Source organism: Populus alba, chromosome 3 (assembly GCF_005239225.2).
Source record: "Populus alba chromosome 3, ASM523922v2, whole genome shotgun sequence".
Classification (NCBI taxonomy): domain Eukaryota; kingdom Viridiplantae; phylum Streptophyta; class Magnoliopsida; order Malpighiales; family Salicaceae; genus Populus; species Populus alba.
In genome coordinates this window covers 14,873,983-15,018,161 of record NC_133286.1, presented here as the reverse complement: position 1 = coordinate 15,018,161, position 144,179 = coordinate 14,873,983, and the positions used below count along the sequence as shown (strand labels likewise).

The window sequence follows — 144,179 nt, the reverse complement described above, 5'->3', positions numbered from 1 at the left end:
GCAACCGGCAACCAAGCTATACCAGCTTCGTGATGATCTAAAGCACGAACTGCATCGACAATGGTCCGATTACAGAAGGTGAGGTCGTGCTTTTGGAGGACTTCTTTGGCCATTGCCGCTGAAGATACTACAATAGTGGTTACTTGCCCAAGTTTTAGACTCATCAATTGGCCATAGTCTTGGCAAGCTTAGCCAAGGACTTGTGGGGTTTGTCACCAAGATCGAAGAGGTTCCCTACAATTGGCAAACGCGATGGACCTGGTGGAAGCTTGCCTGATTTTCTTTTGCTTCTTCTTAAAACATAATCAAGGGATTGAATAACGGCAAAGGTCAGAAGAAAGTATAGCAAAACACTGATAAAGAAGTTCATCCCTCTCTCTCTCTCTCTCTCTCTCTCTCTAACGCCAATTTGGGAGACTGTCTGTACTTCAATGAAACCAGATTATAGAAAACAACTGTAATAAAGGTCCCACTTTTATAGCCAAAGCATTCACTAACCTTTTCGAAAGAGGGGAATGGATTCCAGCCTGATCATATGATGGTATGAAGGTTTATATGGTTGTTAATTTCAGGATCCGTAGGATTAGTCGAGGTACGTGCAAACTGGCCCCAACACCATGTTAAACTAAAAAAAAAAAGGGGAATAGAATAATATTTTTGTTAACTATCAAGATTAAGATTAAGATTAAGATTAATTGTATTGAAGTTAGTTTAATGAATAATCATCCGTATTAGAAATACTATAAATCTAAAAATATTATGAATTTAGTAATGCTATGAACCTGGAGTAAAAGATATTTTATAATATCTATATATATTGTCTAGAATTGATAATGAAAAGTGTGAAAGTATTATTATTTAGTGTATTGTATTCCATCAAATTATGTGAGTTGTGATCCCTTCTCTGTTTCTGTCATTGTTTTTTCCAACATATTTTACATAAAACAGATTTAGATCTCTTTGTATATGAAAAAAAAAAATCTGTTTTTGTTAAATTTTTTAATTAGAAATATCACAACTAGATTTAATAGCTTCACCCACAAAAGTTTTTGTAAATATTTACATTAACAGTTAGTTGGAACACATGTTACCGACAGACTCATAGACAGAAATGGTCCGTTAGAAAAAACTCTCATCGGTAATTTATGGACTGTCAATGAGTTCGTCTTTAATAAATATATCAATGGATATATTTACAGACAAACAAAACACGCACAAAAAAAATACCCCCTTTATTTCGTTGTAGCTTCATCAGTAAATTTAACATATTATCGACAAGAAAACTATATTTAATGCCATTAGTGTTTTTATTTGTCTATTAGTATATTCATGGTAAATATAACATATCACCAACAAAAATATCAATTGTAATTCCATTGGTAAGTTAACAGCAACAGTAATATTTGCACTAATTCTTTTCTAACTTTATGGAATATACCGACGGTCTAGTTCTAATGGTAACCTAATCAGTATTAGTGGCATTTACAACAATTCTTTTCTAACTCTCTGGAATATAACAACGGAGTTGTGTAGTCAGTAACCTTGTTTGTACTATTTTAAATATATATATATATATATATATATATATATATATATATATATATATATATAACAAAAATAGAAAAATAACTAAAATAAAATAAATTAGTATAAAAATAAAATATTTGCTACAAATTTATATATTTGTATGGTCAAATATAATAAATCTAAAATAGAGGCTCAGGATTGATTGCAAGCATTCAACTATTGAAACATTACGATTCGTCTACAAGTTCTTGTTTTAGTGTTAGAGAATTCGCATACTTCGTCTTGATTTTTTATTGAATCCACTAGACAATCCTACCTATAACCACAAATTCATATCGATATCTGGATATATCAAATGATCATCCATATATCTCTCCTTCAAGCGACTGTTATATGTATCTTAGAAAGAAAAAATAAATTTCTCAAATTCAAGGAAAAAATAACTTAAAAAAAATTGAAAACCAACATACCTCAAAGTACTAAGTTTGGCTATTAACAAACTGTCGCATCCTTTTTTGGTGGCCATCACTCCACATATGCGTTTCAATAAAAAACTCTATTGGACTTGGCTCGTATCCAAAAATCATAGCCTACAATTAAAAAAAAATTGTGTTTTCATGTAGAAATGATATAATTGTAAACTTTGTCAAGTTGTTTTACTTTGTGACAAAATTTGTATTTTTTGGGTTCTTTTTAGAAAAAAAAAATTCTTATATTTTTTTTCTCTTTACACTTGATAGTCTAATTATTTTACACTTGCTCTATTTATCACCATTGTTTTTCTTAATTTCATTTTTTGTTATATTTTTTTTTAGTTTTTCCTTTTTTTTCTTTACATTTTTTTGGATAAAAAATATATATATTTTTTTATTTCTTACACTTTGAATATTTATCACTCTACATGTGACCTATTGATTACCATTCTTTTTATTCGCATCTTTATTCTTTTGTAATTTGTTTTTTTCTTTACATTATTTTTGGAAAAATATTATACAATGACTAAAAATAATGGTGTTTCACTGTAACAATTACAACATTGTTTCATTGTTCTACTACCTTAAGAATTAGCTGAAGATCTTACATATTTTTTATTAATGCATATAATCTTTATTATAGTTTATTATATATAAGTATCAACTTTTTAACTCACGATTATATTTTTTTACTCAATGTCAAAAAACACGTTAATAACATCTACACACTAATTATTTTGTGTTAGAAAAAAATTAGCCGGCCTGCAGTGAGGCAAGTTGAATAAACACGTTAATATTTTGTTTTTTTGCATTTATTGACACAAATAATTCTCAATATATTTAATTAAATGCATGCATATGATTTTTTTTATACTTAAAAAAAAAAACAGATTTAAACAGCATGCATATTTATTTATTTTTCACCAAAAAAATTATTCATCCATTTTATAATAGTATGCAGGCGACTATGTGATTTTCCTATTACTATATGGTTTTAGGTGAAGATTCTATGTGAATCAATGAATTTAGATATATATTTTTTTTAATTTACGTGGGTGTCCGGGCCAACTTGCGCGCACCACGACTAATCCCACGGCTCACTGAACATCCTACAAACCCAGTGAGCATGTAAGACACCGCGGAGGTGATAGGCGTGCACGGTGAGGTTTTAACCCAGGATGCAGAGGAATGAAACAAGTCCCTTCAACCGCTGGGCCAAGACCTCAAGTGCAATTTAGATATATTTTTTTTGTATGAGAAGGGGCATTATTACCCTATAACTAACGCCAAGAATTGCCTATGCCTATAATGTCTCAACCATATCATAATGGTTTTATCAAGATTTGCCGACTCCTATAAATAACACGCACTCCTCACGGAAGTGACATTATTACACTTAACAAAACTTATGATTTTGTCCAGTTGTGCTAATAAACTGGGTATTTGATATTATATTTATGGTTATTTTTTATTTAAAAATATATTAAAAAAATATATTTTTTATTTTTAAAAAAATATTTTTGATATGAACATATTAAAATAATTTTAAAAAATAAAATATAATAAATTTTAAGCAAAAAAATTAATTTTTTTTTAAATATTTTTTAAACATAAAAATCATTAAATAATACACATTATTTTGCTGATGTGGACTTGTTCTAAAATAACAAGCTCATTTGCGTACATAAAGATCTTCTCGAATAAGTTTCAGGCTGCCACTAGTCAACGCTCACCCGCCCTCAGCTCATCAATAATTCCAGGATAGAAATCAAACTGTGATGGACTCAGGACGTGCATGCTTAGCTGTCATGTTTGCAAATTAATTTGTGGAAATCGTAGCACAAGCTGTCGCTGACTCCAAATTTATAATTTAGTTTTAGTGATACTACTTGATTCCGTTCTGTGCACGCAATAGAACGTGGTATTACTTTTTTTCGTAAAAAAACATGTTCACCTGGGAGGCGTATTTTAAAGGACAAAAAATCTGCAACTTGAATTATAAATTTGAATGTGTCAGATAAGTTATTTTTTTGATAAAAAAATAAATAACAGTAATTGGACTAGTTTTTATTTTTTTTTAAATAGTGATAACTTGAAAAAAACAAATTCAAAAGAAGAAAAATAAAGTAATTCAATTTTTAACTAATTAAATATGAAATGATGAATTTGAATAAAAATAAATAAATTTCAATCAACTTTAGTTAAAATGAAAAACATATATCTTAAGCAATAAGCCAATTAGAGCTAACTTTCCAAACATGCGGTCCACGTAATAAGATTGAGATAATCTAATAAAGAGAAAAAAAAATATCTTAAATGTGTTCTTTTTTAACATCAATGTCAAAAATCCCTTGATATTATTAGCCTTCATTTGAGATTACTTAATCAAGTTTTTCATTCATATACTTCATTTACTTTCATAATTCATTTATTTACTTGCTTTCCACAATAATATGAAAACAAATGGATAAATTTCAACTATATCAACACTAGCATAACATAACAATGTTATAAGTGTTGGGCACCTACTTGGGGTGTTAAAAACCCCTCCTCCGGCACTTGAGGTCTTGGGCCAGCGGTTAAAGGGACTTGTTCCCTTCCTATGCATCCTGGGTTCAAACCTCACCGTGCACACCTGTCACTCCCGCGGTGCCTTACATGCTCATTGGGTTTGCAGGATGTTCAGTGAGCCGTGAGATTAGTCATGGTGCGCGCAAGCTGGCCCAGACACCCACGTAAATAAAATAAAAAAACCCTCCTCCGGCTCAGGTTAGTGGCATAATTGCCAAAGTATCCCTTCCAAATTAATTCACTCCTTGATCAATACTATCATTAATATACTTAATAAAAATATCACTGTAATATTTAACTTTCCATTATCGATGTCTCATTTTGATCTCTAATGAAATCAGTTGTATTTATTATATAACTTCACCATTTAAATTTCTTATTAATTATTTTTCATGGAGATCATAAAACCATGCATAACCATTTTATCATATTTTCATCTTTATCTACTCTTGTTCATTTATATCATAATTACACCATCTATCGTATCTAGACTTAAAATATAACTAACGCAACCCTCTTTTCATCATTATTGACTGGCTCTAAGGAAAAAAAACATGGATTTGTTAATTTCTATAATTTTTCTTACTTAGGAACCATTTTTCTTATTCTTACATCTAGCAATTTATGGCGATATCCCTTACTATTTAAATCAACCCTCTTCCCTTCCTTTATGGTCCTTGGTCGAAACTCATCTCAAGAGGCCACAAAACCCCCTTTTCAATTCTTTTTTTTTTGTTTAACAATTTCTTTAATTACACTAAATTCTCCATTTATTTAAAACTCATCATCATTATGTAAAATAACACCAAAAACTAAAAAAGCATCATTCATATAACGCAACTTATAAAAATTATAAAGAAAAATCACTTTCATTTCTCTACAGCACATGCCCAGCAACTTAGAACCTTTTTAACCCCTCCAATGTCTTCATCATTTCATCATAAATTCATTCATGCCACAACCTATAATGATTTAGAGATCCAATTTCAATGTAATTTACCTTTCCCCTAAATTCATTCAATTTTTGCCAGAATTCTAATGAAAATCAAGAATTTTTCATCTCTAAGAACTAGTGTCATTCAATCTTTAATGCAATTGATTAGTTATAGTGCATGTCACATGTCTTTTTACCCTCTCCATTTTTTGTAGGACTTGTCCACTAAAGACCTTTTTTATAGTGTTTTATCAAGTGTTCATCTCTTAATTTTTCATCAACATGGAAACATATCTTTGCTTGACACTTAGAATTTGTCTAATCTGTCAAACAATCAAATAAGTTTTCATTGGGATATATATACCTTTTTTTTTCCATCTGGGATGCCAACACCAATAAGGTGTCCAACTACTTATATTTCATTTCAAGAGCTAACAAAATGCTTTTGCTTTTCCACCTATAGTATGGTTCTTTCTCATTCTTTTCATGTTACCGATCTTTCAAATAATCAACCAATTAATTAATTGAAAAATAATTTTTAAATAGAAATTAATCTTTGAGTGAGCTAAAAGAGTTTATATTTTTTTTTCATTATATTCATATATATTTTTCTTTGTTACATTATTAATTGAGAATATTTAAAGCTAAAATAGAATACATTACATAAACGCATGTACCTTTCATTTATAAATCTACTCATTAAGTGAATATTCATGTGAGTTTATTCTTTTCTATTTTCAAGTTAACAACTTATAGAAGTGTTAATGTCAATTCAACCACTAGGTACTTAGAAAGTGGAAGTTTTTTACCTCATGAGATTAAATATTGTGATTTTGAGCTTATAGAAAGTATTATTATTGTAAAAATCTAATGCATTCTTTTGAAGAAAGCCAATATAGTTGAGTAAAATACCCAAATTTATTATTTGGGAAGTCAAGTAGATGGTTAGAGTCAAATCACTATATATAACAACGTAAATATTACTATCCACTTTTTCTTTATTTACTCGTGTTATGTTTATGTTGTGTATAGTTTATTGAATGATTATGTGGACGACTGGGTTCTTACAGTAGTTTTAAAAAATAAAAATAAATTATTTTTGTATAAATATGACATTCACCTTATGATCTCTGAGGTGGTTTGAATTACACCTAACACACACAAAAAATACAACATATGAAAATAACAGGGACATATAAAAGGGCTAAAGAAAAATAATTAAGAATAATCATGACATGAAATAAAGAAAAGTTATAATCAACATCAACTAAGATTTTTGTACTTCTCTCTACAATTGCATTTGGTATTGAGTGAAAAATTTGGAAGAAAAATATTAAGGAAGTAATATTAAAGTAAGTATATATTAAGGTGTAAAAAATGTTAGAGATGAAGGTAGTATATGTTTGTGCGGCTGAATTATATTTTTGAATAAAAAAATTAGTTAAAAAAATTATTATTATTTTTATTGTTTTTGATTTGTTGATGTTAAAAATAAATAAATAAAATATTATTTTGATATATTTTTAAGTAAAATATATAATAAAAAATAATTTCTATCATAATTTCAAATACACATAAAATATTTAAAATGTGGTAGGAGTTATCAAGGGATAATATTGAGTCTCAATATAAATCAAATAAAATATAATTATATATACTTGTAGTTTAAAATGAAAAGTGAGAGGAAAAAAAATAACTTAGCGTTAAATTCAAAATCCAGGGAAAGGCGAAAAAGTAAAAGAGTTTAGTCCTCCAAAATTTTGTTATCCCCTCAGTAAGAGTAACATTTAAATCCTGTTTTTTGGAGTTAAATGTCACCCTCTTTAAATTTTTGAAGAAATCTTAAATATACACTGAACTATTTTGATTTTTTAATAAAAACTTCTATTAAAATCACTTAACCAAAAAAATTAAGTTTTCTATAAAATGACGTTATTTCTTTTTATCTAAAAAAGTGTAATTTGGATGAAAAGCGGTAGAAATATATGGAAGTTCTTAATTGAGATTTTTTCAAAATTTAAAAATAAAATTGACAAAAAATATTTATGATAGAATTGAATTATATATATTGAACTTCCCCTAAAATTTTTTGTTCCCCTAAAAGTCTCACCGCAAAGACTAAATTCTCTAATAGGAGCTTTATTGAATGCCATCTCGATCGATATAAAAGAAAAACTCACCGGTACTCTTTTAAAAGCAACAAAACAACAAAGATTTTTTATCATAGTTTCGAAATTCGACCCGACTTGACGGACTAAAATCAAAATCAATAAAGACTTTTTTTTATAGTTTTGAAATCCGATCCGGCTTGGCGGGCCGACTCGCAGCTGGAACCAGGCTGGATTGAAAAAAAAAAAACAAAGAAAGAAAAAATCTGGTATGACCCAACTAACCCGGCATGACTCAGTCAAGACCCGACTTCAAACCCGTTGACTTTTATTTATTTATTGTTTTTTTTACTAAAACAATGTTGTTTTGATTAAAAAAAAAACTTTTTAATCTGATTTATCCGGGAACTCGATCAAGACTCGATGACCCGGTCAAAACCCAAAAGCCTGATTTTAAACTAGACTAGAACTTGAAACTATGGTTTTTATACCTCCAGATACGTGTCTAATCATTCATAACCATCCATGCCACTAAACTATGTAACACGGATTTTTTTATGCATTGAAATTGATAAAGAATTGGAGAGGAAGGTTGAAAAAAATTAAAAATTATATTAAAAATCAACTAATATCTAATCTGGGATTTGCAGGTTACAAATTTAATATTTTCTCTCTCTCTCAAGCACGTGAACTTTTGTCTTCTGTCATTTTCTTTCATCCTGTATTTCAAATCAATTCTAACTTGGGATTCACTGGTTACGAATTGTGCGGATAAGGAGAAAGAAAAATATAAGCCTATATGAAGGTCGTTTGACAAATTAGTGATAAGGTATAGGAACTTGGTCCCCGTAAAATATATGATCTTGTTTAAGTTTGTATATGCTTATACCCACGATTATGTCATGATACAAGCATTTTGATAAATGAAGTATCCTCTCATTTGTTATTAAGAAATGTTATTTTAGAAAGGTAATTCCTTAGAATAAATAATTTATTTAATTTAACAAAATTTTAATAGAATCTTTTATATATGAGACCCCACCTAAAATTTTATCTTATATTAATACCTGCAACCACCAAAATAAAAATTTAAACTGCATTCAGCTCATACAACCACCATATAGCTAAGTGCATTATTTAAACATAATACAAGATCATAACATTCACTGGAATATTAATATAAAGAATAATTTCTTCTTCCCTATATATAGTGTAAGTACTGGCTTTACTTAAATACAAATATTAAGCACATTTACGTAACATAAGCTATATATTACAAGATACTACTTAATATAAAAAGACTAGATAATATGAGGTCATTGTATCAAGGAGGAAATGTCGGATGGAAAGGTACATGTATGATGTATGACATATAAAATTAAAAGATAAGTATTAAGCATGATATACAATTATTATTTTAGTAATATTCACCAAACTATACGAGTAATCACAACATTATTAGACCTTTTATAAGAATATTTAATCCCAACCAATTTTCCCAATTCATTGATTCATTGCATTCTCATCATTAATTAATAAACTACCACATGTCCTATATTATACACATTAGGCTATTTTTCTCATAAATGAATCAATATCTCATTAATGATATGTTTAATATTCCATTTCAACTAATCATAACTCATACTTTAAGCTAATTGCATTCATCAAATCATTTCAATATCTCTAGCTTCTAGTTGTTAAGTTCAGAATCCTTTAAACACTCAAATGAAGAGAATGAACAAAACTCTACATTATTCAATGAAACAGTGCTGATATATATATCAGCTGTTACAACAGAAAATAGAAAAATATGCAACCCACGTTTAGCACTTCTACAAACGTGGTTTAGTAAACAAGGAATAAATCAAATCTTATCTCTTAATCCTAAAGACTAGGACATTTATTAATTGATTTAGCTGCAACAAATCCTCCCTTAAACTGCATTGTTTTCCAGCAAGCAGTTTAGCAGCAGTAAATTGTTTATTCATTTGAGACCACACATATACCCATCAAATTTCTCGGCTTCTCAAACGTATCCATCTTCAATGCTTTTTTCATGATGTCAGCAACTTGATCTCTTGTATTGCAGTACTTCAACTCAATAACACCTTCTTTGCACAGCTCACGCAGAAAGTGAAACCTGACATCTATATGCTTACTACTGCCATGCATAACTGGATTTTTTGCTAGTTTAATCGTAGACATGTTATCACAGTATATGACAGTAGGTGTAACTTGTTTGCAATTTAATCTATCAAGTACCCTTCTCATCCACACTACCTGGCAAGCACAATGAGCTGCAGATATGAATTCTGCCTCAGTCGTTGAAAGTGAAACCACTGGCTGTTTCTTAGAACTCCATGCAACTGCTCCCCCACTGAACATAAACACATATCCAGAAGTGCTCCTTCGATCATCTTGATCACCGGCATAGTCATTATCAGAAAAGGCCACCAACATTTCATCAGTTGCAGCTCCCCGTTTGTAGCAAATTCCCAAGTCCACTGTGCCCTTTACATACCTCAAGATTCTTTTGATAGCCTGCATGTGTATATTTGTTGGTCGCTCCATATATCTACTAACTAAACTCACTACAAACATAAGATCTGGCCTTGTGACTGATAGATACATAAGGCTACCGACCATCTGCTTATATTGAGTCATATGCACCTGCTGTTCATCTTCATTCTTCATCAGTTTAACACCTGGTACTATTGGATTACGAACAGAATTTGCATTCTCCAAGCCAAACCTCTCCAAGATCTCCAATGCATATTTCTTTTGACTCAAGAAGATTCCTTCATCATTTTGCACAACTTCTACTCCAAGGAAGAACTTCATTCTGCCTAAATCTGTCATAGCAAATTCCTATTGCATGGAAGCTTTAAAATCTGCAAACATTTCCTCATTATTTCCAGTGAATACCAGATCATCCACATATAAGCTTACCACCAGAATCTTTCCTTCTCCTTGACATTCTTGATGAGTTTTTACAAACAGAGTATGCTCACTTGGACATCGAACAAACCCTTCCTTCATAAAATAAGATTCAATTCTACTAAACCAGGCTCTCGGTGCCTGCTTCAATCCGTATAATGCTTTCTTTAATTTGTAAACTTTGTATTCCTCTCTCTTCTTCTCATAGCCTAGAGGCTGCTCTACATACACATCTTCATCTAATTCTCCATAGAGGAATGCACTCTTTACATCCAGCTGGTATACTGTCCAATCTCTCTGTGCTGCTATGGCGAGAACCATTCGAATTGTGTCCCATCGTGCTACTGGTGCAAACACTTCAGTGTAGTCAATTCCATGTTGTTGTGCATACCCCTTTGCTACAAGCCTTGCTTTGTATTTGTCCACTTCCCCCTTTTCATTGAGCTTTGTCTTGTAAATCCATTTTACACCAATCTTCTTTGCATGCTTTGGAAGCACAGTTAAGTCCCACGTACCATTCCTCTCTATTGCTGAAATTTCAGTATCCATGGCTGCTCTCCATTTCTGACTTTGTGAGGCTTCTTCATAGGTGTATGGATCTCCAGCAGTGGTATAAAATACCATGTTTGGAGTTTCTTCTTCTTCAGAATAAATTGCACCTGTATCATAATCCTGCATCCAAGATGGTGTTCTTCGAATTCTTGCAGCAGGTTGATCAGCAGCAGCAGGTTAATTGCGTTCAACATGTTGATTAGCAGTAATGGTACCTGTGACATTTGCAGTAGATTGATTTTGATGAGCAGCAGTGGTACCTGTGACATAATCCTGCATCCAGTATGGAGGTCTTCGAATTCTAGCAGCAGGTTGAGTAGCAGCAGAAAGAGAATTATGTTCAGCAGCAGCAGGTTGATTAGACTCATGTTCTTCAGTTGAGTTTGTTGAAGACGAATTAGCTGAAGAAGAACTAATTACTCCAACTGAGGAATTATTTACTCCATGTTGATGCTGCTCCTGTTGATCCTGCTCTTCAATTTCAGCATCAACTTCTTCAGCTACATCGATCTCATCATCTCCCCATTTCAGCAATACATTGATGTCACCTTCTGTCCAATCCCAAACTTCATTTTCTTCAAAAATCACATCACGGCTAATCATAATTTTCTTTGTGATTGGATTATACATTCTGTATCCTTTTGTTTCTTCACTTACTCCCAGTAACACACACTTTGAACTCCTTGAATCCAGCTTTGTTCTTGTCACATTTGGAATATGAACGTGACCAATACAACCAAAAACACGAAAGTATGCCACTGAAGGTTTAACAGAACTCCATGCTTCCTCAGGTGTGAGATCTTTGACAGCCAAAGTAGGACTCCTGTTGAGTACATGTACACACCAGTTCACTGCTTCTGGCCAGAACTCTCTAGGAATATGTTTTTCTGACAGCATGCTTCTAACTAGATTCATGATTGTTCGGTTCTTCCTCTCAGCAACACCATTTTGCTGAGGAGTGTATACTGCAGTTAGTTGTCTTTTGATCCCATTCAAAAGACAGTATTCATTGAATTCTTTAGACGTAAATTCCCCACCTCTGTCGGTTCTTAAACACCCCATTAAAGAACCAGCTTCCTTTTCTGCTAAGCTTTTGAATTTTCTAAACATAGTGAAAGCTTCTGACTTTGCTGAAATGAAATAAACCCAACACTTTCTACTAAAGTCATCGATGAAAGTGATAAGGTACCTTTTTCCACTGTTGGATTCTGGAGTTACAGGTCCACAAATATCAGAATGCACAAGTTGCAATTTGCATGTTGCTCTCCAGTAGCTTTTCTGTGGAATGTTGTTCCTGTGTTGTTTTCCTGCTAGACAATCAGTGCACACTTTCATTGGAGCTGGAAGTAATGGCAGCCCTTCAACCATCTTCTTGGAATGCAATATTCTTAATCCTTTGAAATTAAGATGAGCAAACCTGCTGTGCCATAGTTGTGTTTTTTCTTTCTCAGTCGCTTGAAAGAAAACTACAGATTCCTTTGAAGGCATTACAGTAGCTATGGCAAACATTCTGTTATAAGTCATGGTTGTATCCATGATGAGACCTCTAGTTGGATGAAACAATTTGCACGTATTGTTTTGAATAATTATGGATAAGCCTTTCTCCTGTAGTTGACCCATACTTAATAAATTGTTTTTCAAGTCAGGGATATAGTAAACCCCATCAATCTTTTGCATCACTCCAGCTATGTTAAGCTTCACACATCCCTTTCCCATCACTGCCATTTTAGAATTGTTGCCTAGCTTAACTGAGTGTCTGAACCCTTCATCTAACTGTGTAAACCACAGTTTGTTCCCACTCATATGACTGCTACAACCGGAGTCTAAAAACCATACCTCTTCTCTGGTGGAATTGTTAGGTTCCTCGTATGACATGAGCAACATATCATCTTCTTCTTCTAGTTCCACATAATGTGCTGCCTTTTCCCAACTAGGACATTCATAAGAAAAATTTCCTAATTTATAACAGCGATAGCACTCAATGAGAGCTTTGTTGAAAGATTGCCTTCCTCGACCTCTGCCTCTGCCTCTGAATCCTCCACGGCTTCTGTTTCTGCTCCCAAATCTATCATCCTCCCTTGCTTCAAACCTCTCTCCACTAGTAACTTTTAGAGCTTGCTCTTCCTCTTTGTGACCCTTCATTCTTTGCTCATGCACAAGCAAGCTACTTTGAAGTTCATCAATGGTCATGATAGCAAGATTATTTGATTCTTCGATGGAGCATACAACATAATCAAACTTTGTTGTCATGGATCGCAGAATCTTCTCAATGATAACAGTTTGTTCCATGCATTCACCTTGAGTTTTCATCTTGTTGGCAATGGTAAGAGTTCTACAGAAATAGTCATCAACACTCTCTCCTGCTTTCATTCCAAGAAGTTCAAATTCTCTCCGTAATGCTTGTAGTTGAGCCCGTTTCACCTTAGTAGATCCTTGATACTTTTGACGCATGGAATCCCATATTCCTTTTGCTGAATCTCTATTCAAAATTGTCTCCATGATGGTACGATCAATGGCTTGAAAGAGATAATTTTTTACCTTCAAATCTTTCAGCCTCATGTCTTCAACAGTCTTTTGTTGTGCCTCTGTCTGTTCTGTTCCAGTTGCAAGTACTGGAATTCCTGCCTCGATCAAACTCCAATACTCTTTAGATCGTAGGAAATTTTCCATCAGCATGGCCCAATGATCGTAGTGACCATCAAACCTTGGAATAGCTGGTTGAACAAAATTTCCTTCGGATGCCATCCTGCTCTCACTTTGTTCCTTCTCTGCACTCTCTCTCTTTTAAGAACACTGCAGGTTCTTATATTTCTCAATCAGACCCTAATGCTAACAAGCTCTGATACCACTTGTTAAGTTCAGAATCCTTTAAACACTTAAATGAAGAGAATGAACAAAACTCTACATTATTCAATGAAACAGTGCTGATATATATATCAGCTGTTACAACAGAAAATAGAAAAATATGCAACCCACGTTTAGCACTCCTACAAACGTGGTTTAGTAAACAAGGAATAAATCAAATCTTATCTCTTAATCCTAAAGACTAGGACATTTATTAACTGATTTAGCTGCAACAATAAGAGCACTGTTTCATATACTAATTCCATTAATTTTATTCTTCGGATCATTTTAATATTTTTGGTATGTGATTTATATAAATTATGCATTCATTTATTAATTCCAACGATCATAGATCTTACTTTGATTTGATACGAGTTCATTAATATTAATTAGTACATGTAACTCTTACTTAACTTTGATTATGGTTTCATTAACTCTAATCAATACTCTTAACTCATACTTAACTTTGGTTTTCGGTTCATTAACCTCTTTCAATAAACTTAATTCATAATTCATTAGCACTAAAACGAACTAAACTAAAACAAAATGCCTTTTTCTGCTCAATACCATGCACCGAGAAATAAATCATTGCAGATAATTCAGCATTGTTCATCATTGTTTCTATTGACTCAATTGCCTTGTTGATTAGTTTGTTGAATTTAATTTCTTATTAATTAACAATACTGGTTACCGTGGACTGTAAGAGATTTTCATTGTGAATTAACACAATGGGTTGCAATAGAGATGGAAATTATAATTTGCTCCTAAATTTCTTTCACTAGTTGTTAGGGTTCTTAGAAATTTCCTAGATTTCTAGATGAAACATAACATGATTCTATGCTAAATATTAGAGGTGAATATTTTCGGTTCAAATTAATTTTGATAAAAAACCAACGAAACCAAAACTTGTTATTATATATTTAGAACTGGACCTAAGATGATTCCAGAGCTTGGTTTGCGTTTCCTCTTTTATTGTCATGGTCTTTGCTGAGTCAGCCCTTATGTGTTTTCTTTCCGACGAATCTCTTCTCGAGGTGCATGTTCACATAATCTGCAAATAAAAGATACAATAAAAACGGAGGTCGGAGTAGTGTAGAACCACGTTTTTGTTTCTTTGGTCGAAAATCGTTGGTGTTTTTTTTAATCTCCGGAGATACAGATGAATTAGTCTTGTTTGGTTACCAAGAATGTTAAGGTTAGATTTATTTTTACGTTTTAAAATTACTAATTTGTGAATAATTACTATATGGTGAATCTAATTTCTTTCCAATTTGCTAAGTCATCAACACCCAATAAGAAACCTTCATACCATATTTTTGCTTTCTCTTCTTGATATAAATAAGTGGGTAAAATGCATCATGAAGAAATTTTTAAGATTTTCTAATCCATTCTCTCGGGTTTTCTGACTAGAAGGCGGGTAATTCAACCTTAGGTAGTTACATATTGTATCCAATCCTATGATTCTGATGATTTTCAATCGCTTTCCCACGACTATAACCCCTTTGTTTAGGAATCAAGGATTCCATCTGGAGTTGAAATAGCCATTGTTTCTGGTTTTCAGTTTTGGAATCTTGGAGTTCTTAATGGATGCTTTGCATTTGTTCTTTAAGTCTTCTGCTCCGATGCTTTGATATTACTATTCTCCACCATGGCTCACCTCGGATTGTGATTTGAAAATTCTTATCTGGTAGAAAGTTAATGTGATGGTTTTGAAAGTGATTTTAATATTTTTTTTTTTTTTTTTTAATATCAGTCAGAACAATAAAAAACATGAAAAAAATCATTTTAAACAAAGGAAAATCCAAAATTTGCACAGAAGGCACTACCAAACGAAGGATGAATATTCATATTGGTCCTACCGGCCCTTTGTCACCGCCTGATAAACGCGTGTAGTTCTGACAAAACCTGAACAAAAACCTGACATGTCAACAGACGTTCAGTCTCACTCTACTCTCTCTCTCTCTCTCTCTTAAATACAAGCCCGTACGTTTGTCATTTCTGTTGCTGCTACATTAATTGCTAGGTGTTTATTCAAAGAACATGTTTTATTTTTATAGCTGTTGAGTGAAAGGAAAAGGCTCTGTTGCAGACAAGAGAAGATACTAGTGTTTAATTTCTGACTTTGAGATCTATAGTTGCCGCAACTTGCAGAGAATATTTAATTGCAACATCTTTCTTTCACTCGGCTGACTCGGTCTGTTTTATTGGGCCAATTTTGATGCCCATTGCCATGAAATGGAGTCTCAAGCCCCACCTTCCAAACATGCCCGCCTTTCAAACTCTAGTATGCACTTGCTCTTATATTTTCCAATTTCTCTCCTTTTCAACCAAACAAGTCTAGCTAACAATGCCGTTCTCAATTTTTTTTCGTCTTTTTATTTGCTTTAATTTGTAGGGACTAGGCTTGCAAGTGGTTGGAACGTGGAGAGAAATAGGCGCGATGGTGAATCTGGGTCACCTGCACTTGGGCTAGGACTTGAGCTTGGACGTGGCGGGTCTAGTCCAAGACCAGCAATCAGCTGCAAAAAGCCTTATGGGTTCACCGTTCTTCAACTGCAGGAGCTACAACTCCAGTCTCTTATCTGTACGTATATCCAAGCTGGATTTCCTGTACCTTACCACCTTGTTTTACCTATATGGAGAAGTGTTGCTACTTCCCTTGGTGGTCTCAGTTCAAGGTTGTGCCAACTCTACCCTAGTCGTAAGTCCCCAATAACTCTATCTTCTTCTCTCTTCTGTTTTTAACTACGAATATCTTTCACTCAGTCCCCAATATACTTGTCTTCTTTCCATGAATACTTGATCGTTAACTAATTTACGATGTAACTAATTTTCCTAATCTTTAAAGGAGATTTTTTTTGTTTTTTTTTTTGTGGGTGTCTAGTTATGGGGTGCAACCCATTATATTTGGCATATAAGAAGGGAATGGAGCCTGAGCCCGGGAGATGTAGGAGAACAGATGGAAAGAAATGGAGGTGTAGCAAAGAGGCTCTCCCATATCAAAAGTACTGTGACAGGCACATACACAGAGGACGCCAGCGTTCAAGAAAGCTTGAGGAATCTGCTTCCCATGGTAATTCCAGCACCAACCTCTCCATTTCCCTACCTGCTGGAAACAGTGGTGCTAGCGCCTGGTAGTGGTCATCTCCTTCCAAGATGTCGTTTCTCTCCAAAGAGTGTTTTTCATGGAGACACGCAAGGAAAAATGAATTGATTGTTGTTTAGTTTTGTCTTAATTATCAAAATTACTCTTGTTAATAATTCGTTTAACGCAATATAAATTGCAAAAATGGCTGAATTAAAGTTGACTTGATTTTATAAGTGGATATGTAAGATGTACATACAAACTGCTTCAATATCGTATGAGAAGGGCATGAGTCTTAGCCCAAGTCCCCAGCCATGAGATGAGACCCGTTGTTCACAAGAATGACTCGTGGGTCCAAAGAGCTACTAGAATTAAATTCAATTCACAGTATTAAATTAATTTTTTTTGTTTGAAATCTTTTTCAGACAAATAAAATTTAATTAAAAAAATATCAAAAACAAATCAGACATTCAATTCTACTTGAGTTTAAAAATTATTTTTCAAAAATACCCTTCTCTTTATTTTATTTCAAAAACCCTAACTTATGTTTTTGGGCTGCCTTTTCTTGTATCTGTTTACTTTTTTTTGTTTTTGAGACTATTATTCTATCTGGGCTGCTAGATTCATGTAGGGTTCTGAACCTTTAAGTTGATAATATGTTAAAAAAAATATACTAATATTTGGAGTTTGGTCAGGTTGTTGTGTGTGTACAAATGGCTTTCTGGAAAAGAACCAAGATCCAATGCACTCTGATTTCATCCAATTGATGAGCAAATTTTGATACTAAGGTACTTTCAATGAACATATATTTTCAAAAAAAATTCAATAAATATTTAACAAACAATTAATATGAGATAGATTTTTTTATAATTTCTTTAAAACACCTATATTTTATGTCATTTTAAATAAATATAAAGATTCTTTTAGTAAAAAAATGTTTTTAAAATTAAAGATAAAATAGTCAAAATTATTAATTCAATTTATTTCAACAAGTATTCCAAGCAGTGTAATTGGTTTCAATTATGTGATTTATTATGTTATTCTAAATATAATAATTATAATATATTATTAATTGAATTCAAATCTGCTCATAAATTGAATTTAATTCACATTTGTTTATAAACATGCTGATAATCTTACAATAACTTTGGAAAGATTTCGTTATTGAAGAGATTTTAAACAACTTCATCGATGTGAAAAATAAAACCATAAGCTAGGTGAATTGATGGTGCTTGATATACACATGATCGACGATAATATTTAACCATCGGATCCCAATAAAACAATTTATAAACACATGATAATATTAAATAAATTATTAATATGGAGAATTTTTCATTCTATGAACCTTAATAAATTAAGTTTGCATATGGTTAATTATTTTCTAGCACTCCCGTCTATAGAATATGAATTAACACTACCAGTAATTTACCTTTCAAGGGGGAGATGTCCCCGTGCGATAAGATAAATACCATATTCAAATTCTTTACTCTCTCGTGTATAAACACCAAGCAAAAGACGATAAGAGATCAACGAAAGAATTTAAGAGATTAACTTTCATAATTCTAGAGAGGTATCATTGCAATCACAATCACAATCACATTACATTACTTTACAAAACAAACTAAAAGACTTTAAATAATCACTATTCAATTATCGTTTATTCATTTTTAGATTAGTTCTTTAGAAAAATCATACAATACACGTCTATTGAACTTCATTTCTTTTTAATCTTATCATTCCTTCTATCTTATTTTGACATATTTTTATATTTTAAAATTTGTTTTGATTTGCATATTCAAGTATATACAATGTATCAAGAAAATCCCAATAATAAATTAAAAATCAATATTACGATGTAGAATTTTAGACTATAACTAAAAAAGATTAAAAAACAAAAACCAAATTTAACATAAAGAAAACAACAATTGTTTTCACTAGTCAAATAGCATGAAAAGTTTAGTTTGGTCCATTATGTTTTCATTTTTTGCATTATTTGGTCCCTGTCTTTTTAGGTTCTTGTGTTTTAGCTCTAAACTTAATTTTTATGACGTTTTAGTCCCTAAATATTGAGGGAGGGGGTAGAAAGCAACTAAAAAAAGAATGGAGAGAGAGTGTTTATTGACCACATTTCAGCTATATAAACAAACAAAAAAAAATCAATATTGATGTCAATTGATTTATCTTAAGGAAAAGAGTTCGTTGGACATGGTTTTGTTCCTTAACCATGTCAAGAAAAGCAAATAGGGCCTCATAAAAGTATTTCTAATTTGGTTTTTTAAATTATTTTAAGGTGTTTAAGGGTTGAAAATAAGTTTATTGACATTCTTATGATATTTTTAAAGTGTTTGTAGGTGAAAATAGATTCAAATTTGAGTTTTAGAGGACCAAAAACTTGGATCCTAATTTTTTTTTGTCATCAAAGGTGACTTGAAAAATGCACTTGCAGTAATTGGAAAACCTATCGACAAATAACACGTTGTCTACTTCAAGTGGATGACATGTCATATGTTATGTTTAAAAACACTTAAGCCAATAATATATTGCCTGCTTTGTTTCTATTTTTTTAGGACAAAAACAAAATAAGACTAGGCACGCTTGGTCTTCTCCCTTTTAGGCCAAGAGCGGAGGGCCAATCTGCTAGGTCTAGCAATGTCTTACTTTTTTCAAGAAAAAAATAATTTTTTCATTAAGCTTTTTAATCAATACCCCCTTTATTATTTTTTAAATTATTTATTTTAACTTTTTTATATGCAATAATTTCTTTTTTTATTGTTTTTATAATTTCATAGTATCCCGAGAGATTATTCTAATTTATGTTGAATTTTTCTTATATTAAATTTTAAATAGATAAGTTGGACTCGCATAACTAACCTTAAGATAAATAAAATAAAACATATAAAATAAATTAGATAGTTGTGGTCAAATATTTACATGTACATGTGTTTTTTTTATTTCTTATAAGAAAGATGAGTTTCTCACTTTTACCATGTGAATTTTTTTTTCAATTTAATTTAAAACCTAGTTTAGATCATTTTCACTTAGTCAATATCTTTTTTTAAAAAAATTTAATTTAAATTCCAATGCAGGTCATGTTGAGATTAATAAGGATGATCGCAATTGATGATCATAATATTCGTTGCCAGCCTGGCTTTGGGTCAGGAGGCTAGAAGCACGAGCATGAAAGTGGTTTGAGGAGGAGTAATAAATTGCAGGTTATTAATTACTTTATAGAATCTACTTTTAAGAAAGAAATAAATGCCAAGTATAAGAAAGAAATTCTAAATAAAATATTTTTATCACTTTCATAAGTATTGAACTTTATATATATATATATATATATATATATATATATATATATATATATATATATATATATAGTGAAACTCAACAAATAACTAGTACCGATAAAATTTTCTAGCATACAATGCATAGACTGTCATTTATTTATTTTATCGCGATTAATTGGGAGTGGATAAGGAATGGAAATGGTAAAGGGGTTAGGTTGACCTACTTTTATTATACATAATTTATCAAATATTTAGTGGTTGGGACTTTACATCTTGTAAGATACCCATCACCTATAGTTTGTCAGTTCCTAGTTTTTTAATTAAATAAAACCGATTGTCTTGAGAATTTTATTGAACCTAACTTTTATCCTTATCCTAAGTTTGACATTTTTTTGAAAAATTTTCTTTCAATTGGCCGAATAGTTACCCCTAGTTATATATTATTGATAGTGTGATGTAAAACAAGTGCTAGTCATACTATCTCAAGAGAATTACTTGCACAAATATCCATTAGATTCCACTCGAGATTAATTTTTATGATGGAAGACTCGTTTAATTAGACATCTCTGTTCCAATCATGTTAATATCTTTTTGAGAGGGTGATGAATTTATGTTTAATTAATTTTACGAAACATTGATTTTGATAGATTTCTCTAAATATATAAATATATTAAAATCACAGTATTATTTTTCATCAACCAACTTATCTACAAGGATATGTATAAATATAAAAATTATAATATTATTGAAGAGGTTCAAGTTTATCCCATGATATCGTGGGCCAAGCTAATACTTGAGATATTTGGTTAATCTCTTTATTCTAACAATCTCATCCATTCATATTTGAAAAGTGGTTGGTGGATCATACTTGATATCTGTAAAAAAATCAGCTCTTATGTATTTGAGAACTCTCTGATAATTAAATGAGTATCGTTTTATAAAAATAAATAAATCATAATTTAGAAGAAAATCCTAAAATAGATATGTCATTTTTTGTTGAGAAAAGCTTAACCTTATTTTGAAGGATATTCCCCTCTCTTTTATACCCTCCCTAACACTCTTTATTAAAGAGAAAATATTAAAGTATTAATAAAATATCTTAACACTTTTTATTAAAGAGAAAATATTAAAGTATTAATAAAATATCTTTTAACTTCTCATGATAAAATATCATTGACTCACCAACATAAAATATATATAATGTGAAAAGAACATCAGCACTTGGTTGAGCCCAGAAATGATGGGTTATTACCTTTTATTTGATCATTTTTTAAACAAAAACAATAAATATTGATCCATTAATAGCTCCTTAAGTCTTTGAGTTTTATACTCAAAGATTTTGAAGAGTCTCTATAAGTAATAGATGAGACCTTTTTTACCTTCATTGTAAAATCTTACTTGCCTTACATAGAATTATTGGGATCTTCAAATCTAGGTGGCTTGTCCTCACTAGTAAAAGATGTCTTTCGAGAAATTGAATGTTGGTTGGCTTTTCATGCAATAATTGAGTGGAATTTTTAAATACGTGGTGACATGAAAGGTTATTCATCCGACATTGGGAATAAAAGGTTTGTTTCTTTATACCCCCAATCATTCTTACATGTAACTTTTCTTTCACTTTCACTTTTAGTGATTTTTTTAAAACTTTGCTCTAGCAACAAGACCACGAATCATCTCTTCTTAATTTCAAGAAAAGACTTACTTTAAGCATTTCCCTTTCTAAATAATTTTTACCTATCTTTTTATAAAATAGAATAAATAGACCGTAGGAACATCAAATCCATCTCTAAAAATAGAAGCATTTATGTCCTTAATGAGGAATTCAGGTTTCATCTAGAGCCTGAAAAAAAGCAACAGGGGACAAAGGTCCATTATGCTGAGCCCTAAGATAAAAAAAAAAGGGTGTCACATTGGCATCCTTCTCTGGTGAGAAAGGGGAAAAACCTTCCTGTAGGAGTCCTTCTCCTTCCCCTACCAAAGATACCCAGGAAAGAAGGTCTTGCAGGAGTCCTTTTTTTGTCCTTATAGGGGACTTTTAGGGAAAAAAAAGGTTGCCTTAAACTCCTAAAGATGACATCTCTAGTAACATAAGTGTTGTAAATGTATAGATTGTGGCATGTCACCAACCTAGAGAGTATATGGCTTAAATGCCTGACCTTACTAAGCATATCAGTAAACAGACCCTAGGCTCTGGAAATTACTGCTCCCATTTATATATAGACAATAAGGTATTACTTCCTTTTTTAAAGGTTCACGAGGGAAGTGTTCAACTATTATTAGTTGGGTCTATATCAGCCATACCCTAATAGATGGATAATCATGTGCTCTTTTGAAAGAAAAAAAATTATACGATAGTAAGGCTCGAGCCTACAATCAATGTTTTTAGAAGCTGTTATTAATTGATTATTGGTACAGATGGTGACAATGACATGAGGTGGTTCTTCACCTTTGCCAATAAAAACAATGGCACCATGAAGAACATATTGGCTATGAAGCCAATGAATGTCAGGAAGTGGAGGAGAAGATGGATGATTGTAAGATTCATTAGAACAATTAATCCCAGGGCAGGATTGCAACTCATCTAAGTTGTTCATGCTATAGGTGATTATTTTTTGTTCAGTTCGGTTTTTATAAAAAAAAAATTAATAACCAAACCAATTTTTTTTAAAAAAAAACTGAAACCGGTTCAACCCAACAGGTTTCGGTTCAGTTTGTAGAACAAAAATTGGTTCAAACCGGCTTGCTTGGTTTTTTTTGTTTTTTTGGTTTGGCTCAGTTTTGGCTCAATTTTTTTTCATTTGGGTTTGGTTTGATTTTTTCAATTTCAGGGTTATAAAACCGAAATTGAATCGGTTGGTTTTTCTAAAATTCTAATTGGTTTTTTTCACGGTTAGATTTTTTTAGTTTTTTTTTTTATGATTTTCTCGATTTAATAGTTTTTTCAGTTTTTTTGCTTACCCCTAGTTCTCGCTACCAGAGGGTCCCTCCATAAAGTAAACATCAAGCCTTATCAGAGATCAGATAAGGAGAAGAATCGTGTTGTGTTTGAGTCAACTTCAACCAAGTATGAAGTTAATAAAATAGCTCAAGAATACCACTAAGCCGTTTTGCAATATAGGTTGCAAACTTTTTTTGTTGTTGCCTTACTTGTAGCCTTAGTTTTGTTTTTGTCTCTACAAGATTGATTGCTGAAGGAGAAGCTTCAACTTTGCCTATTAGCGAAAGCTAACAAAAAGGGCCCCTGTCTTCATAATCGGTGGAGGCAAAGGTGGAGAGGTGATGGGGGATGTTAGTAAACTCCTAGCTCCCGAGGGTTCTATATCTCTGAGGATAATGGTAAGGGCCATAACCTTTGTGAAAGTTGAAGGTTGTGATCTTTCAAACAAGATGAAGGTTCAAAACACCTGTCATTAAAATTTTTTTGTCGAATGAAACCCGTTGACATAAAAAACAACAAGTTTTGTCTCTTAAAAGTGGCAAAACCTACAACTCTTCATCTTCTTGCTGTTTTTTGGCGATTTTTTCTCTCCTTTCTCTAAAATTTATAGATTGAAATGCTAAAAGAATGAGCTTTTATACCAACTCTTTTAAATTTTATATCTATAACAAGTCTTGACAAATTAGTAATGAAATTGAGTACATGAAGCTATAATCAAGAAAAAAATTAACAAAATTAAGCTACAAATGTTTAGTTTCTAAATCGGTGCTTAAACTCAATCTAGGTTGAAATTAGTTTCTTGACTCAATCTTTAAACCCTTAATAGATGTGTATAAATCTGTTTGTTTTTTTGTTTCAAAAGCGTTTCTGAAAAAAAAAATTAATTTTTTTTTTATTTTTTTGAACTTCAAATTAATATTGTTTTGGTATTTTTATATCATTTTGATGTACTGATATTAAAAATAATTTTTTTAAAAAAATATATTATTTCAATTTATTTTTAAATAAAATATATTTTAAAAAATAACAATTATTACAATAAAGCTAAAAAGGCTGGCTTTTGTTATTTATCTCGGAAAAAACTGTGTTGTGTAAACAAATCAGTATGTATATAGTTTAATTATTGAGTCTTTCGTAATCGCAACTGAGCCCCTGCAACTCAAGCAAGCAGGGGGGGATTTGCACAAATCGAGAACACCTTTCTTGGCCCATATACAATCAATATACTATCTATACTAACCCTCACACGTGTGCATAATCAAACCCTTAATTACAATTTACTCTCTTTTTTTTTTTTTAATTTCCATAAAAAGTATCCCTTACACAGTAAAATCTAGTCAGACCACAGTCACGTATCCATTACCGACTGACTTTTACATGAAGCTCTGTTCACGAGGTATCTAATGATTTTTATTCTCTTCCCATACCCTCCCTTAATCCAAAGGACAAGATTTCACCTCCACCCTAAATCTGAACCACCACCGTCCATTCAGATCCACACACAAGCACTTCACATGACTAAAAAAACGAGGAAATATCACCATTCATCCTCACCTCTCACTCACAGATCTCATGCTACACAGTTCAAGCTCCCAGCTTTCTTCCTCTCTCTCTAAGTAGAGTCGCACATTCTTGGAAAGAGAATATTTTTGTAAAATCCCATTTTGCCCTTGAACCAAAGAGGATGGTGGAGGCACAAAAATGGGCAACAAGGAGAATGAGCAACCCGAGAATAGTGGATGGCACCACCGTGTCAACCACCACCGATGACCAAGTTCTTGACATACCAGCAACCCCACCTGGTGATGTAAGAAACAATGCATATTCCACCGTGGGATCATATTTCTCTCCAAATATTTTAACAGCTGTGATAATTGCATCATGGTACATGTCCAACATTGGTGTTTTGTTACTTAACAAGTACCTGTTAAGTTTTTATGGCTTCCGGTACCCAATATTCTTAACAATGCTGCACATGATTTCGTGTGCTTGTTACAGCTATGTGGCTATAAAGTTTCTTGAAATAGTACCACTGCAGCATATTTTATCAAGGAAGCAGTTTATGAAGATCTTTGCTTTGAGTGCTATCTTTTGTTTTTCTGTGGTTTGTGGTAATACTTCATTGAGGTACTTGCCTGTGTCTTTTAATCAAGCTATTGGGGCAACTACACCATTTTTTACTGCTATTTTTGCGTTCTTGATAACGTGCAAGAAAGAATCTGCTGAGGTTTATTGCGCACTTTTGCCTGTGGTTTTTGGAATTGTTTTGGCCAGTAATAGTGAGCCTTTGTTTCATTTATTTGGGTTCTTGGTTTGTGTTGGTTCAACTGCTGGACGTGCTTTAAAATCCGTGGTTCAAGGGATTTTGCTAACATCAGAAGCTGAGAAGTTACATTCTATGAATTTGTTGCTTTATATGGCACCAATGGCTGCTTTGATTTTGTTACCGTTCACTCTTTACATTGAAGGGAATGTGGCTGCAATTACCATTGAGAAAGCCAGAGGGGATCCGTTTATTGTGTTCTTGTTGGCTGGGAATGCAACTGTGGCTTATTTAGTGAATTTAACGAATTTTTTGGTGACCAGGCACACAAGTGCCCTGACTCTTCAAGTGTTAGGCAATGCTAAGGCTGCAGTGGCTGCTGTCATATCAGTCTTGATCTTTAGGAATCCGGTGACTGTGATGGGCATGGCTGGATTCGCGGTTACAATCATGGGTGTGGTGCTTTACAGCGAGGCAAAGAAGAGATCTAAGGTCACAACTCACTGAGAGATGATATAACGATTCATTTTGATTGCCACCAACACCGGTGAGGCTTTTATTTTTTATTTTATTATTTTCTTTATTTACTTTTGATTCAATGTTTTAGTTTTTTACAGTTAGATTTTAATGGAAGAAAAAGAAGGGAAATTTGGATCGATTGGATTGTACAGGATGGTGGAGAAAAGGGAAAGAGTTAGCTCTTTTTCTCTCTTTTTTTTTTGGTTTTTTAATTGTTCGTGCTGGGAGGGGTTAAAGGGAATGAAATTCTATCACAGTTTCCCCTGTGTGTAACTTTACATAATTGCATTTACTGCAATTGGAACACATAAAAGAACTGATGCTGGTATTCATTTTCAATTGTTTAATTGGAAAGAGCAAAGTTCTTTCTTTTCATCTTAAAAGTCTTTTGTTACCAAGCAATTCCATTCTTTATCAGCATATGTTTTTTGTCTGTAAAATTGGCATTCCTTGAATTCATTTCCGGGTGTGGAGAGCTACCTTTTTTGTCTTTTGGATTCTTTCTCTTGCTTTGCATGCTTACTTGTTGTCTTCTTCAGCTAATTTTAGCAGCAAAATGTGTGTGTGTGTGTGTGTGTGTATTGATGAGTTAAAAAAAGCGTAGGACTGAGATTATGGAATGCTTGAATCAGTAGGTGTTGAATTTAATTTGAAATACTCTGATGGACATTTTTTCTGTGATGTAAAATGTGACTGTTATTGTGATTGTCATGTTGCATTGGCCAATTTTATTATTTTTTTGCTTTTATTTGTGATGGAGGATGCCTTTCATTTTTCCTTCTGGATAATGTCATGCATCAAACTGAATGTTGATAGGTATGAGGACAATTGATTGAGCCTGTTAGCAAATTTCTAGATGAGCATTTGAGGTTATTAATGCTCCTTTAGTCCCTACCAGAAGATGATGATATGATATAACTTTCTTTCATTCACAATTTCCATCTCTATTCATTTTGTAAGAAACTGGGCTGAAAAAAAAACTGTGATCAAGCTTTAGCCAAATAATTAAAATTACACTTCCGTGCCAATGGTATTGTTTGCTGCAAACATGTAAATCTTCCCTCCCCCATCTGTCAAGACCCTTTTCATTTAATCAACAGGGAGTTTTCCTTTTGGAAGGAAACGCAAAACAAGTTGCTCAGCATGGTTTTAGATAACAGCAGGGAGGGGAAAGGACATGTTGAAACGGCTCCCATACGCAATAACTGTACAAAGAGCAACCTTTTCTTTGAGTAGGTTGAAGTTGCCGGAAGTTTATTGAATTGGTTTTTTCCAGTTTGCAGTCATTCCTTACCAATGCCTAAGACTAATGCTGTTTCTTTAATCCTTTTCTTATTGACTTGAAATCATGTTTTAAGCTGGAGATCGACCATTTTAACGTATGAAGGTGACATGGGCACCTTCAGTTTAAGCGAAAGACTTTATTTTTAATTAAGGTGCCTCGCTGTCTGTCCCAACCACCACAGTGGTTGTGTGTTTGGTTATGGTTTTGTAGACTTTACAGTCAATGCACTTAGGTAAATGCATCATGTGGGGCATGAAGAATTGCATTTGCTTAAATTTTGGTGGTGGTTGGAGCTTCCTTCTCAGCCCAGTTTAGTTTAGCTTAGTAGTATGCATCATGTTAGTTGAAGGGTAAAAAGCTCTGGCTGAACAGTAAAGTCCTTTTCAATTCTCAATTTTCATGTGAGATGAGTCAAGCCCGCATTAAATTTTGTCTGTTTTAAAGCCAAGATTTTAAGCTGATATGAAGGCTTGGTTGAATAGATTATCAATCACTTCAACTTGGCTGTTCATATTTTGGCTTGGCTACTTGGTTTCGCATGCAGACATCATTCTGCTTTAAGTCTTTGCGAATCACCTTTTAAAGTAAACTAGATATTTCACTCGTGATTCATCATGGGACAAATATTTTTTTCTTTTACAAAAAAAAAAAAAAAAAATATATATATATATATATATATATATATATATATACATGCAAACATTTTCAATATATTTTTGCACTAAATTTTTTTTAAGTGAATTAAAAAACTCATGGTTGTAATTAAATAAACTAAAAATTATGTGTTAATAAAAAAAAAATTATTAATGATAACCAAAAATAGAACTGGAAAAATTTAGTGACCTGTATGAATTAAAATATTTAATATTGTAAAATTAAATGGAGTGTTTATCTAGTTGTGTTTACTGAATTTGTTTATTAAAAATAGTTTTATCAAACAATATTAAATTGGTTAAATAAAATAAAACTACAAATATTATAAAAGGTTGCTCATGTTAGAAATATTATTTGAAAATAAAAAAATTTTATTTTAAAAAATAAAGTTCTTGAATACAAAAGATAAAAAAAAATTATAAATGAATCAAAATGATCTTTTCAAAAATTAAATACACACAATACCATCAAAAAATAATTTGTCTAAAAAAAGTTAAATAAGCAAAAACAATTCATAAATGTGGGATATTAATTGAAACATAAATTTAAAAATGATTAAAAATATACATTAAAAAATGATACTAGTTTAAAAAAAAAACAATAATTTGTGTGTTGTGGCTTAATTTATTATACTCGGATTAGCAATATAAAAAAAAATCTAGGCTTGCGGGTCTAGGCTTGTTTTCATTTTTTCAAAATTTTTAACCTTATTTTTAACGGGAAAAAAGCAGGCAACACGTCACCTACCAAGGCAGATGATATGTCTTTTGCAAGCTTAGATTCCAGCCACTATTTTAGTGGCTAGAAAATCAGAGTAATGACTCTTCTGGCCAAAAAAACATGATTTTTAAGCCATTTTAATCCATAAATACTTCATCAACACCCTTATAACACTCACTAAGCATCCCATCAATTTCAAATACCCAAAAAATGGTCTAAAACCAAAATAAAATAGGCTTATTTTTTGTTTTGTCGGCTTAGATCTAGTTTTTTATACAACATTGAGACTCTAGACAACCACCATGAAACCCGTCTCATCTCTTCAAACCCATGGATACTAGAAAACTTATTTCGGTGGTCAAAAATGGATTGTAAATTGTGAATTTCTCTCTCATCACTAAAATCTAGGAACCTCTCTCTTTCTCTTCTCCCAAACCAAGAATTGAAAAATAATACAAATAAACTTGTGTATCAAAATTGATTTTTTAAAATTTAAAGATACTTAAATTGTATAAATTATGTTATTTTAAAGATTGAGGATCTAAGTGTATTTTTTATATATCTCTGGCACTCCATTCATGTTTGGTGCCTTTTGTATTTTGATCCCTTTTCTTTCAATTTCACCATTGACTAAAAATTTATAAGCAAGTGGCCTTCAATTAGAACCAAATAGTACAAAATAGAAATTTTGAGGACCAAAATACATTATTCTATAATGAACAGTAAAACCAAGGTGTTATGTGAGTATTTGAACAGTGCCGGGCTAAAGAATCTATAATAATAAACCTTGTACTGCAAGGACAAAATTTCCTCATCTCATTGGATGCAATAATGAAATGAACATAAAATACAAATAAATAGAATCAACTGTCAAGCTAAAACAGACACAGGAAATTTGACTTCGCTATTTCTAAACCATGATCCTTGATAGGAAGCCTAATGCCACTGCCATACTTGCACACAGCTTAGAAGCAGTGATTCCAGTAGCTGCTGATTGCGTGAGAAGGCAAGGGTGGTGTCTCGTCCTTGGGAAGACGAGTAATTGTTAGCTTCTGTTTCAATTCGCATTGCTTGCCGATGCTGCAAAGGCACCACTCTTCTCCTGGTTTTTCAGGTGTAACAGAGCATCATTACCTATCGATAGCTGAAGGCTCGCTTCTTTCTTCCACGTTGACAACTTTGTGGACTCATGAACAGCACCAAAACAATGCCATGAGGTTGAGGAAGGCGGCGAATTCTTCCATTGCAAATAGTTTTGAAAACGTTGCCCGAGTATTGAAAATGTTGTGAATTTTGCTGTGAAAATTCAACAGAATAATGCAAAGACCTGGTCGAAGCACAGAAAACTACAAGTGGATGTAAAACAATATCCGGTTGAATCTCTTACCCAAATCTTGCAATGATTCTTATACCAGTTGCGATGTTTTTTAAACACAATTTGCAACAAAATTACAACGTTTCCTGCTTTAAAGGCATGGTAGAAGGCACCAGCTTCTAACGTTTATATTATTTGAAATCTACACATCTAGTGTTCATGCAAATATTTGACATTTTAAGAGGCAAGTAGCAGCCACAACACACTAACGGTTGCATAATTCTGTCAAGAGTTAAAGAGAAAATCAACATACAGAGTTTGCCCCCAAACCGGAATTCTTTCCCAGAAACCCAGGATCGATTGCTGTCCAACCCTTGCCATCTCCGACGACTCATTCCTTAGCTCAGAGCTGGAGAAGAAGCTAATGCCACAAGTGCAATTGTAAGGAACATTCTCTTGGAAGCCATTTAATGTTTTGAGTGCTAAACTTACGAAAGAGTACCCCTCGTGGCTGCTTTTTTTCACTTTAAAATATTTTTGATGAAATAAAGCATTGGATTTTCATTTATAGATGTTCCATTTTAGTTCCCTGGCCGGTTAAGGAGGCATGGCAACTTATATAGCGCAACCAGCTGTGGAAGTTGATGCGATGATCACTTTGGCCCGAGGGGTTCATCACTTGACTGTTTTTACGGAAATAATAATGGAAAGCCAGTTTATGTAGACTGAAACGTATTGTCACCTTCTCAAAGTATAACCATTTATTTTATTTATTCATTTTTTATGCAGAGATTTATTTTATTTATTTATTCTTTTTTGGTGCAGAGGAAGGAAAAAAAAAAAAGACTAACTCTTAACAAAACAACACCAACAATGTCCCCCGTCAATAATAATAATAATAATAATAATAATAATAATAATAATAATAATTAATTTATTGTTATTATTATTATTATATCCTTTACAACCTCCAACTAAAATCTTCAAAAATTATTAAGTTTTGAAACCAACTAATACATATGGAAATAAAATATAATAAAGTTTGTTAGAAGTTAAAACCCTCCGAGACTAAAAACATCATAATTATAATATACTTTCAACATGTTTAATTTATTCATCTCTCCATTTGCTAAAAAGCTATTACACTCATTTCTATAAATAAAACTAAAAAAATCTAATAATATTGAATAGAAATAATAAAATAAGAAAAGCATTCCCTTTAAATAGAAAAAAAAAAAAACTAGAAAAGCATAATAATATAAAAACAAAAAAATATCTATTTTGTAAAAAATCTTTTGTATTAGTCTTCTTGAGTTTAAGGTTAATTTATTGTTAAAAATTATCCTCCATCAAGAATATCATTATATCCATGGGTCACTTTATTGTGGTTACCTATTACTTTTATACAAGTCACCCTATTATGGATTCCTAACTTAATATATTTGTGCAGATAACCCTATCGTAGATCTTTAACACAATATTTTTATATAAATCATCTCATCTTAAGTCTAAACATTAGGATTTTTAATAATAGCAACCGATACAAATAAAAACAACACATTACTTTTTAAATGTTTTTACCTCGAAGGCGTGCCTCCTTATTATAGATATCTGATTGCTCCATCATGAATCCCTTGCACAATATATTTTTATAGGTCATTTCATCTTGATTTTAATTAGTTTTTCTTCTCCAAGATTTAAAACTTTCAAACCCTAATGAATAGTTTTTTTAATCACAATATAATTAAATACTTATTAGCTTTGAAGATTGTCTCGCGGTGTAGCAAGAAACTGCATGAAGTGCTGATCATGAACATCTTAGGAGAAGCCATTAATTACAACTTCTTACTAGTTAACCAATCCTCTCCCTCTTTTCTTCTTTCGATAGATGTTGATGGGATGTTTTTGTAATGCAATTTGCTTGAGGCAAAGAGCTCAAGTGCTGCTGCCTATTTATAGGGTTTTCACTGTGGGGAAAATAGCGGGATCTAAGATGTATAGCACATGGTCCGGCAAGGGGCGGCAATGGCACCATAAAATTCTTGAATTTGTAGCATTTGCAGCTACATTGCCTAGAAAGTTAACTTTTATTTTTTATTTTTATAATTGACGACTCCATGTTTGCTTTGCCAGAGCTGCTCAGATTCGTAGGACTTGCTCAATGAAGAGTCAACAACGCGGATGCAGTGCTCGGACCTCATGCGCTTTTTGCCTGCCAAATGTGGAAGCCAAATTTATGGTTTTGGTCTTTTCTTGAAGCAACATATCGAAAATGTTGTAGGTAGTTTTATTTTTGTCCAGTCAAAGAGAAAAAATCTTTTAATTAGTTAAATAATTTTTGTTTTTGCATTGTATCTTTTTTATATATAATTGTATTTTAAATCTTGATTTTATAAAAACTAAAATAATATATTTTTCATTCATTAAAAACATGCTTTTTATTTATTTTAAATTTGTAATCTCTTTTTATATATATAAGGGTCATGTATTTAAGATTTAGTGTGTTAAATATCAATAAATAAATAAGAGGAGACGTTTAAATCAAAAAAATTTGTTTCAGTTTTTAACAATTAATATCAAAGCTTATGTTGATTAGAAGAGCACAACGAGAAGAAAAACACAACATTAACAGCTACAGAAAAAGAACATAGCACGCAGCATCAAGTTTTTGGAGCAACGAAGATTGCAACAGCCTTCGTAGACGAGCCAACCTACTCCCAACGCAACTTTAGCAGACTTTAACGGTAAAAAAGAGGGTTTGAAATCAGAAAAATTGCAGCAGTGGTAGGGACCTTCCAAGCAAGAAAAACAACCTTGAATACTGCAACACAACACAACAAAAAAACAGACCAGTTTCAAGGGGAAAAAAAAAAAAATTAAAGGCGGTAACTTGCAGCTCCTGCGGAGCAGAAAATCACAACGACAATAGCTGTCTTCCATGGATAAATCAAAAGTTGAATGGTATATGTGTCGCAGGTATGGACATTACAGCTTAGAATATCAAATTAATTTGAATAGGAACAGTGGTAAAAAAATCTAATTTATATATATATAACGTTTTAATTAACGGCTTGTCATATGAATAAAAAAATCACCAAAATTTATAATACTTGAATATTAGTTGTAGCAATCGTATTAATAAAAATAAGTTAGTTTTCTCCTATTTAGAAAAATCTCGTCAAGATTTTATGAGGTCTAATGATAAGTTTAAATTCATGTTATGGGAAAATAAATGATAGCGATTCAAACCAAGAAGAATTTTGTTCATACCATCTTTAATGTTTTCTTTATTCTATAATTAAAAATAAATTTACTTAGAATTTACCTTCATGAAAACGAGCATTGAGTTTATATAAAAAAAACAGAGTTTGTAGAATTGAAGAAGACAAACTAGGCGTAATTGCTAAAAATAACATGAATTACTCTTTCATATTTTTCGACATGATTAAATGAGGAAGCATGACACATCTTAATTTTGTAGGATTGAAAGTTCTATTTAAAAAAGAATATGGTGATGGGTCTCTTTCATTTCTCAAAGAGAAGACTTGTGAACGACAAGAAACCCTTCAAGAAAGAAAGCTTATGATACAAGGCGATGGACAAGGCATGCACAATTCATCAGACAAGGACTTTGGTTGAGAGAATGAAAAGGGTTACTAACTCCCAAGTAAAACCTATAATAATTTGTTACTCCTCATCATAGCGGATTTGGTCATTGTTCATTATGTGACATGCTAGTGAGCCGAAAATGAAAATGGAAATGCGAGCAAGAAATAACTTCAAGAACACTATCAATTCTGTATTATGTATTTACCATTAACCATTTCATTTGCTGTTCATGCTACAGAAAGTGAAGGTGGTATAACGGTAAGAAGGCCTTAATGCCTGTACAACACCGGCCATGTAATAATTTTATTGGATCGGGGACAAGCCACCAAAATTGTAGGGGACGGAGGTAAGCTTTACATCAATGTGTGAGATCAGTTTCTTCCCCGGTAAACAATTCATTTCAAGCGATACGGACTTCCATGACTTCTCTGTATAACAAAACGGTTGATGATTCTTGTCACAAATCTCACCGGATTCCCAAGTTCCTGTGGACAATTCAAAATCAAATCATTACTTTGTGGAATTGGAACTAGGGAAAAATTACCAGTTTCTGTCAACTTTCTGTCAACACACCTCCTGCTCAATTGGTTTGCAACTTCATTGGTGCTGCCTGTATTGGTCCCGTACTGAATCTGCTGCCTTCCACCAAACATAGGTTGCCTTTCTTTCAGCATCTATAAGAAGGAAAAAAATAATACTTTGTAGCTGGAACAAAAGGAAAATAATATGGCACAGAGATGGTTCCTAACAGATGCCATGCTTACCTTCTGCCCTGTTTGCAAATGATTCAATCTATTTTCTTTTGAGCCCTTGCACCAAAGAAACAATTAGAGATATTAAGCAAAGTGGAATTGAAGATAAAAGAATTTTGTGTTTGCTAAGATTAAAGAATTTACAAGGAACAAGGAGAACCTTCATGTATATATTGCTCGGTTGAGGAAATTGCAATTGTGACCTGTTATTTGGTTGGAGTTCATTTGTAAGGGAGAGCTAGCATACACAGGGTAAAAATTTTAGAATCTTGGAAAATATACGAGTGCAAACTGCAAAGGCTAAGATAACAACAGTGAGCACTACTACAACAGAAATAGATTCATGCATCCCTTAACCAGGAGATAGCACAATGAGTTTGTTGAACTATGAGGTCAAAATTTAAGGAATACCTTGCTGAAAAGATCTATGGGTGGATTATGTTGAAACCTCTTCTCGGTATGAAAATTAAACTCCTGTAATTAACACATAATGTTGTCTCAAATGATTCTGTATACAATTAATAGGTAATTCAGTACATATTCTGTCTCAAATGAGATACCATTGGCACCGTGGTTTCCTGCTTGCTATTCCGAAAAACACCCATTTCTCCTTTACTTGAGAATATCTGCATTCAGACGATAAGCAGGTTCACATTTAGCAATTGCTGCCATAACCATTAGAGCATAAGATATGCACTAATTTCTCCATTACCTTCTTATTCAGAGGGCGAGCTTTGAATATATGTGTTGCACAACATCCATCCTGCCTTGGAGCATCCATGGTTGTTGGTCTGAGCAAAGCAGGAGCAAATTGAAAGTAAGCACTTGCGGGTAACAAACATCACCAAATGAAAACTGAGCATCACATTTCTTTCATTCTGAAGCCAATTTTAAAATATAAAAAAATAGCACATCATTACCTTCTGGATTCTGTCTTCACAGTTTCAGCGACAGAAATTGTACTAGGTTTGTCCAGCCCCTGCAATAAAAGAGCTTCAATCTCTCCATATTTTAATAACTATGATAAAGAAGATCATTACAGCAACTACTAAAACGAGCAACGCCACCAAAAAACAGTTATCATCATAATATCCACAAGATTTGAACCAATGATGAAGACAGTTTTTTCAGTTGAAACTGTAATCATGATTTCAAAATCTATATAAACCTTGTCCAAATCATTGCACTGAAGTAAGGAAGATGTAACTGAAGAGGTGTGCTGCATTGCCCTCTCCAATGTCTTTAGGTGAAATTCCTGAGAAGCAATGGAAAAGGTATTTATCAACTCTAAATACTGAACAAAGACTTCTGCAGTAATCTCTGTCTACAGTTAGTGCAGAACCCAAATTTTGCGCGCTGCGCTACTTATTGTAGACAGAAATAAAAACAGGCAGAAACCAGTTCAAGCACTTACTTGAAACTCGGGCAACTTTGGAGTACTCTTCTTTGGAAGAGGCAATGAAGGAGCCTCAAGAATCTGCAAAACAAAGTAATATATATATTTTATTTTTTTAGAAAACAAAACAGTTTTTCTATACAGCATCTCAAACAATTCAACTTGTATACTCACTTTTCGGTTCAATGGGCGTGCTTTGAATCTCCGTGCAGGTGCTGTCATGTGTTGCTGTTCTATACTATCTTTGGGCCTGATTTACAAAACTGTCAATTATCCATGCATCATGTTAAAGACAACATCTTGGTACCTCAGAATTGAGAACAGAAGTGCAAACCTCATCCTTTGAGCCCTATGTGCTGTTTCAAGGTCAGGCTCTCTTGGAACAGTGAGCCTTAGTTTTGCATGAGCAGAGATTTTATCAACACTACCATCCTGCAAGACCATATCAAAACATTACATAACTTTAATTAATGATTTTATCCTCTTAGCTAGGTTGAATTACACAATCCTCACTCCAATTCCAGGAATGCGGACTTCATCTCTTTTTCACCCTCATTGTTCTGATGATTATAGGTTTTTCTTTTATGTACATATCAGAACATATAGAGAAGATCACAACTAAAAACAAAAAATAAATACTTGCTTTGGCGCTTGATAGTTCAAAACTATTGGTCAAACGTCAAAGCTGTCCTATCCACCCACACTATATGTTAATTATAGCTCATTTATAATACAATGCTTGCAAACATATTTTTGTCCAGAATTTGCTTTGCATTTTGGAAGTATATCCCTACCTTTGGGGTTTAGGACTTAGTTACATTTCATATGCATTACTGAGGGTTGATTACAACATAAATTAGCTCAGGTCAACGGAAAAATCAATTTATTTAAGAGTTTGGGGTGTGAAGATGGGAGATAATTGATCAAATATGCAGGGCACATGAAATGTAACTTGGGTGCAAATTCAAGCATCAACCATTTACCTTTTTAGATGTCTTGTGGATGAAATCTGTTTGCTGCTTTCCATCACCAATCTGTTATGCAGAAGATGTAAATGGACTGGTAAATATTTCTAAAAAGGATAACAAAAATAACACTTAAGCATTAGCTCAAGACCCCTGCACTAAATTTCGCTCACAATCCAGAATTCACTAACATGAGCTCCCAAATGTCAAGCCAGGTCAGCCATCAATGCATAGCCACACATTCCATATCAACTCTTTTAATTTGATAATAGAAGGAGAACACAGGACAAGGCAAAATAATTAAGGGAACATTCCCAATAACATTCATCAATGTGGCAATTACTGGTCTGCCTGTCAAAAAATGTTCAAAACCTTGCATAAATAAAAATAGTTCTTTGTTTGTGCAAAAGCTGCATACCTTACGCAAGTGACCTCCTTCCAGTTTCTGCCTCTTGGAAGAATGACTATCAACCGCAGATGAATTGCATAAGCCTCTCTCCTTTTGACCCGGATGTGACTGAAATCTAAAAAATTAGAGATATGTAATATTAGAAAGTGACTCTATTACACTGAGAGGTCTCTGATTAAGCTTCCTCTGAATATTTGAAAGTGATTATATGGTAATTGCCTCTGACTTGAGCGCATAGCATGTCTTTTTGATGAGAGAAAAACGTGCATCAACTATTAAATAATTTTCATAAAAGCAGATGAATGCTATATAGCATATACTAAACACAATAATCCCCATGTTTGCAAAAGATGAGCTTTAAAATTCAATGGACCACCTAACAAAAATCAGAGCACATAAGCCACCATGCATAAGAAAAGGGTTGGAGACTGTGTTGAGTGGTAGCTTTATTTGAAATTTCATGAAAAAGAATAAGCAGCCACGAAATACTCAAAAGCATAACTCTTCATCAATATAAAAAGCAACAAGAAAAATTATTTTTGACCGAAAGTAAATTAGAACAAGAATTTTTTTAGAATCACCTGGAACCACCAACTTGAGGGGTCTGATTTTGCTTAGCCAACTGACTAGCTGTAGGTTTCATCAAAGTTGAACTTCTGGGAAATGTTGGCTTGACAGAGGACTTCAACTTGGGTTTTGATTTATCAGTAGATTTCTGATGGCAAAAGGTCAATCCTGCAAGCACAAACAATGGTAGTATTGTTGGGAGGAGAACCATAAGAGATACAGTCAAACCATCACTTGTGCAAATTACTACAATCTTAGAGATAGATTTCAGCTTTAAGAAGACAGGTGATTAAAATTGTATGTTAAACAAACTTTTGAGAAATCAATAATTAGGATGGTATTAAAGATATAATCGAAAAAACATGGTGTATATTTAAATTAGTGACCTGTTGCTAATTCTACTCGATGATTTGAAACTTTTTGCAGGTTGCCACTCTGTATGTTGGTGAAGATCCCCCTGTATGTTCGTTCACATTCTGCAAATACAAAATGACTCATTACATCCACCCCTCACTCAAAAAAATAAGAAGTCTGGCCTCGCTAGGTTTACTTGAAGCTCTAGTAATCACAACCTAAAATCAGCTATAGCTAAGTAAAAGATTAAGGGCATATATACCCATTAAACAAGCGTAATCAGTAGTACCTCTATCGTCCACCTCTATTGCAGAAGCTTTTGGACCCGTGTCATCATTGAGCAGAGAGGCCATATTTTCATCATCTTTAGATTTTGGAGAGGTATTAACATTTTCCAGTAGAGAGTCCTCTCCTATCACTAACTTCGCCACAAATGCTGAAACATAAACAAATACATCAAAAAACAAAATCATCACAAATACTTAAAAAGAGAAATCAGAGTCAAAAATGAAAATAATCATCCAGTAGTGACAGCTTCTTTTATAAAAATGAAAACTTTTTGGTACAAAATCATCATTCACATGTTCAAAAGTATACAAAAAAAAGAAGAAGAAGAAGAAGAAACTTTCATGAAATTGAAGCTAAATAAAGCTCAGAATAACTAAACCACAACAACAACAAAAAAAAAAAAAAAAACTAAGCATAAAATTAAAAAAATAAGGCTTGATGATTGTTACTATGAGCTCAATATTTCAATAATCAATCAAATAAAACCCAAAAATGAAAAAAGTCAGGGCTTTCAGACTCACGAGAGGGAGGATAACTCAAAGCCGTATCAAACCACCGCTCAGCTTCACGCGCCTCCGCGATTGACTCCTGGAGTGTGAAATCGAAGTACATTGCAGCATCAAACTCGTAATCAAGATCAACTTCACGCGCCTCAAAAACCATAAACTCCACCTCCATTTCCTCTTCCATCTCCGTCTCTCTCTAGAACACTTTCTCTCTCCTGTCAAAAATGTCTCAGTTTCTCTGTCTATAACGGTTTTAATGAGAGGAGAGGAACGGCGTTGATTCCGTTGTAAGAGCTCTCGCTAGCTAGCTAAACTTCTTACTGTATCATCCAATGCAATAAATAGATCACTCAAGTAAAACTATTTTTTTCGTAATTTATTTTATTTAGCTGGCAGAAATAAATGAAAATAAACCGCAGAGGTATGGGGCCTTTGCTCCTCGTAATAATATTACGATTTTAGGTGTGAATGGTTTTTACCTAAACTTGATTTATTTTTTTATTATAAAAAATTGAGAAATCTATGAAAATAAATTAATATGGTGTTTGAAATAGTGATAACAATAGATTTTTTAAAGTAATTTTTACTTGAAAATATATTAAAATAATATTTTTATTATTTTTTAAAATTTATTTTTAATATCATATCATTAAAATTATCTAAAAATATTTAAAATAAAAAATTTAAAATTTTAAGAAACTCTAGTTACACCACAGTATAAACTAACTCTAAATTCAAAAGAAAAGATTAAAATACACAAAACAAAATAAAATCTCCAATGAAACATTTTAAAAAATTTGTATAGAATTGTGGTAATGGATATTTTTTATTTAAAAATATATTGAAATAATATTTTTTTATTTTTAAAAATTATTTTTGATACTAATTCATTAAAATAATTTAAAAATAAAAAAAAAATTTATCAAAATCATTTCTTACAAAAAAAAAAAAAAACAATGTACTTTGGAACATGGAGCACAGCCAAATGTAAGCAAAAGATAAGGTTTGAGTTTTATAATATTTTGGGATTTATTTGTTGCCTTTTTCAACGATCCAAAAAATTTGAACTTAAGTTTATAATAAATAATATATATCAATTCTTGGACAACGTGTGGGAAAATGACTAGACAGTTTTGTCCCTGGGGATTTGGGAGAATGGCTGTCGTTGGGTTCTGAGTGGTGAGTAAGATTTGAATTGAGAGTAGGGGCAGGATGAGGAAATTAGTTGTTGAAGGGAATTAAGTTTTTGTCTTTAAACAGGTGGGCAAGTGTTTATAGGGGATCGAGATTACTGTCGAGGAGTCTGAAATTTCGGCGGGTGATCGAATTGCCCTTGTGGGTAAAAACTATTTACGATATTTGACATTAACGGTTTTATTCGTTTTGTCCGGTAATGGGATCGGTTGTAGGGTCCGCTTTCAAAAATTCAAAAAAGAGAGAGGGACAAGGCAGACGAGAAAGGGTGAATCCATGGATGTGTATATTTATTTATTATTAGCGAGGTAAGGGACCAACACTAGAAGATACTACTAGGGTGTTTGAAAGTGTAGTAGCGGTTGCTTTTCAAATAGCTTTTCGTGCCGAAAAGCATGTCAATAATGTTTTTTCATTTTTTAAAAATTATTTTTGACATCAGCACATCAAAACGATCCAAAAAGTACAAACCGCATTCAATTTTAGCAAAAAAAAAAAAAAATTGAATTTTGGTGAAAAGCCGGTTTGGCCACAATGCCAAACGGGCTATACATCTTTGTCCAGCGCTCCTTTGCGAGCTGTATTATTTTTTTAATATAAAAATATATATAATTATTGTTAAGGTGTTTTTTAATAAAAAAAATATTAATTATAAAATCAAAATAAAATATATATTTATATTTTAAAAATTATTGATACGGTGATCTATTGTAATAAATTACATGAATTTTTTTTCAAAGATTTTATTAGATTGATTTAAATTAACTTATTAAATCTGCAATCCAACTCATAAAATCATGATAACTTTATAAAATATAAATTAAAATAAATTATAAAAGTTAATTTTTAATCAATTAAATATTGAATTATAAATCTAAAAATATATATTATATTAAAAAAATCATCAAAAAATACTGAATGATGAAATAAAAAAAATCAATTAAAAATATATATAAAAAAAAAACTAAAGTTAACTCGGGTTAACACACCTGTCAAACCCATAAATCAGGTTATAAAGTAAGTAAAAAAAAGTCACAAAGCTCCATTTCTAATAAACCCAATATTAAATATTGAAATTAAAAAAAAAATCCATAGACCGAGATAAACTCCACAAAAAACAAATTGAAAAAATTATGAAGTTCAGTTCCTAAATAACTCAACATTGAAGAATGCAATTGAAAAAAAAATGATTGGATTATTAAAGGATAAAATAAAAAAAAATTCAATTAATAATTTTTTAAAAAAAAAACTAGGTCAAACTAAGTCAACAAAATAAACTGGTTATCCGAGTCACGAGATCGAAATAAACTCATAGAAAGAAAATTAAAAAAATTATGAAACTTAATTTCCAACCAACTCAATGTTAAAGAATGAGATTGAAAAAAAAAATCAATTAAAAAAAATAGTCAAAAAAAAAGAAGCAAGAGTCAGTCAAAGTTAACATGTTAAACCACATACATGAGTCATGAGATTAAAATAGATTCATATAAATTAAATAAAAAAAAGTTATAAAATCTCATTTTTAACAAATCTAATGTTAGAATATGAAATCGAGGAAAAAAACTAAATTAATAAGATTGATATATAACACATAAAAAAATAAAATAAAAAAGTTATGAAGCATAATTTTTAAACATAATCTAATATTAAATGATAAAATTTTAAAAATAAAAAAAATCAAGTTATTCCATAATAAAATTAAAAAAAAACTGAAAAAAAAACACACACACACAACACAATTCAAGTGAATAGTGATGTGTAAGTGTGCTGCCATCATCTAATAACACACTTCAATATGTATTTTTCAGTAACTTGACAATTGAGAGAGTTGGAGAGAAGGTCCATTCATCAGCATTTTCTATTTGCCATTTGGAGACCCATTACTTGAGTTGAGAAGTTGCAAATTGTGAGCTTCTACTCGGATTGAAAAGCTAAAATATGGAACTTTTTCATATGCATATCATTAAGTAAGGCCCCGCATCATAGCAAAAGCATGAAATAATGCACCGTGAAAACAATCACGATACATATGGTATTGTGGTTTAATTGTGTTTCTTTTAAATTTGAATTTTTTATGTAATTTTAAATTATTTTAATGTATTGATATCAAAAATAAATTTTTAAAAATAAAAAAATATTATTTTAATACATTTACTATAAAAAAACAATTTTTACTGCAATCACAGACATGAATTTAAGTATAAATATTGAATACTTTGGTTCCAAAGAAAACAACTACTGGGTCTGTGGGAATAGCCATAGGGTAATTAAAATTGAACTAATTTTTGCATCCGTTAAAACAGCAAAAGTCGATTATTAGTGGATTAGTCAATTATTCATGTGCTTATCAATTAGAGGGCTTTCATGATTTAGTAAATTAGGGGAATTAAGGTAGATCAATTAGGTAGACTGAGTGAGTTGAAACCCTAATTCAGCCCACATTTTCAGAAAATATTCAAAATTCAATAGTTTTTAGGAATGAAAAAAAATAAAAAAGTTCAACCCATGTTCTACGGCATGCCTTCAAACACGAGACAAACATAAGAAGGCGACTATAATTTGCGAAAAGTAAGAATCAATACCGAGTCGAAACACGAAATGATTTGTGAAATCAGATGCTGCATGGGGAAACAGACAGTGCACCAAAAATAACAGAGGCTGTCTTGTTAAGTTGGATCTTTGTGTGCCTTCTTACCAGGAAATTTGAAATCTATGTCTCATTGTTTTGTATGCGGAAAATATTGAATGGACATGAAAAATTGACAAGGACGGGACAAATAATTGACTTATCTTATGTTGGTGTGATTTGGATTGAACTTAATAGTATTTTATTTTATATTTAATATATACTAGATGAGATTCGACTGATATAAAATTTGAATTGATACAGGTTTAAAAAAAAAAAAAAAAAGAATTGATCTGATCAAACTCAATCATAAACTCAGGTCAACCTATAACTTGGTCAACTAAAAATAAAATACAAGTAAAAAATTCATTGATTATATATACATATAGGTCAGCCTAAGTTAACACTCTTGACCCATGGCTTGAGCTTTATTCTAGATTGATCTTCAACTTGAGTTTTAAAATCATAATAATAACGATTTTAATTTTTATATTGCTTTAGGTCAAAATAGATTGACCATCTCGACCTATGACTCGGGGCTTGTCCTGGGTCGACCCCTTAGTTAAATTTTAAAATTATGATAATAATTATATTTATCTTTATATTAACTCAGGTTAATAGCCAACCCGGCCCGTAACTCAAGCCTAGCTCTCAGTCGACCCCCAAGTCAAGTTCTAAAATTATTATAATAATTATTTTTATCTCAAGATTAATTCAAGTCAAGGGTCAACTCAATCCATGACATGACCCCAGTTTGACCCTCAAATCAAATTTTAAAAGTATGATAATGGTCATTATTATCATTATGTTGACTCGGGTTAATAATCAACCTAACATGCAACTCAAGCTTGGTCTTGGTTCGTACTCCGAGTCAGGTTGTAAAACAATGATAATAATAATTTTTATCTTTACATTGACTCAATCAATGATCAACCTAACCTATGACCCAGACCTAACCCAGGATTAATCGCAAGTCGATTCTCGAGTCAGATTTTAAAATTATGATAATAATAATTTTTATCATAGGGTTAACCGGAGTCAATGATTAACCAACCAGTGACCCGAGCATTACCTTGATCGACTCTCGAGTCAAGTTTTAAAACTATAATAATTATTATTTTTATCCTTATATTGACCCAAGTCAATGATCAACTTCATCCGTAACCTAAACTTGGCCTCAAATTAGATTTTATGTTAACTTGAATTAATTAAATTAACTTTTGTATAGAGTATTAGATAAGGTTTTCTAACCCCTTTAAATGAGATAAAAATTGATTCAGTAAAATAATTTTAACCAAGATAAAATACTATTTTATATATTATTACTCAACATACCAAACATTTCTTTGTGGTTCCTCGTGATATAAAAAGAAGCCCATGTCCTTGCAGCATTTACTCCTCAACTACCTTGATGTGAAACACCATAAGAACTTGGTAGCTGAGAGTTTTAGTGCTTGAAAATGATTTTGTACTTGTGATCACTGAATCCACACAGGATTCATGGCTTTTCTTTTCAAATACAGTTCATAAAAAGAATGGAAATAGGGCTAACTGGTGGCTGTTAGTTCTACACGAGAGAGATGGAAATTGTGTTCCTAGTTATTTTTGAAAATATTTTTTATTTAAAATAATATATATTTTTTTAATTATTTTTATATCAGCACTGACATAAAAATACTAAAAAAATTAATTTAAAATAAAAAAATTAATTTTTTAAATACTTTTAAAATATAAGATGATACATAACAAAAAAAAAAAATGTCAGTCCTGATTTGAAGATCATGAACCCACAGCCTGACCTCATTTCTATTTTCTATACACCTAGCAACTACACGTAATCGCCCGTCGCTTCGGTATTTATACACTGGCCCACTGCAACAAGAGGCAGTTTTCCACGGCCTATGTCTTAAGGCACCGTGTCTTCTGTTTGGTTGGGCTGTTGTTTGTCTTGATATTTTCTCCCAGGCCTTGTTAATTGGGCTTTCGTACTTTAAGTGGCATCAGGTTAGCCATCTTTAGGTCGTCTTGTACTAGTACCACTAACACAATGCCCAAACTATTTTGTGGAAAACATGTATTACATTTAAAGAAAAAAGGAGACAAATTATATAAAAAAAATACTCATTACAATAACAGTAGTACCATTCTCACAAAAATGTGATGTCACCTTTTTACATGTGTGTAAATATTTATTTTTCAAACAAAAATAGACGAGTTTTTATTAATTTTGTGTTTTATTTTAATCAAAACTTGAGTTTTAATGGTAGATCAACATGTCTCTTTGTTTTTAGTGACCAACAAAAACCTAACACAATATTTTTAACTTTACGATGTATTCAAAAATATATTGATGAGTTTTCGACACTATTTGCTTGGATTTGACTTTTAATAGTTAAGTTGACGAGTTTTATAATTTTAGAGTCTGATATAGAGTTAACATGATGCTTATAACAAAAAAAACAAGAAATCATCGAGTTATTAAATGACTTGACACTAACTCGATGAAAACCCATTGATAATAAATTACTTTCAAATAAGTTTGGAAATAATTTAAACAATTAATGACACATGTATAATAAAATTTGAGTGAAAACACATAATCAAGGTAACTTTTTGTTTAAAAAAGTTCAATAAAGATAATATTTATCTTTTTCAGAAGTATAATTAATTCCTTACTTAAATTTATGGAAATAGTTCATATTATAAAATTCTTAGTTTTTTTGAAAACTAGATGACACTTTATTTCTTCGATGTTCCTTTAATTCTTGGAGATCCCAATTTATGCCGGGTAATAAAAACCGATGTCTCGAGTTCGGTGGTTGGCTGAAAAATCTAAAATATACTGGTATATTAATCGAGATAAAATTAGTTAATCTTTTTCACCATTGTCGGAGATAGGACGAGAAAGATACTATGCACTCCGATTGGAACCGAAGGATACTGAACTGCAGCCATGAAGTATGTATCTAATTGAACAACAAATGTGATGTTCTCATCGTTAAGCATCTCCAAAACTTTTTATATAAAGTTCATTCCTTTATTTATTTATTTTTCAAGCAAGATGTGTCATTAATTACTCCATGATGACCTTATCGTTAATAATTAATAATTTTTTTAGAAAAAATCAATTCGAGTATGCGTGCCGCAATCACCACGCAATTATGTGATTGATGTTTGGGAAGATATGTTAAGGGGTTGTCCTATAATTGGATCACTCAAGACACGTGGGTTGTGGTCCCAGAATCCACATGAGCCGAGGAAAAGCACGTGGCCCAAATAAAAATTAGAACTCTATGCTTGAAGCAGGTCCTAACCCAAAAGGAATTTGAAAGTGATAGGTTGTGTTTTTAAGTGGATATTCCAATCAACTTATATTTATCTTGATTAATTTTTTAAAATTTTAAAATTAATAATTAAATAAATTTTCAATAGGCTAAAATTTATGACATGTAAACTAGTAATATAAGGACCAAATCCAGAAATGATAAGTTAAGTAAATCCTTCAAAATTATTATAGGTGGTTTTTGATTGGGGGAGTTTGCACCGTTCATTACGACAACCTTTGCACAGCACTTGTTTTCTGCCTCAGTTCAAGGCCGGCCATCGCTTCCCTTCCCGGGCTTGGGTTTTGTGGCTTACGGTTGTGGTTGACAGGGGAAGAGACGAATTGGGACTTTTTGTCTTCGAGTGTGAAGGTAGGGGCAGATTCTATCGGCTGACTGCCTGGAAATTCCTAGGGATCTCAAACGAACGGGGAGCATCGCCTTGAGGTCAGATTAAAACAATGCTCCTCTTTGATACGACAGGTGACTTGTTTTATGCGACTGAAATTACTATAAAGCCGGAACTTAGTCTCATGAATCGTTAAAGATTGTGAAGAAAACAATGAGAATTACATAAATTATAAAGAAAATTAAAACTCTTTGAGAAGGACCATTGAGGTAAACTCACGTGGCCTGCAAAACCAAAAAATCCCAGTGAGTAGAGAGAGAGAGAGAGAGAGAGATCCAGTCCTAACCACCCCTCTATAACGAAGGAAACAAAATATGCCGTAGAGTTTACAAAAACGCAAATGAAAAACCTTTCTGAAACCTAACCGCAACCACCATCCTATTATTTCACATCTGGGTTTACCCAATGGATTTTTAATACGAAACCCGTTACACACCTCCATGACTTTTCTACTGCAACTAAAATGACCCGAAACCTATTGTCTCGGACCCGGGCATCCCAACCCGAAGAGGAAACGAAACAAACCACCACTGCTGATAGTGGAGGAACCGCCATGAGAGTTATAGTTCCTTTACAAGGCATTGTTCAGGGTAGAGGAGGTCTCTTTCTAGGCTCAGTAATACCCTGTGCTCTTTTCTACTTTCTCCAGCTTTATCTAAGAAGAAAACACCGTGATGACCCGAATGACCAGGATAACCCAGCAAGGGACCCGAATGCGCCGTCTCCTTCTGGGTCGGCGGGGAAGCTGGCCGAGCTCTCTGGGTTTCCTCGGAATTCGTCTAGAAACCTTCTATCACCGAGAAGTCCGAGAGGACCTGTTTTCTTGCCGGGCCGGGTCAATGGAATAGTGAAGAGTGGGAACTCACCTTACTATGTTGGGTTGAAGAAAGTCCTGGAGGATCCATATGACGATGCGGCCAATCCAAATGGGGTTATTCAGCTTGGTATGGATGAGAACAAGGTGTGTACTTTAGCTTAAAGTTTGGAATTTTTTTCTCTTTCGTATTGGAAGTTTGAATCTTTTGGTCCTTCTTGTGTTGTTTTTATTGGCTTTATTTGTGTTTCGATAATGGGTTTGTGCTTGTTTTAGTTAACGTTGGATTTGGTTAATGAGTGGCTCGTGGAGAATGCAAAGGAAGCAATATTGGGTGGTGGTGGTGAAGGAGAGGAGTTGAATATTAGTGGGATTGCTACTTACCAGCCTTCTCATGGGCTTACGCAATTGAAAGTGGTAATTTACTTCTCTTTGTATTAATGAAACGTGTTTAGGTCATTTTCAGTCAATTAATTCAGTAATAGATTGATTATAACTAGAACTCTAGTCTTCGAAGTTTTTAACCTTACATTCAGCTTAATTAGAATGGTTTTTCTTTTCTCGGATGTTTAATTTGTTAGAAGACGAAAAGCAATTTGATTGGTTTTAGAAATTGAGTTGTATTGACTTGTGATAGGGTCATTCTGTTGTTTAGCTCCCGGGTGTTTTGATAAAGCATAAGTGCAGATTCAAGTGGTTGTTTTATTTATAATAACCTTAGCAAACCTTTACATTGTTAGTGAAATCAAAATGTAAGGAGACATGTTTTTATATGACCTTAAGACCAAACCCAGACCGAGTTTGCGTGCTGCCCTAACTAGCTCTCTATTGCAGCATTATTCTTTTCCTTTTGGGCTCCTTGTGGTGTCTGCAAAATGTCTGTCCTTCCAATCACTTTAATTGTGGATCCCTATTGTATTAATTTACTCTTTCTTTTTGAACAATACCTGGAAGGAATGAAGATTTAGCATTATCCTTTTTTCTCCTATTTATGAGCTAAATAGACATTGCATTCATGCATCATAGTGACAAGTGCTTGCATGCCCATTATCTGCATATGTTGCTTTCCTGCTTGTGACTGGCATCTCTTTTAGCTGCAGTTGGTCACGTTTTTTTTTCCTGTCTAGTTAAACTAAATTTGGTCATTACCTGCTTGTCCTGCAGGCTGTGGCAGGATTTATGTCCCAGATCATGGAAAATGCAGTTTCCTTCAATCCCTCTCTGATGGTACTTACAGCTGGCGCAAACCCTGCAATTGAAATGCTTAGCTTCTGTCTAGCAGATTCTGGAAATGCATTTCTTGTGCCGACGCCATATTACCCAGGGTAACTATGAAATCTGCAATTTCAAAACTTCTCATTCAGTTAAGTTTATCTCGGAAGAGGACTGAAGTCTGAACATGATATGCAGATTTGACTGGGATGTAAAATGGAGAACAGGGGTGGAGATAATTCCCGTTCCTTGCCGCAGTGCTGACAACTTCAGTTTAAGTATAACTGCACTTGATCAAGGATTCAACCAGGCAAAGAAACGTGGTCTCAAAGTCCGTGGGATAATGATTTCAAACCCCTCAAATCCTGTTGGCAATCTGCTTAATCGTGAAACACTTTATAGCCTTCTAGACTTTGCTAGAGAGAAGAACATACATATAGTGTCCAATGAAATATTTGCAGGGTCTACTCATGGGAGCGAGGAGTTTGTGAGCATGGCAGAACTCATTGATTCAGATTATCCTGACCGGGACAGGGTACATATAGTTTATGGTCTTTCAAAAGATCTCTCTCTTCCAGGTTTTAGGGTGGGTGTAATCTACTCCTTCAATGAAAGTGTTCTAGCTGCTGCCAAAAAGTTGACAAGGTTTTCATCAGTTTCAGCTCCGACACAGCATATACTTGTCTCTCTGCTTTCAGATACTGACTTCGTTCAGAAGTTAATAAAGAATAACAGGGAGAGGCTTCAGAAAATGTATGCCGCTTTTGTGGCGGGGTTGAAGCAATTGGGCATTGAGTGCGCAAAGAGCAATGGGGGCTTTTCCTGTTGGGCTGACATGAGTGAGTTAATCAACTCTTACAGTGAGAAAGGGGAGCTTGAGCTTTGGGACAAATTGTTGAATACAGCAAAGCTCAATGTTACTCCAGGATCTTGCTGTCGTTGTATTGAACCTGGATGGTTCCAATTCTGTTTTGCCAACTTGACTGAAAGGGACATTCCTGTAGTCATGGACCGAATTCTTAAAATTGTGAATGTCTGTAAAGCAAGCAGCTGAAATGTTTGGTTTATTCTAAAGAAATAGATCCCCTGCAGATTTTTTGTAGGATAATCAACTCTTACAGTGAGAAAGGGGAGCTTGAGCTTTGGGACAAATTGTTGAATACAGCAAAGCTCAATGTTACTCCAGGATCTTGCTGTCGTTGTATTGAACCTGGACGGTTCCAATTCTGTTTTGCCAACTTGATTGAAAGGGACATTCCTGTAGTCATGGACCGAATTCTTAAAATTGTGAATGTCTGTAAAGCAAGCAGCTGAAATGTTTGGTTTATTCTAAAGAAATAGATCCCCTGCAGATTTTTTGTAGGATAATCAACTCTTACAGTGAGAAAGGGGAGCTTGAGCTTTGGGACAAATTGTTGAATACAGCAAAGCTCAATGTTACTCCAGGATCTTGCTGTCGTTGTATTGAACCTGGATGGTTCCAATTCTGTTTTGCCAACTTGACTGAAAGGGACATTCCTGTAGTCATGGACCGAATTCTTAAAATTGTGAATGTCTGTAAAGCAAGCAGTTGAAATGTTTGGTTTATTCTAAAGATATAGATCACTTACAGATTTTTTGTAGGATAATTTATTGAAGCGGTTACGCAATTGACACTGGAGAAGGTAGAGGAAACCTCTTTAACATTTGCAAATGATCTTGGACAATACAAGTGTATATAAGTTTCTTTTATCTAGAATTTTATTAGTTTTTTCCACACCTTCGATGCCTACAATAAGCAGAACTAAATCCAGACTGTTGGTTTATATTGTTTTCAATAATTCTTTCAATGTTCCATGTCAAACACTTGCGCAAGTGTTCAAAGCTCATTTATGATTTATTGCTGCCTCTTCTTTTCAATGATTGAAAACTGAAATTGAACACTAGTTACCATTAAAATAACTGGTGGGAAGAAATCAATTAGGAGGAGGCACATAACAATATCTTATTAGACTGTTAATTTGGTTGAGTTAAATGAAACAGTATCCACTTGAAGGAATTCTGAAGGAGATTGGCTCTGCAACAGTTGAACTAAAAGAGAAAGTAACTAGTGGAATGCTTAAAAATCATTACCTCTGGAGCCTAGAGGGAACTTGCTGTGCCACGGCCGCCACAGCTTCTATCTTTGAAACATTTGATATGTTGACAGAGAGTTCTGTGATCTTCCGTTCCACTTTACAGGAGCTGGAGCAAGGTGCTTCCCTGAGGCTGCACTGGAGCAAAGGATTATACTTTTCATTCCACTTCGGTTCATTCATCCTTCCAGTCCCATAGTTCATGCTATTCCAATCCAATAGCTGCTTTACCTTCCTTACCTTGTCCACGTCAATTACGAGGAACAAGATCAAACTAGAACTCTTGTAAAATTTGACATTTTCTCTATTGCAAATAAATTACAATAAATGAATCATTTTATTGCAAAATGTTACAAATATCAGGAACAATTTACTCTTTTAATTTCAAAATGAATAGAAAAGAATGATTTTTCTTCTTTTTTCCCCCTAATATGCAACTGTCTTGTCTCTGCACAACTAAGCACACCAGTTTCCAGCTAGACTACCACTTTTTTTTTATTGAAAGTACATATTTAATTAAACTCTGAGGTGGTTCAAGAAAGCTCTGTATTGCACTTCGACCACTACGATGATTCTACTCCAACCTTATGGACTCAAGGACCTGAACAACCTCAGCCATGCTTGGTCTTCTTGAAGGAACCTCAGATGTACAAATCAATCCTAGCTTCATGACTTGAATCAACTCATTCTCTGAAAAACCTCGCAAGCTTCTATCAAAGCAATCTGATGCAGAGCCAGTCTCCAGCAATCCACGAACATATTCACACAGAACCACCACCTCATTTGCTGTTGGACTCTCCACTGGTTTTCTCCCGGTTACCAGCTCCAAAAGAATTACTCCAAAACTATACACATCACATTTATCACTCGATCTTAGACTCTGAGCCAACTCTGGTGCAACATACCCTACTGCATTGTGGAATTTGGTTAAACCATAATTGTCCAAAATGGGAAGCAACTTCCCCAACCCATAATCAGACAACTTGGCCTCATAATTTTCATCTAATAGTATGTTAGTGGATTTGATGTTGAGATGGAGAATTGGAGGCCTACAGTCATGGTGAAGGTAAGAAAGCGCTCTCGCTATTCCAAGAGCAATTTGAAACCTTCTAGACCAGTACAATTCTCTATTCCCAACACCAGTACTGGTTCCTGGATAATTAAGCCCATGCAGATTGTCATATAGATTGCCATTTGGAACAAATTCAGACAAAATTAACTGCATCGTTGAAGACCAGTAATACCCTTGAAATGCAACCAAATTGGGATGTCGAAGATTACCTAACAATCCGATTTCTTGCTCAAATTCATCTTGACTTCTGATCCTACCCAGGGTCTCAAGCTTCTTCACTGCAATAGAAACCCCACCTTCAAAAGTAGTTCTGTATACTGTTCCAATTGATCCACCGCCTATTAAACATTCCTTGTCTAGCAAAGCTTTGGTTCCAGCCTCCCAATCTTCGTACTTAGAAGGCAAAGTCTTGCTGAACAGAACCAGCTTCCCGATTATAACATTTGAATCTGTTGAATCCAATGGTGTGCTCTCAACAACAGTTGTCACGTTGTCTTTTTTCCTCCTGCGTGCCCTGATGTTCATAATCGATACCACACAGACCCCAGTAAGGATCAGTGCAGCAGCAACAATCGCCACAATAACAGAGTTACTGAGCACTTTGTTTTTCTTTGATCCATTACCTGTCCCATTGCCACCTCCTGAGCAAGAAATATCCAAAGGGACACCACAGAGCCCAGAATTGTTAAGAAATGCAGCTGTGCCGAAAGCCTGGATTTTTGGTATTGAAGGAATGGGACCAGAAAGGTTGTTGGAGGAGACATTGAAATATTTTAAGTTTGCCAATTTTCCAAGAGAATATGGAATTGTCCCAGAAAGGTTATTTTGTGACAGTTCAAGAAGCTTGAGGTTTGATAGGCTTCCTAGAGTCTCCGGTATGCTACCATCTAGCTGGTTCCTACGCAAATCAAGGACTTCCAGGGAAGTCAAATTATCAAGGGTGTTGGGAATTTCTCCATCTAAAGCATTTCCAGAAACATCCCTGAATCAAAAGATCAGAATTTTTTTTGTCATGCTTGGATTAAGTAATAATAATTTTAAAAAAAGCTGATAACATCTAAAACATTTAGATAGTGTTTGGACTCACAGCTCACGAAGAAACCTGCAGTTACTTATATCTTTGGGAATTTCACCAGAAAGATTGAGATTGTGCAAATCCAAAAGAAGAAGCCACTCAATGCTTCCAAATTCTGCAGGGATTGTCCCCTGTATTGAATTGTCACCCAATTTAAACACCAAAAGCCTCTCCAAATTTGCAATACCAGCTGGAATGCTCCCATTCAGCCTGTTAAATCCCAAGTCGATAAATTCAAGGCTTTTGCAGTTTGTAATGCCCAAAGGGATTTCACCATCCAGATTATTACTTGAAGCATCAAAGAACTCCAGACTCTCACTGCAAGTTCTCATCGCTGGAATCTCTCCTTGAAACGCATTATGCGATACGTTGAAGTAACTCAAGTTTTGCGATCCAAGAATTTCGAATGGAGCCAACCCAGTAAACAAATTGCTGCCAAGATCCAAAAAACGCAATCTTTGGCATTTTGAAACCTCTTCAAGCACGCGCCCAGTTAACACATTGCTCCTCAAAGACATATACTCTAATGCAGGAATATCACAAATCCCAGAAGGCAATTCACCACTAAAATTATTGAAAGAGAAATCAAACCCTTCAAGATTAGTGCAGTTTGCAATTGAAGCGGGGATTAAACCAGAAAGACTATTATGAGAAAAGGAAACAAACTTGGTCTTGTAACAAAACTTGAACAAAGCAAATGGAATCTCCCCACTGTAACCATTCCTTGACAAATCAAGAAATCTAATATTTTGCAAATCACCAATGAACTCTGGTATTGACCCAGATAAGGCATTAGAACTCAAATTTATCTTCCACAATGTGCTTAATTCTGCATATTCTTGTGGGATATTGCTTGTAAATTTATTGCCAAACAATGTCAAGATTCTTAAAGATCTCAAACCTGATAATGCTGGTGACAAAACCCCAGATAAGCTTGTGTTCCACAAAACAATTCTCTGTACAAAACCAAGAGGATTGCAGAACACACCATTGTAATCACAAGGATTGCCACTTGGAACCCAATTAACCAAACTGTTGTAAGGGTCGTTGCTGATGTTAGCCTTGAATTGTAGTAAGATCTCCTTCTCGGTAGCTGGTGAAACTGTAGTAGCAGTGAATCCAAGGAAGAAAAAAAATAAGAGCAAAAGAGCATGAGAAAGACACAATTGATACAATCTTCTCATGCTCACAGTATAAATGTTCATAAATGGATCTGCCCCTTTGACATTATTGATGATGGATCCAATTGAAACAGGATCTGGGTCTCCTTGCCACTTTACGTGAACTAATTCTTGTAGCTCTCATATTGAGAAACACAAAAGCACACTCATGCCCATGTAAGGGTGGCATTTTTCAACTTCTGGTATCACTGAAACTAAAGAAAGCACTTAAATTGGTGAACACATTTGCACGCAAAACAACCCCATTAGTTAATGGCACAAAAACAAGTATCTAGGGGGCTTCGCTTTTGTGGGGTTTGTGTTAAAAAATGAAACTGATGAGGCATGGGAAGTGAAGCAATGAAAATGGTGAAGAAATAGTGGTCGTCTCACCCTGACAGCACCTTTCCTGGAAAGGAAGCAGGCGAGCCAATTTCATAATCCCTCTCTCTGCTTTAAAAAGCATCTCTCTCTAACATGGTGTTGGTGTATGTATAGTTGCCGCCAACTGAAGAAGAACCACGTGCATGTCCATGTCTTTCTCACTACCTCTGGTCCATACCACATAATTATACTTGAAAAAAAAAAAAAAACACTGATCTTTTTATGGATTGCAATAAAAAAGAGAGAGAGAAATCTGTCTTGTTAACTGACCAGTCCTTGACCATGACCTTGCAAGCTTCTGTAGCTGTCTGCAGTCATGCATTTATTCTCTCTCACCAAGCCATGCCAACTGGCCACACAAAAGGGAATACCCTTCGAAGGGGACTAATTAATTTGATCAAATTAAGAAGAAGAAAAAAAGAAAAGGAGTTGCTATACTGTAAAAGAGAAAAACAAGGAAATAAAGTGAAGCAAAGGAAGGGGCCTTTGAGTTTTATTTTTTCTTTTTGTGGATTAGTTTTTGTATGTGTTGCTGCTTTTTGGAGGAGGCCATTGAAGCGACATATGAGAGGATTGTTTTTTTTATTTGTTTTGCAGTGAGAGAGATGAGACGTAAAATGTATTCTTCCTTTGATGTTAAAGGAGGTGATGCATGACAGCTTTTTTTCTTAAAAAAAAAAATAGTAGTGGCTAAAAGATTTCAAAACTAGGTTTTTTAAGACGCTATACGTCGTGGAATAGATTATTTTTTTTAGTTTTTAAAAAAATATAAAGATATTAGAATGTTAAAAATTTAATACTTGCTGGATAAAAAAAATATTAAATTATTGAAATATTGATATATTGAAAGATATATTATTTTTAAAAATATATTAAAATAATAATATATTAGATTGACCCGAGTCGACTATAATTAACTTAAAAAACTCGTGTTTTACATAATAAAAATGTGATAGCTCTACATAAATTATATATACCAAAACAAATCAGGAAAGTCAATCATGATAAACCAAGTATTGAAGGTCAAAAAAGAAAAAAAATATACTAGATCTTAAAAAAAACTAAAAAAATAGCTCAAGTAAACTTAGATTGATGGTCGGCGCTACACCACATACTGAAATTTTTTTAACTAGATGTAATAAAAAAATATAAGACCCGGGTCATTGAGTCATTTGAGTTTCATAAGATCATTTAATTAAATAACATGTAAAAAAAGGCAATCCTTATTTAATAATATGAAAAACCAAGTAGACCCCATAAATCTTTTAATTATGGGTTAATTTTCTAAATTCAAAGTCAATGAAATCTTAGACTCAATTCGATAAAAAAACTCAACTCTAAATTAATTTAATGTTGAATGATAAAATTAAAAGAAAAAAACCATGGACTCGAGTCATTTAATACATTGGTTTAATAAGCTTGATTATTCTAATAATATGAAAAAAAAGAGGCAACTTTGATTTAATAATATGAGAAACCAAACAAACTCGACTGAATCTTCTATACTTAAGTTAATTTCTTAAACTCGCAATTTGCAAAATCGTACACTGAGACTAATAAAAAAGTATAATTCTTAACAAATTTAATGTTTAGTGATGAAATAAAAAAAATATTCAAAAAATTTATTAAAAAAAAAAACACAATGATGAGAAAAATAAAGATCAATTTAACATGAAAAAAATAGAGGATGAAATTGCAACAAAAAAATCAACTTGAAAAATCACCTAAAAAATAGTTGTCAAAAGAATGAGAACCGAATATGAAAGATGAAGTAAATGAAAACATTTTTTAATTTGAAATAATTAATTGAAATAAGAGAATTATAATTAAAATAAGAGGAACTAAATCTCAAAAAAAGAATAAATTGAAGGGTTATTGTGATTTTTTCAGGGACCTCATACTAATCAAGGTGGAGCGAGATGGGAAAAGGGATAAAAAAGAAAATACAATTGGCGTTGAACTGGATGGGACTACAATACACCATCACCACTAAGATGAACTGGAAGACATCCTGGAAGGCTTTTTTTAGCTATTGTAAATTGACACACTCACCGCTTGAATACAGTGAGGCGACTTGCATGCTGGCGTGTGCCAATACACGTGCTAACTATATATATATTATTTAAAATATTAATTTGCCTCTAACACTACATGGAAATTATGAATAAATTAATATGAAAGTACCAATAAGCCCCTGAAAAGACTCAATTACTCATCTAAAAAAACTTAATGTTTTTTTTTATAAAAAGGCTAAACTTGTTACTCCACTATTTTAATAAATAGTAAGTTTTCTCTCAGGTTACAATAGTTTTTCCACTAGGCTTAGTTTATATTAATAATATAATTAAAAGTTTATTTATAAAAATATCACAGTTTGTTATAGGTGTTATATGCAAAATTTTGACACAAAACAAGTCTCATACGTGCATCCTTAAAATTGCAATGGTAGAGACATTTTTCCAACTCGCAGTTAGTGGGCATATGAGACCTACAAGATCTAATGTTATACTAGCCTTGGTACCCGTGCGATGCCGCGGGTCATTTTTTTTTGTATAAAAATATTAAAAAAAACAAAAATTTAAAAATCTTGGGTTTTTTTGCAAGGCCATACACAAAGAATTTTGTGTTTGGCTGCAACGTCTGACCTAGAAGTAATATTTATAATATTAATAATAAAATTAAACTTGCATGACCCAAGTTTAAGTGAGCCTGATTGCAACACTGGACTCAAGAATATTGGATGTGGGTCTGGCTATAAGGTCGTGTCATAAAAGTGTGATAATTAAATAGACTAATTAAAAAAAAAACAAAGGAAAAAAATTAACAGAAAGGAAAAAACTAATGAAGAAAAAAAAAATGAATTAATTGGGTTAACCCTTTAAACCAGGTTATGCCGTAAAACCTTGGATTGTCAAGCCCAGGATATGTATCATGAAAGTATAAAAGTCTGATAATTAAATAGAAAGAAAAATTAACTTTAACAAACTAAACTAAATGAAAAAAATAACTCGTCAAATCAAGTCAACCCATCAAACCCGAGATCCGTATCATGAAAATCTGATAACTAAATAAAAAAATTTTAACATTAACAAACCAAATAAAAAAAAATTCATAAAAAAAATTAAAAAGAAAAAAACAAAGCTAATATTGTAGTAATCCATAATGTTTTTTTTTTTTTTGAAAAAAGCTACAAAGCTAAGTTTTCAACCAGATCAATATAAAAAAAACGACAAAGACTATTTTTTTTTAAATAAATTTTGGGTAAAATAAATGAAAAATGTAAAAAAAAGAAAACAAAAGCGGAAAAAAAAAAACACGTTGGGAAAGCTACAGTGTTTTAAAGAAATAAACAAAAAAAACTACAATTTCAACCAGTTCAATAGTAAAAAAAATAAAATCAACAAAAAAAATTCTGAAAAAAAATGCAAAAATTGACAATTTGAAAAAAAAGAAAAACAAATAAAAAAAATAAAAAAACATGTGGGGAAAGCTAAAGCTAGATTATCATTCAGCTCAATATTGAAAAAATAAATTCGATAAATATAATTTTTTAAAAAAATATATAGGGAAACACTGCAGCAAAACAAAAAACTATATAGGGGAAACACTGTAGCAATCCATATTATTTAAAAAAAACTACAAAGCTAAATTCTCAACCAACTTAATATAAAAAAAAAAAATCTACAAGGATCATGTTGAAAAAAAAATCATAAAAAGAAAAAAAACCAATGTATGAGAATATTATAGAAATCCACAATGTTTTAAAGAAAAAAACTATATAGTTAAATTTTTAACCAGCTTAATATTTAAAAAAAATTAGTAAAGATAATTTTGAAAAAAAAATTAAAAAAAAAAGAAAAAAAAAACAAAGACAAAGAAGTCAATTTTGGGTAAAAAAAAAGGAAAAAAAAACATGTAAAAAAAAAAAAACTACAATTAAAAAACTTCTACAGGAAAAAAAAAAAATCACAGCTGCTACAGTGATTTTCCCACACGTTTTAGAGTTCTTTAATATATATATATATATATATTTTAAAAAAATTTATTTTTAATATTAATATATTAAAATGATTAAAAAAATATCAAAAAAATATATTTTTAAATTTTTTTGGAAGCATAGCTGAACAGTAATGCTAAAGGAAGTCTAAGAAATGGATTTGAATAATTTAAAAAAAAATAATTTTATTTGTGAAAAAAAGACAATTTTCCTACTGTAAAATTATAAAACCTTCAAAATGAATTTAGATTTAATTAACTTAACGCAAAAAGAAATATTTATAAAGCTGCATCTTCTAGCCCTAAACTAAGGGATGTATAAGAAACCTCTATGTACTTATAAATCTGCAGTGGCTGCTAGTAACTTCTGGCTGGTACTTTTGATTTATTTTTTTTATAAATTATTAAAAAATAAAAAGGATATTTTCTCCTTTAAAAAAACGTAATTAATAGAATGGGCCAATTCCCACTTCCCATAGAAATTGTCATTTATTATTTAGTATAATAAAATGGGCCAGCTAAACTAGACAACCAGAGGTATATAATTTTCAGTTTGAATTTTATAAAAAAATGAATTAAATTAAATTTTTTTAAATTAAAAGTAATTCAAACTGATCAATTTGATTTAATTTAATTTTTTTTTAAAAAAAATTTAGTTCAAATCAATTTCGCTATTTCTTTTTTTTAGTTTAGCTTGGCTTTTTTAATTTGGTTCGGTTTTTTTTTTTTTTTATCTGGCTTAGGTTTTTTGGTTTGGGCTTTATTTGTTTTTTTTTTGTTTCAGTTTTATAAAATCAAAACCGAATCGATTAGTTTTTTAAAAATTTTAATCAGTTTTTTTTTTAAATTTAATTTTTTCAATTATTTTTTTTAATTTTCTCAGTTTAATTAGTTTTTTAGATTTTTTCTTACCCCGGAACAAAACTACAAAAATATAGTGATCTTAAAACACAGCAATTAATGACCGGTTGATCATTGAATGTGGGTTTATTAATTGTCAATTTTCTTCTTCCATTCCTTCTCGTGACGCTTGTGGAGTCGTGGTCGTCTTTTGTTATTATTATTATAGTCGTGGTCGTCTTTTGTTATTATTATTATAGTCGTGGTCGTCTTTTCTTTTTTATTAATCAAATCTAATTTTTTTCAAAAATTATTTTTAAAATACAAGCTGTTAATTTGTTTTTAGGCCGATAATTTAATCAGGTACACGAAACGTAAACGCTTTTGTTTTTTCTATAAAAATAAAAGGTGAACATAGTTGGCATCAACTCTTTTGTGGTCCCCACCAGGACAATCACGGCCCTTGTGCTCTCCTATTAAGTTGCCACGTCAATGTCAAACATGCTGCTGCGGCACACTTTACAACCACCCATTAACGCGTGTGCGTCACTTACTCAACATGTGAAATTCGATAAATTGAAGGGGCTTTGTTTGTAAAAAATTTAGGGACCTTCTTAAGGTTTGCCTTCATTTGAGTTCCAAAAAATCTTATTGCTAACTCATACTCTGAGCTTGGCAGGTGGCTTGAGTTGTTTATAATTTTCATGGAGTCAATGGGCCTCGATGAATTACGGTTTCATAGTGAATTGAATTGTTGCTTTAGGAATGTTTTTAAAGAATAATCAAGTTTTTAGTGGATAATTTATTTTCAATCTTTTATATTGTTTTGTATTTTTTTTTCAATCTTTTTAAACAATTAAATTTCTTAATAAAAAACAATCGAACACTAATGGAGTAAGAATCTCTTAAAACATCCCAGGGTATCAAGAATAATATTTTACTAATTAAAATTCTCATATGTTTGAAAAAATGTGGGGTTGAATGTTGTCTCGGATACCAGCTTGATGTAGTTATGTAAGGAATTTTGAAGTGTCCATGCTCTGTCAAAAGCTTCAGCGAGGCGTGTGGTAATGGGAAGCATGGATTGTTTAATGGAGTCGTCGCTTTCTGGGGAGCACTTGACAGGGAAAGTTTGGTAGTGGTGAAGGTAAAGATGCCATTGTAGACTTGCTTCTCTGTCTCTGCACGTCCTGTTTGTTGTTACCTGTGGAAGTAGGGAAGCCATTTGCTGTGGTCTGGAATCAGAATCTCGACAAAAACTTGGAACTAAAAGTAGAAGCAATGGAGATGCTTTAACTCCAAGTCAAATTCGGACAATTTCGATTCAACCCTGAAGCACAGAGCTCACTCCTTCAACAAGGATGTCTCGACTCCTATAAAATATTCTACCAAGTACAACATGACGTTGGATTTTCATTACCAAGTCTTCTCACTCATCAGTTTGAAGCACACATTTTCACAAGGTTAGGGGTAGCCCATCTTCTTGTGTCCCAATTTCAAACCCTATCAAGAGTAATTAATAGTTATCAATGACCTTGTAGTGCATTTTTATTTTTACAAGATGCAAGAGGGAGGCGAGCCTCACTTTAATTTGTCTACCTGTTGCTGATGGCTCAATTTCTACAATGATGCAGCTGCAAATTCGAGCTCTGAAATCAGCCGAGCCCGCTGCTTGTGGGCTATTGTGCTGCACCCTTAACAAGGATCCACTCCCGATATTTAGTGCTTGGAATTAGATCAATCAGATGGACACCAGTGATTCAGAGAGTGGGGGAGAACAATTTGTATCTAAATAATTTCGATCATTATCTTGCCGCATTAAAGGCAACATTCAATATTTTATATGTGCATGTGGCACATGTTATCATTATCATGTCAATAATCTCCATTACCGAAAACACAATAATTTGCTTCGTGAGATTACTATCGTTCCAAGGCAGGAAGGTGCTCAGAAATCTCTATGTTGCTAATGAGTGATAATTATAAGAGTTGAGAAACTGGTGCTTAGTCATAACGTGCCAGTTTTTATCTGTGCAACTACACCAAGCAGACATCTACATCCTGAATGCCACAAAATGGTGCTTTTACAAATAAAATTTCTCTTCCCGGCATTCTTCTTAAAGTCGAATTAGAATGATAATATAGTCGACCAAAACAAAGCTTTGGGGGAGTAGGATTATGAACAATGTTATACTAGGCGTGAGCCCCCAACATATTTTATGTACAAAAACACCACAATACCACTATAGTATGGCATGGAGGTTGCTGAATAACAGATATTAACTGCGCAGGTTAAGAACACTTCAAATTTCATTTACAACTTTCAACTTCTTTGTCCAATGTAGCCTCTTTTAAGCCACATACTTAAATCATATACAAGCAGCAACTGAAACAGAAATAACTATAGATAACATGGGGGGTGAGAAATGAGAGCAAGGAAGTGGCTCTTACTATGAAGTTAGATGTCCATCCTGTTCCGCGTTGTCTGCAACTGCTGTATGGTGGTCAATGCCGTAGAGCAGCAACACGTTCTATGGATGAAGTTGTAAATAAAATAGAACTTCATCACACTCAAATCATTGTGTGCTATTTCTGACAAAGATGGTATGTGGAAGATTGCTTTTCACTGATTCAGGACTTGCAAAAGCTATTCCAGTAGCGGTTCATCTTGCATGACCTTCAGCTGCCTTTTGGCATACACTGTGATTATAATTGTGGCAACCACCGTGGCGCAGAAACCAAACACTGTGAAGACAATTTGTGGAGCTGAGAGCGTGCGTCGGTCACTTGAAGCATCTGCCAAGGTCCGTATAAGGATCCCACTGCAAAACCAAAGAAGGTTCAGGTTTAGGAACGTTGAAGAGAATCCATGCATGTGATTAAAATCTAAGATTGAAGCTTGAAGACTGCATGAAAAGAATCACATATCTAGGAAAAAGCAGCAGCCTTAGCTCCAAAGTGTGAAAGAAATTGTGTCACTACTGATAATACCATGGTGTCGTGTAGTACACCACACTACCCAGCATGGTATATCCTCTCATTGACAAGTACCAACATCGTCTAAAGTTCAGAAAGTGAAAAGGGAAAGAAACGAGGGCCAAACTCATGCAATGCGCTCTGGATTTCCCAAAGGTGAAAAACCCCATGGTTTAGCTGCTACGGTTAGCACCCTGCTAGAGTCCCCCATTAAAGGTCCAAAACTAGGATACACATAACACAAGCCATACAGCATGAAAAGGCCTCTTCCATGGGGCAAAGAAAGTGTCTTTTCAAAAACAAAAGCTCCAGAAAGAATAAAAAGATTTTCTTTCTAGAACAGTTACAGCATAACATTGAAGAAGATGCAGAGGTGGAGTTGGAGGAGCTGGGGATGAAAACAGATGTTTCTGGGGATTGTGATTACGCCTCATTAAGCCAACAGATCAGGTTATTTTCAGTAACTATTAAAATCATTATGATGCACATTTCATTGGGGTGATGGGAAAAAGGATTCGTGAAATAATCAAGTGAGAGCAAGGGACTGGGTGTGCATGAGCTACTTTCAGACACCAATTACTGAAAGTTTTGATTGTAAGACCTTGAAATGAGTGCAAAAAATTATATATTTTCCAGTGAAGTTAGGGCATTCCTATCCCATCCTTCTGGTGTCTAAGGCCAAATTCAGTTACAACGTATATTTTTCCCTTTTCAAGGTTACAAGGTAAAGACTTGAACCACAGACTCATCCCTCTCCTTGTTAAGTTATCCCATACCTAATGGCTGGTGCCATGCATTTAGAACTAGAACTGAAATGGTAATTCATCTATGAAATAATTTTCTCATGAATAATGCTTTGGGCAGCGGTCAAAAAAACAAAGATAACAAAAGGGAAATCATTTTACTAAAATGAAAAATCACATCACTTCATTCATATCTCTTTGTACCAAAAGAAGAAGTCAGATGTATATCTGACCTGAAAATAAGAAACAAAAATATCAAACACTGTTTCAACTTGAATCCAAAGTTAATATTGCTCTAAAAGTTAAAAGGGAAATAAACAAGAACTGAAATAAAGAAAAAATTGACAAAGTTACACCAACATCAGTGCGTGAGAAATTCAATGTGAATAATATGCAATAATGTAAGAATCTAAAATGAGAAGTATATGTTTGGAAGCAGAGGCACATGAAAATGAAATGCTTAATGCAAAATGGGAGTGGATAGTTCTTACGTATAGATTGAAACAAATATCTCTGGCACCATTCCCACCAACGATCCCAATAAGTAAGGACCATACTTAACATTTGTTGCAACAGCACAGTAATTATACAGAATATATGGAAATGGAGAAATCCTGATTAGAGTCACAGCTCGAAACTGATGAAACCAGTTTCCTTCACCAGCTGCTCTCAAAATTGCAGCTCTTTTTGGATATTTTTCTAACCACCCCTGTGCCATGGAATTCAGAATTACGTTAGGCACATGTAGAAGAGAAAACAAATATAGCTATAATTATGAACAAATCTTGGCACATGGTTCATACTCGAATTTTATGAAGGAACAAAGAGCCAATTAAATATGGAAGTGATACACCCACAGCAGCTGCAGTTATTATTAATAGGAATCCAATCCCATAGCCAAATGTCATCCCAGCCACCCACATAGATGGTGATGATGGTAGAAGTAGAGTGGGGAACAATGCCACAGAGGCAAAGAGAAGAACTGCCAATACCGGAGTGCTAAATGTTCTTGTCTCCCAATTCATGATAGGGATAATCTCCTGAAAAAAACCATCAGTCAGGTAGGGGAAAAATCGAAATATGCATGAATATCCCATAAATATCCAATAACCACCATGAACTTCTAGCAACACCTTCTGGTAGAGAATAGTAATGTCATAATCCTATGGCAAGTTTCTAGTGGGATTGGTTGAAGAGAATACTGCAGAGCATCCAGTTAGAATCAAATTAAAGAAAACAGATATCAGAAAAGGAACATCTATAAGATAACGAAGAGTAGATCGTGTTCTAGAGCAATACTGCCTCCATGCTCAGAAAGAAGTTGCTAACAATAAGAAATCAATTGCATGAAACACTTCAATAAGACTAAGATTTTAGAACAAAGAATAATCAAAATGTGCATATATATGTATGTGCGCATGTGCGTGCGTGTAGATGCGATATAATGCTACAAACATTTAAACACAACCATATACAAGACAATCTATCTCATCAAATAAATTTAAGGGAAAACATATATCTATATCTCAAAGTGTAATAAACACCTCCATTTTCACTGAAAGCCTACCCTTATCTCTGAATTTTGTGGGGCAAAAACCACAACAAAAGCTCCAATTGCACGACAATGTAATAAAACCCAGAATGAAAAACACATTGCACTACAAAACCCACAAAAAATATATCAAAACTGAAACAAAACCTGCCAATTTATGAAAAACACCACCAAATCCCGAGAAACATGTAATGAGAATCATCAGTTTACAAGGAATAAATCCAAATCACATAAACATTAGCAAAATTAAAAAAAAATATATCAAAATTCAGATAAAAATCAACCTTCTCATGAAAAGCCACCAATCGATATAGGAAAAAGCAGCAACATATAACTCTATAGCAAGCAAATCCCGATCCACGAAATTCCACAACACAAACAAAATTGAAACCACAAAAAGCATAAAACTTTCTTATAAAAACTAACCTTATCCATCAAAAAGGGGCCAACCCACATGACACAAGCAGCAGCTAATAATCCAATAAAGGTAAACAGCAAAGCCAACTTAACCCAATACCAGAACACAGACCATCCAAACCCCCAATAAAAACCACAAAGATTACACCTTTCACCAGCCCCATTCTCATCTCTCAAATTCACATAATCCCCTTCTCTATTATCTCCATCATCAATTTTATCACCCTCCATGCTCATTATTAGCTCTGGCACCACACTATCATCCTCATAAAAAGTCATTGAACCAAAAACCCTAAAAACAGATGAAGTTCGTAACTTCCTGTTTGGTTCCCGAGAAGGATGGAGGGGGGGAAGTTTTTCAGGTGATGATAATGCTCATAATGGGAACCAGAGGAGAGATTCGTTGGCGAAGAATAATAAGATAATAATCAATGAAGCATATAAAAAGGATATGCAGAGAAAGGAAACAGACAATGCTTTTGTGTATTTTTTTTTTCCTCTCTGAGGACCCTTTAGATTGTAATTAGTAGCTTTAACACGTCCTTACTTATACTTTGCAGATCATACCAGACCCTTCATTTTCAAGATTATTTCAAAACAACCCGTCTGCTTCCAATTAAAGGAAAACTTGAGATCCTCATTCCATTAGATACATGACATTTCTCTAGATTTCCGGTGTTAATGGGGCTGATGGAAAGGCTTAAATTTCCTTTATTTGAAAATAGAGGGGTTTAATTCAGTTAAAACGTTAAGGACTTAATGTGATCCAATATATAACATAGAGGATCGAGAAAGATTTTTAGTCCTTTCCGTTATTATTAACTTTGTCGTTACAATTTTGCCTTTTTCTTAGCGTCTGAATTTACAAGCCAGCCATTAAAACGTTGTCGTTTTGAGGCTTTCCAGTTACGGTTTTCTTTTAACGTGGTCATGTGCGACCTGGCGCAAAGAGGAACGCTGTCGTCGCGGGGATCCCTTATGGTACGTGGCGTGCTGTGAGTGGATATATTGATGACGTGGAGTGTATTTTTTTGTCGTGACTTCACCCTCAAGGGAAGTATTAGCAATTTTTTAGACACTGAGTTCGTGACCGAGTTATCGAGTTCAGTGAATCGGTTGCTATTATCTTTACGTTGGGTTTATGGCAAGAAGCTAAGGTACTGCATGAAGTGACATGTCTTTCTGGCAGAGGTTGGACTTGCTTGACGGGTGGTTATGTAGGGACAGAGCATTGAGGATATGACACGTGTGATAAGGACAAGATATTAGTCTTCGGGAGCCAGTTTAGGATTACGGATAAAAGTAATTTTTTAAAAATATATTAAAATAATATTTTTTAAAAATTTATTTTTAATATTAATATATAATCTAAAAATATATTTTAATTTTTAAAAAAATTATAATTTAACCGCATTTCAAAACATATTCTAATATAAATTAACGTTGGATGAGGAATATGCTGTTTAGATATTTTATAAAGTTTTACATTTAATAATAATATTTATTATTAATTATTAAAAAAATTAATTCTTCTCTGCTGGTTATTATGCAATACGAATTAAAATATTATTTATTATAATAGTTTAATGAGTATTTAGAGAATTAAATCTTTTAAAATTTTCAAATAAACAATTATATTTCTCATTTACATAAATAACTTTTCATTAAAAATATTCTATTTGATAAATCAAAATATAAAAAATATTAATAGCATAACACATTCATTGATGAAGAATAATAAGATAATAATCATTTGATAGTAAAAAGTTTTTCTAAAATAATGAGATTATAATAATTTTAATCCATCATAAATACTATAAATTATTATTTTTAGTATGATATTTCCAACACTCGAATTTTTTGTCTCAAACTTATTAATTAATATTTTATTATTAAACTTGATCATGTATCTATTATTATCTAAAATTTACATGTTATTCATATAAAAACATGTAATGACACAATATTTATCTATATTTTTTACATAAATATATTTATTAATCTTGTTAATTTTAAACTCATTTCATAACCTAACTTCCTACATCATTTCATATCATTGTTTAGTTTTCTATTTTCAAGCCCTATAATAAGCTTTGTTTTCTTGCTTTCAAGAAAACACGTTGTCTCTGCATCAACACCACTTGATGCTCTTGGAAATAGAAATTTGCATTCAAAACCACAAATAATTGTTTCATTATTATGAATCCTGATTTGAAGTTAAATTCATCAAGTAAAAACTACCATAGCAATTATCTCTGTTAAAATAGTTGCCAAGATGGCGAGTTTGGTTTAGAAAAACAAGCCATCTTTGAGTTTTCATCCTCAACTTCACTGAATATTACTCCAGGGATTTATTGCCTAAATTTGACAAGTTCTTGCATCAGTGGATCTGCCTTCGTGCTTGGCTAGAGACTTGTTTTCTGGTTTGTACCTGTGTAGAAATATGTTGTCATGTGACTGTAAATTGAAAAGGTGCTGGGAATCCTAAAGAGAGAGAGTAAAAAATTTTATAAACAACTATTATTACACTACCAATTCTTTTATTTTCGTGTTTTAAATTATTTTTTAAAAAATAATTATTTTTATTTCAAATTAATTTTATTTTTTATATTTTCAAATTATTTTGATAGGTTAATATTAAAAATTATTTTTTTAAAAATAAAAAACATTTTAAAAACAACATTTCAGAACACTAAAAAGTTGCATGATTTAGAGATATAGTTGACTTTTTTTAGTAAGATTTATATAAAAAACATATATTTTTTAATTTTATAAAGTATAGTTTATATTTTTAAAGACCACCACTCCCCAAGTATTCACGCAATAAAACCGAAGAAGAAAGCCTTGTTTGGAAACAAATAACAAAAAGAACAGGGAGTGTATACTATATCCTACGCTACGGAACACTCTGTTGACAAGAAATGAGTGTAGTAAACAGTAGAACGCTGCAGATTCAACGCCCAGATATCTCCCAATTTCATAACCAAAAAATTTCCCACGTTCGCAAATGTTGTAATAATCACCTTTCAGTTTTGACCCCAAGTCGCTCCTTCAAATCCTTTTCAGGTCTGTAATTTTGTCTTAATGGTTTCTCTTTCGAATCTTACTAGTCCCTCAAGTCTTTTGTTGTGTTTAATAATTCTACTATTTGTTCAGAGTTGCGATCTTTGGGTTTTTCAATGCCATTAAAACCGAATTTTCATTGTAAGTTTCTCTTCAGCTCTGTCTTTGCAATCCATTATTTTTTATTCTCTTTTTGGTTCGGATGCATGTAGTTGTTTATATTTGATAGGTGGGAGTTCAAGATTCTTGGTGAGCAGATGTGAGTCCCAGAAGTTCTCTGATTCTTTGGAACCGGATCATGATCAGAATTATGTGACCGACTCAAGTCAGGTGCTTCTTTCTGCAGTTATTGTTTATTATTTTTGTTTTTAATTAAAATTTAGTGGGTTAGTTGCATTGTATATCCATGAGTTTCCAAATTGTCTAACACTGGCAAAACGAGAATGTTATGACTTCTATTAAAGTTTGAATCTTTCACCATCTAGTTCTTGGATTAGGATTTCTTTGCAACAATCTTTGATGAGACTAACATATTGGGGTGGTTGTGTATGGTGCTTTGGTTCAAATTGCTTTCACTCACGAATAGCAAATTAGCCAATCGGTGAGTGTGAGTTTGCACGCAGATTTACTCAACAATAGCGCACAGAAGAAAGACAGCAGAGCTCATTAGGGGAGAGGAGAGTTCGGTTCAAACCCAAAAATCCAAAACTAATCTTCCTAATTCGATTCATAGGTTTATTTTGGGTCTTTAGATGGGATTTTAGACACTCGGTGCAGTTATTCTAATTTTTAAATACTCAGTTGACAATGGTTGTTGATGTCTTATTTCAGATAGTAGAGCAGAAGGAGGCTTCTATAGTGGATATGTTGGAGCAATCAAATTCCCTTTTGCCTCACATAGTCCTTGCTAGTACATTGTTGGCTCTTGTCCATCCCCCCTCTTTCACGTGGTTTACCACCAGGTTATTAAATATTACTTTGAATAAATTGGTCTGTGGAAAAATTTCTGCAACAAGTTCAGAACAGTGGTGGGGATTTATGGTTTAATTTTGACCACTAGTTAGGAGAGCTAAACCAGCTAATGATTAAGAAGTTTTATGCATTTAAAAAAATCAGTATAAACAGAACCAAGTAAACTTTTCCAGGTTGTATGCACATAATCGTTCCTTTTGGTCTAATTTCAGGCATAATCATTCCTTTTGGTCTAATTTCAGGTATTATGCTCCTGCATTAGGGTTTTTGATGTTTGCAGTTGGGGTTAATTCCAGTGAAAAGGATTTTCTTGAAGCGTTCAACAGACCAGCAGCTATATTGGCTGGGTATGTTGGCCAGTTTGTTGTGAAGCCAATTCTTGGATATCTGTTTGGTATAATTTCAGTGTCAGTATTTGGGCTTCCTACTCCAATAGGTAAGATTGTATTTACCTGATTTCCAAAATAGTTGAGACGGTACCAACACTTTTTTGAATCTATGTATCAGGTGCTGGGATCATGTTGGTATCTTGTGTTAGTGGGGCTCAGCTTTCAAATTATGCTACTTTTCTGACAGACCCTCCAATGGCTCCTCTAAGCATTGTCATGACATCAATGTCCACAGCTACTGCAGTTTTTGTTACTCCATTATTATCTCTATTGCTCATTGGAAAAAGACTGCCTGTTGATGTGAAAGGTATGGTATCCAGTATTATGCAGATCGTAGTTGCTCCAATTGCTGCAGGCTTACTTCTAAACAGGTGATATGCTCAATCCAAACAAGTGTTTTGTTTCACTGTTGATGTGAGGTGTGCTTATGTCTAATTTATTTGTAACAACAGGTTGTTTCCGCAGATTTCTGGTGTTATTCGGCCATTCTTGCCACCACTATCAGTACTAGTAACAGCTTGTTGTGTTGGAGCACCGCTTGCTATTAATGTGGGCTCAGTTATGTCCCCTTTTGGAGTAACCATAGTATCGCTTATTATTGCATTTCATCTATCAGCATTTGTAGTTGGTTACTATTTCACTGGTTTTGTCTTCCACAAGGCATCTGACTTAAAAGCACTGCAAAGAACACTATCCTATGAGACAGGTACCACCTTTGTTTTCAACTCGGTCATTTTGTTGTGGATCATACTCTTCTAGCTCACAATATTTTCCTTCACAGGAATGCAGAGCAGTCTTCTAGCTCTCACACTTGCTAACAGGTTTTTCAAAGATCCACTTGTTGCTGTGCCTCCAGCAATCTCTGTAAGTTAAAACTTCGCATTTTCTTTTTGTTGCAGCAGAATTATCTTTAATAAAGAAATCTGGTGCAAATTGTGGTTGCTAATTTCTGCAATGAACAATGATTTCTGTTATAAGCAACATTACATGTAATAATCCTCTATGGTTCTCTTTGAGGTTCAATGTTAATGAGTTCATGCCAGAGTCTGGTCCCACTTTCTTTTGGTCAATGGAAGCAACCGAATGAGGGAAAGTTATCTTCCATTTTTATCACTGATTAATTCTAGCACCTAGTTCTTATGCATATGCATAGCAAAGGAGAGTAACTTTTTCATTAAATTGCATTGATACATGACAGAAGCTTCAGCCACGGAGGCATTGCTTTTTCTTCTTCTTTTTGGATCCAGAGCATTGATTGATTGGAAAATGGTTTACTTTACACTTTTTTTCTAGGTTTTCCCACACCAATAGCAATTAAAGTTGTATCGTATGCTTTTACATAAAAAGATTAGCACTGATGATATAGTATAGATTTGGGTTGTTCTTTCTTCATGTTGTTAGGTATTGATACTCTCTTGCAGAATTCTGATAAATATCTGCTGTTTCTGTGACTGCAGACAGTAATCATGTCTTTGATGGGATTTTCTCTGGTCATGATTTGGGCCAAGAAGAAAGAATAGCACTTCAACTGGAAATTGCTTTTGCAAATCACAAGTTTGTCCTTGTTACGTTATCAACTTGTTATGTGATCAACCTTGTAGCAGAGGCAAGAATCAGCAACAGCAGCTGCACTGGATCCGCTACAGCAGCAGTATTTTACATGTGATGAGTAAGGGGCATTAGTTAGCAGGGCATTTTAAATGTGATGAATAAGAATTAGCATGTGTGTAATGGTTTGTTAATTCATTTAAGAGTAGTTAGTAGCAGTTAGTTAGTATAAAGGGAGAGACAAGTAATTGAATAAGAATTTCTTTTGTAACTGCAGAAGTTCCTCTCCTTCTCTCTTCTCTACTCCTCAAATCTCCTTTCTTAATATCAATCTTCATTGTTAAGGACTTTCCTAAGCAACACAAATATACTTCTTGCTCACCATGGTGGACAATGATAGGATGGGCTCTGGAGGAGCACAACAGGCGTACTAATGAAGAAATACAGAAATCAGAACAGAAATTAAGATGCAAGGGATTGAATTGTACAAGAAGATAGAAGAATTACAGTTACAAATGGATACGGTCATATTTCACTCTGAACAGCACCAAAATTATCTGTGTGATATTGGAGTGGTGTTGTGCAGAATGAGGAAAAGATTAAGCTGCATTTTGAAAAGACACAATTACATGAGAATCCGGAAAGCAAAACCCCTAAAAAATCTAGGGGTTAGTTGAGCAATCAGTATAGAAAAAAAAGGTGAAATAACATAAGAACAAAAAATTTAGTGAAATAACATATTTTTGAATATAACATGATATCAATTTAGTTCACTCTTTTCTCCCACAGGAGAGGTGAATTAGTTAACAAGGAAATGAGGGAGATGATATCAAGGTTAGAAGAGATATGCTGCTAGAGCAGAAGGATGACCTTGGTCTTGAGATCATCCAAGGAAAATCACTTGTATCTGTACCAAAAGCTTCTTCGCCTGACGATTCTGATTTTTACCGGCTCCTTTGAAGGTTTTGGGGGAGGGGAGTAAGATTATTGTGACAGCACGCCATGAAAGTGTAGCTTCAGTCATGCAAACCACATCAACCATTCTAACCGTTTCAACTGTTGGAGAAAATCGGTAAAGAAATTGTCAGTTCGGTAAAGAAATTGTCAGTAAGTGCGGTGTACCTTTTGCTGCAAGAACACTTGATGCTCTATTGTGTTCTAACACAAATGCTCAAGAATGGGACGAGATACGGAAAAGCAGCATGTGGGATTTGCTGAATGTCGAAGTTCTTCCAGCTTTATGAATTCAAAAGAGAAGAAAGAATCCTTTTATGGATGGTAGAAAGTTGTAGACATTAATAAAGTAGACATGTCATATACTTCCTAAGCATGAAATGTTAAGTTACTGTGTTTCTGAAACACAATATTTGTTATATATCATGTTTTAAAAGTGCAATGAAATGAAAGCATGTTATTTCATCAAAAAAAAAAATCAAATAGTTGCCGAAATTTTTTCACTAGTGTGCTAGTTTTTAATTTTTTTTAAAAAATCCAAAATCTAACTGAATTTTATAAATCAAGCCGAAGGCAGCTTTGTCAGAGCTATCATACTTGTAGAACTAGGTACTGGTTGTTGAACAGCAAAATTACTTTGGTTCCTGATAATTACTTTTGCCCAAATTTCAGGATTGAGTCAGTTTTTCAGTCTCAGGAACCTACTGTTATATGCCAGGGTGTTTTGTGATTGACCAACCTGACCTCTTGATGATTTTGCTCACAAAATATTTCTTTGCTGACCAACTTTACCAAACCTACATTGAATTGGCCTGGGTTCAGTCAATGCTGGCTGGATAGGAAATTGCCGGCCGTTTGTGTCACCACGGTGCATTACATGGTTTTGAAATATTAATTTCTGCTGTTTTCATATATATTTCAGACCATCTCCTTGGTCCCACTCCATCATGTTGCTATTGTTGTTTAAGTATTTCACATGATACAGAGCATAATTAATTATGCTCTATATAATGTTGACTCTGGCAGGATTAGGTAATGCCACGATGTGCATTGCTGCATTCCGTGTATACAAGTCGCCAGAAGAACACCCCAAGAATCTCTGACAGTTTCAAAGCCTGCATGTCAATATATGTTTCTGAAAGTAAAATCTCTGTTTTTCAGTTGCTGGAAGAGACAACTTTCCTTGATAATGCTATAAGCTGGTTTCTAGTTCAAGTTCTGATAATATACATGCATTAACAAATATAAGGGAAGTAGCAAACCATTATCCAGTGTTGATTGTGGTTATTTACCTTTTTTTTATAAAGGAAATTGGCCGTAAACCCTTACAGTTCATGGCAGAAGTGGATTCTCACAAGAGCTAGAAGTCGGGTGTGTTTTCTTTGGCTTGTGGACTGGTGGGAAGGAGTTTTACAGTCAAAATGCCAGCATACCTTGAGCCGTGTTTACGATGACAGAAAACAACCATTATCTCTGGTGAGTTCAGCAATCAGGGGATTTACTTGGACCTTTCTAGTTGATTAACATTTTTTTTTTTCAAAAACGGAAGATGGTACACTGCAAGCTTTCTATTTTCATTGTGTCGTTTGAGTTGTTAGGTGTAATAAAAGAGTTTTTCCCATTTTTAAATATAACTCTGAACCAATCCATCTGCGGCACCTGGAGACCTGAATTACCATTGCCAAGGTCTACCAGGTTCTTAAGTACATAATTGCTTTTTGACTGATGAGCTGCTGATGCATCCTTTCTGACCGTATGAGTCTGAAACCCCAGAAAAGAAAGATCCATGGTGCGGCTTGTTTCAACTTGGAATTATGGCATTTTGACTTGATTGAAGATTATAAGCACATAGAGCTCGTTAATGATGCGTGATTGTTGTATCCCTGTTGTTTTGTAGAAAATTTTGGCTGATTTTCTTTGTCAGTTTTCTCCTGGCTTTTCCTTTCCCCTCTCTAGCTAATGAAGAATGAAGTGGTTGGTTAGTAATTTCTTTGACCTTTCCTTGACTCTTGACTCTGTCTACTATTTGTTATTTTAGGTGCAGTGCATAGCACACAGTCATCCTAATATCTTCATCGTCATAGGATAGCTAAATTACGTCAAGCAAGATTAACCTCCCCTCTGTTGAATGTTGATGTAGGACCAGTAAAGCAATTGCAGCATAGCATTAATAAAATGAAGCTCTCAAAGCAATCCTTTTTCTTTCCTAGGATGTGTTTAGTACAAAGTTGACGGAGGGGAACGGTTACTTTTGCAGCCACTGCTCCTGTTTTGGTCCATTTTTAGGCACTCTTGTAATCTCTCGCTCTGTATATAGGCGAATACTTTACGATAAATAACCACTTGTTAGCTTTTAAAACAAGCGAAGGAAAAACAAAACAGAACAAAATCCTAAGCAAAGTCAGCCCAGAGTGCAGAGAACTGGAGCTTGGAAACCTAAAGAACTCCTTGCCTCATAGTTGTACTTGTGTTCAATACTAAGAATGCTCCCTTATTTCTTACGATGCATTCACAGCAAAGGTGAAAATAGAGGTTACATTAACGAAGGAAATTAAGGGAGTATTATTTATTAGCAGACGCCAGGGATTGGATCAGATGTTTAATTATAGTGATAATGGATTAAGGTGGGAAAGATTGCAAGACAAATCAGGGTATTGATGCCGCCTTTATGTACTGTTCCAAGAACACTTGTCTTGTCGCGCAGTCACTTTATCATTGCAGCTATTCACGATGTCAGGCTTCAGTATCTAATTTGTTGCTGAGTTTATAGAATCCATCCTAGTTTCATTTTCAGGCTTAAGAACTAAGCAAATACTAGAATCAATGAAAATTTAGTTGATACATAAACTTAATTTCAACTAAAAGAAAAAAGAAACAAAGAGAATCATTGATAGTTTATTTTGCTAGTTGGCATGCATAAATTTACCATGATAATTATAACAAATACTACCAAGCAAAATTCATTACATCTTGTTACTAACATACTTAATTCAGCGAAGAAAAGAGAGAAACAAAAGGAAGGCTATAGAGAGACGGCTATAAAGAGAGTTTCTAATCTGCACTACATATATTTTGCTAGTGTTTGTGTAAGAGAAGTAGGGTGTTGGAGAAGCGATCCAAATGAGGGAATTTCTTTTGAAGTTCAGACATTAAGGCGAGGTTTTCTTGGTGGAGAAGACTAGCTTTCTTCCTCAGCTTCTCGTTCTCTTCAACAATACTTTGGTTCTCTAAATACAGCTTCATGTTCTTTAGCTCCATGTGCTTCTCCTCCCATTCCTCATATCCTGACCTCCTGCTTTACAAAAAGAGAGAAAACAGAAGGAAAATATTAAAGGAAATTCAGCAAATAAAACATGTAAGAACCATACAGCGAATGAAAAATCAGAACACTTATAACAATTAAGGTTGTGTTATAAGGAGATGCTGTGTTTTCGCTTGCTAGTTAAGACATATATACCTGCAGGTGAGCCCAATAACCTGAACCTTACATTTCTTTGATCTTTGCCTTCTCTTTGAAGGGTGGAAAGGAGAAGGGATCCTGTCTACTCCGTTGGTGCACATTTTCCTTTAGCTCTCAAAGAGGATATAAGATCAGTTGCTATTGGAAAGATGAAAGAATGCGAATTGAGAAAAGAGAGTGGATGCCTGTTCCTATATATATAGAGGAGGATTTGTGTCATGGCAGTGTGCATGATTATCCGGGGCGTATGGTGAGCTGCTGGTGGGTATGCATTTGATAGATGGATAGATTTATCTTCTACAGCAATGATGTCGTATTGGACTCATGATTGCAAAGGGAAGCAACCCCTTGTGTCGATGATGAATGAGGCGGGTAAAAGAGAAAAGCCTAAGATCATGGAAGGTTCTATGCTTCTCTTTGATAACCTCCTGTGCATGCTTAGCCTTGAGGAGGAATAAAATAAAAAAATTTAGAGAACCAATAAAGCGCGAGTATTATGCATGCTAACGTTATTGATTTGAAAAAACCAGCGTCATTAATGTTTGCTAACTATAGTTTATGTTTGAACGGTCCGTCGACTGAGATGCCACTTCATAGTCATGTCAGCAAGCATCCATGGATGATTAGGTTGATTACAAGTGGCTTCTCTTGGCATCACCTTGTCTTATGGCCCCATTTCAAGATGAATGCAATGAAGAGATTTGTAGCTGCTCATCTCTCTCTCTTAGACTTTTGGAGGTGTGGACCATTGCAAGGGGATGTTGGCATCTTCATTTCGCCCCTGTCCTTACTCCACTTTTATGTATCTCATTATTCTTAGTTTGAACACAGATATCTAAGAGTCAAACGTTGCATTGAGGGCCTGGAAACCCCGTCATCTCCTTCAAGTTATTCTCTTCGTACAAATGATGCATGGCCGAAAAAGAAATTGAAATAAATGGGAATAAATATGCTGTTGTTGTCCATGATAAGATATCGTGTTCATATGTACATGCATTCCTTCTTCCTCCTTGTAAATCTCCAGCTCTCGAAACTCTTCTCAAACTACATGTATTGCTGATTATATTTAGCAGTAGGATCATTCATATGGAGTGAATTTGCTGTTGTCTTTGTTCAAAAACTATGCAGCGAGGCTTAGGAGGCCGCTGGTTTTTGCGCTGCTATTTCGCTGTTAAATCATTTCCACTTAACAACCGCTGGAATATTTTCAGTACTTGTATTCCAACTACTTCCATGTCTTTTGCCTTGTCCTCTAAATAATTATGGCTGCAATGATATTAAATTGTTATTGCAGGTAGATAATTAGCCTGACATGTGCAATTGCAACAGCTATAGAAGAAGATCCACCAATTAATTAATCAGTGAATCTTACCTGCACATTAACAAAATGGTAAAAAAAAATCAATGATAATTGCTTGGTTTGGTATGACATGCGTAATCCTCATGCTATAATTGTTTCAGTTAGAGAATAGATTAATTAATCAGTTAATCTTTTTTAAATTGTCTAGCATTTATAGTTTTTTTTTAAATAACCTTTAAACTCATAATTTAATGCATAATGGTGGGTTACTCTGAGTGCTTCAGTAACGGGGGGGAAAATTATTTGTCTAATCTTGCGTAGTACCCAATAAAAAGTGGAGTTGGATAGTTATACCTTTAATTAGTTGATAAATTATCTGACCTTATTTATTAATGTACCGAGTGATTTTAGAAGTGCTACTCATTAACTTGGGATCAACCACAAGAAGCAAAGTGATCTTAGAATCAAAACCAATCTTTAAGGAACTCAAATGGAAGGTCGACCAATTAATCAGGGATAAGTATATATAAGAATTTTATTGCTCGTGTAAGAGAAATTATGTATAATTAAATCATGAAATATTATATTATAGTATAAACTAAAAGAAGTAGTGCATACATCACAAAATACTATTCATTTCAATAATTTTCTTTTCATTAATTTTATACTTTAATATTTAATTTATTAGAGATTAATATTCATAATTCATTGTAGTTAGCTCAGTTTCATAACTTGTGTCACGAGTTTAGCGGGGTGACTTGATTGAATATAATTTTTTTGTTTTTTTGTTTTTTTTTAATTTCATCCTTTAACATTAGATTAATTGAGAATTAGATTTTATAATTTATTTTGATTTACTTTCTATGAGGTAATCTCGGTTTCATAATACGAGTTGTGGGTTTGGTAGGTTAACCCAATTGACTCGAGTATTTTTTAATTTCATCTTTTAATATTAAATTTTTTTTTAAAAAAAAAAAAACTAATCAATTCACAATGTAACAAGTCAGCAATCTAGTAATTACTAATCATCATGGTAGTGTGAGTGCAGAGAGTGAGACTTTAACACGAAAAATGAATGAAGGCAAAACATACGCGGATGTAATGCTTGATAGTATAGGCACCTTCGAACCCTAATCATGCCATATTTGAATGGAAGGAAGGTAGGAAGAGCCATTAATCGAAGAGAGCATGACTAGAGCCACACCCACAGGACCCTTCACTTATTTCTTCCTTTACTACCTCTACTACTAAAACATACACTCAAGCTTATATATATATACACATATGGGCGCCATAGTCAACAATGAAATAAATGGGATTCTCCCCTTCTTCTCCTCCCTCTTCAAGTGCCCTAAAAACTTGTAAACACGTACACCATCTATGACGTTGGGTCTCACATGCATCAATTATGATGGCTCCACAATTTCTCATTAAAATGTCTAATCCATCCATCATCTCCTCTATGTGCTCTGCAATCGATTGCTATATTGGTGTGTGGATTTGTCATCAACCTCACTGCCCCCACACATATATATCGTGCACAGCCAACTTGATACTGGAGATTATAGGTGTTTTGTTTTTCAACCTGTACATTATGATCGACATGTATACTCAAGGATGTGTGTGTGTGAAAGCTAGCGAGGAAATCAACCACAATATCTCATTTTTTCTGTGGTTTTTATCCCTTTGTTCTTGATGAAAATCAGAGGTTGTTCTCCACAGGGAGTCGCTTGATTATAATAACCATATGGCAACCAAAAATGAAAAGACTGGCAGCTTAATTACTCTATGAAAATTGGGAGTTGGGGTCATGATGGCTTTGCTTGCGTGACCTTTATTAGCCTCCTGCTCAAGGGTCAATAGCTAGGGTTGGCAAATATTGATAGATGGTAGCGGTGGAAAGTTCAGTAGCTAGGCCAGATTGGGGCTCACAGCACAAGTAACAATTGCAATTATATTGGCACTTTCAATTAAAAAGAAAAGAAAAGAAAAAACTCCATCGTTTCTTTCACACTTCGAACGGTATAAATGTGAAACAGGCCGTTCACATTCAATCTGAGATGTGACTTGGGATATAATATTTTATTTTATATAAAATATTTTTAATTAATTCATAAAATCTCACAAAACATTTTACAAGCAAAAACAAACTCTTAATATAATTTATCTATTCTAATCATCGTATTATCACCGCTACTTGTATTATCACCACCGTAACCGGCGTATTCATGACATTTGCGTCCATCATCATCATTTTTCCTAAGCATAACCGGCGTATTGTTTACATATGCTGTAAGAAAATTTATGTGTGAATATTTTGCATATTTATATAAAACAAGCATCCTCTAATTCAGGGGAAAAAACTACGTAAAGTTAACAACATAGGATCTTCAAAGCTCATAAAATAAACTTAAACTATTCCGACTCAATCAATTTCAGATCCTAGAAGAGGAATGAATCGGTTTTTTTCTTTCCTTCTTTCCTAAGCAATATGTTCCAAAGCAGTCTGCAACTCGGCCCTCTCCCTATCTGCCCCACCCTTCTTTGAAGCCCACTAGGCCCATATTAAATTAGTTCTCCCTGCTTTAATTCATCCAGCCCATTAGACAGAAGGTCAGATGGAGAAAGTTTATATAAGATGATATCCGTTCTGTTTTTTCTTTCCTTTTTCCACTGACTCGGGATTTTTTTTTTGTCTTATAACAGTCAAAAGATATTTTCGATCTATTTTTTTATCAGTAAAAAATAATTTTTATCATTAAGTAATTTTAACAGTGCACCTCTAGCATAAATCTTTTGTATTCTCCGATGCCAATATTTAAATTCAATAGAAATAAAAAAAAAAAAAAAAAACTTTTTAGCCATTAAATCTATCCCTTAATGGAATTATGTGAATTCACAAATGCATATTGCAAGTTGTAACATCTTAAATATGTAATAATTTTCCCTTTTATCATCCTTGTGTGTGATCGACAAAACAATTTAATAAAATCTGTTTTCAATTTTTATTGACTATTGTTCCCCTTTCTTTTTGAAAAAGAGTATGAGAGGGAAATGCATCATAGTCCTGTCTATTTGTGTTTGTTTTAGTAATTGTGGTGTGATTTGTGGTTAAGGTTGAGGTGGAAACTAAGTACATAAAAACTAGTTTTTTTATTATTTTTCTAATTTTTTAGTGGAGTTCATACATAAACTCAATCTTAATCACAAAAATAAACACATTTTAATTCAAACAATTAAAAAAACAAAGAAGACTAAATTTATTTATTAAGATGATATTTAAATAACTATCCAATTATTATTACATGTTTTTTAAAAAGATTAGATTTTTTTATGGTAATTTTAATAATTATTTTTTATTTTTATTTATTAATCTAATATGAATAATTAAAAAAAATATCATTAATATTCAATAAAAATAGATTTTTTTCATATTTATTATTCTAAAAAATATTGATATAGGTGCGTGGAAATGTTCAATTCATGACTTATTTAAAAAATTTGTTTTCATTATTATAATAAATTTTAATTTACAAAACAATACCTCTAATAAAAAATATTTAAAAAAAATTCATTAGTAAGAAAAGGAAGTTTCTAATTAAAAATATATTTTTTTCTTCTTTAATTTAAGTTATTAGGATTTTTACAAATATTTTTTAATTGTCATTAACTTTTATTAAATAAAACATACTATGAATAAAAAAAAATGGTATGTTACTTGTCAAAACCAAAAAAAAAAAATCATGAATGATAAAAGATAATTTTTTAAAAAATACAGTTTTTTTCTACTAAATGCATTTTTTGCAAATATTTATTTTAATTGTTATGCAATTAAATAAGAATATACTTTAAAAAGTACTCCACGCCAACGTGCCGACACTGCACTAGTGGTACTATAAAAGAGCATTGTCTTTTAACTGTTCAAATTTGAAAACATGCTGCTAAAAAATAAATAAAAAACAACGATGTTCAACTATTCATGTGAATTGGTTTACTTTCTTCACTCTCTCGAAGCTCTGAGCCTGCTGCATACGTCACCGTTTGGGAACGATTTAAAAAAATTATTTTTTTTATATATTTTTTATCATATATATTAATACTAAAGATAATTTTTAAAAAATAAATAAAATATTATTTTAATATATTTTCATATAAAAAATGTTTTAAAAAACAATCCTTACCGTGTTTTTAAATATCCTAATATAATTATTATTAAAAAACTTTATTTTTTAGAAACCTAAGAGAACAAATATCAACTTTCAAGAGATCAAAATAACAACGAGCAGAACATTTTGTTTCATACATTAACCTTTTTTTATACACGTATTTTGCATTGATTGAATTTTTTATTATAAAGTATCTTTTTCTTCCACCTGCAAGTATCACTGATATTATAGAATTGTTTTGATATTATAGGATTGCTTTCATAAGTGTTATTAGCATAAGCTAATTGCGGAGGCATTTTTAATGAAGCATGTTTTAATGTACTATACATTGTAATAATATTTTTACTTTTTTTTATCCTTCGTACAGAAAAAAAATAACAACTATTAGATGAATTAAAGTCTTTTCTATAAGACACATAAGTTATTATTAAATTAACTAGAGATAAATAAATCTTTTTTATTTTAATTGTATAGTAAAACGATTAAAATTCTACTATAAAAAAAAATTAAACCAGAGTCGAGGGATATTTTTGTATTTATATAATAATTTTTTTGTTATTATAAAATCAGATGAGAAACACTTTGGTATATGATCACATATATATATAAAAAATAAAATACAAAGAAGCAACTAAAATGCTATTGGAAGCTAAGAAAATAAAATTGATCTTAAGGGATTTTTTTTATATTTTTCACAAATTATCAAGTTAGTTGAGGAGCAATTTAGTATCCGACTTTTATATATATAGGCTTGTGTAGCACATTTTCCAGCATGTGGGTTGTGCCTCTCGGAATCCAAAAGCATTATTCCACAGTGTCATTAGAAGCATCGCCGTGTTCTTTTTTTTAGTGGTGCTATGCATGTCGCCAATGGTGACCTGGTTTGTTGTTGTAGGCTATTTTTTTGTTATCTCTCTCCTCCCCTAAAAATTATAATTTGACCATTTTTGTTGTTATTATTTCAACTCCAATCTTTATTTATTTAATTTTTAATTTTTTTTATTTTATAGAAGTTTTATTTGTATTCAATTTCATCATTCATTCCTAATTTTTCATTTATTATTTTTTTTCTAATTTGGTCCTTATTATTTTTTTATTATTTTTTTGCTTTTTGTTGAATTGATTTTTCTTTGCAATTTCACCTTTCAATCGAATACTAATTATAATTTTTATTTTGATTTTAATCATCGTTCTTTTGACTATTTTTTATCCTTTTATGAAGTTGATTTTTTCCTTTCAATTTCACAATTCGATTAAAGATAAAATTTATTTTGTATTTGAATTTTAATCATTATTATTTTAATTTCTATTTTTCTTTTATATCCTCAAGGCAACCAAATCATCTTCCTCAAGCAGCAATGAGTGTCACTACTAGTGTAAGAGTGAAGAGGATATCGTGGGGCTTCATATCCAACAACCTAACCTATGCTCCACCAATAACAGCAATGCGTGAATCCACTTGCTGGCTGTGGTGCATGGTACACGTGCCACTACTACTCCGACAACACATTAGACCTAATTTCAGTATACTCTGAACATGTTAAACGCCTCAAAAGGGAACTCAAACCACGTGACATAGTCGACGACAGCATACAACATGTTGTCGATGGTAGTATACAACATGCTGTCGACAGTGACAGTAAATCACATGTAGTCTTCTTTTGCAAAATATAATCACTGGAAAAATGAGACTTCAGTATATTGGTTTAAAAACTCTTTTTCAATCCATTTTTGACCACAAATACCTTGATAAACTTATCCATAGCCTTGAGAATAAAACAAGTCAAAAACCAAAATCACTTGAGCCCAAGAACATTCCCGCAATCTGATCTACCTCCTCTAGCAAGTAGAATGAGAAAAATCACCTAGGTAAAACTGCCATTATAAAATGAAATCTTGACACTGATTTCAATATTTTTTATGGCTAGAATCATCATCAACGATCACTCTCCCTCTAATTTGAAATTCGGTGTCCTCTCTCTTTCCTTTAATAAATAAAGATTGAAAAAAAAAATAAACTTTTGTACTAAAATTAAATTTTGGATAGCTAAAAGAACCGATCACCTATAATCTAAAAAGATGGAGGATGAGAATAAAATTTTGTATGAAATTCGAAGCTACCATCTATTTTACAAGCTATTTTCACATTGGTTATCATATTCAATACAATCCTTCATTCTAAAAAAAATATGTAATTGAGTGTGATTAAATTATACTAAAATTGAAAATTTTTGAAAATCTAACTATTGCAATTCATATTGTTCTGTGAAAGGATGAACTACGGTTACAATATTATTTTTACGAGGCTTTGTCTTTGTTAATTTAGCAAAAAGAAAAAAAAATGTCCAAAAAACAAATTTGATGAAAAAAGGAAGCACAGTGAATCCATAAAGAAATGTTCTATAATAATATAATAATAACTGAGCCCCACCTGTTCCGTTAGAACTTGCCTCGGGAAGAAGCGTGCAAACAAAGAGTTTGGTTCTTACAAGGCAGGTCCCTCCCTCTCTTTTTGGAAAAAAGCTTTTGATATTCTTAAGAAAATATGAGAACAGAAATACACATTGGACCCACACCAATGAACCGTGAGATTGTAAGCAATGACGTAAGACTTAGATTAAGATTTAATCAGACAGCTAAGATTTGCTGTTCTACGATAATATGATGTCCTTTATGCGTTATTTTGCCGACAATAGAAAATAAATCAAAAAAATAAAACCGTGGGTGGTGGTGTGCCTTGGAAACTATCATAAATAATAATAATAATAATAAAAACAGCAAGAGCTTGGTTCCCTGTTCTTCCTTTATTAACCTTAATGGACTCAAAAAACAGGGTTTCGGGTCACCTTTCAATTCTCTCCTCCTCTTTCATAGCCTCACTCTTTCAACTTCCAGAAAAAGTATTTCTTTCTGGTGTTAATTGAATCTCTAATTTCTCTGCAATCGTTGATTCAGAGCAGTCATTAGTTAAACGCAAACAGGAGTTAGAGAGCGTTCGAAAGTTTCGATCTTTTTTTCAGGTATGGAATCTAATGAAACTCTTATTGTTCTGCATCAACAGATCGTGTCTTTCCTTTCGATTTTCTTATGTTGTTCCTTAATGAAAACATATTTCTGGAGATATCGAAGGATGTCTTCGCCGTTGTTCCTCTTTTTGCCTCTTTTTTTCGGCGTGCTAGTGCTAGCCGTGTGATCCTTAATCATGAAGAATTTGAACGGTCCAGATTTTACTAGTAAATAGCATTTAAGGAGGCGACGGTTTGGATTGATAGTCACTGGAGACAAATTACATAAAGAGTTAATTCTATGAGCTGGAGCCAACAGCGTCCTGGAATTTATTTTTTTATTTTCGTGTCCTCTTTACTTGAAAAGTCAATACTGTCCTCTTGATTGAGTGCGCAATAAACAGAGTTGTCGCGGGGTCATTTATGTCATTCCGTGGTTGCAGTTTTATTAAAGAGTTCGATCTTTCCTTGTAATTCCAAATTTTCCATGGGTTATACCCCCCAGATTACTCTTTATCACCTTAAATACCCCAATATCACACCCACGTCTCCGTTTCTTAAGCAGGCAGTAAGAGGGTATATCAGTCAAGTACTTAGTTAATATTATGAACCGTAAAATACATAAACAACAACTACCCCTCCTCTATAATAAACGATACAGTGATTATTATATTGATAAGAACACGCAGAAGACACGATCTCACTTTCGCTCTCCTGAGATTCGTGAGAACATTGAGATTACAAGAACTTGTTTGAAAGTCCTAACCCTAACTGTTGTGTTTGTTTGATTGTAGAAACAAGAAATAAAACATGGGTTCTGAGCAAAACGATGGCACAAGCTTCCCACCAGCAGAGCCAAAGCTTTGTGTTAATGGGTGTGGATTTTTTGGTACGGCTGCAAACATGAACCTTTGCTCCAAGTGTTACCGTGACCTTCGTGCCGAAGAAGAGCAGGCTGCCTCTGCCAAGGCTGCCATGGAAAAGACACTGAATATCAATCCAAAACAACATATTGATTCTAAGGTTGTTGTCGATGCCCCTCAAGTTGTGGTGGCGGCTAATTCCGTGCAGTTAGATGTGTCTGATGAAGCTTCTTCGTCAGCAGAAACTGTTGTTGCTGGTGGTGGTCAGGTGCCATCAAAGCCGGCAAATAGGTGCTTTAGCTGCAATAAGAAGGTTGGTTTGACAGGATTCAAGTGCAAGTGCGGTGGCACTTACTGCGGGACTCATAGGTACGCAGAGAATCACGAGTGCCTCTTTGATTTCAAAGGTGCCGGCCGTGATGCAATCGCGAAGGCAAATCCTGTGATTAAGGCTAATAAGGTGGAGAGGTTCTGATCCGGATCCTGATCCTTAATGGGTTGGTAAATTTGGTATTGCTCTTTATTTGGGTCCAGTGTTTTTTTCAGGGTTTGGGTTTTAATTAGGAATTTAGTGTTAGCTGGTTTATAATGGTTGCTTCTTATACTGGTTTGGTTGAGTGTTTTATGGGGAGTGGTTGGGACTAGGAGGAGAGCACCAAGTGAATGTATTCGAGGGCTGTGGATGGTTGATTCCCTAATAAAGTGGATCAATGTAGCAATTTACTCTGAGTGGCTTTCCTCTTTTGGTACTCATAAAAGTCTTTTACCACATCAAGGTGTATCTCTACTCATCTGGCTATTTAATATTTGCATGCCTTTTATTTTATTTATTGTTCCAGATTGTCAGTTTCTTTGTTATGTTTGTACTATATAATATTGTGGACTCTCTGTGGCTGGATTCTCCCTGAACGCCTGTTCTTCTCCTTTTGAATGTTCTTACTATTATAATTAATGGAAGCATGGAATCGCCTGAGTATTCAAATCAGCATCAAGCTTTATGCTACCCTTTGTTGTCGTTGCCCTGTACATGTATAAAACAAAGGTTCATAATGTCCAATAAGGGAAATTCTGAGAGCGATGGTTGGGGTGGCTCTTACCATCTCCTTGGGATTGTGTTGATTTGTGATATGGCAACATTGCCTGGACTAGCTCTTGCTGCTTCACTGATTCTTGTGTTATGAAGGTGATGTTGCTCTACGGTGAAATTTGCATCAATGGAAGTTTTTATAATTAGCAGCATGTATTCTTAAGAGAGAAATGGGCTGAATGAGGAAAAGGTGAAAGGTTAAAAGCAAAAGATCGTATTCCAGAAGCAGCTAGCCGGACCCTAGTGGGACGAAGCACTTGCTGTTAGGGCCTCTGTGCTAGACTCCGGTGTGACTATTGAAAAAGTGAGGATAAAGGCTTTTAAGCTGGAATCTGTATGGAGCTGTCAGGCTCAATTAAGCGACTTATCGGTCTTCGTACTCACTTGCCTTCTGTCAATGTTCTTCGCAGCTAGACCCCACTGCAACAGAAACAATGAAGATGAGAACCTTTTAAAGGCTGGAGTATTTTTGGCAACCTATCACAGTAAAAAAAGAAAAAAGAAAAGTAAAATAGCACACGCAAAAAATATATTTAGGGATCTAATATACTTGATCACGTTGAAAATAACATCTGCCAGAGTTGCAAATGCCAGAGTTAAAAATGCAATTCGTTTTTTTTTTTTTTTACATGCTTTACATGGTTGCTGATTATTGATATGCAAGCATAAACCCCAATTATAATTATTAATGACCTAGAAAGTCCCAAGCAGTGTATTGTCAGCAATGTTTATAAAAATAAGACCTCGATATATATGTAACATGTATGTTCAAGCATATAAAATCAACTGATATTTTATTATTTTACTGAGAGTTTTGAAATTTATGTTCAATCATATCAGTTTGATGTAATCAACCCTACAAACATTAAATGGAGGCACTTTTCTTAATAGACTATCACATAAAATATCTATGTCAATTGACCCTCTATGTTTTATCATGGGACCCTTATCTATCAAAAGACTAGTCAACATAACGACATCCTATAATATAGGTGTTATCTTATCAACATGTAAATGGAAGGTATGTGTTTTGTGCTTCCATCACTCAACCAAAGCTACAATCAATATGTTCTAAAAACATGTCACGCAATTGATTGATATTAAAATAACTAGCCTTGATAGCAAATGGAGAAACACGTTTAAGCAACGCCATTAATGTATCTTGTCGAGGTGTTGTGGGATCACTACCCTAAAAATCAAGCAATTTAGTTATTTAAAAGATTAAAGTAGTTAAGATTTAATAATTTACAATATTTAATTAAAATAGTTATTTAAAAATACTATTAATCTAAAAATCTAACCTCTTCACTCCAAATATTATCGGAACGATGCTAATTTTGCATATATAAAACTGACCTATAATTAGGTTTTGCCTCAACAACCAAGTGGTTCTATCTGTTGACAATCCTAGAAGTATTAAAACCTCCTCTAGTTTGAACCATGCCTCCCTTGATAGGTTAATCAAATTGCATAATTTAACTTAAAATCAACACTAAATTTAACAAAATAATTTTGTTAATTTACAATTAAGAATCCAAAATCATTGATTATTTCACAAAATAATATAATTATTAACTCAAATTATATCTAATTATAAAAAAATCCTATTTTTTTTTAATCCTTAATTTAAAATCCTAATATTGTATGAAATCAAATTAACACATATTAGTATAAATTACATCAAATTAATAAAGGTAAAGTGTTTAACATACATCTAAGTATAGAATATGGATGGTGATGGTGGCTGGTTGTGGCTCTTTTAGCCAGAAATCGATTGACTCATGGTGCAGCGAGAGAGGAGAGAGGCGAGTGGTTATAGAGAGAGGTAGGGGGAATAAAAGGAAAAAGGGCTTCAAATATTAATTTTAAATAAAATTATATATGATAATTATGAAAAAAAAGTTATACATAATCTATTCACTTGTAGTAAAACAACAACTCGTTAAATTGTGTTATATTCTTGAATATTTTCTCTACCGATTTTTTTCCCACTGCGATAAAAACCAAAGAAAAACTCTTATAAGGCTGGTGGCCTACTGTATATCTGAGGACCCGTGAACGAATTATCTGCCTTGACCAGTCCAAGTCTTGTATTTTTCCTGAGCTCCTTTAGCCTTCACCAATTTTGTTTGAATCGTTCTTGTCCACGTTGAAACGCGGGTCTCGTGTGTCGGACCGGATCGCTTCCAGCTTGATAGCTTCTGGAGTTTCCCGTACTGAAATTGCGAGGAAGTGTTGCAGCAAGGAAATCGCATCAGTTTAGAACAAAGCCACAGCGGAATCACATCCCATATCAAGGAATAATATTTGAATCTATCCCGGTGTGTATATACAGGCAGGGACTGTAAAGACTTTGTATAGGTTGTAGAATCGAGTGTGGAGTGTGAAGGTTATTCTTTGTCATCTTCTTTAACAGCTTAAAGCTGCTGTGAGCTATCATCACTTTTAGAATTACCTTTTACGATGGTATAACTGCAACGGATGATTTCCATGGCGGATGAGCGGAACCTTATGATTGTCTTAGTCTTCTACTGCTGATATCCATGGCACTGTCTTTCATCACGTGCTTCTCTTTGCAACTCGAGAAGGATCTAACCAAACTCGTTGGATCTTTATGATCTTTTGTTCTTCTCCTGAGGGTTGAGTGATGGTCCAATGGGGCGGCAACCCTTGTTTTTAATGGGTAAAGTTGTTAACGTTATCATATCAGTTTTTCGATCTTCTTGTCTGTGAGTGAACACTAAGTATCGTAATGGGGCCACCAATACTAGAGCGCATGCATGAATCTGGTAGCACCCTACCTTCTAGCTTTCTGCAGATCCATGGGTTGCCCAGCTGGTGTTATTTTCTTTCCCGTGGCCACATCAGAGAGAATCTACGTGGCCCGAACTGGATTGTATGAATTGCGAGAAGTACTCTTTTCAGGGCACTTCGAGGACCGCAAGAAACTGATCGAGTGGTCTTTGATCGACGTAAAGTGAGTTCCGGGGAGAACTAAAAGCTACCCTGTAAGGCCTGCCATGGTGGAGCAGACCCTAATCTTTCTATGTCTACAGTAAAGAACTTTGAGGAGTGACTCTGATGTCATGCATCCAACAGTGAATGGAAATCTCTATCAATCAACCTAGCTGCCCGACCTTTACCAGCTTTTGAATGTAAAAAGCTATGCATTTGATGGCTTTAGACGATGCACATCGGAGCTCGTTATGAAAGAAATTACACTGCTCAGTCCGTATCCTTGGGCCATTGCCATATGCCTATATTCATCTTCTTTTGGTCCATTTGATGGTGCAGTGGTCCCTAAAGGCATCTACAAATGGATGTGCTAAATGGAAAGTTCAAAATAAAAAAATATATTAATTTGGTTTTTCAATACTCATCTACATGCCGTAGGAAAAATGTTAAACAAAAATCTCAAAATATCATTTCTCTTGTAAAAAATATTAATGATACCTATCTCGTAAAAATACCAAAACCTTACATAATACTATTTATTGCAATGAATTTTTTATTTATTAATTTTTTTCTTCCATTGATTTTTTTTTTAAAAAATCATGTTTTCTCGGTTTGCTTTCTATGACATTATTTTTGTCTCATCGCTCATATTATGGGTTTGACGAGTTCACCTGGGTTGACTCGGGTTGTTTTTTATTTTTTTTTAATTGAATTTTTTTTAATTTTATTATGCAACATTGTGTTGATTGAAAATCGTTTGGGTTATTTTTAGATTCATCAAGTCATCTAGATTATATTAAATTATTAAAATAATTATGTATCAAGTATACTTTTCCAAATGATTTTCATCATTAGAATGAACATAAAAAAATTATATTTACACTATTTAAAAAGGTATATTACCAAGTTCTACTGCAATTCTACATCCTTTGACATGTCCCATGTGTGCCCAATATGATTTTTTCCCCTATAGGCTGCCCGTAATATTTTTTTTTCCTTTTTTATCTTTTCCAATGAATGAATAATAGCTTTCTTTTCTGTTCCATGGAACAATTTTATTGAAGTTTGCTGGATGACGACAAGGTTAAAGTTTTTCAGCAACAGCCGGGAAGATTGGAAATAAAGTTCCTATCTCCTTGAAACAAGTAACTGTTGAATTTCCCAAAGGTTAAGGAAACTCATCGACGAATAGGGTCCGAGGAAATAGACATCCCAACCAATGGTAGAACAGCTCTAGTGCTAAAGTCATTTACTTATTCTTCACTATTATTACCTTTTGGTAGGTGAAAATCTGATGGAACCTCCGACCATGAAACTGCTCGTCTCCATCTTCCCTAGGCTGATTTGAGCTCCCCATCCTCATCAGCTACAACTTAAAATGTAAGCAATTGAGTGCCACTTGATAAGGCATCATGACCCACCATGTGTAACATAAGGCTCGGACCCTGAAAAAATTAACTTAAACCTGCTTAAATGAATGTTATTGGGTTTAGTATTGTGTTAGTGGTTATTTTTTAGAGTGTTTTTTTTGTTTATAAAATATATTAAAATATTTTTTTTATAAAAAAATAATTATTTATAATATTAATACATGAAAACAATATAAAAACGCTATTAAAACACAAAAATAATTAAATTTTTGAATTGTGCGGTGCAGACTGAATTAATTTACAAGCACTCTTTCACATGATTGCGAGATCATAGCATTTTATCTTAATTAATGCGTTTATCAAGCTTTTCAATCATGTTATAATCTTGTTTTCCAATCTTTTCCGAGTGAAATTCAAATTTAAATCATTTGATGCAGTATCAAATGATTTCATCAGCTAAAAGCTGACGAAGAATTACTATTTCATAATCGAAAATGTGAAGAACAATTCCCGAGCAAAAGTTCCTTCCTTTATATCCAGGAAGGCTGTCAAATTAAAGGCCGTGGGTGGGATCGTTTTCTTTTCAGTGTCTGCGAAGCTTTCCATCATTGTACTTGAATGACAAATGAAAAATCAATAGGAGAGTGTGATTTGAAAGGACAGTTGATTGAATTAAGGCCTCCATTAAGATCCTTGTAAAAGTATGTGGATTTCCTTTAAGCCAAGCTAGCCTCTATATAATGTTTCAAATCCTAGTAAAGGCTATTAAACTTTTTGGCACCTTTGAATTTGAATGTTTTGGATACAAATGGTAGCGGCGTTTTTCAAAATTTCTCATGCGTTTATTAGTTTCTCTTTTCCATGCAAAAGCTATCTTTTATATTTGGCATCGTTTGGCAGTGAGGTTGTACCTGTATTTTGCTCAAATTTGATTTTTTTTTTTTTGCTAAAATTAAGTTCGGTTTGTATTTTTTGGATCGTTTTGATGTGCTGATGTCAAAAATAATTTTTAAAAAATAAAAAAACATCATTAGCATGTATTTTGGCATGAAAAACTATTTGAAAAGCAACCGCTACCATACTACCAAACACGCTTACGTAGTTTGCTACGTACTTAGCTTTTCCCTCTTCTTTTTTTTTCCTTTTTATTTTGGGTGCCTTTTCAAGATTCTTTCTAGGGTAGGGTGGCCCATTTTTTTTAAAAAAAAAAAAAAAAAATTTAAAAAAAATTTTTATTTTATTTTTTTATTTATTTTCAAATTAATATTTTTTTAGTACTTTCATATCATTTTAATGTATTAATTTTAAAAAATAATCATTATTATATTTTCAAATATCCTCCCAAACCTTTTAAATTTGTGGTGATATCTTTCAAGAATGAATATCCTTCCAAACCTTTTAAATTTGTGGTGATATCTTTCAAGAATGCCCTTCTTTAAATTAATTGATATCGAATATTCAACTGTAAAATGTCACCACAGCCTCTTAAGATAGTCTTGTAACAATAATGCGATAATAGCACAATGATGATGTCGATTTAAAACGAGGGAATTGAAAGTGTATTAAGTCAGCCAATCTCTACCCTTCTATATAATAAAAAGCATCACAACTGTAAAATATAGTCCACCGTCTACTTAGTTAACACAATATGCTAAAATCCATGTTCTTCAAATCCCCCCCCTCTTCTTTTAAATTTTGATAATTTCATCAAACATAGCGATAATGTTAAAAAAATTTAAGATGTTTAAGAGTATAATTCTTTAATTGTTGGATCATTGGTTAATCAACTATTCTTATAGTGCTTTGATGCCTAAAAAAAATCCCATGTTGATGGATTTGAGGACACTTGTATACTTAAATCAATACCGTTATAAAGGAAAAGCTTAATAAATATGTGAAAAAATACTAAATTTTAAGAATAAGGTTATTTATTTTTGTATGATAATAAATATTATATAAGAAAATGATACATGCATGTTGAGAATGGAAAATTGCAAACTTTTTATATGTATAGTTCAAGGGGTATTTATAACTTATATATCTTGTCTTGTTGCTTGAGTTGAGGAACTGAAGAGTTATTTTATCTCAATAGCATTATTGAGAAAAAAAAATCTCTTACACGTGTATTAATATGAAATAAATATATTTGATATAATCATTAATAAAAACAAATATCTCCCAAGATGTAATGAACACGTGCTCAAGGCTTGGGCTCAGGTGATATGCAATACCGCTAGAGCCAATAAGGGTATTAAGCGTGAACGCAACACCTAAGTTTAGGCTAAACACCTTAGCTCAAAGGATGCTTGGAATGGACTCAATACTTAAACTCGGGTGTGATGCCTAAGCCCCTCAGGAAAATAGACATAATATCCGAGCCCACAAAGATACCGGGAATGGGTCCAGTAACAAGGTCCATGATCATGGTTTGAGTTTGGGCCATACTTTCAAAGGACTTCATGATCTTTCATAATTTGAGCAATTAAAAACATATTTTTTTTTAGAAAAAAACTAATAAATCTTTCTTCCATCTGACATCACATGGGATCATAAAATATAAAGTATATAAAAAATTTACATTCTATATACGAACTTTTTGAAAGATACTATAATTAATTTACCAATTATTACATATCCATTTATATATTGTTCTTTAAAAGTTTATTTTTATATGGTTGTGTAATTACAATCACTTCATAATTGATGATTAAGTATATACTCAATTCATTTGCTTGTTAAAATAATTATCTCACCATTGTGTAGTTTAACTATATCGGTGTACAAGTGTGATCATCATAAATCATCATCAAGTATGGTTTTGAGAAAAAAAAACCTGCTAACATAGAGAAGGAAAAAAATATTATTTGATCATAGAAAAAACACATGTTTGCACTCGTGGAAATTTTAGAAGATATTATTATTTCATGAACAATAAATACATTAGAATAATTGGTATATAGAAATAGAAAACAATAATTGATCAACTTCAAAGAACAAATTAACCGTTAGAAAATTCATCAAACTCTTCTTGACGGTTAATCAAATCGTTAGGTACAGAAAGCGGGAAAGGGTCAATCTAGTCATTTAATCCACCACCTCGTCCTCGTCCTTCTAACCATAGTTATTAAACCCGGCCCGAGGGTTGACCCGGCCAAGGGGCCGGGTCTCGGGTTTCATGGGTCAACCCGGGTTAACCCGGGTCAACCCGGATTATCCGGGTTGATTAAAAAAAATTAATATTTAATATGAAAAAATCCATGTAAAATATGGGATAAAAAAATTGGTTTAAATATTTCAACTTAAAATGATAACATAGTATCTTTTCAAAGTGGGGTTTAAAGCCCTTTCATATATATACTCTATGTTTACATGAAAAAATCATGTTTTTTCAATGTGGGATTTGAAACCCATTAGTATATATACTCTATGTTCCCAAGGAAAAAATCATGTTTTTTCAATGTGGGATAAAAAACCTTTTGGTTTAAATACTTCAACTTAAAGGGATAACATAGTATCTTTTCAAAGTGGGGTTTAAAGCCCTTTCATATATATACTCTATGTTTACATGAAAAAAATCATGTTTTTTCAATGTGGGATTTGAAACCCATTGGTATATATACTCTATGTTCCCAAGGAAAAAATCATGTTTTTTCAATGTGGGATAAAAAACCTTTTGGTTTAAATACTTCAACTTAAAAGGATAACATATTATCTTTTCAATGTGGGATTTGAAGCCCTTTCATATATATACTCTATGTTTTTTATCCCACATTGAAAAAACATAACTTTTTTCATGGGAACATAGAGTATATATACCAATGGGTTTCAAATCCCACATTGAAAAAACATGATTTTTTTCATGTAAACATAGAGTATATATATGAAAGGGCTTTAAACCCCACTTTGAAAAGATACTATGTTATCCCTTTAAGTTGAAGTATTTAAACCAAAAGGTTTTTTATCCCACATTGAAAAAACATGATTTTTTCCTTGGGAACATAGAGTATATATACTAATGGGTTTCAAATCCCACATTGAAAAAACATGATTTTTTTCATGGGAACATAGAGTATATATATGAAAGGGCTTCAAATCCCACATTGAAAAGATACTATGTTATCCCTTTAAGTTGAAGTATTTAAACCAAAAGGTTTTTTATCCCACATTGAAAAAACATGATTTTTTCATGTAAACATAGAGTATATATATGAAAGGGCTTTAAACCCCACTTTGAAAAGATACTATGTTATCATTTTAAGTTGAAATATTTAAACCAATTTTTTTTATCCCATATTTTTTTAAAAAAAAAACCCGGGTCTCGTCCGGGTCTCCTCCGGGTCACCCGGGTCCCGGGTCGACCCACCGGGTCGCCCGGGTTTGGCCGGGCTGTTGCCACAGCCGGTCTTTTATTAAACCCGAACCGGTCCAGCCACCGGGTCGACCGGGTCCCGGGTTGACCCGCCGGGCCGGGCCGGGTTTAATAACAGAAGTTCTAACACGACACCTGAAATGCACTGTCATGCTAATGCATGCATTGCACACTTTCTCTTAAATTAAGCAAGGGCATCTCCGTAACTCCGTTCCAAATCCCGAAGAATTAAAAACATGAAGAGTCAAATCCGGGACCCACAACCCATTTCTCCCTCTAAAAACTCAGAAAACCTCTCCCTCTTTCTTTCTTTCCCACTCACACACTCCATCCTCGTTTTTTAACTCTCTCCCTCTAACTTAAATTTCATCCCTAACAGCAGCGCCATTTAATTTTCTCGCGAACCAAACAGAAAATCAAACAAAAGACTCACAGAAATCAAAATTGCAGACTCACTCTGTCGCTCGCTTCCTCACTCAGTGCCTCGCTCTGTTTGAGCTAAGATGGCCACTACGGCAGGTGTTTATAGAAATGGTAATTACAGTAGGAATTCACTGAGTACTAACAATAACAAAGTGGAGAAGCCTCTGTCTGTCAATTCAAACCCTAAAAATTCACTTAAGTCCAAGTCATTGCCGGGCTCGGGGCTCCGTAAGAGCGCTCCTCCTTCTCTTGGCGCCGCTAAAGATGATACTGGAGGTTAGATATTCCGGCCTTCTCTTTTAACCGTCGACATCTCGCTTTATTTGTCATCTCCTTTTAAATTTTTTAATATCCAAGGTTACTCTTTTTTTTTTGTTGCGTCTTTAATTTGAATTCTCTTGTTTTTAATGATTTTCTTATTAAGTGAGTGATTAGTTAATTAATTAGTTATTGTTATTTATTTATAGTTCCTGGAAGAGTTAGGGTAGCGGTGAGATTGCGACCACGAAATGAAGAGGAGATGGTAGCTGATGCTGATTTTGCTGATTGTGTAGAATTACAGCCTGAGGTTTTTTTAGAACAAAATTGTTTAAATGCGCGTCTGATCTTTATGTGATTTTTTTTTGTAGCTAACTTTTTTTTCTTCGTTTGGTTTTAGGTTAAGAGGTTGAAACTTCGGAAAAATAACTGGGATTCTGATACATATGAGTTTGATGAAGTGCTGACTGAGTTTGCATCGCAAAAACGTGTTTATGAAGTTGTGGCAAAGCCTGTTGTAGAGGTACCAACAAATGAATTTAAATCTATTATTTATGCTGAAGATTTGTACTTAGGATCATTGATTCAGATGTCCTTAACTGGAGCAGGGGAGGGGGGGGGGGCTTACTGTCACAGAATATCACTGTTATCATAACTTCTTAATTAGGCACTATCATAAATAAAGTTAAAAGTTGTTAAATTAGATGGATCTCCTGTGCGTATGGATAATTCCTATTAGATTCCTTGATTCATTATTTGTGATGGAACTTAGATTATAATGTTGAAACAGATGCTCACTATTTATGTTGTCTTATGAACTTCATTGATTGTTTCACTTCTCCTGTTCATAGAATTGAATCATATACGTACTGATTATCAATTATTACAATGATTTATGTTTTGCTATGACTTTTTTTTTTTTTTACTTTATGGGATTCCGATGACATGCTGATTTGTTATTTGCTGCTGCAGAGTGTTATGGATGGATACAATGGGACAGTCATGGCATATGGGCAGACTGGTACTGGTAAAACATACACTCTCGGACGACTTGGAGAGGAAGACACTGCTGCTCGTGGAATTATGGTTCGTGCTATGGAGGACATATTAGCAGATGTTTCTCTAGAGACTGATTCTGTCTCAGTGTCCTATCTGCAGGTTGTTGGATTTACTATGAATTATTTTTATACGTATGATGTTGTAATGTTCTTTGTTTAGTATCTATGCTATTTATTTATTTTGGATATTTTGAATTTTATTAGATCCAAGTTATGATCTAATATTCTTGTTCTTAAAAATTGTGCAGCTGTACATGGAGACCATACAAGACCTCCTCGATTCTACTAATGACAATATTTCTATTGTAGAAGACCCAAAAAGTGGAGATGTTTCACTTCCTGGGGCTAGCCTAGTTGAAATTAGGAATCAGCAGAGTTTTGTTGAACTATTGCGAATAGGAGAAGCTCATCGTTTTGCCGCAAATACAAAATTGAATACCGAATCATCTCGTAGTCATGCTATTCTGATGGTGAATAAATTTGCCCTTCACTTTCTAGTGCTTTTGAAACTGCAGCAAACCTATTTGAAATCTTTTGAGATTTTGACAAGAAATAGACATTGCAAATGCTTTAGGTACATGTAAAGAGGTCTGTCAAGGGAAGAGATTCGATTCTTTCAAGCGAAAATGGCAACAATTCCCACATGGCTAAAGGTTTGAAGCCTCCTATCGTTCGTAAGGGAAAGCTAGTCGTAGTAGATCTTGCAGGTTCAGAGCGCATTGACAAGTCAGGTCTGTTGAAATCAAGAAATGGAAATTAAAAGTACCCCTCTCCTGCCTTTCATGTTCACATGATCTAGTAATATCCTCTTCTTATATATTCCAGCTAAATCATTCTTGTTGAAAATTTGCTCCAATCAATACATTTCTAAATTAGCCAGTCAATTATTATTTTGGTAAATCTTTCTTTGTGCATGTTGGCTTTTGGAATGCAAAAGGTGTAGATATTGACAAATGGTTTGATTAGTTTTGATTCTACATGGGCTGTTTTTTAGGTATATTTTTCTGATTGTCAAGCTCTCTTTGACTTGTTAAAGTCCGTTTACTCATCCATTATTTGGCAGGGAGTGAGGGACACACATTGGAGGAAGCCAAATCCATCAATCTCTCGTTGAGTGCACTAGGGAAGTGCATTAATGCTCTCGCTGAAAATAGCGCACATATCCCAATTCGTGATTCAAAGCTTACTAGATTGCTTCGAGATTCATTTGGAGGTAATATGTTAGCACTAATGGAGTTATTTAATCTTCTTATAGGATATGTTTTCCCTGACTCTGTGAAATCTTGACAGGCACGGCAAGGACTTCACTGGTTATTACTATCGGTCCATCACCACGCCATCGAGGAGAGACAGCAAGTACTATAATGTTTGGACAAAGGGTGGGTACCAATAACTGAAGTCAATGCCTTGGCTGCGTAGTTCATTTATTTTTTCCCTACCATCATCAACATAGTGCTCCTTGCACTTGTGTCTGGACATGCTTCATTCTTGCCATAATCTTAATAGATTTATATTTGGCTCTATTAAATATACATACATTGAACTTGACTCAGGCACAAAATCAATAGTGTATTTACTGATCCCTTATTAATGAAAGCTGTTTGATTATTTTTTAAAAGTTTTTTCCTCTCATAGGCAATGAAGGTGGAGAATATGTTGAAATTAAAGGAGGAATTTGATTACAAAAGTTTGTCTAGAAGATTAGACATACAATTGGAGAAACTTATTGCAGAACATGAAAAGCAGCAGAAAGCATTTGAGAATGAAATTGAAAGAGTAGCTACTGAAGCAAAACATCAAATTTTGGAGTCTGAAAGAAACCATGCAGTCGAATTGGAGGTAAGTGTTTCTTTAATGATGAAGTACTGTTTTCTGTGTGCAGAGAGAGAGCGAGAGGGAGGGAGGGAGATGTTTGTGTATCATTTTCAGTTAAAGTTTGTCCCTTGGTTTTTGTTTTAGAATACTATCATGCCTGGTACTCTTGGTTTTTGTTCTATAGAATATATCACGCCTTGTATTTTTGAAATGCAAAATTTAAACATTGACCTTCCCAAACTTTATGCCAATAAATAATTTGTTACTAACTCATACTGAATCATTTTGTGTTTTTGTGGTTATTTGGATGCACGCATTTCTCTCTCGGGATGGATAGATGTGGGAAACAATTGACTTGTACTGCCTATGTCTTTTTTGCCCCCTGATTTTTATTTAGCATTTTCTCTCTCTTGGCATTGGGCATGTTAACTCCTTATGTTCACTTTTTATAGAAGGAAAGGTTGAATTATCAGAAAGAGTATATGGAGTCAATAAAGAAGCTAGAAGAGAAATGGATGATGAATCAGCAGAAGCATGCTGGTGGAGAAAATGCCGCTGGACTAAAAGATGAAAGTTCAAATTGGATATCTAATGGAGAGGTAGTTCTGAAATTGATCCTTCCTTGTGATGCCTCCTTTTTTATTGTGTCATGATTCTTTCGTGTCCTCCCTACAGCACTACTAGATTCCTCCAAAATTCTGTGGATGTACATCCACTGACCCAACTGTCTGACTAAACAATTTTAGCCTTTTTTTCCTCTCATATGCATAGGATTCCAGGGTAGCTAATATGGAGGAACTTTCTGAGATGAAAAAAAAGCTTCAGAAGGAAACTCTCTTGAGGAAGGCTGCTGAAGAGGAAGTTAATAAACTTAAAAGTCAACTAGCTGAATTGAAGAAGTCAGAGGTATGTTTGACTGATTCTACCTCAGTGCTTCTTGCTTTTCTGGTATCTGTATCTTTTGCTCAGGTTGGGTTCACAAATAACTATACCTTTGATGTACAAGGCATCAGCAAAATCTGATATCTCAAAGCTTCAAAAGATGCTGGAGGATGAGGCATGCCAGAAAGAAAAACTTGAAGGAGAAATAACAGTGCTACAAAGTCAGCTGTTGCAAATAAGTTTTGAGGCCGATGAGGTATTCTCTTCTAGGAATTTATAACTATAGCTTAGTGAAACCTACCTAATTCAGATTTCTTCAAGGAACAATTTGGTTGAGAATTTTTTGAGAAAAAAAAATGTTTCTCTCATAAGAAATTTAGGAAACAAGTGCCTAAATTGATAGGAAAACTTAGTAATTACCTATAAACCTCAAATACAAGCATTGCAATTCTTACAGGCATGATTATTTCTTTTCGAAACCTAAACTGAGAAAATAGTGAGAGATGATGGATGGCGGCATGGATTGTGATATTAGGCATTGTAATTCATAACAATTTAGCAGGCAACCAAGGCATATGTTCTACGTTTTCCAATGCATAAATGTTTGCTCATGGAATCTATGCTAACGCTCCCACAAGGTATCTAAAATTTGAATGCTGACTGATATGTTTATGTTTTAGACGGCAAGAAGGATTGACAATGGAGGATCTGAAAATGTTCCTGGTAGTCTAGATTCTCTCTTGTCGCAAGCTAGGCAGCCACAGACCAATGATTTGGGAAATGGAGAAAAGTCCTCAATAGCTAAACTCTTTGAACAAGGTAGTTCTGGTGTTTAGTTGTTTTATCTTTATTTTCTCAATTTGGTCCACATGGGAAGCTAATGGAACTGCTTTCATACTGTTCTTTCCTAACAAAATCCAATTTTTCTTCAGTGGGATTGCAAAGGATATTGTCTTTGCTTGAAGTAGAAGATGTTGATGTGCGAATTCATGCTGTGAAGGTGGTAGCAAATCTGGCAGCTGAAGGTTTCTTTCTAGTTCTCTACCAACACTTGCTTCAACTTCTTTTTATGGGCAGCGCCAACTTATTCAGAATTGTGCTAGTGCTGATCTACTCTCCAGTAGGGTATCACAGACATAGTGATTTCTGAACTTCATGTTTAATTTATACTTCTTAATGCATTTCCTAGTTGATATTGGTGCACATGATAGCATCTAACTCTCGAAAGACTTATTTCTTTTGAAAGGGGAACATTGATTCTGAGATTTGATCATTGCTAAGCATCCCTGCTTACTTGATATTGATGAATAGGAAAGGTTAGTTTTCAGGGAACTAGTTGAATGGAAGTAGATGATAGGTTGATGCAAAACCAAGAGCTGAATCACATTTTGAATTGCACAATTCAAGCTCCAAAGCCTTCACTCATCTTTTATTGTTTTACCAAGAACTGCAGCATTGCATACTAATGTAACATCTCATGCACTCTTCAATTTTATGGTGCAAAATCAGATGAGTGTTTTGTTTTGTTACATTTGTTTCTCATAATCTGTTTTACTTTGTTGTTGACCTTTTCTTGGATGAATTTGCATTTGATAGTCTACACTACAACAAAATTATATTTCTGCAAGCAGCATGATCACTTCCAGGGAAAAAAGGCCTTTCATTCCTATTTCATTGTTCCAAAATGATCACAATCCCCATCTAATACGCAGAAACAAATCAAAAGAAGATTGTAGAAGCTGGCGGTCTCAAGTCTTTGTTGATGCTGCTTAGAAGCTCCGAGGATGAGACCATACATAGAGTTGCAGCAGGTGCAATTGCCAATCTTGCTATGAATGGTGAGTTTTGCATCCATTATCAGAGACGATCTAATTTATCATGGAGATCTGGGTGATACTCTGGATACATTTATCATGGGTCATTTAAATTTGGTTTTGACCTTATTCATGTTCTTCATGTATTCAATCAGAAACCAACCAAGAGCTAATAATGTCTCAAGGAGGCATTCGTTTGCTATCAATGACAGCAGGCGGTGCTGAGGATCCTCAAACACTTCGAATGGTTGCTGGAGCCATTGCAAATCTTTGTGGAAATGGTAAGCTTCCTGACGCCATTTGATGTTTATTCTGTTGAGTTTACTAGTTGTTTGCATTTTAAGCTTGTTTGAAGATTTACTCAATTCCAAAAATGGATATCTGATTAGATTTTTTCATATTACTGGGGAATAAACAAGCCCTGATCTCAACTACCACTGCAAGAAATCACCCTTGAACAGACAGACAAAATCGACTGTATATGAAGTGTTGCTTGGGGATGAGGGGCTTTTTATCAGTAACTTCAGCTGTTTTAAATTAGCATTTGTAAATATAGGAATGCCAATCTAATGGTTTGAATCGGCTAGATATGATTATGTATGCAAACATTTGCATCATTAGATGAGTAAAGCAGTGTTTTCCCTTGAACTAGTTGCCCTAGCATCCATATTTCCCTGAAAAACTTAAAATTGTGCAAGTTTAGCAGCTAAGCTAGTTGTCCATGCTGCTACCCGAGGATGCCATGATTAAACCTGGTATTATAGAAATTAGCTTGATTTAGGTAAGTATATATATTTTTATAATTTTTATTTTATAAGACTCTGTATGGAACTGACGATTCACTAAGTAATGATAACATATCTAAGCTATGTGGTTTCCCCCCCCAAAATCTAACAAATACAAAAGAGCTTGAGTACTTGAAAGAGTTCAGTTTCACACAAGCTTTGTACATAGATAAGTAAGCTGAGGAAAATGATGAGGCAGCATGTGTGAGGTGTGAACGAGAGCTTTGTTACAATTTAAGTGCTACTACAAAATTTCCAATTTATTTGAGTTAGTCTATCAGCTGGCATGCCATTGTAAACTTTAACATAGTGCAATGATGAATTATTCAGATAAGTTGCAGATGAAGCTAAGAGGTGAAGGTGGCATCAAGGCTTTGCTAGGGATGGTTAGATGTAGGCATCCTGATGTACTTGCACAAGTTGCCCGTGGAATAGCAAATTTTGCCAAGTGTGAGTCCAGAGCATCAACTCAAGGTACGTATCTTAGAAAGAGGCCTTAGTTAAGTTTGTCTGTATTTGGTTTGCTCTGCTTGTCATACAGTTATGTAGTGGACTTTGTACCCCGAAATTGTTTGTGCCATGTTGTAAATTCCAAAGCCTCTCCTTGTCCATGATTCTTAGATGAAGCATAACGTTGGCACTTAATTGTGCAGGAACTAAGAATGGAAGGTCTCTTTTGATTGAGGATGGAGTGCTTCCATGGATGGTACAGAACGCTAACAATGAAGCATCACCAATCAGGCGCCATATAGAGCTTGCGCTCTGTCACCTGGCACAGCATGGTAAGTTTTTGCCCGTCCTTTTAAAATTTGAAAAAGCCGATCGTCCATTGAATGTCATCTGAGATGCGAGCATTTGTTACATTACAGAAGTGAACGCAAAGGACATGATAAGCGGAGGTGCACTCTGGGAACTGGTACGTATTTCGCGAGACTGTTCAAGGGAAGATATAAGGACACTTGCCCATCGAACGCTAACTTCCAGTCCGACTTTCCAAGCTGAAATGAGGCGGCTGGGAATAGATTATCAATGAATTCAAAGTGGCAATTGTGTTGAAGATATACTAGAGCAGATCAACTTAAAAATTGATTCCGTGTGAAATGAGAATGGATCTCTCTTGACGAAAACAAGCAGGAAGGCTTTCAGCTTTGTTCCTGTCGAAGTTTTGTTGTGTATGGGTATGCTTGGGTTTGTGCTTTAGACTTGGTCCTCATAAGTTGAGTAAGCTTTGTTGTTGATTATTAAGTTATCATCTTGTTAAAACCATCCCCACATAGCTGGCAGGTAGTGTATAAATTTGTTTGTATATCAGATGAACAGGGGAACACTAACATCGAAGTATTTATTGTAAATAAAAAAATAAAATAAAACCGAGATTGATATTTGAGCAGTGACTTGTTTTTATCTAGTAATAAAAACAAAAATTTCCTTATGATCCAAGATTTTAGCACTCTTCTCTCATATTGTAGAGTTCCTTTATACAAGCTATTCATTAACCTTGCGTAAATAAATATGAGAAAGAGGTTTGTGCATCCAATTTCCTCCCCGAAAAAATTGTTTGTAATACTTGATGAGGGAAGGACTTTTAGCTGAAATCACCTGCAAACAGAGATATTACCAGACTCTGTACGGCGGGGTTTGTAATAACCGGTGGGTATCTGTTTTTGTTGGTGGTGCGTTTTTTTTCTTGAAAATAATACTTTGATTTTTTATATTGTTGATTCAATTCTAATCAATTCTAATCTTTATTTTTTTAATTTTTAATTTTTAATCTTGAATTTTTGTTGAAGTTTTATTTGTTTTTAAATTTTTATCCTTCAATCTCAATTTATCAAATACTATATTCTCCAATTTGATTATTATTCTTTTGATTTTTAATTTTTTTCCTTGATTGTTTTGTAAAAGTTTTATTGGTTTTTTCAAAATCATTCTTCAATTTAAATTGATGGTATTGTATTTTTTAATTTGGTCTTCATTATCTTGATTTTTAATATTTTTTTTAGCCCTCCTGTAAAAGTTATTATTATTTTTTTAATTTTATCCTTCAATAAAAACATTGTTTTTATTTTTTTATGTCAATTTTGATCCTTATTCTTTTAATTTGTTTGTCCTTTTACTAAATTGATTTTTATTTTTTAATTTCACCATTTAATCAAATAAAAACATAATTTTATTTTTCAATTTTGATCCTCATTCTTTTAATTGCTCTTTTTAATCCTTTTGTATAATTTTTTTTTTAATTTTATCATTTAATATTTGATTGATTAAGAATTAAAATTTATGGTTTTTTTCATATTAGGTGCTTCAAGTATTTGAAAAGTTAGCATGTGTTTTTTAAAGGGCTTTATAATTCTTATTTATTTTTTAATTAAGTTATTTGAATCTCATAATTTAAACTATAAATTTAACAAGATATTTCAGGCTGGTTCAACATTATTTATCAAAATTATTTTTTTATCCAATTTCAGCACGCAGTTGAACATCATGTTTTGCACATAAAAATAGTCCACCTCTACAGCCAAACACGGACACCAAGCTATTTCTGTACTAATTAGTAGGGGTGTTTAAAAAAACCGACCAACTGATTAAACCGAAAAAACCGAGAAAAAATTAACCGAAAAAACCGAACCGATAGAAAAAACCGAATAAACCGATTAAAAAATTTAAAAAACCACTCGGTCCGGTTCGGTTCCGGTTTAAGAAGGCTTAAACCGATTAAACCGGACCAAACCGAACCGGTTTAAATGAATTTAAAAAAATATATAAAAAGAAACACTAAACCTAATAATAAATTAACCCACCCCCCACTAAACCTAATAATAAATTATCCCCCCCTCCCCCCAAAACTTTCCCGCCCCCTCCCCAAAACCTTTCCAGCTTTTCCCCATTTCCCTTTCCCTTTTCCATAATAAATTAAACCACCCCCCACTAAACCTAATAATAAATTATCCCCCGCTCCCCCCAAAACCCATTCCCTTTTCAGCAACCCCACCCATCCCTCCCTCCTTGCTCTCTCCCCCCCCCCTTCCCCGCTCTCTCCCCCCTTCCCCTTTTCCAGTAGCCTTACCCTTCCCTTTCTCCCTCTCCCCCTCTTCTGTGCACAAGAAAGACTTAAAGCAACTCATTTTCTCTTATATTGTTGCATTTCTATTCTCTATTTACAGGATGCTATTGAAATATTTGTTAACATGTAGTTGTTTTAATATGAATAGATTCAGTGATTATGATTCAATTAAGGGAGATCTTTCAGATCTCAACCGGAGAGTTTGGATTCAAAGGTTTCAACAAGGAATTTTTTGAATGTGATTCGGCCAAGTTTGTCAAGTGATTGTGATTGGGCCAAGTTTTCTCTTATTTAATTGATTTCGGTTTTTCTGGTTTCTAAGGCTAAAAAACCGACCCGAACCGAACAAAACCGGTTCGGTTTGAACCGGTTCTCGGTTCGGTTCGGGTTATATTAACAAGGAATAGTATTTTCCGGTTCGGTTGAATTTTTATGTTAAAAACCGGACCAAACCGGACCATGAACACCCCTACTAATTAGTCTTGATTTTTTAATTTAATATGGTTGAGTTGAGAAGTTAATTACCAGTCACGTAGTAAAACGAAAGCAAAGTATTATATTCCGAGAAAAATATGATTTCATTTGTGACAATAAAATAGAGAAAGTAGTAATACTAAGTTAAATTATTTAATTTATTTAATATTTTTTTTATTGAAATTATGATTTTTATTTAGACCAACATATTAAGAATTTAATATGTTACACACATAAATAATTATTGGTAAGAACTTAAAATTAGGATGATTAATCAAGTATGACTTGATTGTAAATAAATCTTAAAAATTGAGAACTAAAGTGTAATTAATATAAAGGATTACAATATAGATATAAAGAAAAATCAAGTAGGGACTTGATTGCATAAACTTCTAATAACTATATTGAAACAAAATATTGGATATTTTTCAAAGGATAAATTGATAGTTTTTTATTAATACATATATCACATTTTCCTTATAAATAGAATGTCATATTTTTCTTTACATTACTACACAACAAAAATACCTGAACACACTTATACATATAGAAAGATAGAGAAAATAAAAAAGTTAACACTCAAGACATAGCAAGATAACATTGATCAAGGTATAACAATTCCTATTTTAAAATAGTTTAAGAGATTTCTGATATTATGATTCATGTTAATTGTTGTTAGAGGCTTGACAACCAGATAAATTATGGTTGCGACAACTTAACTTTGAAGAGTTGATCAAATCCTAGAAGAAAGAACTAATCTGCATGTAATATTCACATAAACCCTAAACAACATTATATTGTCTAATAGCATCCATTGAACTCTTAATAAATTTTAAATTTATCTTTTCAACTATATTAATATATTTCCAAGAAACCCAATAATAACACATAATCTATTTTTGTCTCTCTTCATATGTCATAGAGGCATCTATTAAGAAAAATATAGTTATTTTGTTTTATTTATTAAAAGTAAAATAATATTTTTATTTTCTTTTCAGTTTAGCCTATATAATCTCCTTATATTTAGGTTAAACTTATTCCTTTAGATTATTGTGATCATATTATGCAGTATCAATGAAACCCTAACCTCAACCTCTTTTTATTTTTATATTTCTATTTACTTTTTTGGATTGCTTAATATGGTATCAACATTTAGCCTATATTTCTCTTTTCTTTTCAGAGTAATCGTATAACTTAAAAAAGATATTTATTTAGTTTCTGCAATATAATATTTCATTTTTCTCTTTTTTTTTTGTGTTCTGGTTTTCTTTGTTTGTTGATTATAGTTACTGAAAGAGATGATTTGTTTCAGCCTGTAAGTGTGAGGTTGGATAAAAAGAATTATTCTTATTGGAGTTATGCGATAAGGAATTTTTTTAAGGGTAAAAAGATGTAGGGATATGTTAGTGAAACTTTTATGATACTTAGAAATATTGATGAGAGTTATGCTACTTTGATAAATGTTTAGGAAGCAAACAATGTAAATATTATTACTTAGATTAACAATTCTATTGACCATTTTATAGTTGTACAATTGGAGAAGTATGAGACAACAAAAAATATTTGGGATCATTTGCAAAAGTTATTCATGCAATCAAATTTTGCAAAGCAATATCAATTAGAGAATGACTTAAGAGCTCTTCACTAGAAAAATATGAGTATTCAGGAGTTTTATTTTGCTATGACAGATCTTTAGGATTGATTGGCTCTTACAAAATCAATAAAATTAAGTACATATGATGCCTATATTTCTCGTAGAGAGAAATAATAATTAGTATAATTTTTAATGGTACTTCATAGTGATTTTGAAGGATTTAAAGGTTTAATTTTACATTATTTTGGATCTATTGAACGATACAAAACTAAATTGTTTGCAAAAGGATACTCTTAATAGTATGGTATGAATTATGAGGAGATATTTGCTCATGTTGCAAAAATAACTACTATTCGTACTCTTATTGCAGTAGCTTTAGTTCGTCAGTGGTATCTCTCTCAACTTGATGTTAAAAATGCCTTCTTGAATGGAGGTTTTCAAGAAGATTTTTATATGGTGCCCCCTTCTGGTGTTTTGCATGACTTTAGGTATGTTTACAAGTTTAAAAAAGTGCTATATGGTTTCAAACAAGCACCTTGTGCTTGGTTTGAGAAATTTTTTGTTGTGATCTCTTCTCTTGAATTTGTTTCCAGTAGTCATGATTTTGCTTTTTTTTGTTAAGTGCACTGATGCAAGTTATATTATTTTGTTTTATGTGTTGATGACATGATTATTACTAGTGATGACATTTATGGTATTTCAATTTTAAAGATGGAGTTAGCTATTTGAAATGAATGATCTTGGTTTTCTATGATATTTTTTGGTATTGAAGAAAGCTACTCAGCCAGAGGTTATCTTCTTTCTCAGTCAAAATATGTTATAAATATTATTGAGCGGTCTAGACTTACTGATAATAAGACTGTAGATACTCCCTTTGAGGTTAATGCAAAGTATGCCTTTTTTGATGGTTTACCTTTGTCATATCCTACTTTATACCATATTATTATTGAGAGTTTGATATATCTCACTATTACTAGTCCAAATATTACATATGATGTTCATATTGTTAGTTAGTTTGTTGCTTCTCATACTATTATTTATTGGGCAACTGCTCTTCGTATTGTGATATATTTGGGGTATAATCTTTCAGAGTCTTTTACTTCCATCCACCTTTTTGTTGGAGCTACGTGTACACTCTAATGTTGACCATGACAGAGATCCCACAAATCACAAGTCTGTTACTGGTTCCTGTATCTTTTTAACTAATTCTTTTATTTCTTGGAAGACTAAGAAATAATCTATTGCTTATCAATCTTCAATCGAAGTAGAATATCATTTTATGACATTTACTACCAAAAAGATTGTTTGGAGTTACTTGCAGATATGAGAGTTTTTTTTTTTCATCTCACTCCTATGTATTGTGACAACCAAAGTTTTATTCAGATTACTCACAATTTGATTTTTCATGAACAAACTAAGAATATTGAGATCGATTGTCATCTTACTCGTCATCATCTCAAGCATGACACCATTACTTTTCCTTTTTGTTTCTTCTTAATTCTTTATAGATTGCTTTACCAAGTTGCATTCTGTTTCTCTTTTTTTTCTTTTTTCTAGTTGGCAAACTCTTAATTCTTGTAGCTGCAGCATCGTAAATTTAAGGGGAGATGTTAAGAAATATTTGGTCATTTTGTTTTATTTATTAAGGGTAGAATAATATTTTCATTTTCTTTTCAGTTTAACCTATATATAATCTCTTTGCATTTAGATTAAACACATTTCTTTATATTATTATAATCTTATCATGCAGTATTAATGAAACCCTAAAGTCCTTTTTTATTTTTATATATTTTTTTTATTTCTTTAGATTGTCTAACAGCACCAACAGATTAATGCCTATCAAATACTTATATATTTGTTGGCATGAAGTGGCAGAGTCAAACACTAATTGTGTAAAATTTCAATTTCTCAAAATGTTGATCGATTGGACGCAAAGTAAGCTTTGGATGGAAGACAAATTTCCTCCCTAAGCTTTTTTTAACAATATTCCAGAAACTTCTTGATGAAATAATATATGTAGGTCAATTTCATTAGGAGAAATGGAAGAAGAGAGATCTACAATAATTCTATCAACTACACACGCACACACCATATCAACACCGTAAATAGCAAATTTAAGATCTCAACAAAGAAAGGTTGGATGCAAAGCTTCCAAAATAAAAGTGGACTTGATTAACATAAACTTAATTTACTAAAAGAAGAAAACAGTTGGCTAGCTTCAGGTTCAAGAACCCAACCTTTATTTTGCAAATTAGGTCGACCAACAGAAGGGAAGATAAAGGAGAGAAAGAAACAGCGAGGCATGCAAATTAAAGTTGAATGCAGCTAGGAGTGTCTCCAAAGATGAAAGCGGATAAGCAAATTAGTTTCAAATATTGCTTTTACAACAAAGCAAAGCAATGAATATAAAATGGAAGTTTAATATATATTTCAGTGCAGAGAATCTGAGCATGTTCTTTCTCATACAGCTGCCCAATCCCAGATTCTTTGAATCCACAAGAGAGAGAATGCAATGCATTGCCTCGAAAAGTAGCTAGTTCAGAGCAGTGCACGTGTATACCAGCACCCCTATATATTTTCATGTCTCTCTATATCTAAAACCCTAGTAACTCCCCAAAGAAAAGACATGGAAACTCTAAGCCCATACCTCTCTGCTCTTCTCGTAAATAGTTTAACACCTTCTTGCCTCCTCCTTGAAACCGTCACTAGCCAGCTTTTAATTGAACCTCCTTTGACCTTATCAACTTGGCATGCAACAAGAAATATATAGTGTGTATATATATATATATACACACTACTCGCATTACTTTTAGTGCTCATGACACGTGTAAGCCCCTTTTACTGGTTAGGAGCTCAATGGAGAGGAAGAAGTATATAAATGGAGTTTCATATATAGGGAAAAAAATAATAACAAGATTATATATTGTAGTTTCGGGAGGGAAATGATGGGAAGAAAATGTACTACATGGTATGGTTTAAAAACGGGAAAGAAAATATACATAGAAAAACTGTCTGTTTTCTTGGTTTGAGAAAGGATAGCTTGTGGCGCTAAGTTTTTTCTAAACAAGAAGGAACTAGGGGACTTTTTCTCCCAAATGAAGGCAATGGTCAAACCTTGTAGGAATATTAATCATAAGAGTTTCTTGGTTTGAGAGAGGATAGCTTGTGTTGCTAAGCTTTTTCTAAACAAGAATGAACTATATAAGGGACTTTTTCTCCCAAATGAAGGCAATGATCAAACCTCGTGGGAATATTACCGTAAGCGTTTCTTGGTTTGAGAGAGCATAGCTTGTGTTGCTAAGCTTTTTTCTAAACAAGAAGGAACTAAGGGACTTGATTTTTCTCCCAAATGAAGGCAATGATCAAACCTCTAGGAATATTATCATAGGAGTTTTAAAACATTGCAAACAAATTTGATGAGAAAGTGTGGCCACTCCCATTGTCGTGGCTGTTGTTTTTTCCTTGTTCATCATCATCATCATCTTCGAAATGGGATGATAGTTTGCATCACTTGTTAACATGAAATCATACTCAAGCAATAAAGACCCTTAGAAATATACAGTCCTTCAATCATCAATCAGGCATATAATTAAGCTAATCATCAAATGCAAATTAACAACAACTAAAAAAAAAATTCAAAAGGAGAAATAACAAAACCTGAAAATGCTCAAGTAACAACCCAAATTCCCTAGCTACAAAGTCTGTCACTTCTTTGGTAAGCTGCAAGTGAACATGGGAAACTGAACTAATCCATATGGTGTTGGATCGATCATTTTTTTCAGTAAGGGGGGCGACCGGTAGCCCAATATGCCTCAGCTGGTAACTGAATAGAATTGAGAAGATTAGGAGGCAATCCATGAAAAAGTTGGGCGTTTTGCTCCGCCATAACCTGCTGCTGCTGTGGCTGCTGTTGCTGCCCCACCGCTCCTGGCGACCCCATTTCACCCCCTTGCATTGGCATCTGTGGATCCTCCTCTTCTAGAGGGAGCCTCTCATAAGCAGCATTGCTAAATGAAGCTGCCATAATCACAACAGGACCTGAAGCAGTAAGTGTCCCAACAACACTGCCACCAACAACTTGCCCTTGTCCACCAGCTAAATAGATAGTCAAGCCGGTAGCTGCAGGTGGAGCCGGTGGGGGCAAAAAAGATCCAGCTAGCGATAATATCTCAAATCTACCATGTAAAGTCACAATTGCACCTGGTGAAGCTGGTTGCCTAAGGGTTACATTTGTTACTGTCCCAGTTCCACTCATGATGCAAACTCCTCTTTGTCTCCTCCTAGCAAACGTAGCAACACTCTCAACGATATCACATCCATCAGCGACCTCCATCAAGTGGGTGCGTAGCGCGTTTGCGCTATCCCGTGTGATGATAATTGGGGGCTTAGGCTTGTTCTTGGATCCGGAAGGTCTGCCTCGTGGTCTTCTTGTTATCTCACCTTCTCCTGATCCCGAAGTTACGAGCTCTTTGCCTTCGCTGTTGCCCATGCTATTGTTGTTTTCGTCTCGCTCTCGTTTCAAGGACTTGTTTAGCCCACTGCTACTCCCACTTTGCTCATCTTCTGAATTCTGCTGCTGTTGGTGGTGAAATTGGTGTTGCTGCTGCTGTTGGTGGTGGTGTAATTGGAAATCTCTTGTGTGGAAAGGAGGTGGAAGAGAATGGCCATGAGCCGTTGCTGGATCCATATGGGTACTCTTTTCTTTTCAACTTTATGACTTTCTTTTACTACAACTGTATATCCCAAAAGACGTTGTTCACTTGCACAAAACCTAATTAAGTGGCCGTCGGACAAAAAAACTAAACCAAGAAAATGGAAACACTACTAGCTATAGCTAATTAATGGTAATTATACTAAAGTTTCAAAAAGAAAGAGGGCCGCTAGTGGAAGAAGAAAGGATATAAAATAAGAAGATCGAAGACTATTTCGGGGGCCGGGGGTTTCTTTTTCGCTTGCTTTTCTTGCTTCTTTTTGATAGTTTAATGGAGTAACTAAGAAGAACTAGATGCTATTACTTAGCTAGCACTCACCAGCTAGCAGCTGGAGCAGAAAGGAGAGCAGAAAGGAGAAAGATGAGTGGATCTTTGGTGTAACCCACCAATTAAATTGATCTGAGCTGAATTCACCATCTTTTGATCTTTCAGCTAAGACATGTAGTGTGCTGTGCAGAGGTGTTATAATAGCTACGGTTGTGTTGGTAAGAGGTTCAGGAGAGATGAGAGTAGTATTTGCTGTCGCTAGAGAGAGAAGGTCTCCTGTTTGTACTTTTGGATTTGGGTTAGGGTTAGATTGAGGAATTAGATCACAGATTGATGGGTTTGGTTTTGTTAAGAATGCGTGCGTATGGGCGGTGGATGGGTCCCCACCTTTCTCTCCCTTGTCCCTTCCAGCACTCCACGTTCTCTCGCTCTCTCTCTCCCTCTCTCTCTCTCCTCGTGGGTTTATGTTTACAACATCAAGTTGCTAATATTATAATGTAACTACTCTCTTAGCTCAACCTCGGCCTTGGTCCTTATCTCCTCTCCTCTCCAGTCTTCAACATTGTAACTCCATCTAGCCACCTTTCTACCTCTCTTCTTGTTCTCTGTCAAGGCTGGCTGGCTGGCTAGGTAGCTTGATTACCATGGACTCCATTTTTCAAAGACATAAATGGTTTGAGTTGCGTGACCTAATTATAGCGACTTCTCCGGTCCTAAAAACATCATAATATAAATATTCCTTTTTAATGTTAGCACAATTTTAATTTTAATTTTAATTTTTTATTATTATTGTGGGTGTCTGGACCAGCTTACACGTATTTCAATTAATTTTACAAATTCTAAAATTAATAATTATATAAATTTATATTAACTTTGAAAGAATTTAAATTGATAATTATGGAGGAGAAACTGAAAATCTAATTAGTTGAATTATCCTTTAGAGGTAGCTGAAAATATTTCTGGTTGGTGGCTTAATGGTATTATTAGGTATAGCTGACGATGGAAATCAACGGGAGTGAGTTTCATGGTAATTAATTATTTGAGCGAAATGATAGGTGGCGCAATTAAATTGGAGTATGATCATGTTTATAAATCAGACACAGAGAGAGGGAGATGACATGCACCATGGCTATGTCCTGCAAATGATCCCACCCATCCCTTTCGTCATGCTCATTACTACAAGCATGACACGTGTCCCCTCCCCCTTCCTTGCGGGTCTATTCCATCGGAATCTTCACCTCCAACTTTAACACTTCTCCTCTAATGGACATATATATAATTTTACGAGGTTTATCTTCCACCATTAATTACTAAATTATTTTGTGCACAGCTTCTAATTAATATCAAAGCAAATATATATATATATATATATATATATATATATGTGCAAAGCATTTAGCAGGATTTTCGCATAACATGCATACAATATTCTATTGTATATAAATATATATAGAGAGAGTGCTTTTACCAAATAAATTGTAAAGGAATATCAAATTAAGAGCTATATATATACATGATGCACTCCTGTTGAAATCTTGTAAGAGAAATCGTATATACATGTATCAATTTCGTTAATTATTTGAAAAACAAATTTTAATTTATCTTTAAGAAAACTCAAAGCTGATCGATCCTCTATAGGGTTTTCGAGGATGATTAAGAATCAAAAGGGAAATTAAGAACCGTAGGGTAGCTATATTTAGTGCATAAATAGATTAGACAAAACCATTCCATTTATATATATAAAGGCACACGTATGAGGAAGGATATATTGACCTAAAATAGGCAGCCCAATACAGTTTATGGACTGGATAGAAAAACATAAATCCTGCAAGAAGGTCAAATGTAAAGTGAAACAAGGACCTTAACTGCAAGACATAAATAACAAGAGTCTTAGGGACGTACGTAAGATATCAAAGAAAAACTGATTCAAAACCTTACAACATAGTCAAATTAAGATCCGCCATCTTGGCTCTTTCCCGAGCCGTTTTATCATTCGAGTCACAGAGTTTTCCAATCTTTGGATCCATCTATCGAGTTATTTCGAGGTATGTATGTTTGATATGTTTTCTTCACTTGTTGCAGATTTCAATCAACTTTTATTTCTCTTAATTTGTCTTTTTATGAAAAAACGTCCGTCTTTTCTTAAATCGTCTAGAGGTGAAATCATGAGTTCGTTTCCTTTATATATATTCAACAATGTAGGCTAATGGGCAACGTTCAGCTTGAAACATTCTTGTTATCCAATCGTTTTGCGTTTTTATCCTGCTTCATAATTAATGGTGGTATTTTTTCCACACATATTTAAATTACTTCTGTCTAAACTATGTTTTAAAAAATAATTTTATATCAATATACAAACGCAACTCACGAATCAAGAGTCAGCTGAATAGAATACAAACACAAGGAGGCAGCGACGATAAGTTAGAGAGAGAGAGATGCCGACAAAGAGCATCTTTTAAAAGATAAACATGTAGGATGTACAAGTTTATGGGTTTGCGTAGAGCAGGCCATGCGAGTGCGAGTTTGGCAAGCTAGCAGGCAGGCAGGTGTAGGTTTAGGTAATGGTGGCAGCAATTGTTTGATTCATTCATTCATGAGTGAACGCAGAAGAAGCATGAGAGCGGCAGCCATATCTCCGGCGATCGTGCAGTTTTTGTCAGCGGCACTCACGCGCGTCTTTACTCTTCCTTGACACTCTGGATTATGCGGTCAAACAACACCTCTTCTAACCACACCCTGTATCCTTTTTTGGCTTATTGCCTTCTCTCTCCTGGCAATTTGGTCATTAACGATTTGTGTAAACTTAATTTCCAAGTGATTTGATATCAAATCTATTTGTTTCCTCTCCGAACGAGCGGCGAGCCATAGGATCATTCCCTTGTCCCTTTCTTTGAACTACGTACTATCTAGAAATATATATGACCATTATTACGAAGAACCAACCTAACGGCTCTTTAATTAACGTATGCATATATTCTTAAGTGGAGGCAAATGATTATCCATTAATTCATTTTTGTGCACAAGTCCAACATTGTGTTTTCTTAATTACTGATTATGTGTTGTTTGATGGTGGTAATTATTTAAAGAATTCTTTCTAGTGGCAAGATTAATTTATTTTTTTCAACTATAAATCTTAATTAATACAATGTCTTTTTGTGATCAGTGGTCAATGACCAGTCAATTTTCATTCTTGGATGTCAGATTTTAGATGGATTCATGATAGCTAATGAGTTTGTCCATGGCATTCGTAGCAAGGGAGGTCACAGGTTCTTACTAAAGGTGGATTTTTACAAAGCCTTCAACTCGATTTTTCTCAGGAGCATATTGATGTTACTATAGGGCCTATATGGGATTTGGTTCTCTTTAAAGAAAATTGATTTTTGAATGCTTATCTACCTCTAAAATGATCATTTTGATCAATAGCTCTTCTAGTAGAGAATTCAGTTTAGAGAAAGGGCTAAGGCAAGGGGACCCTTTTCCCCTATTTCTCTATAACATGGTAGTAGAAAGTTTGACTGTTTTATTTAAAAGGGCTTCAGATTCGTGTTATTTCAAGGATTTCTAGACTGATCCATGGCATTAGATAACTCATTTGTGATATGCATATGACACTCTGATATTCCTACCGAATGATTGCTCTTCTTTGTTGTATGTCCAAAGGATTCTTCACTGATTCGAGATCATTTCAGGTTTTAAAGTTAATTTTTATAAAAGTTCTCTTATAGGAATTAACTTGGGTAAGGATTACACTTCAGGTTTGGCTAATGTGATTTTCTATTGTAGTGATTCTTTTCGAGTCAGATACCTTGGGTTGCTTTTAGGTGCCAATCCAAGTAAGCTTTCTAGTTGGAAATCAATGTTGTCTACTATTAGAGATAAGTTAAGTACTTAAAAATGGAAGATGTTAAGCACGGTTAAGAGGATATGTTTGATTAAATTAGTTTTAAGTTCTTTGCCATTGTATTATATGCATGTTTATTCTATGCCGAAGGGTATTATTAATGTCATATATTCTATTAATCACTCTTTTTTATAGAGTGGTAGTTCAGATTCTCATGGAATTTGTAAGGTGGTTGGCACTAAGATCATCAAGTCCAAAATCACTTGTGCTTTATAGTCTCGGTTTGAGGTCTCTATATCATAAAAATTATGGCTTTGCTCTTTAAATGTGTTTGGAATCTAGATAATGGGTAGTGGGAGGAGAGTTGGCAAGAATTTGTTCTTTGAAAAGTATCATCCTAATTTTTGCTAATAGACTTTCTGTGTTTTATTGGTTTTCTTTCTCTAACTTGACATAACATTTGTTCTCGGCTATCGGTTTTTCCACAAGCAAAAACATATCCACTCCACTTAAGTCCCACACATTGGGTTCAAGGTGGTTGATGGTAGAAACATTTGAATTTTAGGACCAAATTCTTGGCTAGGTACTCCATCTCCTCTTCATAATTTATTTCCTAAACTATTTAATCTTCCTTTACAGCAATCAGCTAGCCTTACAGATGTGTATAGCCCAACTAATAATTCAGCCAGCTTGACTTTAAGGAGGAATCTTAAGTCTTGTGAGCTTTGTATGCAAAAAAGTTTAATTACAAAGGTGGAGCGTGGTTTAGTTTTTTTCTTAGGTGAAGATAGAAAGGCATGAAAATTTGACAGTTTTAACAGTTGTTCAATTCATTAAGGTTGCAAATTTCTTGATAACCTATCTACTTTAAAGGGCTTCTTCTTTTCCTATTTTGCTCTGTGAAAGGTTTTTGCACCTCTTAAAATTAACATGTTCATTATGGCTCCTATTTAAAGGTTATCCTACTGTACTCTCTCCATCTAAGTCTCGCACGTAGGAGTTTTTTAGCTGAGAGGGGATTATTAATTTATGAGAATGCGTCTTGTTCTTTTTTTTTTTTTTTTTTTTTTTTTTTTTTTTTTTTTTTTTTTTTTTGTAGGAGATTGAGTTATTAATCATTCATTTAATCATTGTACTATTATATGGAATTTTTTTTGGGTAAATTTCATGCATTTGGGTTGAAGGTGTTTAAGTTGTCAAATCTAGAGACCCTAAACAGAATCCTCAAGATGGTATATTAGTTCGATTAGCATCAATTTTCAATGTCGAGCTATTATTCTTCTCTACAAAGGCCTTTATTAATTTATTATGGTTTAGTTCGTACCGACTTTATCTTAGAGTCCAAGATCCATAATTGAGATGTGATTTTTATCTTTATCTTTTCACTTTTGGCCTTTTGGTTGAAATTCTCAGTTAGAAACATTAGTTACATTTTTTATCTAGTTAAAAGTCCTGAATGTATCTTAAACTGGACCAATTAGTTTGTTTTTTGTTTGTTTGCTCATTCTTTTAAATACTTGTATTGTAAGTTGTTATTCCTTCAATCACCATTTTCTTAGTGGTGTTATTTTAATTTAATTTTACTAAATTACTATATAAAAAAAGGTGGCTTGGTGATAAAACTAAGGATCTCATACTTATAAGGTTATAGGTTCAACCATTTTTAAGAAAAAGTTTTACTTCTTTAGTCTATGGAATGCGAGGTACGGTCATTGATATAATTATTATAAGGTGATTGAGGTTGCAATTGTTTTTATCATAATAAAAAATCACTATTTTAAAATATATTTTTGTTATCAAATTAAAATTTTTAATATAAATAATAGCTGGCTTGTATGAATTTCAAGTCTAAAAAAAAATTTATTCAAACAAATATGCAGGGTCAGTCAAATGATTTTTTTTTTTTTAAGTATTAAATTAAGATGATCTTTAAAATTATTGAAGGAAAAAACTACACATGAAAATATTAAAAAACTAAATTACCCTGAGTTGAGTTTCAAGTTATTTTTTTTTATAATGCTGAAAATATTCTAGTTTCATTTGTGTAAGCTACTCAATTTATTTCCTTCATCTACTCTATAAAAGTTAAAACTATAAATATTTTCCTTGAATGCATTAAAAAATGTTAAAATTTCTTATCCTCCTTCTGACCCTAGTAATATTTTTAAAATGGATGCAATACAAGTGCCTATGGTTATATATATTGAATTGTTTATATGTTAATATATAAATAATAGACATAACTAAAGCTATATCGTCTTGCAACATGTCCATTCAACTAGTTTATTATAAATAGTAATAATGTGATTTTATCACTATGTTAAGAAAAGCAGACCAATTAATTTATAGAGATGTAGAATTTATTATAGTTTATTGATTTCAGAAATAAAACTAGAAATTAGGTTCAGTTATAGTAACTTTTATTTGTGGTCAATTCTTCATCTTTTTGCCTCACATATGAAACGACATACATTAATTTTCTCATGATGCTCAATTTCGACCGTACTGATTTCCATAACAATCATATAATGCTGAGATGAGAAGAGACACATAATCAATACAATCTACACATTGACTTTAATACTAAAATTAGGGCATGGATAATGAGGTGCTGACCCACACAGTCATACATATGGACGGACAACGCATGAGGACATGTCGGGCACATATGGTGGAAGAAGATGAAGCAGTGACATGGGTGTATATATAGCACCAATTTCCGATGTTCAATTACCTAATTTCGAAAGAAATTAGGCTCTCAACATGCTTAGACTCGATTTCTTTTCTACGTTTCTAATTATTATTACAGAGAGACATCAAGCAAAAGCGAACATTTTGATTTCATCTTAATTTAACCCATGGGATTTAAGTAATTCTAGTATGTAATAATGATCTACCGTAGTCGTTGCCTGTTGCCTAAGTCAATGTGCTCTTAAAAAATAATATATATAATTAATCCAGGAATTAAAGGGCCCCCATTTGAAAATAAATGCGCATTTAGCAACACGCTACTTCTTTTGTCTCTTCTGCTGGATCTGCCGGCTTTATTTTTTTCTTGGGAAACAAACAAGTTTTGTAAGAACAAAAAACTATATAATTGAACCTACTCCAATCTGGTTGGGTCAACGGAACACCCACTGGGTCACTTGTGTTTCATGATGCATATTAATTATTAGCTATTATATATATAAAATAAGTTGTTTACGCTCAAATCTTCACAGAAGAAGAGAAACAAACAAACTACCAATCAATGGTAGCTAGCTCCTCAATTATTCTTGATAGCACACTATCCGTGGATCTCTTCAAAATTAAGGACACTCAAGCCTCAAATAATCTTATTAATTCATCATGAAACATGCATTAATTTGAGTTAATAATTAAGATTGTTACGACACTCAAGAATTAAGACATATTTGTTAAGAAAAATGAGCGTGTAAAATATGAAAAATATTACATGAAGTTTTATATATATATAAAAAAGATTTAAGTCAATGGCTTGTATATAACAATAATCTCATAACCCAATAATCTAAACTTTTGAATTAGAGGTTGAGAATGGTGTTAGGAATTTGAGATTTAGCGAGCCAAAAATCATATTCACACGCGCCAAAAAAAAAATGCATACTAATAGATATAGATCTTGAATTAAAATATAAATTAATTTTTTTTAACTAGAAGGAATTATTTTATAAAAAATGCACAACTATTCTCCAAGATTTTCAATTTTTTTATCAAATTGGTTGGGATAATTGAAGATTTTTTAAAATATATAGTGCTTACTCATAAAACCTAATTAGCTAAACAAACCCAATAATATATAGTAATATTAAACCCGACTTGCACAATAACGCGAGCCATGAGCTAGCATATGTGCAGTATATTGTATAGCTAGGAGTTCCAAACTATACTCGGATATGCCCTAAGCCTACCAACAAGAGTTTACGCCTGTTCGTTTTCAGTTGATACTACATAGCTACACAAACTAATTAACTACAGCATAGCTAGCTAATACAATATTCGATCAAATATCCAACGCTGTCCTCAATAGCAAGTAAATACAGGTAATATAGATTAATCTGAATTGATAATTTTTTTTAATATGTTAGATAAATAAGTTAATCTACCCATGCTTTGTATTTTAGCAACACAGCCACCAAGACCCGTGAGGAATTAATAAATATAAGATAGATTTGAAACTTGATTGTCAACTGTACGTAATTCAAGCTGTAGAATTAGCCATGCAAGTCCGTCCACCGAAAATGAAAAATCTAAGATAGTTGATGAGCGTCATTGACATGGTTAGCTGGGGTCATGAGATTCAAGAAAGGCAGGCTCCTGCCTTGAGAACGAAGTTGTTGAAGATGATGATGAAACCTTAGAAACTATCACACAGCCTCATTCAACTCTAGTTACTTACTCATATTTTACTCTCTCTCTTTTTTCTGAAAAAGAAAAACTTATCCTAGCCAAGTCCGTTTTGATGAACATTAATACAGCCCATGTGAAAGGCATCAGCTGCCTCGAATCTGGAACAGAGTTGCACGTTTCTGCTTTCCACCAAGCCCTCCCTTCCATGTAGTCAAGGGCTGTTGCTCCCATTTATTAATTACTATCCAGGCCGGAGGACCATTATTGGTGCCTTTCACATGTGGAGTTCTTAATTATATCTCACAAACTATTAATTAAGATTTGTATTAGACACTAAGCAAACGACAAACTGCGGCACGACCCACGTGATCGATGTCTATGTATCGATCGATGTGGAATCTTGTTGGTAATTACCCCGTCCTGCTTGATCCAAGGTTAACTTAATGAGTTTGACAGCGTTAATTTAAAGTGTTTAAAGCTTCATTTCACGCCATTTTTTCTTGGTTCTTTGTTCAACATTGACTTTACAATTTCAGCCGAGCTCTAATTTCTTGGCTGTATATGGAATTCCCAATTCCACCTATATGCATGGCAGTTTTGGAATTCAATGGAATTCAAGAGTCCTGGGTCGGATTACTTCATCATTAGTTATATAAGGCATTAGAAATTACTTATTTGAAGTATTCCTTTTTTAATCTTGATAAATTAATATCCTTGTTACAAGTCTTTGTAGGCAAGGACTATTTCAAGCTTGTGGTAAAACTTTGAATTCAAGGCGGACCTTCAACAAGTCACTAACAAACGTGCGGAACCCTCCCTATTTAAAAGAAATGTTCAAGAAAATGCAGTTTTCTAAAGAGAAAATAATATTGATGCGAGCTAATTGATCAATAAAGGCTCTTATAGTCTGTCTTCGAATAGAAAAGGGAGCCTTCTGCGTCCTGTCTTTAATCAGGGAATTAGTCTTCCGGTCCTATTCGTCGTTGATGCCCTATACTTTTGCCTCGTGGAAACATTTTTAGTATGCAGCATAATAATCTGTATCAGATTTACATGCATTGCTACAAGGAATATTAATTTCTGATAAAAAGGTGAAATAAATAAAGTTAATGGCAAGTATCTGGTCACATTGTTCGATTGCTCACAAGATTGCTGGCCAAAAGAGGAATCCAAGGCGACTTCTGATTTATTATATGCTCCTTTGTAACTCCGGCTCCTTTTCTCGCCATGTTTGTGGCGTTTTATAGTCTGTATGTGAGATCTTTGCTTATCAAAAAAAAGAAAGAAAAGATTGCTGGCCAAAAGTGATCAGATCACTTGTTTTACAACAGTGGAAAGAAGAAGAGAAAAGTGGTTAGAAGGGGCATTAATTTGTCTACATAAGTATATGTGAAGTGGGCAGCGTTTGGTGTGGATTATAAATATTATTACATGGTTTATATACAAGCAACTTGGAAATTGAGCTTTGCTATTTTTAATATCATCACAGAAAATCAAACTATTTTATAACCAAAGCATGTTTCGCTTATGGTACTTGACTAACTTGATTTGTATCCAGCAGGTAGAAAGAAATGTATGCAAGACCGTACGGCAGCAAAAAATATTGAGACAAAAATGATGACTTTGAGGATCCATGTATTAGTTAGCGTCTTGAGTTTTTAAAAATGGTTACTGCTAGCTAGCTAGTTTATCCCTTGTCACAGCTTAAAGTGCTCTTGTTTAAGTGTTTAGATGATAATATGTTAACAAATCCATCGACAAGCTGAAAAGATAATGATATCCAGAGACCGAACTATATTTTAACCAGAGAGCAATCGACATGAAAAACAAAGATTAAAAAGTAATCTATATAAAATGCAATACAGATTACTGGATAATGCTATATTTTTCGCTTTGTTGTTTGTGCATGAAGCAAGAATAATTCTTTTCGACTGTCACATATAAGTTAGGATTATGCATGTTATTATTTGGACATGATCAAGACTATCTCCAATCTCTGTGGAGTACGTTGATATATCTCAACTGATGAACACATTAATAATTAATATCCACGTTGTACAAATGCATATAAAATTTAAACCTATGTGATTTAATAATTAAAATGCTCTATTTCCTATGGAACGAGAAAATTAACCTTTTGGAGTTAAATTAATGGTCACCAGTTAGTTATTAGCTAGTTTGTTAAAGAATGTCTGTGCCATGAGTCTTCTTTGGCAAAAATTAATTAGTTGTATATAAAACCTGCTCGCTTAAACTGCGAACAACAATTTATTTATTAAAAATATGATTTTTTTTAAAAACAAAATCCATAATGATTTTTGAAATAATAATCAACGATGAAACAAAAAATAATGTTTCTATAATTATTATGTTACTGGATTAAAAAAAAAAGTTAATCAGATGAAATAATACAAGAATTAGATATTAAAAAATCTAAAAAAAAACACATTTTATTCTAATCAAATATTTATGTAGATTTTTCTACAAAAAAACCTGTAATTAAAAAAAATTCAAATAGCGAAACAAAAGGCTCTAATCTTATTTTTTTAAAATGACTTAAATGAATATATTTTAAATACCATTAATAAAGAGGGGGTTAAGCCAAAAAAGTAATTATTACGAGAGAAAAATGTGAAAACGATGCTAAAGCAGGATCCGTGCACAAAAACAAGCAAGCTTTTCCGATGAAGAACTGCTTCGACTAGTTTGTCTTTTTGTCCTCGTCCCTTCCGTATAGTCGTTGACTGGTTTATTTTCCGTATTTCTGTGGTGCGTTAAACTTAATTTTATTGCAACTTTAAAAAAGTAATATATAAACCATAGAAATATTTTTACAATTTTTATTAAAACTTATACAATGATTTAAACTTGAAAATTCTTAAAATCAACCTTTTAGTTAGCCTAGATCTTAAATTAAATCCGGCGAAGTTATTAAGATTTAACTTTATTGAGCAGGGAAGATAAAAAAAAAAAATAATGAAAAAAAAAAATAAATTAAATTATCAAATACATGATCCAGGCTACATACTTGAATTAAATTTTTTATATTATTTTATGAATAAAATATAAAAATTTATTTATCATCAATTCAATACTGAAAAGTAAAATTAAATAAAGATTTTATATTAAAAAAGGAAAAAAAAAACTGAATGACTAAACGATAAATTAAAAAAAAACTTAAATATTTAACAAAAAAAAAAAAAAAAGAGGAGGGGGGGGGTTAAAAAAACATATTAACATGGTTAATTGATCATAAGAACCCCGGAGCATTGTTACTGTCATCAGGATCTAGTGAGCTAGCCCAATTGCTCTTTGAAACCCAATAAAGCTCTTGTCTGTTTAACGAGATCACCAAATTTTGTAGACCGCAGGCCATCTAACTCATGGTGCCAATGGGCCCTGTGGTAAATCTGTTTAGGACATTTTCACATTTTCGCAATACCGACCAATGCCCATTGAAGCAAGCTGTTCTTTTTCCTCCTTTTTTTTTTCTTTTCATTTTTTCAGTTCCGTTTCATAATAATCCAATGAGTAAGACTGTTTGTTATTGCATTGAAAACCTTTTTTTTAATTTGATATATTTTTTAAAATTATTTTTTTTTAGTTTTTCAATATTTTGATAGGCTAATATTAAAAATAAATTTTTAAAAATAAAATATATATATTATTTTAATATAATTCTAAATAAAATAAATACTTTGAAAAGCATCTAATGCACGCTTTAATAATCATGTCCAATCACCTCCGCTCCATAAAAACCATTATACATCAACAATATAATTGAAGTAAGACCAATAATTTAGGATAACATGACAATCAGCTAGATTCATCTTAATTAAAGTACTGATTAGAACAGGAATTTTATTTTTATTTTTTAAAAAAGAATCGTATTAATTTGGGAATAAACTCAAAATAATAGTAATGATTTGGATCGTAGTGGGACTTGAAAACAAGACCCTTGAATGGTGCAATACATCTTTCGTTTTCTGCTTTGTCTTCTTTTCCACTCATTTCTACTGTTCTGTGACGCTACGCATAACTTTCAATCTTTAATTCTATGCTTTGACTTGTTTGGGAGTGGTAGTTTTTTCGATATTTTCCTAAGTTTATGTTTGTTTTAGTACTGTAAAAGTGTTTTTTAAAAATAAATTTTTTTATTTTTTATCATTTTAATTTTTTAATATCAAAAATAATTTTTTAAAAATAAAAAAAAAATATAATTTTAATATATTTTTAAATAAAATTTATTTTAAAAATTAACCGATTGGGAAACACCTCCAACCATCAAAGCACTGAAGAGTAGAGCGGTCCACCTCTGATTCCACTTAGAAGATTCTAGAACCAAAACCATGATTGGTTCAGTTATTAGAACAAAGAGCCTTACATAGCCACAAGCTGATAATACTGAAAAGACTTTAAGATACTTTTGACTCCAAAGAAATACCACAGTTAAAATTTGAGGACATGAATGTCCCGTGTCAAAATGTATAATCTCCTAGCCATGGATGGACCTTTGAATTTTGTCCTCAGGAATCAAACTATAAGTTATGCTTCAACCTTATCTTAATTAGTTAATATTTCATTGTATACACAAACTCAAAACTTGTGAAATATTACAATGTAAAGATATTTTTACTTTTTGCATACAAAATAATTGAACTTGTTATTGGGGTATTAGGGGTAGTATAGTTTTTTTTTTTAAGATACATTAGTGATTATCAAATTAATTGGAATTGCTAAATTATTCTTAAAAAAAAATTATATAATTGACTCCAGAGTTCTTTTTTACTTTTCATTTTTTTAAGCGTTATGAAATGACTAAATTGTTTTTGAAGGCAGAAAAAATTAAACTAGCATCTTTCGTATTTTTATTTTGGTTTTTTAGTCATAATAAAATTGATTGGTGGCTAATTTATTATTTTAATAAATATAAAATATTATTAAGAACCAAATATGGCTAGCGCGAGCAACAAACAAACCAGCATGTGGAAAGACTCCTCCGCTTTGGATAGTGCATAAGGGGTCTTGCGACAGCACCTAAACGCTGCCTTCCACGACAGCAATGGGATCGTCTTGACGTCCACTCCCTCCACATTCTTGTAACCTAGGCCAGTCCGTACCTGGTGCAGCTCCTTAGCTGATATATATAAATCCATTCTTATCAATGTCAAATATAAGAAAAGCATCCATAAGATCATCTTTCTCGCTGCCACATTGAGTTATAGCATTCAAAAGATCATCCAAATCAATGTATCCATCCCCATTTGAATCCAACCATCGAATTATTTTCTCAGCTTCTTTCTTGGCTGCACATTTCTTGTGCCCCGAAGAGACCAGTAATCCACTTGGCTCGAACGAGAGGATATTTTTCCATCACCATTAGTGTCAATGAGTTTGAACACTTGCTTAAGCTAACTCGAAGCTTTCATGGCTGCAAAGCTTGATGAATGAAGTGATGTCTTAAAGTCTCTTTTGTTGCACCTATTCAATTTAAACTGATCATGAAGGAATTTTTACGCCACTTCTTCAATCTCCGTAAGCAAAGTTCATAGTGAATGGTAAGATGGCGTATGGTATTTGGTAATGGTATAATGGTGGGGAGGGGAAGCAAGGAATGATGATGGTAGTTATAGTGAGATTTGCATACATGGCAATGATTGTTAATAAGAAAAGAGAAGGAAGAAGGCTGATTGGGTTCTCGGAATGAGAATATTTTGGTGGAGATGCATGTGATGTGGCTCTGTTTTAGTAGGCTGTCAACTTGATCATGAAGTTTTTAGAAAGGCCCTACACACATACCAAAACTAACTCGTGTGTGGAAGGAGAGGTATCTAGGGAAAGCATCTGCTGGAAACAATCTTTATGACCTTCGAGTGAATTGACATGTGATGATCCAGTACCAGTCAAACAAGAAGATGAGATCATTGGATTTGATTTATGGGTTATGTGAGCCTGTGACAAGTACCCTAAACCAAGATATTTCAGCACTTTGTCGGCATTAAGGTCTTGTTGGGAAAAACTAGGAACAACCGGACACCAATTTACCGGAATACAATTCACAAGTCCCAATTATTTCCCTCTTTGTGCAGTAAAAACAGAATCAAACAATGACCAAATATAATGCAAATAATCACACAAAATCAACACCAAGATTTTTACGTGGAAAACCCGATGCGGGAAAAACCACGGGACCGTAGTCCACCTAAAAAACTTCCACTATCAACAATAATGGGTTCACAACTGTTCTTCCTCAGATTCAACTAAGGGATACAACATAATATCATCAAGAACAACTTATTCTCGGATTACAACAAGATTATAAGAGAATTATTGGAGGAAAAACTCACAAACTGACAGCCCCGTTTTCTGTCAAAACGGCCAGCTTCCACGTCACCAATCTTCAATCCAACCGTCCAGAATGAAGTGCAACGCGTCTAGAAGCTGCTGTCAAAATTTCAGCCCGATCCAACGGTGAACGGGCTGGGAATCGAAGGAAGAGCACGGACTGCTCTGCTGCCTCTTCTTCTCTTTTTCTCTCGGTTTTCTCTTCTCTCTTGTTTTTCTTCTACTGCGTCTACAGTGGCAGCTCCAGCTTTTTAATTAAGAGAGATAGTCAACTGCCTCTCCTTTAATTAATGTGGTGGTCCCCCCATCACATGGTGCGGGACCACACACAACAAATCTCCCCCTCACGCACCATGTGAGGAATTCGCCATAATGGCGATCAACATGTAAGCTTCAATTTAGGAGGCTCTGACAAGCCTGCTTCCCTTTTGCAAAACTCAAACTTCTCTCTCGGTAGAGGTTTGGTCATCATATCTGACACGTTGTCATCGGTATGAATCTTCTCAACAACAAATGACTTCATCTCCATAGCATCTCGAATCCATTGATATCTAACCTCAATGTGCTTTGATCGAGAGTGAAAAGTAGGATGCTTACTAAGATGGATTGCACTTTGACTATCACAGTGCAACACAAAGTTCTCTTGAACTAGGCCAAGTTCATGTAAGAACTTCTTCATCCATAACAACTCTTTGCCCCCTTCAGTAAGAGCAATATATTCAGCTTCTGTAGTGGATAATGCAACACATTTTTGCAACCTTGATTGCCATGAGACTGCTCCCCCTGCAAACTTCATCAAGTATCCTGATGTGGACTTTCTAGAATCAACATCACCAGCCATATCTGCATCTGTGTATCCATCCAACACAGGTTTATTATTACCAAAACATAGGCTGAAACTAGAAGTACCTTTGAGATACCTGAGTATCCATTTCACTGCTGACCAGTGTTCTTTACCAGGATCGGAGAGGAACCGACTAACCACACCAACTGCATGAGCTATATCCGGCCTTGTGCAAACCATGGCATACATCAAGCTACCAACTGCGGATGCATAAGGAACCTTTTTCATCTCATCTCTTTCTTCATCACTTGAAGGACACTGCTTAGAACTTAGTTTAAAGTGGCTTGCAAGTGGAGAACAAACCGGTTTGGAGTTGCTCATGTTGAATCTCTCAAGTACCTTTTGAACATATCTCTCCTGAGATAGCCAAAGTTTCTCCTTCTTCCTGTCACGTGTGATCTTCATGCCAAGAATCTGTTTTGCCGGTCCTAAGTCTTTCATTGCAAAAGACTTGCTTAACTCTTCCTTTAACATCTGAATCTTCTTAGCATCATGGCCAACAATCAACATATCATCCACATACAACAATAGAATAATAAAGTTTCCATCAGGAAACCTTTCATAAAATACACAATGATCAGAAGTGGTCCTGTCATAACCATGATCCACCATAAAAGAATCAAACTTCTTGTACCATTGTCTTGGAGCTTGCTTTAAACCATATAGGCTCTTTTTCAACTTGCAAACTAACTGCTCTTTACCTTTTGCTTCAAACCCTTCAGGCTGCTCCATGTAGATCTCTTCATCTAAATCACCATGGAGAAAAGCAGTTTTCACATCAAGCTGTTCAACTTCAAGATTCAAACTAGCAGCTAAGCCAAGCACAACTCGGATTGAAGACATCTTGACCACTGGTGAAAAGATTTCTTCAAAATCAATACCCTTCTTCTGACCGAAACCTTTCACAACCAATCTTGCCTTGTACCTTGGTTGCGAGCAATGTTCATCAATTTTCAGCCTGAACACCCATTTGTTCTTGAGTGCTCTCTTACCTTTAGGAAGCTTCACTAACTCAAAAGTATGGTTTTCATGCAAGGATTTCATCTCTTCTTGCATTGCTTTCAACCACTCACTTTTCTTCTCATGTGACATAGCTTCATCAAAGCATTCTGGCTCTCCCCCATCAGTAACCAGCACATATTCATGAGGAGAGTATTTGGTGGAAGGTTGGCGAGGTCTAGTTGACCTCCTCAATTGTGGCTCATCTGGAGCTTCCTGCATAACCTGTTCAGGAATAACATCAATTTCATCATTAGTTGATTCAGCATCACCAACTAATTGCTCATTGAGAAAACCACCACTATCATCATTTTGCAAATCTCCCCCATGATTAGCAGGCATCAAAGGTAACTGTGGAGTAGGTATTGGATTTGAATTAGATGGGATAAAAGTAGTAGACTCTGTTTTCTCCTTCTGTTCAAAGTCTTCAATGGTTTGATCTTCAAAGAAGATAACATCTCTGCTTCTCACAATTTTCTTCTCCTTTGGATCCCATAGCCTATAGCCAAACTCATCATCTTCAGAGCCCAAGAAAATACACTGCTTTGTCTTGCTGTCAAGCTTAGACCTTTCATCCTTTGGAACATGTACGAATGCTCTGCATCCAAACACTCTCAAGTGTGCATAAGAGACATCCTTTCCTTTCCAAACTCTATTTGGAACATCAAAATCAAGAGGAACTGATGGAGAAAGGTTGATCATGGCAACTGCAGTCTTCATTGCCTCACCCCAAAAGGACTTAGGCAGCTTTGCATGAGAGAGCATACATCTAATTCTTTCAACAATGGTTCGGTTCATTCTCTCAGCCACTCCATTCTGCTGTGGAGTCTTAGGAACTGTCTTCTCCAACTTGATACCATGTTCCCTGCAATACTTCTCAAAAGGACCTCTGTATTCACCACCATTGTCAGCTCGAATACATTTCAGCTTTCTACCAGTTTCTCTTTCAACTCTGGCATGGAAATCCTTAAAGACATCAAGCACCTGATCTTTGGATTTCAAACAAGTGGCCCAAATTTTCCTGGAGTGATCATCAATAAAACTAACAAAGTACAATGCACCTCCAAGAGACTTATCAATCATAGAGCAAACATCAGTATGAACTAAATCAAGAACATGTGATCTTCTATGTGAAGGTGATCTTTGAAATGCTACTCTATGTTGTTTACCAACTAAACAATGAGTACATGTGTTCAAGTTCATACCTTTTAATGGAAGGTAGTTTTTCTTGGCAAGGATGCCAAGGCCTTTCTCACTCAAATGTCCAAGCCGTTTATGCCATAAATCAGTAGAGCAATCTTCAATTGCATTCACCTCCCCTTTGATCACCTTGGCTTGTGACATGTAGAGACCCATCTTTTTCCCTTTAGCAACAATTAGGGAATTTCTGGAGAGTTTCCATTTACCATCTCCAAAGAAATTGTAATAGCCTTCTTCATCAAGAGTACCTGTAGAGATCAAATGTAGGCGCATATCAGGCACATGCCTAACATCTTTGAGTAGCAACTTGCACCCAGTATTGGTTTCCAACCAAATGTCTCCAATGCCCACAACACTAGCCATCCCTTGATTTCCCATCCTAACTTGACCAAAGTCACCAGCAGTGTAGGATGTGTAAAAATCACGTCGGGGTGTAACATGGTAAGAAGCTGCTGAATCTGCAATCCAGGTGGTATCCTGACATACAAGATTAACACAACCATCATCACAAACAATGGCAACATCACCATCAAATACAACTGCAGCTGTACCATTCTCTTCATTCTTGTCTTCATTTTTACCCTTTTGATCTCTTTTGTACTTTCTGCAATCCTTTTGCATATGCCCAGGCTTGTCACAATAATAACACTTGAAACCCTTCCTTGACTGAGATCTTCCTCTTGGCTTCCATTTGCCTTTTCTATTGCTGGATTCTCTATCTTGCTTGCTGTGAGAGAACCTGCTTGGACTTCTCCCCCGACTTTCTGTAACAAGTGCATGAGACTCGGAAGTGCTTGTCCCTTTCCTCCTCTTCTCTTCGTTGAGGATACAATCCTTCACTGTTTTCAAAGTGAGCTTTCCATTCGGAGTAGAATTGCTAAGTGACACCACCAAAGTCTCCCAACTATCCGGCAATGAACTCAATAGGATTAATGCTTGCATTTCATCGGCTAACTCAAGATTCATCAATGACAACTGATTCAAGAATCCTTGGAATACATTTATATGCACCGAAGCATCTTCACCATCTCTATACTTCAAATTCACAAGGTCTCTAATTACAAAAACCTTGTTTTGTGCACTCTCCTTGGCAAAGGTTTCTTCCAACATCTTCCAAACTGTATAGCAGTCATGTTCTTGAGAAATATGATTAATAGACTTGGAGGATACCCATTTTCTAACATTAGCGGTAGCCTTTCTATTAAGCCCATTCCATTTTGCATCATCCATTTCATCAGGCTTTATTCCTTTACATTCAATCGGTAAAGCCAAATCATTGCAATATAAGTGATCCTCCATCATTGTTTTCCATAGAAAATAATTTGAGGAAGTGAGCTTTATCATGCCCGAATCTTCCTTCTCCATTTTAACTGCACAAGAAATTCAATCTACACAACCAGTGCTCTGATACCACTTGTTGGGAAAAACTAGGAACAACCGGACACCAATTTACCGGAATACAATTCACAAGTCCCAATTATTTCCCTCTTTGTGCAGTAAAAACAGAATCAAACAATGACCAAATATAATGCAAATAATCACACAAAATCAACACCAAGATTTTTACGTGGAAAACCCGATGCGGGAAAAACCACGGGACCGTAGTCCACCTAAAAAACTTCCACTATCAACAATAATGGGTTCACAACTGTTCTTCCTCAGATTCAACTAAGGGATACAACATAATATCATCAAGAACAACTTATTCTCGGATTACAACAAGATTATAAGAGAATTATTGGAGGAAAAACTCACAAACTGACAGCCCCGTTTTCTGTCAAAACGGCCAGCTTCCACGTCACCAATCTTCAATCCAACCGTCCAGAATGAAGTGCAACGCGTCTAGAAGCTGCTGTCAAAATTTCAGCCCGATCCAACGGTGAACGGGCTGGGAATCGAAGGAAGAGCACGGACTGCTCTGCTGCCTCTTCTTCTCTTTTTCTCTCGGTTTTCTCTTCTCTCTTGTTTTTCTTCTACTGCGTCTACAGTGGCAGCTCCAGCTTTTTAATTAAGAGAGATAGTCAACTGCCTCTCCTTTAATTAATGTGGTGGTCCCCCCATCACATGGTGCGGGACCACACACAACAAGGTCATGGTTATGTCCATGTAGCAGTGGAGTTCAGTAAATCCCTTGACATCTGACGATGGAGCCTGTGATTACCCTATTACTTCAGAAAGGAGAGAAGAAAATGAGAATAGAAGGGAATCCAGTGTTTGTTAAAAAATTAACCATTACTATATGCTCACTCGCATAATTGAGAAGTGTGTGATCGTGGAATTCCACAGATTTCAAGCAGATTATGTTCTTATATTGTGATTACGGATGTGTGGGGAATCATTCTGTTGGAGTCTGGCCTAACCTATAAAACTACGAACCCTACATCAGTATATTGGGATATGACTCCTAATAACTTGATTAGATATTTGATTTGAATTGATAGGAGAATATTGGCATATCAGTTCGGGAAAGAACTGAGAATTATAATTGATGCTGCAGTTTCGAATATATGGATTACTAACCCCCAAAATCACGTAGAATCCATATAAGTGCCGTCATGTGATCTTGATCTTGCCGATACTCTGTTCTTTTATGTTCTTCCTTTCTTCTTTTTTTCTTTCTTCTTTATTTTTTCCCCTCCTTCAGAGCAAGGGCAGCTTCCTTCATGTAAAGGTTACAACATAAATTTGTTCCTTACAACCTGCAAACATGGTATATTTTATAACTATTGTACAGGGGGACATAAGTCCAGTCTCTTTCATAAAATTTTAGCATGATGTGGTCCTCATGCTCATCAATGAGTGTAGTATCCATGCACACGGAGCGCTGCAGCTACCCTCTCCATTTACTGGAAAACTGGAAATGCAGAAAACTAGGTGGTAAAATCAAATTTAAGAGGTGAAAAAAAAAAACTCTGGCTCAGCTTACCACGTTCAAGTCCATCTGCTACCAAGATGCATGAATTTGGGCATGGTAAACTGAGACCATGCTAGGTGGATGCTCAGCTTATTGGGCATGCTGTCATGCCCAACATGGACATTAATCTCATCACCCAAATAGGTGTCTAATGTGTTTGAGTCTAGATAACATGTTTGGATTTATTTTCCACCTCTATTAAGCTCAAACACTTTACCCAAACCTAATATTTTCTTGGAATTTTTTCCAGGAATCCTTGTAGATCCCTCAATATCTTATATTTATTCAATATGTTTTATTTTGAGCAAAATACAACTCAAAATATCACAATTATAAAATTACACTTAAACTCATCCTCTTCAAAAACAAAAACAAAAAACAAAAAAACTAAACTAAACTAATAGATTATAAATGCACCATAAATTCTTCAAACTCAAAATTTATAGTCTCTTTATTTTTAACATTAAGCATGCATATTTTTAAAGTCTATCTCTTTAAAGTATCATTGTATTTTTTTTTATCTACAAAATTATTAACTTAAACATCTAAAAGACTCAACATCTATCAAATAAGATATTTTATAGATACTAACCACCTAAACTTACCAAATATTACTAGTTATCAGCTATCAAATCTACTGAATTTTCCATATCAAACCATCAAATATCTATGTTAAAAAAAAATTCAAATTATTTAAACTAAAAAATTAACTAATTATTTAACATATCAACCTTATTTCTAAATATCTTGAATTTTTACAAATCATTACAAGGTGCCCCTTCCTTTTCGTGAAAATGATTGATAGATTATAGATAAGCCTATCCTTGCTGTGATGTGGTGCGATGTGGCAGATCAAGGTTGCATTAACAAATTGCTGATAATTTGGTCAAGATATATTTTAGGATACCAAAGGTACTAGATTCAAGTCTCGTTTTTTGATAGTTTTTGAATTCTATTTCTTATGGTTATTAAGCATAGGACATCTTTAAAAAAAAAAAAATAGTTACTCAAATAACAGCGTAACCTAACATGGCCAGTTAAACAATGAAGATCCCAAACTCCCATAATTGCTTGTGTAATACAGCACTCTTTCTTTCATTTCTAATGAATATTTTATGGTGAAGTTTCTTGACTTGTCAAAGCGATATTCATTATCCTTCTTAGTACATTCCTCGTCAGAAAGCAACGCAACATCTTAAATTCACCGAATCCCACTGGAATTAACTCCTTTATAAATATAATTATTCGTTTTTAAGATAACATGTTGCTTTTGTTTGTCCTTATCTATCAATCCCAAATCCTTTGCATAAAGGTTGCACTATGGCATAAAATGGAGCTTTATACATGGTACAAGTAACTAATTCATTTCGCATCTAGCTTTTATGTTGAATGCGCATTTAGGTTTGATTCTTCCACTCCTAATACTCTAGATCCTGATGGTATTAAGCTCAAATATACAAAATCATAGGGACCTCATCATAAAATATTCATACCTCTAGAGTGTCACAGGCCTGTCATCACCAACGCTAAAAAAAAAATGAAAAATCACGGGAGTGTGGATACTCAATCATAGAGATCCATTAAAGGATTATACCACTATCGAAGTAAGGTAGATATGCATGCTTTATATAAACGGGGAACAATTGGAAAGCAAAGTGGTCACTGTAAAGAAGAAAAGGAATCAATGATGTCTATTGTCCTAATTTCAAACCCTTCTTTATTCTTTTGTATTTGAAATTTCTTGGACTGCATGCGTAAGGTTATAAACCACATATAGAGAATGGTATTGTGCATATATATATATATATATGGTGAATTTCTTTGCGAAACTGCTCTGTTTTTGATTTTGCCTGCCATCATAAGAAAAGAGAGGAATAGGAGTCTGTGGAGGGTTGTTATCTGTTCAAGGCTTTCTACATTAGCATGAACAGAGATAACTCGTCTTTGAAACTTTTTAGTTTTTTGCCATTTAAGGATGTTTTTTGGTGTCAAATGTGGTAAGACAACAATTATGACCAAATAATGTGTCTCCACTCTCCATTTCTCTTTTCTCTGGCTTCTTTTTCCACATAAACTCAAGATGTGTAGATAAGAAGAAATCAAACTTGGTAATGTGGAGAAACTACCCTCAATGGTATACATGGTGCATGAGATTGTTGACATAAGAAAGTAAGTGACGCAGATGGAAATAATATAAGAAAAACAAGTATAAAGAAAGACAATCTATTGAAAAGGGTTTCAATCACAAGAACTCTAATTCAAATTTTTATTGCAGAATATTTTTTTTCTAATCAAAACTTATTATTGAATCTCTTTTAGGATGCTTATGTACTAGAAAAAATATCTTAAATAAATCTAAAAATAAAATAAAAAGTTATAAAATAAATAATAAAAAAAAAAAACATAACAAAACCCGAAAAGAAACTTCTTGGCCTAATTTGAGAGCCTTAACAACCTCATATGCCATCAAAATCACAACCTATAAAAAACAAGATCTTTAAAATCTCCAAGTAAAATGTTAGATGGATCAATAATTGGATCTAAAACTTATGCTAGTTATCAATAAGATTATGTTTATGACCAAAATCATCTGCAATTAATTTTCATATATTGGAAAGAACTCATTCTTGTTTTCAAATTATTATTGCCTTCATCAATAAGATGTTCAATCAAGTCTCTCCAACTCACTTTCTTTTCTCGTTTACGGTGCATAACAATTTTAGATATCAATTTTAGTTCTTCATCAACATATATTATATCCATATAATCCTTGAATAAATCTACATTTATGATAATATATCGTAAACTTATATTAAAAAAAAAAAACCAACATAGCTTAAATCAGTCAAAAAAATTTAACACCTTTCTTAATTACTTTGCACTAGACTTTTAATTTATTAATGAGGACACTATTAATGGCATCATTATTGTTATTAGTGTCATTGTTTATGTTACTATTTTCAATATAATTATCATCAAAATAATTATTATAAATTTACGAAGAATACTCGTTTTATTATAAATGAGACCACTAAAGGTCACACCCCTCTTCTATCATATTATCTAGTTCTAAGGTTAATTCACCATTAGAGTTTCTAACTTGCGGCTTGCTTTTGGAGAACAGATAATGAAATGAAAGAGCAAGATGTTTATTTTCTTTTGGAGAAAAAAAAAAACAGAGATTGAATATAAAACACCTAATAGTTGGTGCCTTTTAAATAATTGAAAGAAAAGCGTAAAGCCTTAGGTATGATGGCCCTGAAAGTTTCTTTTGATTCCTCATGGTTCAGAACATTGATACCCATTCAGCCACCTCAAGTTGAAATGCCATTCAGGACCACAGCATTATTGCTCAACTCGTTTTCGTCAAATGCAAACCCTTTTTTTTATCTTAGCCCTTCGAATTGTGAAGCTTCATCCATCGACCAGGACATCCCCCACCTATTTTTAGCCCCTCCCTTTTTTCTTCTGTTAATATCTTTTAGGTTTTGGTGCTTGGGAAATCCAGAGGCAGTATTTACATATCATATCAAAATCAAATCTCTACTTTGGTCAGGACATAAATATAGCTGTTATTACAAGAGCACATTGGATCTGGTTCTCAGGAGGCTCAGATTTGCGTTTGTTGTTCAAAATATTAAAAGAAGAAGAAGAAACATGGATGCAACGGAGAGGCCGGTTCTTTGTGGAAAGGGACAAAACATACAATTTAACTCGTGCGGACATGTATGAGAACTTCCTCCTATTTTTAATGTCTTGTAAAATAATTTGAACCCAGAATGGTGACTAAATAATGCCTGGGGTATACTCCCCGTCTAAGTTCGTAGTAATTTGTGCCTCGTTAAGATTCCTGGGTTTACCAATATTCTATGAAATCTACAAAGCAATTCGTTTCATATTATTCTCTTATTTTCAATTTTTACTGCATCTATGGCTTCTTAGTAGGTCAGCCAAACATTCGAATTTTCTGGAGCCGAACATATTCCAATGCCATCACCAAAACACAAAAGAAATTATAACATGTAGATAATTAGTCGGTGATGCCATTTTTATCAAATGAAGGCGGCTCGTGGAAGATATGGGGAATATCGGAAGGCAGACGTCACAAAAGATGGTATATACCGTTCGTTTTCTTCATTCTTCTGGTGTTGCATTGGAGGCAATAGCTGAGACTATTCAATACACATAATTATGCATACTACGTACACCCTCTTTGCTAATATGAGAATATATACAACAAATTACCCAATTGGCAGTAATGAAAGGTGTTTGGTTGTGAAAAGTTGGCGATGGAATCCATATTAAAATATTGGTGTTTTTCTCATTGAGGAGAAAAAACTCAAAACCATTACAAATTAATCTCTTGTAGGAAAAAAAAATATTACGATTGTGCCATCATACACATTCCAACCTTAGCATCTCTCACTTAACTCTTTTTTCTTCCATATTTGTCTTATTTTTTTCATGTCAAAACTTCAGCAACCACAATACAAGAGTTTTTGAAAAGCTTATCAAATTTTAAGGTGGTGTTTTATAGTGTCCCGGGATTAGAGATAATAGAAAACGTAGAAGACAAAACAGAATATAATATGTTCACATAATTGATAAAATATAGTTGGATGATAATGTCAAAAACATAGTGATCTTCGTATTATGTTTAGTTTATAATGGATAAAATAGAAAAAAATATATGAAAAAATCTATTTTACTCTTAATATGTATTATTTTTAAGTTTATATATTTAAAAATAATAATTACATATTATTTTCTTTACTTTAGTTTATATTGAGTGTTGAAATTTTTTTTATAATATAATAACTCTAGTTATAAGATATGAATTGACTCGACAAGTTACTTCAGGACTTGGACAAATTAGAGCCTTGATCGATCTTAATTTAAAAAAATAGAAAAAAGATTGATTTGACTTAACCAATCAAAAACCGAGTTGATCCATGGCCCAATCAATCTAAGATAAAACTTGATAAAAAAACTTGTTGACTATTTTTTGAAAAGCAATTTGTCAAAACATTTACATCGTTTTGATCCTTTAAAAAAATTAGAGTTGACACTCTTGATTCATGACTCGAACCTTAATATGTACAACTCTCAAACTTGTATATTTTTTTAAAAAAATAATTATATATTATTTTATTTACTTTAGTTAGATTAAGTGTTAAAATTAATAATGGTATAATAACATGGATCGACTTAGCAAGTTTCCTCGGGACTCAGACAACTTGGAGCCTTGATCGGTCCTAATTTAAGAAAAAATTGAGAAATGATTGACGTTACCTAACCTAGTCAAAAACCTGAGTTGATCCATGACTCGGTCAATCTAAGGTAAAACCTAATAAAAAAAACTCATTGAATATTTTTTCGAGAAAAAAAACTAGTCAAAATAACATCGTTTTGATTTCTTTTAAAAAAAAAAAATTAGAGTTAGCCCAGGTTAGCTCGAATTGACATTCTTGATTCACAACCAGTCTTTTCCAACAGAATCCTTAAATTGTGTTTTAAAACTATGATTATAACTATTTTTATCCTTATATATTTTTATTTAATAAGTTTGGAATTAAGAGTTTTTTCCATGGATATTTTAAGAAAAGAAAAACAATAAATATTGTTTTTAAAATTATATCTATCTATTGTTTTGAAAATATATAAATTTATTTTAAAATTATCATATTAATAGATTTTTTTTTATATTTTTTTTTTATCTCTTGTGTTCCTACCGTCTACGAGCCCGTTTGGCTTAAAACGCAGTCAGCAGCCATTTGTAACAAAAAAGCGTGATTTACTGTGTATGGGGTCCACATAAATTTTGCGTCAAAAACGCAGGAAATGAAAAGCTAAAATTTCATGCTTTTCATGCACTGTGCAGCTAATTGCACTGTTCATTGAGCAGTGCAATTAGCGTGAAAAGTGTACATGGTACACTGTTCACATTAAAATATAATGCAGTGCAAGTGAATTGCACTGTTCACGTGCAATTCACTTGCACTGTTCGTCCAGTTTTTTTTTTTTTTTTTTCTGTGTGGTTAATTTTATTAAAAAAAAAAAAAACTAGTTTAGAGTGAATTAAATTCAATGTGAACAATATTTTTTTTTCTCGAAAAAAGTAGTAGAGTGAATTAAAAATTCACTCGCACTATAATATCAATTTTATATCTGATAATATTTTATCTAATTTTATTACACGCTCAAAAAATTATGAAAACTGTAGTTCTTATCGATGAATTTTGTACGTAATGAAATTTATATATAGTTTAATTAATAAAAAATATTTTACATAAAATATTATTTATTCCATGATGTAATAGGAGTAATTAAATTTTACAATATTTAAATTTAAAAACCATCAATGTTGTACTTTTTTACAACTAACAACACACTCTACATCTAGTCCAATAATACCTCAACACCTGATGCTACCTTTTTTTTTTTTTTTTGGCAGCTAGTTAAAGAGGGAATTTATTGGCAGTTACACAGTACAAGCTCAATCGGCAATCCTCTCAGTCATCATCTTTTTCTTTCAACACCAAATTGAAAAGAAAATCCCATATATCTAAAAGAAAATCTGGGTGCATGATTTGGCCTTTGCATTCTCATCTCCCACTACTATAAATCCACCACCCAATGTCTCTTCCTTGATTGATTACAAAAAGCCTCAATTTGCTCCTCATTTAGACACCTAAACCTTCACGAAAACCATGCACTAAGAAAATATTTATCTTATCTTATCTAAGGAGCACAGAGTGCTTCTCTCATCAACAAAATTATATATTTCGTATAAACCCTCCAATCCATTTTACCCAACCATAATGTGTGCACCATCAAAATCTGAAGAGAATCGTATTGACAAAACCTCTCAACCTCCTCCAATATCTTCGCCTACCACCCAAATATGGCCAGCAAATCTTATGCAAATGATTCTTTTGGAGATAAAAACACAGCGAGGGATGGCTCTGCCTTTGTTGGCAATGAATTTGACATGGTTTGCCAAATCAGCCATCACAACTGCATTTCTAGGCAGACTTGGAGAGCTCCAGTTAGCTGGTGGCGCTCTTGGGTTCACTTTTGCTAATTTCACTGGTTTTTCTGTCTTGAATGGGCTATGTGGTGCCATGGAACCTATCTGTGGTCAAGCTTATGGAGCTAAAAATTTCAAGCTACTACACAAGACCCTCCTCATGGCAACTTTCTTGTTGCTAATTGCAACCCTGCCTATATCTTTCTTGTGGCTTAACATGGACAAGATTCTAATCTATTTTGGCCAACAAGAAGACATTTCACGTGTTGCAAAGAACTACCTTTTTTATCTCCTCCCCGACTTAATAATCACCTGTTTGCTTTGTCCTCTCAAAGCATACTTGAGCTCCCAAAGTGTGACAGTCCCTATAATGTTTAGCTCTGCTTTGGGCCTAGCTTTTCACATCCCGATCAACATCTTACTAGCAAAAGCCAAGGGTCTTGAGGGAGTGTCTATGGCAATATGGATAACGGATCTTATAGTCGTCATTTTACTTACTTTATACGTGCTGATAATGGAAAACAGGAAAGGAGGGAAGTGGAAGGAGGGAGGGTGGTTAGATCAAGATGTTCATGACTGGCTCAGGTTGCTAAAACTCTGTGCACCATGTTGCCTTACCACCTGCCTTGAATGGTGGTGCTGGGAGATCTTGGTCTTGCTTACAGGACGACTACCAAATGCCAGGCAAGCAGTCGGAGTGGTAGCAATTGTGATGAACTTTGACTACTTGCTCTTCTCTGTGATGCTATCGCTTGCAACTTGTGCTTCCACTCGTGTGTCAAATGAGCTTGGTGCAAATCAAGCAAGCCGTGCTTACCAATCTGCATATGTGTCTCTGGGAGCAAGCACCGTTTCAGGTTGCGTTGGTGCCTTAGTGATGGTAGGGGCTAGAGGTGTTTGGGGGTCTCTGTTTAGCCATGATCAGGGGATCAGGAAAGGTGTAAAGAAGATGATGTTGCTTATGGCTTTGATTGAAGTGGTAAATTTTCCCTTAGCAGTTTGCGGGGGCATAGCCCGGGGAACAGCAAGGCCATGGTTGAGCACCTATGCCAATCTTGGCGGGTTCTATTTTCTTGCCGTGCCAATAGCAATACTCTTAGCCTTCAAAGCAGCCCTAGGCCTCGGTGGTTTGTTGATAGGCTTCTTGATTGGATTAGCTGCGTGCTTGATTTTGTTAGTAGGTTTCGTTGTTAGGATTGATTGGCAAGTAGAAGCCGACAAGGCACAAAAACTTGCGTCCTGTGACGTGCAAGAGGATGTTAGGATTGAAGAATGCGTGAACCACCGAACTATAGAAACAGAAGATGGTGCTCAAGTATGAGAGTGACTAGAACACAAGTGTCTTTTTCCAAGTATCCCCACCGTAAATGCAGGATTTCCTTGTATAATTGGACAAGTATGGCTCAACTCTAGGAAAATTAAATGTAAGGGCAAACTCAATTAACAGAATTCCCTGATGGAACTTCTAACATTCAGGATTCTATCTGTTTCCAAGCCTTTCGGCAATTCAGTGTCATCATTTCATCAATTCACTGTTCATAAATCACTCCAAATTTCAACTCCTGGTTGCATCAGATCAGTTCTTAAAGGAAGGCCAATTGTGATTCGGTCTTTAGATAGTTTCATCGTATAATGAAATGGGTTGTAAGAAAGAGGTTTCTGAAGCCGGAAAAAAGAAAGTGCAACATTTTGAAGATTCAATATAAGAGGATTCCTTGTTCCCAACATTCAATGAACATCTGGGCAGAATACAATTACACTGCCATCCATGAATTGTGGGGTTTGCAATTTCAGTCAAGGAGGCTCAAAACAGCCATGTCCAAATACAAAAATAACATCATGGTCATCAAGAACGTGGAAGGTATCATCCATCTAGATGCCCAGGTCCACAACTTGAAGCCTCAAGTTCTTTGGCTTTCTCATCATTGAAGCCGAGGGAAACAAGTATCTTGTGGCAGGGGGATTCCACTTCTGACCAAATGCCTAGAAGCAGATCATTTGTTGTAACTTCCCCACTATCACCTGTAAATTCAAAAAGACAGATTGATGAAAATAATTTTTAAAAACTTTCTCAATGGTGTACAGTTATTTTTCTCCCTGTCTTGGATAGTAGTTCCCAGCAAAGTTTGATTCAGGCAAAATCAGGAAAATACACACGCCAAGAACATGCTTTGTTACAACAGCCAAGAACAAAAATTGGACAAGCAAAACGACAATATGAATTGTGTATAATGGAGCTCAAACAGGAACTTGGAGAATGTGAATCTTGCTCAGAACAGCAGATCATTTCCAAGATAAGGAAGAATTTCACTCAAGAATAAACGTATCATAGCATATTGAATAAATGTAACAAAGAAGAAATTTGATAATGTGTGTTCACACCCGCACACGATAGCCTTCCAAAAGATATTGTCCTAGCTTACATGGGTTTAGCTATTCAGTGGATTATATCCTTAAAAAGAAACTTCTTGGGAAGAAAAGTGACCCTGTGCTACATAAGCAACTAGAACCCTTGTTTCTTAGTCGACGTGGAATAATAGAATCTTCAAAACACATATAAAAAAGGGAATTTTAATGAATGATTTGAATAATGAAAGCCATGTGTTTGTTGTGATAAGAGAATCATAGACACTTTCTAGTTTCTTCATCTATTACACGACAGTCAGACTCAAAGGTAAGAACCCCAACATCATGAATCAGAACATGCAGAAGATGGCAAACAAACAGAAAAGGATAGGAACAAGGATAGATCACGCATTTATACATGACCTTACTTTACTTTTTGGCACTATAAATATACTATAAAATATCCTTGACAATTGATGTAAACATCATAAGTGATCTCATTGAAGTCTAGGCCAAATAGTATTAGGGATGTCGCGATCTGGTTTTCAAATATAAAGACTTACAAAACTAGGGCTCCTAAAAGAGACAGAAATCACAAATTAGATTTCTTAACCATTGAGTTTGCAATCTACTATTTTCAAGGATGTCATCAAATCATGAAACACAGGCAACATTCAATCACCCATGATAGCAGCATGATGGATCATAAAAATTTAGAGACTACTTTTCATAAATTCCCGATCTTGGCCAGTAAGCAGACCCTTAAGAGAAATTTTGTTCGGATGTTTTGTACACTATCAACTGAGTTTCCATGACTCCCTGCAAACACCAAGGCTTGCATTTATGCGACACTCATTGAAGGAAACTATTTCATGTTGAACAAAAACCGAACAAAAAAACCGCAGGGAGAGCAAATCAGGACTAGCCAGATTTTAGTTTATGATGAAAAGCCCAATCGATGACCTTTCGAGCATCATCAGTCAAACCTTTTCAATTACCTTAATAGGGGTTTTTTTAAAAAAGATCAGCTAGCACAGTATTTATATATATATATATATATATAGAAAAACACTATTTAAAAAATATTTGACGATTCATATTATCATCCTCCAAAAGCGTGACATGTTATAAAATTTAAACTCACCTTCAAATCAAAGAACATAAACGTAGCAGCTCCCTCTGTTTTTACATAGCGACACCATTAGCTCATATTTCTCTAAAAAAACCTATCAAACACATGTTTTTCCTCTTAAAACACTTAAAAATAAAATTCATCGTAGCTCTAATTATCTTTGGATGTTTATCTTTTAAAAATTCATCTTTAGATGAAAATATTTTTTTTATTTTTAGATTTTGTTTGGCAAAAACTCATTTTTTTTGTATTAAAGCTACCAAAAATAGGCTTAAAAAGTGTTTATGAAACATGTTTTTAAATCTAAAAACCCTTGAACAAAAATTGTAACAAACCAAATAGGATATTAAACACTTTGATCCACTTTTTTTTACCCAACCCGGCCGGATTAATCCGAAATTTTTGGTACTTTTGACAAAACCCCATGATTGGTAAACCTCTAAAAAAATTGTGTTCGAGAAGCTCAAAGGCATGATCGGTACGTTTGTTCCTCATATAACGCTGTTTAAGGAAGAGAACTTCCACAGGGTAAAGTTGAAGCTTAATTCTAAACTGTTTTCTACAAAAATCAGTTTGAAGTAGTGTGTTAAGAGCTAGTTGTGTTGTTTCTCTTTCAATAAACTTAAAGGTCCATAGTTAATATTGTGCAAACCTAGTTAACTGCGAATCTCTAAGCTGTAGGAATCATGATCATGTTTGTTAATCGTGTTTATTTTAGTTCATTGTATCGTGGAAAATGCTTCCACTAAAACTACATAGTGCTAGTTAGTTCTTAATTGAAGTCGATCGAAGTCTGCTCGCATATTTAAAAGTTGTATTGCTCTCAATTTTGAAGTGCGATAATGAGCAAATATTCTTATCCATATTTAACAGCGAGCTTAAGTTTACAGCATTAAAAAGTTTAGTTAACAAAAGCATATCATAGCTTCAACAGCCACGCACATTGCCCGGCCTACAAGTCTGCTTTCCACCTGTGATATTCACCAGCCTTTGAGGACAATTATTTGTTAAGCCTTTTTCCATGCATGGCCATGCCTTAATCTGATATAATTTCATGTGCCACTTGTTACTATAAGAACAAAGGTCACAAGTTTATAAAAGAGATGGGGAGCATATATGAACAGTAAAGGCCACTCCAATTGTTTTAGTATTTATTTTTATTTTTAACTTTTTTGGTAACCGTGGATGACTGGGCAGCTTACATTCATCTTGATTAATCTCTTGAGGCTTTGAAGTCATCGATCAGGTAAGCTTCCAGTGATCTCTAAGATTCGTGCAACTTGAATTGATAACCTCTAAAAAATAAATCCAGGACCTGATTAATTAATATTAGTGGTAATGGCTAGTTCAAAATGTTTGCGTTAACATTATTGTATGTTTAAGAGTATGGTTATTATTGTTTTTTGAAGTGTTTTTCATGTAAAATATATTAAAATGATTTTTTTATTTTTTAAAAAATTATTTTTGAAATTATCGTATTAAAAAAATCCAAAATATATAAAAATAAATTAATTTTTAATAAAAATAAAATTTAAATATTTTAAAAACATAGGGTTCGTGTACGTTTCCAAACGCTAGACTAATTAAAGCACAGAGGTTGATCTAAATGGGCCTACTCAATGGACTCAATCCACTGTCGGGAGCTGTCTTGCTGTCAGTATTCAAGCTCTGACCTGTTTCTTCAATCTTTTTCCACAGGCAAGCTTGGCCCATATCCATTTCTTTCAAAAGACAGGCAAAGA

The 144,179-nt window shown here is 33.6% G+C and overlaps 11 protein-coding genes across 14 annotated transcripts; 7 read left to right on the top strand and 4 right to left on the bottom strand.

The window, feature by feature from the left end:
• Positions 1 to 16,337: 16,337 nt before the first annotated feature.
• On the top strand, positions 16,338 to 17,268 carry LOC118028765 (growth-regulating factor 12; the record flags this gene model as incomplete). Its single annotated transcript, XM_035032476.2, has 2 exons — positions 16,338 to 16,650; positions 16,834 to 17,268. Coding segments are annotated over 2 exons (567 nt in total), but the record flags the coding sequence as incomplete, so codon positions are not given.
• A 7,429-nt stretch (positions 17,269 to 24,697) lies between these two features.
• LOC118028741 (probable sugar phosphate/phosphate translocator At1g12500) lies at positions 24,698 to 27,934 on the top strand. Of its 2 annotated transcripts, none has more exons than XM_035032447.2 (2): positions 24,698 to 26,072; positions 27,145 to 27,934. In XM_035032447.2, exon 1 carries the CDS (start codon positions 24,947 to 24,949, stop codon positions 26,030 to 26,032), a length of 1,086 nt encoding a protein of 361 aa, XP_034888338.1. In that variant the 5' UTR covers positions 24,698 to 24,946; the 3' UTR covers positions 26,033 to 26,072; positions 27,145 to 27,934. The 2 variants fall into 2 exon arrangements, with proteins under 2 accessions (XP_034888338.1, XP_073264059.1); XM_073407958.1 differs by lacking the exon at positions 27,145 to 27,934 and adding an exon at positions 26,143 to 26,446.
• A 5,858-nt stretch (positions 27,935 to 33,792) lies between these two features.
• On the bottom strand, positions 33,793 to 39,168 carry LOC118028754 (protein TPX2). Its single transcript, XM_035032469.2, has 18 exons — positions 38,880 to 39,168; positions 38,360 to 38,506; positions 38,103 to 38,192; positions 37,731 to 37,884; positions 37,159 to 37,264; positions 36,759 to 36,809; positions 36,110 to 36,207; positions 35,950 to 36,025; positions 35,794 to 35,856; positions 35,548 to 35,634; positions 35,300 to 35,358; positions 35,092 to 35,170; positions 34,940 to 35,005; positions 34,791 to 34,853; positions 34,540 to 34,617; positions 34,392 to 34,436; positions 34,201 to 34,301; positions 33,793 to 34,112 (listed from the first exon to the last, which is right to left on the bottom strand). The coding sequence occupies exons 1-18, from the start codon at positions 39,046 to 39,048 to the stop codon at positions 34,094 to 34,096; spliced, it is 1,551 nt and encodes a 516-aa protein (XP_034888360.1). The 5' UTR covers positions 39,049 to 39,168; the 3' UTR covers positions 33,793 to 34,093.
• Positions 39,169 to 46,234: 7,066 nt separating this feature from the next.
• On the top strand, positions 46,235 to 50,098 carry LOC118028550 (probable aminotransferase ACS10). The gene is made up of 4 exons (XM_035032161.2): positions 46,235 to 47,377; positions 47,507 to 47,647; positions 48,395 to 48,555; positions 48,641 to 50,098. Exons 1-4 carry the CDS (start codon positions 46,880 to 46,882, stop codon positions 49,494 to 49,496), a joined length of 1,656 nt encoding a protein of 551 aa, XP_034888052.1. The 5' UTR covers positions 46,235 to 46,879; the 3' UTR covers positions 49,497 to 50,098.
• A 654-nt stretch (positions 50,099 to 50,752) lies between these two features.
• Positions 50,753 to 54,852, bottom strand: LOC118028549 (probable LRR receptor-like serine/threonine-protein kinase At1g12460). Its single transcript, XM_035032160.2, has 2 exons — positions 52,716 to 54,852; positions 50,753 to 52,610 (listed from the first exon to the last, which is right to left on the bottom strand). The coding sequence occupies exons 1-2, from the start codon at positions 53,906 to 53,908 to the stop codon at positions 51,131 to 51,133; spliced, it is 2,673 nt and encodes an 890-aa protein (XP_034888051.1). The 5' UTR covers positions 53,909 to 54,852; the 3' UTR covers positions 50,753 to 51,130.
• Positions 54,853 to 61,375: 6,523 nt separating this feature from the next.
• On the bottom strand, positions 61,376 to 65,262 carry LOC118028655 (uncharacterized). The gene is made up of 4 exons (XM_035032340.2): positions 64,781 to 65,262; positions 63,606 to 63,842; positions 63,294 to 63,511; positions 61,376 to 61,905 (listed from the first exon to the last, which is right to left on the bottom strand). The coding sequence occupies exons 1-4, from the start codon at positions 65,048 to 65,050 to the stop codon at positions 61,731 to 61,733; spliced, it is 900 nt and encodes a 299-aa protein (XP_034888231.1). The 5' UTR covers positions 65,051 to 65,262; the 3' UTR covers positions 61,376 to 61,730.
• A 2,275-nt stretch (positions 65,263 to 67,537) lies between these two features.
• On the top strand, positions 67,538 to 71,014 carry LOC118028732 (probable sodium/metabolite cotransporter BASS6, chloroplastic). Of its 2 annotated transcripts, XM_035032435.2 has the most exons (9): positions 67,538 to 67,837; positions 67,928 to 67,975; positions 68,064 to 68,164; positions 68,666 to 68,796; positions 69,049 to 69,242; positions 69,314 to 69,566; positions 69,648 to 69,901; positions 69,977 to 70,059; positions 70,653 to 71,014. In XM_035032435.2, the coding sequence occupies exons 1-9, from the start codon at positions 67,693 to 67,695 to the stop codon at positions 70,713 to 70,715; spliced, it is 1,272 nt and encodes a 423-aa protein (XP_034888326.1). In that variant the 5' UTR covers positions 67,538 to 67,692; the 3' UTR covers positions 70,716 to 71,014. The 2 variants fall into 2 exon arrangements, with proteins under 2 accessions (XP_034888326.1, XP_073263967.1); XM_073407866.1 differs by lacking the exon at positions 68,666 to 68,796 and having other exon boundaries at positions 67,736 to 67,837; positions 67,928 to 68,164.
• Positions 71,015 to 83,382: 12,368 nt separating this feature from the next.
• On the top strand, positions 83,383 to 85,317 carry LOC118028656 (zinc finger A20 and AN1 domain-containing stress-associated protein 1). Its single transcript, XM_035032341.2, has 2 exons — positions 83,383 to 83,643; positions 84,423 to 85,317. The coding sequence occupies exon 2, from the start codon at positions 84,439 to 84,441 to the stop codon at positions 84,964 to 84,966; it is 528 nt and encodes a 175-aa protein (XP_034888232.1). The 5' UTR covers positions 83,383 to 83,643; positions 84,423 to 84,438; the 3' UTR covers positions 84,967 to 85,317.
• A 9,253-nt stretch (positions 85,318 to 94,570) lies between these two features.
• Positions 94,571 to 102,697, top strand: LOC118028653 (kinesin-like protein KIN-UA). 2 transcript variants are annotated; one of them, XM_035032338.2, is made up of 19 exons: positions 94,571 to 94,971; positions 95,163 to 95,263; positions 95,354 to 95,476; positions 95,926 to 96,111; positions 96,260 to 96,481; positions 96,586 to 96,742; positions 97,075 to 97,224; positions 97,302 to 97,390; positions 97,647 to 97,850; positions 98,279 to 98,425; positions 98,598 to 98,732; positions 98,833 to 98,964; positions 99,389 to 99,527; positions 99,641 to 99,733; positions 100,421 to 100,546; positions 100,678 to 100,803; positions 101,638 to 101,781; positions 101,961 to 102,089; positions 102,177 to 102,697. In XM_035032338.2, the coding sequence occupies exons 1-19, from the start codon at positions 94,776 to 94,778 to the stop codon at positions 102,338 to 102,340; spliced, it is 2,763 nt and encodes a 920-aa protein (XP_034888229.1). In that variant the 5' UTR covers positions 94,571 to 94,775; the 3' UTR covers positions 102,341 to 102,697. The 2 variants fall into 2 exon arrangements, with proteins under 2 accessions (XP_034888229.1, XP_073264324.1); XM_073408223.1 differs by lacking the exon at positions 95,163 to 95,263 and having other exon boundaries at positions 94,814 to 94,971.
• Positions 102,698 to 109,967: 7,270 nt separating this feature from the next.
• LOC118028739 (AT-hook motif nuclear-localized protein 24) lies at positions 109,968 to 111,801 on the bottom strand. The gene has a single exon (XM_035032445.2). It carries the CDS (start codon positions 111,124 to 111,126, stop codon positions 110,218 to 110,220), a length of 909 nt encoding a protein of 302 aa, XP_034888336.1. The 5' UTR covers positions 111,127 to 111,801; the 3' UTR covers positions 109,968 to 110,217.
• Positions 111,802 to 138,488: 26,687 nt separating this feature from the next.
• On the top strand, positions 138,489 to 140,440 carry LOC118028734 (protein DETOXIFICATION 56). The gene has a single exon (XM_035032438.2). It carries the CDS (start codon positions 138,751 to 138,753, stop codon positions 140,278 to 140,280), a length of 1,530 nt encoding a protein of 509 aa, XP_034888329.1. The 5' UTR covers positions 138,489 to 138,750; the 3' UTR covers positions 140,281 to 140,440.
• Positions 140,441 to 144,179: the final 3,739 nt, after the last annotated feature.

Excerpts from the sequence above, each read along its gene's own strand:
- LOC118028754 (XM_035032469.2), bottom strand. The coding sequence starts at position 39,048 with ATGGAAGAGGAAATGGAGGTGGAGTTTATGGTTTTTGAGGCGCGTGAA. Across the intron at positions 38,507-38,879 it reads TTTGAGTTATCCTCCCTCTC|CATTTGTGGCGAAGTTAGTG; the intron begins GTGAGTCTGAAA and ends TTTATGTTTCAG. Across the intron at positions 37,885-38,102 it reads TCGAGTAGAATTAGCAACAG|GATTGACCTTTTGCCATCAG; the intron begins GTCACTAATTTA and ends TTGTGCTTGCAG.
- LOC118028655 (XM_035032340.2), bottom strand. The coding sequence starts at position 65,050 with ATGACTTTTTATGAGGATGATAGTGTGGTGCCAGAGCTAATAATGAGC. Across the intron at positions 63,843-64,780 it reads GCCCCTTTTTGATGGATAAG|GAGATTATCCCTATCATGAA; the intron begins GTTAGTTTTTAT and ends GGTTTTTTTCAG. Across the intron at positions 63,512-63,605 it reads TGTTCCTTCATAAAATTCGA|GGGTGGTTAGAAAAATATCC; the intron begins GTATGAACCATG and ends TCCATGGCACAG.
- LOC118028550 (XM_035032161.2), top strand. The coding sequence starts at position 46,880 with ATGACCCGAAACCTATTGTCTCGGACCCGGGCATCCCAACCCGAAGAG. Across the intron at positions 47,378-47,506 it reads TTGGTATGGATGAGAACAAG|TTAACGTTGGATTTGGTTAA; the intron begins GTGTGTACTTTA and ends TGCTTGTTTTAG. Across the intron at positions 47,648-48,394 it reads GGCTTACGCAATTGAAAGTG|GCTGTGGCAGGATTTATGTC; the intron begins GTAATTTACTTC and ends CTTGTCCTGCAG.
- LOC118028732 (XM_035032435.2), top strand. The coding sequence starts at position 67,693 with ATGAGTGTAGTAAACAGTAGAACGCTGCAGATTCAACGCCCAGATATC. Across the intron at positions 69,902-69,976 it reads AACACTATCCTATGAGACAG|GAATGCAGAGCAGTCTTCTA; the intron begins GTACCACCTTTG and ends TTTCCTTCACAG. Across the intron at positions 70,060-70,652 it reads CTGTGCCTCCAGCAATCTCT|ACAGTAATCATGTCTTTGAT; the intron begins GTAAGTTAAAAC and ends CTGTGACTGCAG.
- LOC118028549 (XM_035032160.2), bottom strand. The coding sequence starts at position 53,908 with ATGAACATTTATACTGTGAGCATGAGAAGATTGTATCAATTGTGTCTT. Across the intron at positions 52,611-52,715 it reads TGCAGGTTTCTTCGTGAGCT|GGATGTTTCTGGAAATGCTT; the intron begins GTGAGTCCAAAC and ends CTTTTGATTCAG.
- LOC118028739 (XM_035032445.2), bottom strand. The coding sequence starts at position 111,126 with ATGGATCCAGCAACGGCTCATGGCCATTCTCTTCCACCTCCTTTCCAC.
- LOC118028653 (XM_035032338.2), top strand. The coding sequence starts at position 94,776 with ATGGCCACTACGGCAGGTGTTTATAGAAATGGTAATTACAGTAGGAAT. Across the intron at positions 96,743-97,074 it reads AGAGCGCATTGACAAGTCAG|GGAGTGAGGGACACACATTG; the intron begins GTCTGTTGAAAT and ends ATTATTTGGCAG. Across the intron at positions 97,225-97,301 it reads GCTTCGAGATTCATTTGGAG|GCACGGCAAGGACTTCACTG; the intron begins GTAATATGTTAG and ends AAATCTTGACAG.
- LOC118028741 (XM_035032447.2), top strand. The coding sequence starts at position 24,947 with ATGGTGGAGGCACAAAAATGGGCAACAAGGAGAATGAGCAACCCGAGA.
- LOC118028734 (XM_035032438.2), top strand. The coding sequence starts at position 138,751 with ATGTGTGCACCATCAAAATCTGAAGAGAATCGTATTGACAAAACCTCT.
- LOC118028656 (XM_035032341.2), top strand. The coding sequence starts at position 84,439 with ATGGGTTCTGAGCAAAACGATGGCACAAGCTTCCCACCAGCAGAGCCA.